The sequence below is a fragment of the Scyliorhinus canicula genome, chromosome 10 (assembly GCF_902713615.1).
Source record: "Scyliorhinus canicula chromosome 10, sScyCan1.1, whole genome shotgun sequence".
Taxonomy (NCBI): Eukaryota; Metazoa; Chordata; class Chondrichthyes; order Carcharhiniformes; family Scyliorhinidae; genus Scyliorhinus; species Scyliorhinus canicula.
This window is the reverse complement of record NC_052155.1, coordinates 80,584,348-80,728,526: the sequence shown is the minus strand read 5'-3', so window position 1 is coordinate 80,728,526 and position 144,179 is coordinate 80,584,348. Positions and strand designations below refer to the sequence as shown.

At 45.8% G+C, this 144,179-nt stretch overlaps 2 protein-coding genes across 5 annotated transcripts; one reads left to right on the top strand and one right to left on the bottom strand.

The window, feature by feature from the left end:
- Positions 1-8,202: 8,202 nt before the first annotated feature.
- rnf139 (ring finger protein 139) lies at positions 8,203-59,057 on the top strand. 3 transcript variants are annotated; one of them, XM_038809225.1, is made up of 3 exons: positions 8,203-8,692; positions 34,652-34,747; positions 56,749-59,057. In XM_038809225.1, exons 1-3 carry the CDS (start codon positions 8,530-8,532, stop codon positions 58,581-58,583), a joined length of 2,094 nt encoding a protein of 697 aa, XP_038665153.1. In that variant the 5' UTR covers positions 8,203-8,529; the 3' UTR covers positions 58,584-59,057. The 3 variants fall into 3 exon arrangements, with proteins under 3 accessions (XP_038665153.1, XP_038665154.1, XP_038665156.1); XM_038809228.1 differs by lacking the exon at positions 8,203-8,692 and adding an exon at positions 26,315-26,336; XM_038809226.1 differs by lacking the exon at positions 34,652-34,747 and having other exon boundaries at positions 8,206-8,692.
- An 18,207-nt stretch (positions 59,058-77,264) lies between these two features.
- On the bottom strand, positions 77,265-136,528 carry tatdn1 (TatD DNase domain containing 1). Of its 2 annotated transcripts, none has more exons than XM_038809223.1 (12): positions 136,381-136,528; positions 130,040-130,105; positions 126,842-126,891; positions 125,632-125,695; positions 116,537-116,680; positions 116,355-116,397; positions 114,214-114,299; positions 101,737-101,777; positions 99,606-99,682; positions 91,312-91,382; positions 80,732-80,858; positions 77,265-78,488 (listed from the first exon to the last, which is right to left on the bottom strand). In XM_038809223.1, exons 1-12 carry the CDS (start codon positions 136,430-136,432, stop codon positions 78,386-78,388), a joined length of 924 nt encoding a protein of 307 aa, XP_038665151.1. In that variant the 5' UTR covers positions 136,433-136,528; the 3' UTR covers positions 77,265-78,385. The 2 variants fall into 2 exon arrangements, with proteins under 2 accessions (XP_038665151.1, XP_038665152.1); XM_038809224.1 differs by having other exon boundaries at positions 126,842-126,973; positions 136,381-136,454.
- Between the last annotated feature and the right edge of the window lie 7,651 nt (positions 136,529-144,179).

Below are 144,179 nucleotides of genomic sequence, written 5' to 3'. Positions count from 1 at the left end.
GGTTGACAGCAGTTTTAGACATATCCTTAAAGGTACCTATACATCATATGAAAACAACTAGGAGCCACAGATTTAGGGTTTTGGGAAAGAGATACAGGAAGAGCTTTTTTAATGCAGCAAATGGTAATGACCTGGAACCCACTGCCTATGAGGATGATAAACATGAAGAAAATCAATGATTTCAAAAGGAAACTAGATGAGCACTTAAGGGAAATAAACTTGCAGCTGGGGAACAGGACTGATTGGGTTGTTCTACAGAGAGCCAACATGGATTCAGTGGGTTGAGTGCCTCTATGCTGTGATGGCTTTGACTCTATTTCGCAACAATTAAGTTGCACCTCAGGTGCCAATAAGAAGTCATTGAATCGTTACAGAACAGGAGAAGGCCATTCAGCCCACCGCATCTGTGATGGCTCGCCCAAGGAGCAATTCATATATTGCCGCTCCCCACCCTCCCTCCACACATTCGCACATTCCTTATTTTTGGATATTTTTTAAATTTTGAAAATGTAGACAGATCTCCAGTGCAGAAGGGTGGCCAACTCTGCCCATTGTGTCAGAACCAGGTGAAAAAAAGAGCTCTCAGTCTAATCCCATTTTCCAGCACTTGGTCTGTAGCTCCAGAGGACTTCAGGTGTATATCCAGACAGCTTTTAAATGAGTTGAAGGTTTCTGCTCCTACTATTCTTTCAAGCAGTGAGTTCCAGAGCCCAACACACTCTGAGTGCAAAAGATTTTTCTCATCTCCCCTCCTATCCTTCTATCAATCATTTTAAATCCATGCCTGTCGTCACAGACTTCTCTAGCAACGGAAACAGGTCCTTCCCATCTCATAACCTTGTACACCTCAATAAATTCTTCTCTCAGCTTACCTTCCAAGGGAAACAACTTCAGCATTTCAATCTTTCCTCACAACTGCCATTTCCCAATCCTGGCAACATCCTTGTAAACTCTCCTGTACCCTCTCTAGTGTAATTGAATCCTTCCTGGAATTAGGTGACTGGAATTGCACGCAATACTCAAGTTGTAGACTAACTGGTATTTTATATAGCTCCAGCATAACATCCCTGCTCTTATATTTGATGTCTAATAAAATTTGCCTAATAAAAGAAAATATTCCATTTGCCTTCTTAACCACCTTATTGGCCTGTCCTACTACCTTTAGGGATCTATAGACTTACACTCCAAGTTCCCCCACTTCCTCTCCAGCTCTCAGTATCATCCCATTTATTGTGTAATACTTTGCTTTGTTTGACAGCCTCAAATGCATCACCTCACACTTCTCTGGGTTGAATTCCATTTCCCACTTTTCTACCCACCTGACCAGCCCATTGAAAACTTCCTGGAGTCTACAGCTTCCCTCCTCACCGTCAACCATATGGCCAATTTTTGTGTCATCTGAAAACTTCTTGATCATGCCCCCTACGTTTAAGTCAAGTCATACATCTATGTCACAAAAGGCCAGAGAGCTCGTACTGAGTCCTGCCGACCCCCACTGGAAACAGTGTTTCAGTTGCAAAGACACCCACTAACCATAACCTTTTGTTTCCTACCACTGAGCTAATTTTGTATCCAGCTCGCTACTTTCCCCTGGATTCCATGGGTTTTTATTTTTTTAACTAGTCTGCCATGCGGAACTTTGTGAAAGGCTTTGTTAAAATCACATCAACTGCACTACCCTCATTAATCCTTGTTACCTCCTTTAAAAATTCAATTTAGTCAGTCAGACAAAATCTTCCCTCAATATTTCCATGCTGATTGCCCTCAATTACTCCAAGCCTTTCTAAGTAGCTACAGCATCACTAGGGAGTGAATCCTCTATGTTACAGTGATTCTTACTCTATTTCTTAACTGAAGTTGCACTAACCATTTTCTTCAACTGCCTGCAATAAGTCAGAAACATCACTGACATTGGACAGGAAAACTTAGACTTTTCAGCACTCGAGAGATGGGGTGGGACTCAGTTTGATTGGTTGGCTGGTGGCCAATTAATTGGCCAAAAGACCATGGGCGCGATTCTCCGCAAAGGCGGTGAGTCGTGAAGGCTGCCACAAAACCGGCCGTGTTTCACGGCAGCCTCCGCGCCCCCTCCCGGGACCCGATTCTGCTCCCCGGTCGGGGCTAGCATCGCGGCCCCGTGAACTCCGGCATCGCGGGCTTAACGAACTTCGCTAAGCCCGCGCACCAAAGTTAGCGACGGCTGACGCATATGATGACGTCAGCTGCGCATGCGCGGATTGGACGACTCCAACCCGCGCATGCGCGGATGGCGTCATCCGCACATATGCGTCAGACCTGCGCATGCGCGGTCCGTAATGCCCCTCAGCCGCCCCGCGGACTTATCCTGCGGGGCGGCGGAGGGAGAAAGAGTGCACGGGAATCGGACTCGCTGCCCGCGATCGTGGTGCGGCCGTGCCAATTGGTGGCATGGTTGTGCAGAACGGCACTTTGCGGCCGTTTTCACGAACTGGTATAGCAGGTTATTAAAAATCGTGAAAACGGCCATAAAGGCCTTGGAAATCGGCCCATCGGCCAGGGGAGAATCGCTGCTCGGCGTAAAAAAACGGCAAGCAGCGATTCGTGTCGGGGGGCGGGCGTGGGCGGGGGGAGAATAGCGGGAGGGCGTCGGACTAGCGTCGCCGTAAAAATTTGCGCTGCCCGCTATTCTCCGCCCCGTCGTGAGTGTGTATTCCCCATATTCTGCCCGATAACAGATGGTGATTGGGTCCTACTTGAGTGGAATAATTTTGGCCGCGCCCTAGCCCAGGATACATAGGAAGAAAATGGAGTGACAACATGGTGGACAACGGGGAATTGGTGGATGTGGTGTGTCAGGATTTCCGGAAAGCATTCGACAAGATGCTGCATAAAATAAAGGTGCGCAGCGTTACGGGTAATGTATTAGCATGAATAGAGGATTGGTTAACTGACAGAAAGCAAAGAGTGGGGATAAATTGGTGTTTTTCTGTTTGGCGATCAGTGGTGGCTCAGTGTTGGATCCGCAATTGTTTACAATTTACATAGATGATCTGGTGTTGGGGACCAAGTGTAATATGTCAAAGTTCGCAGATGATACTAAGATGAATGGTAGAGCCAAGTGTGCAGAGGACACAAAGTCTGCAGAGGGATATAGAGAGTTTAAGTGAGTGGGCAAAGTTCTAGCAGATGGTGTTCAATGTTGATTAATGTAAGGTAATCCATTTTGGTAGGAATAACAGCAAACTGAACTATTACTTAAATGGTAAACATTGCAGCTGGTGTGCAGAGGGACCTGCGTGTCCATGTGCATGAATCGCAAAAAGTTGGTTTGCAGGTGCAGTAAGTAATTAAGAAGGCAAATGGAATTTTGTCCTTCATTGATAGAGGGGTGGAGTTTAAAAGCACGGAGGTTATGTTGCAGCTGTATAGAGTGCTAGTAATGCCACGCCTAGAGCACTGTGTACAGTTTTGGTCTCCTTACTTGCACTGGAGTATGTACAGAGGAGATTCAATGGGACTATTCCGGAGTTGAGAGGATTGGTTCATGAGGAGAGACTAAGTGGACTGGGACTATACTCACTGGAATTTAGAAGAATGAGAGGGGATCTTGTAGAAACATATAAAATTATGAAGGGAATTGATAGGATAGAAGCAGGTTGTTTCCAATGGTGGGTGAAACTAGAACGAGGGGGCATAGCCTCAAAATAAGGGTGAACAGATGTAGGACTGAGATGAGGAGGAACTTCTTCACCCAAACGCTTGTGAATCTGTGGAATTCCCTGCCCAGTGAAGCAGTTGAGGCTACCTTGTTAAATGTTTTTCAGGCAAAGATAGATAGATTTTTGAACAATAAAGGAATTAAGGGTTATGGTGAGTGGGCGGATAAGTGGAGCCGAGTCCACAAAAAGACCAGCTATGATCTTACTGAATGGCGGAGCAGGCTCGAGGGACCAGATGGCCTACTCCTGCTCCTAGTTCATATGTAAAATAAAGTGTACAACTATAAATGTGTAACACAGTAGCACAGTGGTTAGCACTGTTGCTTCACTGTGCCAGGGACCCAGGTTCGATTCCTAGCTTGGGTCACTGTCTGTGCGGAGTCTGCACATCCTCCCAGTGTCTGCATGGGTTTCCCCCATGTGGTAGTCACCACTGATGTATTATACTGTATATATATATATATATCTATATATATATATGGGTTTTATGGTGAGGCCCCTGTACTACAGGTAGGGGGGTAGATCCCTGCCTGCTGGCTCCGCCCAGTAGACAGAGTATAAATGTGTGTGCTCTCTGTACAGAAGCCATTTCGTCAGCTGCTGTAGGAGGCCACACATCTCTGTGTAATAAAGCCTCGATTACATTCTACTTGCGTCTCGTCGTAATTGATAGTGCATCAATTTATTACACGGAGATTTTTCAGAAATGGACCTCTGCATCAAGCCGGATCGCCTGCAGCAGCATCCTCAAGCAGACAACGCCAAAAAGACTTCGAACATTGGCTAGCTTGCTTTGAAGCTTACATCGGGTCTGCGCCAGACCAAATCCCAGAAGCACAGAAGCTCCAGATTCTGTACACGCGGCTGAGCTCCAACGTTTTTCCCCTCGTCCAGGATGCGCCAACCTACGCAGAGGCCATGGCGCTACTGAAGGAGAATTACACTCAGCGGACCAACAAAATCTACGCCAGGCAACTCCTATCCACGCGGCGCAAACTTCCTGGTGAGTCTGTGGAAGATTTCTGGCGTACCCTGCTCGCCCTAGTGACAGACTGTGACTGCCAGGCCGTTTTGGCCACTGAACATTCGAACCTGCTGATGAGAGACGTGTTCATTACAGGTATCGGGTCTGACTACATTCGCCACCACCTCTTAGAAGGGGCCACGCTTGACCTCGCGGCGACCAAAAAGCTTACGCTCTCGCTTACGGTCGCCTCACGCAACGTTCAGGCCTATGCCCCCGACCGCGCGGATCACCCCCCCCCATGCATCGTGGACCCCGCCAACGGCCACCCCATCATGGGCCCCATCAGCGACCGCCCTCAGCCGACCCCGCGCCGTGCCACGCGGCAGCCAACCAACCCCAGGTGACCCAAATGCTACTTCTGCGGACAGTCAAAACACCCCCGGCAGCGCTGCCCGGCGCGGAGCGCGCTCTGCAAGGCCTGTGGCAAGAAGGGACATTTTGCTGCAGTGTGCCAGGCCCACTCAATCGCTGCTATTATCACGGCGCCCCCCCACGTGCGGCCAGTGGGCGCCGCCATATTCCACTCCTCAGACCACGTGCGGCCCGTGGGTGCCGCCATCTTGCCTGCATCAGAACCAATGGGCGCCGCCATCTTGCCTGCCCCAGGACACGTGCAGCCCGTGGACGCCGCCATCTTACCCGCCCCAGGACCCCTTACCGCGGACACCTCATCAGGCCGCTCATCGCCTGCAACCACCGACGACCAGCTGCGTCTCGCTCGGTCACGATTGATCAGTCTCAATTGCACGACCTCGTGACCGCTTTGACAAAGGTGAAGGTCGACAGGCATGAGATCTCCTGCTGTCTGGCCTCCGGGAGCACTGAGAGCTTCATCCACCCCGATATGGTAAGGCGCTGCTCCCTCATGGTACATCCCGCTAACCAGAGAATCTCCCTGGCCTCCGGATCCCACTCTGTGGCGATCCGGGGGTACTGCATCGCCACCCTCACTGTCCAGGGCATAGAGTTCAGCGGCTTCCGCCTCTACGTCCTCCCCAACCTCTGCGTTGCCTTGCTACTCGGCCTGGACTTCTCGGCCTCTCGAGGCCTCGATGATACCTTCCCGCAACAGCCGTTGGACCTCAGACCTGATGAAGGTCCTGTCCTGTGTGCTATACCGTCTGCTCCTGGTGGTGACGGGTTTGCAATCTGGCCTCGAAGAGACCTCTCGGCCTACCTACCACCAGCTCTCCATCCGTAAGGCGGACTGCAATACACTGTATTCGAAGCAGACGGCTGCCTTGACCATTTCCTTAGGGTTCCCTTCGGCGTCACCAACGGAGTCACGGTCTTCCAAAGGGAGATGGACCGAATGGTTGACCAGTACGGACTGTGGGCCACTTTCCCATACCTGAACAACGTCATCATCTGCGGCCCCGACCAGCAGGACCACGATGCTAACCTTTCCAAATTTCTCCACACTGCCATTCTCCTCAACCTCACTTCCAACAAGAAGTGTATGTTCAGCACGGACCGATTAGCCATCCTTGGCTACGTGGTCCAGAACAGAGTTCTGGGGCCCGACCCCGATCGCATGCGCCCCCTCATGGAACTCCCCCTCCCCCACTGCCCCAAGGCCCTCAAACGATGCCTGGGGTTCTTTTCGTATTATGCCCAGTGGGTCCTAAACTATGCGGACAAGGCCCGCCCACTCATGTAATCCACCGTTTTCCCACTGACGGCCGAGGCTCACCAGGCCTTCAAGGCTGTCATCGCCAAGGCCGTGATGCACGCGGTCGATGAGACGCTCCCCTTCCAAGTCGAGAGTGTTGCAGCGTTCTCGACGACAGATCAAGGCACCAGACTGCCTGAATTTGTAATATTCTGTGATTTTTAAAAGCAACTTGCCTGTATATAGTTCTCCACCCCCCCCCCCCCCCCCCACTGGACTCATTTTAACAGGGGGTGAATGTGGTAGTCACCACTGATGTATTAAACTGTGTATATATATGGGTTTTACGGTAAGGCCCCTGTTCGACAGGTACAGGGGTAGATCCCTGCCTGCTGGCTCTGCCCAGTAGGCGGAGTATAAATATGCGTGCTCTCCATACAGCAGCCAATTCATCAGCTGCTGTAGGCCACACATCTCTGTGTAATAAAGCCTTGATTACAGTCTATTCTCGTCTTGTCGTAATTGATAGTGCATCACCCCAGGTGCTCCGGTTTCCTCCCACAAGTCCCAAAAGATGTGCTGTTAGGTAATTTTGACATTCTGAATTCTTCCTCAGTGTACCCGAACAGGTGTTGGAGTGTGCCGACAAAGGGATTTTCATATTTCATTGCAGTGTTACAGTAAGCCTACTTATGCCAATAATAAAGATTATTATAAATGGGGTGCAGGAACTGAAGGACAAGACTGCATATGTGTATAAGTCATTAAAGATGACAGGACAGGTTGAGAAAGCAGTTAATAATACTTACAATATCCTAAGCTTTATTAATAGGGGCATAGAGTACAAGAATAAGAAGGTTATGGTGAACGTTGAAAAAATACACCAGTTAGACCTCCCCTGAGTTTTATATCCAGTCCTGGGCACAATATTTTAGGAAGGTTGTGAAGGCATTGGAGAGAGTGCATAAGAGGATTATGAGAATGGTTCCAGGGATGAGGGCCGTGATTCTCCGCCCCTCCGCGCCACATTTCTAATCCTACCGGCCGGTGGGATTCTCCGTTACGCCGACCGGTCATTGGGGTTTTCCATTGTGGGGCAGCCCCACGCCGCCGGGAAACCCCCAAGCGCCCGCAAAATGGAAAATCCTGCCGGCGGAGAATCCCAGCCGTGGAGCTTCAGTTATGAAGTGGGATTGAAGAAGTTGAGAGTCTGGAGAAAAGAATACTGATAGGAGATTTGATAGAGGTATTCAGAACTATGAGTGGTCTGGCAGAGTAGATAGCGCGAAATTGTTTGCATTCATTGAAGGGTCGAGAACAAGAGCGCACATGTTTAATGGAATTGGCAATACAAACATAAGCAAGTTGTTAGGGTCTGGAATGCATTGAACCAGAGTGTGGTGGAAGCAGGTCCAAGCGAGACATTCAAGTAGGCATTGGATGATTATTTGAAAATAAACAATCTGCAGGGTTACTGGGAGCAGCAGGCAGGGAAGTTATAAAGCAAGCCAATGTGTAGAGTGGACGGGTCAAGCCCTTCATCCTTCTCCTTACTTGCTCCAATTGATATTGAATTCAAGTCATGGTCCCCATAAAAGGGACATACTAGATCCCAAGGTGACAAGAACAGGCATTGCACCTACTCTCAGGCTTGGGCGAAATGCTCATTCAAAGAGCCGGGGCAGACACGATGGGCCGAATGATCTCCTTCTGCCCTGGAAGAATACTGTGATTGTCACATGACAAAGCTTCAGCACGAACGACAGAACAAGCAGCCCGAAGTGGGCGTCTGCGCAAACTCGAAGTCTGATTGTGATGTTGTATCGCGGCCCCGCCCCTCGCGGTTGACCATTCCATCGTGCGTGATGATTGTGAGCTCACTGCGTTTTCTTCCTCAGCTGCCCTCCATGCTCTCCGCACGTCTGATTGTGACGTGTCAGTTTGCGTGACGTACCTTTCGCGGTGCGGGGAGAGAGCGGGAGCGGCCGGCCGCCGGGCGGGTGGACGGACTGGAGCATGGAGAGGAAGCGGAGAGAGGCGGCGGAGGGTGGACAGCGAGAGAGTGGCGACAGCTGACTCACCGGCAGCTACAGCTCCGCCACATAAAGGCGTGCACGGTACCCAGCTGGCCGCGCCACTCCTTCACCGAGCAGCCGACTTTGCCCCAGCGGCTGGCAGCGCTGTGGTTGCTCATGTCGTCGCAGTGGGTGTCGATGGGGAGTCAACTGCGGGGGGTCCTGGACGTGGCCCTGCGGGTTCCCTGTATCTTCGTCATCGACGCCATCTTAAACTCTTACTTTGACGGCGTCGAGAGCCTGTCCACGGTGGCTCGGCAGGTATCGCAGCGGTTACTGGGTGAGTGAATGCAGGCTCAGGCCGTTGCAGGGGAGGAGCAGGCTCCTGGATTGGATAATTGCTGCCGACTCTTTTATCAGCACAGATGGATCATTTTACATCAGCCTGAGGGAGGTCCTGTCCGACTAGTTAAACACCTAATCGGGTGAAGTGTTCACAAATCACTCTGGATTAGTGACTGGGAAGGGTTGGAGAGTTCCTGCTCCGTCAGTTGGCAGCTCTCATCTGGAGAGGAGGGAGGCTCGCCCTTATTCCATGAGATTTGAACTTCTCTCAGAGATAGACAACCCAAGTTCCAACATTTAATTGAAGCTATGCTGGGAAGGGGTATGGAGGCGAATTCAGGGCTTCACGGAGGAGAATTCAGGGCTTCATGGAGGAGAGTTTTGATTAGATATACTCTGGGAAGAGGTTCGTGCTGTACTGTTTGGAACTCTGGTCTTTCTAGATGGTAGAGATTGTAGGTTTGGAGAGTGTTTAAGAAATTGGTGAGTTTCTCCAATTTTGTATGATGCAGGCATGATACATTGGTGGTGGAGGGAGTGAATATAACGTTAGTAGATGGGGTCTCCATCAAGTGGATTGCTTTTTCCTGGATAATAGTGTCAGGCTTCCAGTATTTTGAGAGTAAGAGCTACAGTGACATAAGAATTAAGGAGCACAGTTTAAAAAAAAAATCCCAATTAAGGGACCATTTAGCGTGGCCAATCCGCTGCACATTTTTTGGGTTGTGGAGGTACGACCCATGCAGATACTGGGAGAATGTGCAAACCGCGCGAACAGTGACCTGGAGCTGGGATCAAACCCAGGTCCTCAATATTGTGAGGCAGCAGTGCTAACCACTGGGCCGCCTGAGCAACACAGTTTATAAATAAAGGGTCTCTCGTTTAAGATGGAGCTGAGAAGAATTTCGTTCTGAGGGTTGGAACTCTTCAACCCTGCCTCCAACACTCTGGGAAAATTAATATTTTGAAGGCAGAAGAAAATCAATTCTTGACAAACAAAGACGTCTCAAAGGCAATCAGACATAGGTGGAATGTGGAATTGAGGCTACAATCAGATCAGCCATGATTTCTCCTAATTAATTATGTTTGTACGTACTCCTGAGGTGTCTTGCAGTTGGTAGACATGGGAAGTCAGTAGGTGAGTCACACTGGTGGTTACCTAACTTCTTTCCTGCTCTTGTAGCCACAGTATTCATGTGACTGATCCATGGTATGGTAGCAGTGGTTAGCACTGGCTTCACAGCGCCAGGGTCTCAGGTTCGATTCCTGGCTTGGGTCACTGTCTGTGCGGAGTCTGCACGCTCTCCCTGTGTCTGCGTGGGTTAACCCTGGGTGCTCCGGTTTCCTCCCACAAGTCCCAAAAGACGTGTTAGGTGAATTGGGCATTGTGAATTCTCCCTCTATGTACCTGAACAGGTGCCGGAATGTGGCGACCAGGGGCTTTTCATAGTAACTTCCTTGCAGTGTTAATGTAAGCCTACTTCTGACAATGAAAAATGATTATTATATGGGACCCGGGACCCACTCCAATGCGTTTTGGGGATTTGACAGTAATGTTGTTGACTGTCAAGGGATGCGAGACTCTCTCTTGGAGATGGTCTTTATCTGGCAATTGTATAGCATGAATGCCCAAGTCTGAATGTTATCCCAGTCTCGCTGCATGCTGTGTGTACTATATCATTGTCTACGCAGTTACAAATGAACACCTGCGCAACTGTCAGTGAGCATCCCTACTTCTGACAAAGGGAAGGTCATTGAAGCAGCTGAAGATGGTTGAATCTAGAATACAACCTTTAACACTTCCTACAGTGATATCCTGGGGCTGAGAATATTGGTCTCTAACAACCACAATTATCTTCTACTTGTGTAGGAAATTGATGGGAAACATGAGATTACAAAATTGAAGGGATCATGTAGAGAAATGAAAAAAATTTGGAAAGATGTAAAAAATAAACTAGTAAATGTTAGCCTGATTAAAGTGACAACAGCAACCTTCTGTGGTTGAAGGAGTGGTAAGGCTTCTAAATGACTAGCTTGTTTCAGTTTCTCCAAAAGTGGGAGAAAGCTGCTATGATAGTGATCATAATCCAGACAGATATAGCATCGTTATGGGAAAGGGCAGAGGTGAAATAGGAGTGAAGGTTCAAAATGAGGAATGGCAAATTTTACTAAGTTTGAGGAGCAATTTGACAAAGGTGGACTGGAAACAACTACATGAAAGTAAATCGGTGTCAGAGTAATGGGAAATATTCAAGAAGGAGATTCAAGGGGATCTGGGTAAACATATTCTCACCAAAGACAGTGAGATGACTGAATCTAGAGCTTCTGGATGACGAGGTGCATAGATGGTAAGATAATGCTAAAAGGGAGGCTAATGTCAAGACACCGAGCTTAATATTGCAGAAAGTCTTGTGGAGTACAGAAACATAGAGATGAAATTAGGAAAACAAAGAGAGGACATGGAAAAATACTGGCAAGTAAAAGCAAGGAAAATCCAAAGACTTTAGAAAAGAATAACACATACTGGAGACCAAAAAGATATCTTGTGGAGCAGGAAAATGTGTGGGTAAGATTCTTAATGAATAAATTGTGGCTGTCTTTACAAAAGAGGGGGCCATTGATGATGAAGTTAACGATGTGAAATATTGATGGGATAAACATTGAGAGGAAGGTCTGACATCCTTGAAAGTAGATAAATGGCCTGTCAACATCTTGGGGGGTTACCATTGTTTATAAACTGAACTGGACTGCCATGTAAATACTGTGCCAGAAGATTAAGTCACAAGTTAGGAATCCTGCGGTGAGTGACTCGCCATCTGACTCCCAAAATCCTGCTACCGTCAACAAGGCCCAAGTCAGGAGTGTAATGGAATACTCTCCACTTGCCTGGATGTGTGTAGCTCCAATAACACTCCAGACGCTTGACATCTCCCAAGATAAAGCAGTCCACTTGATTGCTACTCCTTCCACAAACGTTCACACTCTCCACCTCTGACATACAGTAGTAGCATTGTATACCAACTATAAGATGCACTGCAGGAACTCACCAAGTTCCTTAGGTAGCACCTTCTAAACCCACAATCATTACCATCTAGAAAGCTAGGGCAGGAGATACCTGAGAACACCACCACCTGGAGGTTCCCCTCCAAGCCACACAACATCCTGACTTGGAAATATATTGCTGTTCCTTCACTGTCGCTGGGTCAAAATCCTGGAATTCCCTCCCTAACGATACTATGGTGTATCAAACCACAACGAACACAATGGTTCAAGGGGGCAGCTCACCACCATCTTCATGGTGGGCAACTTGGAATGAGCATTAAATGCTAGTCTGGCCATGACGCCCACATCTCGTGAATGAATTTTTAAAAAAAAAGACTGGTGAAATATATCCTAGATGTTCAATCAAAAAAGGAGGAATTTGCAGAGACTCTGACCATCCTTTTGAGGAGGAACTATTTCTTGCAGAGGGTGGTGAATTTGTGGAACTCGTCCCATTAGTGCGGTGGATTCTGAGCCATTAAATGGTTTCAAGAAGCAGGTAGATATATTTCTGATTTAAAAAAACGGGTTATAGGCATGATGGTGCAGTGGTTATCACTGCTGCGACGGCACTGAGGATCCGGGTTCGATCTCGGCTCCGGGTCACTGTCCATGTGGAGTGTGCATATTCTCCCCGTGTCACCCCCACAACCCAAAGATGTGCAGGTTAGGTAGATTGGCCACGCTAAATTGCCCCTTAATTGGAAAAAAATAATCGGGTACTTGAGGGATATGGGGAAGAGGCAGGGAAGTGGATTTCAGACCAGGAAGAGATCAGCCATGATCTGATTGAATGGTGGAGCAGACTCGAAAGGCTGAATTGCCTACTTCTGCTCCTAATTCCTATGTTTTTAATCATATTTCAATTCTTGATGGTCACAATAGTGGTGCCAGAGGATTTAAGGACTGCCAACACTGTAAAGTTGTATGAAAAGGAAGGAAGGTATAATCTAGATAATTAGACCTGGGTGGCATGGTGGCCCAGTGGTTAGCACTGCTCCCTCGGCACTGAGGACCTGGGTTCGATCCCGGCCCTGGGTCACTCTGTGTGGAGTTTGCACATTCTCCTGTGTCTGCACTGGTTTCACTCCCACAACCCAAAGCTGTACAGGTTGGGTGGATTGGCCACACTAAATTGCCCCTTAATTGGAAAAAAAAAAGAATTGGATACTCTAAATTTTAAAAGAAAATTAGACTTGTTATCTTAACTTCAGCTGTGGGCAAATTATTGGAATTCATTCGGAGGGATTTATTTGCAAAGTTTAGATTAATTAAAATGTCCGCATGATTTGTTAAAGAAAGATTATGTCTAACTAAACTGAGTTTTTTTGAGGAAGTGACAAAATTGAAGGCAGTGTGATGGATGTAATTTACCTGGATTTTGGCAAAGCATTTGTGAAGGTCCCACATGGCAGACTGGTCAAAAAGTAAATCCTTCGGGATCCATCTAGCAAATTAGATGCAAACTTAGCTTAATGGCAGAAAGTAAACTGACACCCATGTGATGAACCTTCTGTGAATTAATTTTATTGATTTGTATGAAGTGATAGTGGAAGCGTACAAGAAGAAATGTTGGAGCAAAATGATATAACTATAAATACAGTAGTAGTACTGGAAAAGGTGGTGGGATACAAAGTGGCAAAGACTCTTTTGTGTATCTGGGAAGGCTGAGGGAAGTCAGAAAGGAAATATAAATGATTTTTCTCACATGTTTGGGTTTGGAAGCTGTACCAGAGGACCAAATCATGTATGCTCAAGAGAAGGAGGCCAATCAAATTGATATCCGTAGTGGGTAAACTTGATAATGTTTAGTGTATATAGTTGAGACCAACTGTTCTCTCCTGGTGAAATGGGGATAAGTAAATTCGAATGTATGGCTGCAATTGGGTCTTCGCTTTAATACATTCTATCCCCCCTTTTTTGTCTTAATTTTCCAATGAAAACTGCCAATATAAATATGCTATGATGTAATTACGCCCTGCCTTACATGATAGCATTGCAATAGCTAAGTAGGAACAGGGATGAACCATTTAGCCCCTTGGCTGATCTGCAACCAATTGCATTTGTGGAAGAGGGTCCCAGGTTCTACTGACCTTTGCGTGCAGATGTATTTCCTAATTTCACTCCTGAAAGGTCTGGCTCATTTTTTTAGTCCCAGACTTGCCAACCCAGTGGAGGTAGTGTCTAATATATACCCTAGCTGTTTGCTTAATATCTTGAAAACCTTGAGTACATTTTCCCGTAACCTTCTAATTTCCAGTGAGTACAAACCTAGTTTGTGCAATTTTGTTTTGTAATTTAACTCTGAGTTTCCAGTGTCATTCTGGTAAATCTATACTGCGCTCCCTCCAAGACCGGTGTTGAGTATTCAATATTCCAAGTGGGATCTAACCAAGGCTTAATATCGCTGAAGCATGCCTTCTACCCCCTTGCATTCTGAACCTTTAGCTATAATAGCCGGCATTCCATTAGCCTTTTTGATTAGTTTCTGTGTCTATTCATCACATTTTAATAGTCTTTTTGTTCCTGGAGCCAAGTCTTTTCGGATCGCTACTCAGTGACCAACTCTGAGGAATAAATTCAGGACATTCTGGCATCCGGGGGAGGGGGAATTGCTGGTGCACTTGTGAAAGCGGGTGCAGCTTGCAAAGCTGTAAGCAGGCTGCTGGGAGGAGAGCACAGTGTGCCCGCACAGGTGGGCACTACAAGTGTGTAAATTGCAAATGTGGGACAAACGTCCTGAATGCGTGCAACCTGGAACTTGTGCAGGGAAGTCCCAAATAATCCGGAACAAATGGCTACCCTGCCTTCACTGTTTCCGACTTTTGCCCTTTGGGTCCAAGGTGGATGACCTCGTATTTGATGACATGAAATCAATATCTCTGAATTGTGACACACTCATTTTACATTGCTCGCAATGTTGTTTTGTCTTTGTATTATTGTCAGAGTTCAATCTGTGACTTTTTATCCCATCATCTTAAGTCACCATTAATAGGGTGAGTGGTTGAGGTTCCAATTGAGATCTTTGTGTAATACCATAAGTCCCCCTCTGCCATTTAGAATACCTGCCCTACTCTCTCTGTCTCCTGCCACTCAGGTCAATTTCCTAATCGGATCAGTAATTTTTAAAAAAACATTTTTTTAAATGTTTTCTTAGCGTGGCCAATCCACTTACCCTTGCACATCTTTGGGGGTGTGGGGGGGTGAGACCCATGGAGACATGGGGAGAATGTGCAAACTCCATACGGACAGTGACCCGGCGGGCCAGGATAGAACTCGGCTCAGTGAGGCAGCAGTGCTAACCGCTGAGCCACCGTGCTCCCCCCCCCCCCCCCCCCCCCCCCAAAATCGGGTCAATAATTTGCCTTCAATTTTAAAAATTATTTCATGGGAGGTGGGTGTCACTGGCTGAGCCAGCATTTATCTTCATCCCTAATTGCCTTTGAGTGGGGTAAGAGTCAACCGCATTTCTGTGGGTCTGGAATCACATGTTGCTGGACTGGATAAGGATGGCAGATGTCCTTCCCAAGAGGATGTTCGTGAACCAGATGGGTTTTTACAACAAATAATGATAGTTATCATGAGACTGTTAATTCCAGATTTTTTTTATTCGCTTCAATTTTCACCATTTTCTGTGGTGGATTTGAGCCTGTGTACCCAGACCAATAGCCTGGGTCTCTGGAGTACCAGTCCAGTGACAATGCCACTGCCTTCCAGTTCCATGAGCTTCAACTTGGGGGGGAGGTTTTCTAGTACTCTTCGGGAGGGTTTAAACTAATTTGGCAGGGGAATGGGAACCGGATCTGTAGTCCAGCAACTAAGGTAGACGATAGTCAGGACGCCAAAGCACGTAGTGATGCAGTGGGGAAGGTAACAATGACAAAGGAGAGGACTTGCAGGCAAGGAGATGGGTTGAAGTGTGTATACTTTAATGCAAGAAGCATCAGGAATAAGGTGGGTGAACTTAAGGCATGGATCTGTACTTGGGACTACGATGTGGTGGCCATCACGGAAACTTGGATAGAAGAGGGGCAGAAATGGTTGTTGGAGGTCCCTGGTTATAGATGTTTCAACAAGATTAGGGAGGATGGTAAAGAGGTGGGGGGGGGTGGCATTGTTAATTAGAGATAGTATAACAGCTGCAGAAAGGCAGTTTGAAGGGGATCTGCCTACTGAGGTAATATGGGTTGAAGTCAGAAATAGGAAAGGAGCAGTCACCTTGTTGGGAGTTTTCTATAGGCCCCCAAATAGCAGCAGAGATGTGGAGGAACAGATTGGGAAACAGATTTGGAAAGGTGCAGAAGTCACAGGGTAGTAGTCATGGGCGACTTCAACTTCCCAAACATTGAGTGGAAACTCTTTAGATCAAATAGTTTGGATGGGGTAGTGTTTGTGCAGTGTGTCCAGGAAGCTTTTCTAACATAGTATGTAGATTGTCCGACCAGAGGGGAGGCCATATTGGATTTAGTACTTGGTAATGAACCAGGGCAGGTGATAGATTTGTTAGTGGGGGAGCATTTTGGAGGTAGTGACCACAATTCTGTGACTTTCACTGTAGTAATGGAGAGGGATAGGTGCGAGCAACAGGGCAAGGTTTATAATTGGGGAAAGGGTAAATACAATGCTGTCAGACAAGAATTGAAGTGCAGAAGTTGGGAACATAGGCTGTCAGGGAAGGGCACAAGTGAAATGTGGAACTTGTTCAAGGAACAGGTACTGCGTGTCTTTGATATGTATGTCCCTGTCAGGCAGGGAAGAGATGGTCGAGTGAGGGAACCATGGTTGACAAGAGAGGTTGAATGTCTGTTAAGAGGAAGAAGGAGACTTATGTAAGGCTGAAGAAACAAGGTTCAGACAGGGCGCTGGAGGGATACAAGATAGCCAGGAGGGAACTGAAGAAAGGGATTAGGAGAGCTAAGAGAGGGCATGAAAAATCTTTGGCGGGTAGGATCAAGGAAAACACCAAGGCCTTTTACACATATGTGAGAAATATGAGAATGACTAGAGTGAGGGTAGGTCCGATTAAGGACAGTAGCGGGAGATTGTGTATTGAGTCTGAAGAGATAGGAGAGGTCTTGTACAAGTATTTTTCTTCAGTATTTAAAAACGAGAGGGGCCATATTGTTGGAGAGGACAGCGTGAAGCAGACTGATAAGCTTGAGGAGATACTTGTCAGGAAGGAAGATGTGTTGCGCGTTTTGAAAAACTTGAGGATAGACAAGTCCCCCGGGCCTGACGGGATATATCCAAGGATTCTATGAGAAGCAAGAAATGAAATTGCAGAGCCGTTGGCAATGATCTTTTCGTCCTCGCTGTCAACAGGGGTGGTACCAGAGGATTGGAGAGTGGCGAATGTCGTGCCCCTGTTCAAAAGGGAATAGGGATAACCCTGGGAATTACAGGCCAGTTAGTCTTACTTCGGTGGTAGGCAAAGTAATGGAAAGGGTACTGAGATAGGATTTCTGAGCATCTGGAAAGGCATTGCTTGATTAGGGATAGTCAGCACGGATTTGTGAGGGGTAGGTCTTGCCTTACAAGTCTTATTGAATTCTTTGAGGAGGTGACCAAGCATGTGGATGAAGGTAAAGCAGTGGATGTAGTGTACATGGATTTTAGTAAGGCATTTGATAAGGTTCCCCATGGTAGGCTTATGCAGAAAGTAAGGAGGCATGGGATAGTGGGAAATTTGGCCAGTTGGATAACAAACTGGCTAACCGATAGAAAACAGAGAGTGGTGGTGGATGGCAAATATTCAGCCTGGAGCCCAATTATCAGTGGCGTACCGCAGGGATCAGTTCTGGGTCCTCTGCTGTTTGTGATTTTCATTAACGACTTGGATGAGGGAGTTGAAGGGTGGGTCAGTAAATTTGCAGATGATACGAAGATTGGTGGAGTTGTGGATAGTGAGGAGGGCTGTTGTCGGCTTCAAAGAGACATAGATAGAATGCAGAGCTGGGCTGAGAAGTGGCAGATGGAGTTTAACCCTGACAAGTGTGAGGTTGTCCATTTTGGAAGGACAAATCTGAATGCGGAATACAGGGTTAATGGTAGGGTTCTTGGCAATGTGGAGGAGCAGAGAGATCTTGGGGTCTATGTTCATAGTTCTTTGAAAGTTGCCACTCAAGTGGATAGAGCTGTGAAGAAGGCCTATGGTGTGCTAGCGTTCATTAGCAGAGGGATTGAATTTAAGAGCCGTGAGGTGATGATGCAGCTGTACAAAACCTTGGTCAGGCCACATTTGGAGTACTGTGTGCAGTTCTGGTCACCTCATTTTAGGAAGGATGTGGAAGCTTTGGAAAAGGTGCATAGGAGATTTACCAGGATATTGCCTGGAATGGAGAGTAGGTCATACGAGGAAAGGTTGAGGGTGCTAGGCCTTTTCTCATTAGAACGGAGAAGGATGAGTGGCGACTTGATAGAGGTTTATAAGATGATCAGGGGAATAGATAGACAGTCAGAGACTTTTTCCCCGGGTGGAACACACCATTACAAGGGGACATAAATTTAAGATAAATGGTGGAAGATATAGAGGGGATGTCAGAGGTAGGTTCTTTACCCAGAGAGTAGTGGGGGCATGGAATGTACTGCCTGTGGTAGTAGTTGAGTCGGAAAAGTTAGGGACCTTCAAGCGGCTATTGGATAGGTACTTGGATTAGGGTAGAATAATGGAGTGTAGGTTGACTTCTTAAGGGCAGCACGGTAGCATTGTGGATAGCACAATTGCTTCACAGCTCCAGGGTCCCAAGTTCGATTTCGACTTGGGTCACTGTCTGTGTGGAGTCTGCACATCCTCCCCGTGACTGCGTGGGTTTCCTCCGGGTACTCCGGTTTCCTCCCACAGTCCAAAGATGTGCAGGTTGGGTGGATTGGCCATGAAAAATTGTCCAAAATTCTATGATTAACCTAGGACAAAAGTTCGGCGCAACATCGTGGGCCGAAGGGCCTGTTCTGTGCTGTATTTCTCTAAAAAACTTCAGATAATCTTCCCTTTTGAAGGACTTCAACACTTGCCTTCAGGAAGTTTGTATAAATAACATCCATAGACATTCCATTATCCACTTCAAAAGTTTCAATCAAATTTGTCAGGCATGACTTGCCCTTTACAAACTCCTGAAAATGTTCAAGGTGTTCAGTTACCTTATCTAATGATGCGCTTAATAATTGTCCAGCTACAGATGTTGGGCTAATTGGTCTATAATTCCATAGTTTTCCTCTATCACCATTCTTAAATAGCACAGTGACATGCAACTTTCCAATCCAAAGGAATGGTTCCTGAATTGAAAGTATTTTAGATTATAGTTGGGGCATCACTTTCTTTAAAAACTTGGATGGAACCTGCCTGGTCCAATGTTTTGTCAATTATTAGTTTCATAACGTTCTTCGTTCTTGATATTTTGCTTATATTGCTGAAAGGAGATGCATGTCACTGAAGCTTTCATCAGGACAAACATAAAAATGCCTAATTTCAAACAATCACAGCACTTCATACTACCAGAGAAAAAGGATGTTAATTGGTTGGCAAGACTCTGGCAAGGCATTGCCATTGCGAAAGTGATTGGGAACTACAAGCTCCCCATGCTTCCGGGTAATTTTTAAAAAGGTGCAAAGTGTTTAAACATGCTAATTTGCAGAAACCGAGTCTTTGCATATGAACATAGAACATAGAACAGTACAGCACAGAACAGGCCCTTCGGCCCTCAATGGTGTACCGAGCCATGATCACCCTACTCAAACCCACGTATCCACCCTATACCCGTAACCCAACAACCCCCCCCCTTAACCTTACTTTTATTAGGACACTACGGGCAATTTAGCATGGCCAATCCACCTAACCCGCACATCTTTGGACTGTGGGAGGAAACCGGAGCACCCGGAGGAAACCCGCGCACACAGGGGGAGGACGTGCAGACTCCACACAGACAGTGACCCAGCCGGGAATCGAACCTGGGACCCTGGAGCTGTGAAGCATTTATGCTAACCACCATACTACCCTGCTGCCCCTAAAATATGAATGATGTAGCTTCGAGAAGGCTTAAATGAGCGTGATTGATTGCTATATGAAAATGAAAATTGCTTATTGTCACGAGTAGGCTTCAATGAAGTTACTGTGAAAAGCCCCTAGTTGCCACATTACGGCGCCTGTCCGGGGAGGCTGATACGGGAATCGAACCGTACTGCTGGCCTGCTTGGTCTGCTTTAAAAGCCAGCGATTTAGCCCAGTGAGCTAAATCAGCCCCTGCTATATCAGCAGATATTGATCCCTTGTCAGCATTTTGCAGGGATCGTTCCCTCCCGGACACCTCACCGCGGCACATTCCCATACAATCGTAGAAGGTGAAACACCTGCCTCTTTATCTCCTCTCTGCTCACCATCCCAGGACCTAAACACTCTTCAAGTGAGGCAGCGCTTCACATGCACCTGCTTCAGTCAGGTCTATTGCATTTGCTGCTCCCAATGTGGTCCACTCTACATTGGAGAGACTAAACGTAGACTGGGTGACCGCTTTACAGAACACCTTTGGTCTGTTCGCTTGCCATTTCAACTCGCTGTCCTGCCCTCACATCTACATCTCTGGCCTTGGCCTGCTGCAATGTTCCAGTGAAGCCCAGCATAAATTTGAGGAACAGCACCTCTTCAGATTAGGCATGTTACAGCTTCCGGGACCTAACATAGTTCCACAACTTCAGACTGTGAACTCTCTCTTCCATCTCCCCCCCCCCCCCCCCCCCATTTTTATTTCTATCAATTTATTTTTATTTCTTCCATCGATTTGTTTTGCCCATATCATTATCCTCTCCCCACCCCACTCCACCATCTGTTCCCTGTTCCTCATTGCCCTTTGATGCATTGCTCACCATTGTTCTGCAATAATCTCTTTATGTGCCACAGCACCTTTCTTAGCCTTAATCACCCCCATTTACAGTCCTTTTATCTTTACCAATCGCTGGCCCTCGATCCAGCCCCATCGTTCCACACAACAATATAAATCTGACCCTATTTCCAGTTCTCTCCAGCTGACAGTCATCCAGACTTGAAATATTAGCTCCCTTCTATCCACAGATACTGTCAGATGTGCTGCAAATGCCACTATTTTTAAATTAGCTTTTAGCACACTCGGCATTATTCAGCAAGTGCTGTCCAATTGGGAAATTACATTTTAGTAGTAAATGTTTGTTTTGGATTTTGCAAGGGTTATCATGCTGCCTGATTTGGATCAGCCAATAATTGGGACCTACAGTCGACACCCTGCCATCACACCAGTACTGAATTTCATACAATATTGTTTAATTGTATGGTAGAGAGAGTATTTATTTGGACTGTTAGTGGAAAATATCACTCTTGTTGCCATTGAATATATCATCCACTTATCAGAAATATGCACAGGGTTGAAAGTTGGGATGCATTCCATCAAAATCATGTTTTTTGTGTAAATCAAAATTGAATTTGTGTTGGTGCAAAACCAGGCATGTGGGCCATACATTCCAGTGCTTGGCTTGATAGAATCAAGCAACATGTTCTTCTGGCTGTTCATAATAGGCAGAGTATAAATTATACTCAACCAGCCCGTGCTTGCATAACTCAAAACAAAACGCCTATTGTTACAAGTGATTCCTCGCTTGCGCAGCACTTGCTGAACCATTCTGATTTACTAATAGATATAAGATGATCAGTTGAGATCGTAACGTGGCTCATAAAAGGCACATAAATTACCTGGAAGCTTGGTGAAAGGTAGAAATCTGTTTTCTCTGATTTTTGCAAACACCAAATTAGACTTAGATTTCCTTTTTTAACTGGTTTATTCAGGCAAATGCAAGGAAGCTGCTACCCATTCAAGAAAGAGTATAAGCTCAATATATCTTTCTTATACTGTTCTACAGATAAGGCCATAAGACATAGGAGCAGAATTAGTCCATTTGGCCTGTTGAGTCTGCTCTGCCAATCAATACTGGCTGATATGTTTCTCATCCCCATTCTCTGCCCTTCTCCCCATAACCGCTGATCTCCTTATTAATCAAGATAATAGTTCATTTGTATCTTTCGATCACAAATTAACATGATTGCTACTTTAATATAGTTATTCCATCAATATTCATTCATGTATACAGTGATTATACTATTGTGTTTACACGATAGCTAAAACTATCAACACAGTTACAATGGGCAAAGCAGCATTTCGTGTCTTTGTCAGGAAACTCTCACCCTGCTAGGTTCCCACATGGTCTTGCAGCTAGCTGTATCTTGAGTCCTTAAAATACATTTTTACTTAACGTTTTGTTATTAACCCTTTCTACTTTCATCATTCTTATTTTCTTTCTATCCATTGTGTCTGCTTACATACACACAACTAAGTTACTTCATTACGTTCTAAGCATGCATGTGAGTATAATATCCAATCGCTACCAGGACATGTATTCATAATATTCTGACTCTTTTCTACTCTAATAACACATGACTACTTGAGGTTTGTCCAACCTCTTCCTTTGTCCATTTTTTTTTCTCTTTTAACCCCTTCTCACGGGCGCTTATAATTTCCTCATGGCTACACCATGGCCAATCGGAGTCGCCTTGCCAACCAAACAGCACTCTTTTTTTCTCTTGTACTATAAATTGCAATTGTTTGACATTTGTCAATTTACATTTATCCCGATGAGTGCAAGATAAAAAGCTTTGGCAATATGTCTCTTCCCAGCAATGTTTAAGTTCAAGCAACTACTTATTTGCTTCTGTTTATTTGGGTGAGTTTCTGGCCCTGGCTGGGCACACTGACCTCTTCCTCTACTGTGAACACGGGTAATTCAATATGTATGCCATTTGCTTATTTTCATTGACTGTATCACTGCCATCAGTTTTTAAGGTACTTCTTGCTCCTTTTTCCTAATCTAATTCTATTTTTTTGTGTTGATTTTGATATCTTTGTCAGCTTCTTTCCATGTTTGCTTTTTGAAATTCATAATATCTGTATTGTCACACTCTGCTGTTTTTGTAATCTAACTGCCAGGATCTGTGCTACTTTTTGTCTTTTTCCAAGTTTTATGTTTCTTTTATTTCTTTATATATTTCCAAGTTGAACTCTAGCCCCTTGGGGTTGTAAAATTGGTTCTGTGGGCCATGGTGATACAGTGGTTAGCATTACTGCCTCACAGCACCGAGGTCCCAGGTTCGATCCCAGCTCTGGGACACTGTCCGTGTGGAGTTTCCTCATTCTTCCCGTGTTTGTGTGGGTCTCGCCCCCACAACCCAAAGATGTGCAGGGTGATCACTCTAAATTGCCCCTTAATTGGGAAAAAATGAATTGGGTACACTAAATTTATAAAAAAGTAAATTGGTTCTGTGCCACAAATCTTTTTATGAACATTGATTTTCTGTAGTTTTATCCACTAATAGATTGATGTGTGGATAGTCTTTTCATTCCATTGAAATCAGCCTACTAGTTGGCGAAATTAAATAAAACCGAAAATGTTGAAAAAAGCAACAGGTTTGGTAGCATATGTGGAGAGAGCTGTTTTAGTTTCTCCGAGTTGAATTTGCACCTGCAATTCATTCATTTTGTTCCAAGTACTCTATTTTTGTAGAAAGAAATGCATGACTTCCTAACCTACATTTTGGTTTATTGTTTTACTCTCTCAGTTCTTACCTTTCTCTCCAAGCTTTCCCTTTACCTGTAATGCTTAAAATAGTTTCTCTCGTTATTCTACTTTGATTTTTGAACTAATGTTTTACCACTTTTCCTACCAGCGTGCCCCCCCCCCCCTACACACACACATACCACACTGCTTTAAAGACCTTGTGAGCTTGTCAATCCTTTCTGCATGGGCCTTGCAGGTGGATGGAGCTTATCCTCACGATATAGTTCCTTCCTGTGGCATAAAATGAGCTCCCACCCCTCCCCTACTTCCCTTGTGTGTTTATCCCTGTCTCAATTGTCACATGGCTCAAGTAATAATCTTGAGATTGACTCTTCACTTTAGCTCGTAATTCCTGATACTCTCCAAACAGGACTTTTCGTCTTCTCTATGTTGGTTCCAGTTGTTTGCCATGCCCAGGCACAGGAAGGCAACATACCATTAGGGCCCTTGATTCTGCTTAGAAAGGATGCTGTCCCTCTATTCATTGGATCCCATACACTCAAATAAAGTTCAAGAAATTACACGTGCTTGTGTGGCTACTTAATTACAAAATGATTTGTTGTGTTCTTATACGTAGAACCTTAAATTTGAATATATAACAATGCATGTGTAAAGGCACTGAAAAGGTCCATTGAAGCTCGTTTAAAGTTTTGTGAAACTTTACTCAATTCTTATCAATTACCAAGTACAGTTTTGGGTACCCTACTTCAAAAGATAATTGCACTGTGGAGACATAAAAGTGATTCAAGGAACTGAAGCTGTTGAAGTTATGAAGGAAAACTCTTGAAACAAGTTTTATTATCATTAAAATGCAGAGAGGAACGGATAGATAATGTAGGCGAGTAGCCAAACCTTTTTGCAACATTTCCTCAATACTGCATAAATTAAAGAAGTAGACTCTTGATTTTGAAACTAAGGATGTAGCGCATGTGGGGTCATGTTTTTGCAGTTTCAGAGGAACAGGAAGTTAAAAAGAATGCAGACAATAGTACTGAAACGGACAAGGAAAAATTGTAATAGAGAGGTTGAATACTGCAGATCAGTGTGATTACATAACCTGTGACCAACTTTGATTCTTACCAGAAGTGTGAGTTTCAACAACAACAATGGATTACATTTATACATCTTTAATGTAAATTGTTCAAAGGTGCTTTCGTTAGACATGGAACTGTATTCGGGTGCTGGATGGTCTTCATTTGTTATGGATGAATGCACGTTACAATCTGAATTTCTTGGCTGCAGCTTTAACAGTCTCAACTAAACTCACCGGAGGCTAGAGCACAGAACCCATTAAATAGATGCAAATAGAACATAGAACAGTACAGCACAGAACAGGCCCTTCGGCCCTCGATGTTGTGCCGAGCAATGATCACCCTACTCAAACCCACGTATCCACCCTATACCCGTAACCCAACAACCCCCCATAACCTTACATTTTAGGACACTACGGGCAATTTAGCATGGCCAATCCACCTAGCCCGCACATCTTTGGACTGTGGGAGGAAACCGGAGCACCCGAAGGAAACGCACGGAAACACGGGGAGGACGTGCAGACTCCGCACAGACAGTGACCCAGCCGGGAACCGAACCTGGGACCCTGGAGCTGTGAAGCATTTATGCTGACCACCATGCTACCGTGCTGCCCCGATGGGTCAGTTAAGACTCATTTGCATTTATTTGCATCCACCTGCCGGTACCGGCGCATCGTGGACATCGTTCATGCCGCCAGCGGAGGTTCAGAGCATGGCATTCAGATTTTCCTCCTACGCCCAATTCTCCGTCCCTTTGGGGAATGAATTCCAGGCATCTCGGGAGCAGAATTCCACCCAGTATTTCTTAGATAAGGAGACCAAAACTGCACGCAATTCTCCAGATATTCTTTAAGGCAACGTGACAAATACATGGATAGGATGAGTATAGAGGGAGACGGCACTAGGAAGTGATGAGGGTTTGGCCAAGGATGGTATCATGACCAGCAGAGGCTTGGAGGGCCGTAGGGCCTGTTACAGTGCTGTTTTGTTCTTTGTAGTGAGAGATGGGGGAAGCACAGCTGCAGGGAAATCACAGATGTGCAAGAACTATAGTATGGTGATACCGGGGGTTTTGAACCCTTAGTCTGCTCTTAATGTTCTTATTATTTTGATGATTTTGATTCAACTGAGTGGTTGGGGTGGGAAGTTAAGTCAACCACATTGGAGTCAGACTGGCTAAAAGAAAAACGGGTTTCCTGCCCTCAAGGATACTCGGGTTTTAAAACAAATAATTTATAACATTTTTAAAAGGTGAATTAATAGTCTTAAACTGCCATGTTGAAAATCTGTGGATTATTAGACCAGACCGTTGATTGCTAGTCCAGTAACAGAACCACCACACCACTGTGTCCTGAATGTGCAAGGCCAGAGAATTGTCCTATTGCATAAGAGATTCTATATGTTTATTGTTTTTTGTGGACGTTGATAGTTTCCAGAATTGTGCCCATTTTTAATGAATCACCACATGACTTGGAGCAGCTATTTTAAAGGGAATATGCACCTGGGCCAGGATTTCACATCTGACTTGTATCTCTTTAAATAGTTTTCCCTGTTCTTCTCCAATTACATTTGAGGAAAATAGCATGATGAGACAAGCTATGGAAATGGATGTTATCTTGTGCCGAACAAGTCAGGAAAAACTCTTAGCTCATGAAGTTAGAAATGATAACGATCTATTTGTTATTATTTATTTAGGGGGGGGGGGGGGAAAGAGTTCTTTTCTTGTTTTGTTTTGGTGTGGAAACACGCCTTGTTTGTTTTAAATTGCAGGGAGAAAATTTGTTATTGTTATTAAAACTTGAATAAGAATTATTTTTTAAAAAATGATAACGATCACTCAGCTATTACTTACACATAGACCAATGTTTTTTACAGTTGCCCCATCAGGACATCCTTAAGTCTGGCTTATGTCCTGAACAGGTATCAAGGGTATGGCTGGTATGTTGTCAGGCTGTCTATCTTTTTGAAACCTCGATGTTAATAACCAGCATCATGGTTACCTATTGTTTAAGGCAGCACGGTGGCGCAGTGGGTTAGCCCTGTTGCCTCACAGTGCCGAGGTCCCTGGTTCGATCCCGGCTCTGGGTCACTGTCCGTGTGGAGTTTGCACATTCTCCCTCTGTTTGCGTGGGTTTCGCTCCTACAATCCAAAGATGTGCAGGCTAGGTGAATTGGCCACGCTAAATTGCCCCTTAACCCCCCCCCCCCCCCCCCCCCCCCCCCCCAAAACAGCATTTAGCAAGAGTTCAGGTGTTTTGCGAGTGTTTCTTGCGAGTTTACACAGCTGCCTTCCTTGTTGCGATGTTTTGGGCGTCATGCACGTGGCACTTTTCCAGAGTACGTGCCCTTAATAACTTCCACCGATTCAAGAGGAGCCGGATTACTTGCTCCACCGTGCACGCACGCGTCCATATGGTTATCACAGTCACATTTAGGGTTTAAAAAAAAATAAATTTAGAGTACCCAATTTGTTTTCCAATAAAGGGGCAATTTAGTGTGGTCAATCCACCTAGCCTGCACATCTTTGGGTTGTGGGGGTGAAACCCACGCAGACATGGGTGAATGTGCAAACCCACACGGCCAGTGACCCAGAGCCGGGATCGAACCTGGGACCTCGGCGCTGTGAGGCAGCAGTGCTAACCACTGTGCCGCCGTGTTGCCCAGAGTCTCATTTGGTTGACTGAATTTGATTTTTCTCTCTCGCCTTCTGAGAAATGTTGCAATAACGTAGGGCCATTTGACCCTTGCGTGTTTATTTTTCCGTCCTTGGGGTGTGAGCGTCACTGGCCCCATCCCTCATTGCCCTTGAACTGAGTGGCTGGCTTGGCCATTTCGGGGGGGGGGGGGGAAGAGGGGAGGTGTGCAGTTAACCAGAGTCAACCGCATTGCTGTGCGAGTCTGGAGTCACATATAGGTCAGACCGGGTAAGGAGGGTAGATTTCCTTCCCTAAAGGACATTAATGAACCAGATGGGTTTTTCCGACAATTGACAATGGTTTCATGATCATCATTCCAGATTTTTATTGAATTAAAATTTCACCATCTGCCGGGGCCTCAGTGTATTCCCCTGGGCCTCTGGATTACTAGTCCAGTGACTATACCACTGCCTGTCCCATTCAGTAAGATCATGGATGATCTAATTGTGGCTTTAACTCCGATTTCCTGCCTGCCCCCCGGGTTGCTGCTGCTATTGACCCAGATACCTATCTTTGAGCCAGAAAGTCCAGAAAAGGCTGCCACTGTTTATAGAACCCTTGTATTGATCCTCTCAGGGCAAATTTGACCCTCTCCAATTTTATAAATCCTGCCATGTCACTGATCCAGGTCTCCACACTTGGGGGCCTCGCATCTTTCCACTGCATCAAGATCCTCCGCCGGGCTACTCGGGACGCAAAGGCCAGAACACCAGCCTCTTTCGCCTCCTGCACTCTCGGCTCCGCCGCAACTCCAAAAATCGCAAGTCTCCAACCTGGTTTGACCCTGGATCCAACCACCCTCGACACCGTCCCCGCCACCCCCTTCCAGAATTCCTCCAGTGCCGGGCATGCCCAGAACATATGGGCATGATTTGTTGGACTCCCCGAACACCTGGTGCACCTGTCCTCACCCCCCAAAAAACCTGCTCATCCGAGTCACAGACATATGGGCCCGATGCAGCACCTTAAATTGGATGAGACTAAGACTCGCACATGAAGAGGGAGAGTTGACTCTCTCCAAGACCATCCGCCCAAGTCCCATCCTCTATCTGCTCCCCTAGTTCCCCCTCCCATTTAGCCTTCAGCTCCTCCACTGACGATTCCTCCACCTCCTGCATTACCTTATAAATGTCAGACACCTTACCCTCTCCGACCCACACCCCCGAAAGCACTCTGTTCATCGCCCCCCCGGGAGGGCAGCAAAGGAAATTCCTCCATCTGTCGCCTAGCAAACGCCTTTACCTGCAAGTATCTGAACATGTTCCCTTGGGGGAGCCCAAATTTATCTTCCAGTTCTCCCAGGCCCGCAAACCTCCCGCCAATAAACAGGTCCCTCAATTTACTGATGCCCCCCCTAAACCACCCCCTAAATCCCCCATCAGTGTTCTCCGGGATGAACCGATGATTTCCACCTATTGGAGCCTCCATCGAGCCCCTTGTTTCCCCCCTATGCGGTCTCCACTGTCCCCAGATTCCTAGGGTCGCCGCCACCACCGGGCTCGTGGTATACCTCTTAGGAGAGAGCGGCAACGGCGCCATTACCAGGGCACCCAGGCTCGTACCTCTACAAGACGCCATCTCCATTCTTTTCCACGCCCCCCCCCCCCCCCCCCCCCCCAAATCACCCATTTACGCACCATTGACACATTGGCCGCCCAATAGTACCCCAAAAGGTTGGGCAGCACCAGCCCGCCTCCATCCCTCCCTCGCTCCAGGAACACCCTCTTCACTCTCGGAATCCCATGTTCCCACACAAAGCTCAAAATACTGCTAGTCACCCTCCTAAAGAAGGCCCTGGGGATGAAGATGGGCAGGCACTGAAAGAGGAACAAGAACCTCGGAAGCACCGTCATTTTGAGGGACTGCACTCACCCCACCGACGACAATGGCAGCATGTCCCACCTCTTGAACTCCTCCTCCATCTGATCCACAAGCCTGGTGAAATTACGCTTGTGAAGAGTCCCCCAGTCCCTGGCCACCTGCACCCCCAGGTAGCTAAAACTCTCCCCTGCCCTCCTAAGCGGGAGCCTACCAATTCCCTCCTCCTGGTCCCCAAGGTGCATCACACACACCTCACTCTTGCCTAGATTTAGTTTATAGCCTGAAAAGGTCCCAAACTCAGCTAGCAGCTCCATCACCCCCTGCATCCCTCCCACCGGGTCCGCCACATACAGTAGCAGGTCATCGGCATACAACGACACCCTATGTTCCTCCCCACCCCGCACCAAACCCCTCCACCGTCCTGAATCCCTCACCGCCATAGCCAACGGTTCGATTGCCAACGCAAACAACAAGGGGGACAGGGTGCAACCCTGCCTGGTCCCTCGATAAAGCCGGAAGTACTCCGACCTCTTCCCATCCGTGGCCACACACGCTGTTGGGGCCTCGTATAGCAGTCTCACCCATCTAATAAACCCTTCACCAAATCCAAACCTCCCATAAGTACCCCCACTCCACTCTATCGAAGGCCTTCTCCGCATCCACGCCACCACTATCTCAGCCTCCCCCCTCAATCGCCGGCATCATGATGACATTCAACAACCTCCGCACGTTCGTGTTCAGCTGCCTTCCCTTAACAAAACCTGTCTGGTCCTCGTGTACAACCCCTGGCACACAGTCCTCTATCCTGGTGGACAGGATCTTTGCCAGCACCTTGGCATCCATATTAAGGAGAGATATGGGCCTGTATGAACCACACTGCTGGGGGTCCTTGTCCCTCTTTAAGATTAAAGAAATCAGCGCCCGCGACATCGCGGGGGCAAAGTCCCCCCTTCCCATGCCTCATTAAGTGTCCGTACCAGTAGGGGGCCCACTAGGTCCACAAACTTTTTATAAAACTCCACCGGGAACCCATCCGGCCCCGGCGCCTTCCCTGACTGCATCTGCCCGATCCCCTTAACCAGCTCCTCCTGCTCAATCGGCGCCCCAACCCCTCCACCTGCTCCTCCTGCACCTTCGGGAAAGATAGCCCATTGAGAAAACTCTCCATTCCCCTCCTCTCCACCGTTGGCCCCGACCGATACAGTTCCCTGTAAAAGTCCTTGAAGACCTCATTCACCTCTACCCCCTTCCGCACCACATTCCCACTCATCTCTCACTCCAGCAATTTCCCTAGCCGCAACCCACTTGCGGAGCTGACGAGCCAGCATCCAACTCGCCTTTTCACCATGTTCATACACTGCCCCTTGTACCTTCCTCCACTAGGCCTCCGCCTTTCTAGTGGTCAGCAAATCAAATTTAGCCTGCAGGCTGCGCCTCTCCCCCAACAATCCCTCCTCTGGTGCCTCCGCGTACCTCCTATCCACCTCCAGGATCTTCCCCACCAGTCTATCCCTCTCACTCCTCTCCCTGTGTGCCCGGATGGATATCAGCTCCCTATGAATCACTGCCTTCAGGGCTTCCCAGACCATCCCCACCCGGACCTCCCCCCTATCATTCACCTCGAGGTACCCCTCAATACTTGCCCGGACCCTCCTGCACACCTCCTCCGCCAACAACCCCACATCCAACTGCCATAACGGGCGCTGGTCCCGCACCTCCCCCATCTCCAACTCCATCCAATGCGGAGCGTGGTCGGAGATTGCAATGGCCGAATATTCGGCCTCCTCCACTCTCGGAATCAGTCCCCTCCTCACCACGAAGAAGTCTATCTGAGAATAAACCCTATGTACATGGGAGAAGAAAGAGTACTCCCGTGCCCTCGGCCTCACAAACCTCCATGGGTCCACCCCTCCCATCTGGTCCATAAACCCCCTCAGCACCTTGGCCGCCGCCGGCCTGCTACCCGTCCTTGAACTGGACCGATCCAGTGAAGGATCCAACACCGTATTGAAGTCCCCCCCCCCCCCCCCCCCCCCAAATAATCAGACCTCCCGCCTCTAGATCCGGGACACGTCCCAGCATACGCCTCATAAAGCCCGCATCATCCCAATTTGGGGCATACACACTAACAAGTACCACCTGCTCTCCCTGTAGCCTGCCCCTTACCATAACAAACCTACCCCCCTTATCCACCACCACCTCGGATGCCTCAAACGACACATTTTTCCCCACCAGAATTGCCACTCCCCCGTTCTTCACATCCAACCCAGAGTGGAAAACCTGCCCCACCCACCCCTTCCTCAGACAGACCTGGTCCGCCACCTTCAGGTGGGTCTCCTGAAGCATTGCCACATCTGCCTTTAGCCCCCTCAGATGAGCAAGTACCCTAGACCGCTTCACCAGCCCATTAAGTCCCCTCACATTCCAGGTGACCAACCGGATCAGAGGGCGTCCCGCCCCCCCCCCCCCCCCCCCCCCATCCCCGTCGACTAGCCATAGCCCGTCGACTGCCCGCCCCAGGCCAGCACCCCCTGCCCGACCCAGTCCCCACGGCGACAACACCTCCCCTCTGCCCCCCCCCCCCGACCCACACCAACTCCTTCCTGACCCTGCAGCAACCCGGAATTCTCCCCCCCCCCCCCAGGCTTGGAACCCTCCTAGCCGCGACCCGTCCTCCATTGTACTTCCGTGGGCCAGCTAACTTCTGCTGACCCCGGCAGCTCCCGCCAAAAACCCGACCCCTCCCAAAGTGGGATTGTCCCCCATCCTGTCACTCCTCAAGGCACCGCTCCGGCGCGGGGAGGAACCAGTTAAGGCCCCCCCCCACCTGCCCCGTCATCATCTCCACCCCCCAACCCCGCAACACGGGAAACCAGAGGAAAGCCCGCGCTTTCGCACTGCCCCACCACACCCTTCTGACGCAGCTCCCAAATACCAGCCCCACTCCATACCCCCAACCCTATACAGAATACAACAAGCTCCCCAACCTCCCCCGCAAAATACAAAACCCAAACAATGCCCCTCAACAAAAAACAGAACAACACCCCAATAAATAACCATATCAAAATTACAAAAGTACAGAAAAAACACAGCAACAGCAGAAACCAGCAATAAAGCATTACAACCGACCCCCCATCCCCTAGTTCAAGTCCAGCTTCTCCGTCCGCACAAAGGCCCACGCCTCCTCCGGGGAATCAAAATAATAATGCTGCTCCAAATAAGTTACCCACCAAGCGCGCAGGCTGTAACATTCCAAACTTTATTTTCTTCTTATAGAGCACCTCCTTCGTCCGATTAAACCCGGACCGCCGCTTAGCCACCTCCGCACTCCAATCCTAGTAGATCCTTACTACCGCATTCTCCCAATTGCTGCTCTTTACCCTCTTGGCCCAGCGCAGCACACGCTCCTGATCACTGAACCGGTGGAACCTCACCAGCACCGCACGCGGGGGTTCATTCTCCTTGGGCCTCCTGGCCAGTACTCTGTGGGCTCCCTCCAGCTCCAGGGGCAGATGGAAAGATCCTGCCCCCACTAGCGAGTTCAGCATCATGGCCACGTAGGTTGTCAAATCCGACCCCTCCAGCCCCTCCGCAAGGCCCAAGATTCTCAGATTCTTCCGCCTCATGCGGAGATCAAGCTCCTCGAAGCGGTCCTGCCACTTCTTATGGAGTGCCTCGTGCCCCTCCACCTTACTCACGAGGACCACGGCCTCCTCCTCTCGTTCAGCGGCCTGCTCCTGCAACGCCTGGATGGCAGCACCCTGGGCCGAAAGCTTTTTATTCGTTTCCTGCAGAGAGCTCAGCACCTCAGCCTTAAAATCTGCAAAACAGCGCAGGAGAGCAGCTTGCTGCTCCTGCGCCCACAGCCTCCACTCCTGTGGTGCTCTGCCGGCCGCCATTTTGGAATCCTTCCCCCGTTTTTTCTGGGGAGCTGCTGCCGCCGTTTTTTCCCGTTTTCCACTCCGTTCGAGGCATTAAATGTGGAGAAAGTTGATCAACACACCTTCTCGCCCTGTGAGACGTCAAAAAAATTCCGTGTTGGGCTCTAAAAAGAGCTGAAAAGTCCGTTTGAATTGGGAGCTCCCAAATGTGCGGCTTCCTACGTCATCGCCGCCACCGGAAGTCCACCTTATTGATTTTGCTAAGTGAACTTAAAAGCACAAAGATGTGTGGCTTAAAAAAAGAGGCTTGCATGTATATGTCTGGGAGTAATTCTTTATTGTGTATTTCTATTCTATCAGGCAGCTGATGGGGCAGGGTTATTTGAGGGCTCTTGCATCACATTTTCATGGCACGGTACAAACTAATGGTTTTCATCCCAATACCTCTTTGAATTTTGACATTTATTATTTGCACTGGAGGGTGTAGGTTTTAATAGTGTTTTGGTTCAGTGAAATCTGATTTATAATGGCATCATTAACAATTTGTGCTGGGCATCAAGCATCCTGCCATCTATAAGGGATGAGGGCCACATAGCAAACAATCCATTTAAATGGGTGTCTTCATTTCGTGCAATTTTACCAATATCTGTGAAGACAATTCTTGAGAGGCAGATTCTGCCATAAGCACAGGACTTGAAGATGCCAAGTGACATTGTGTGCTGTTGTTTTCAACATTGTTGGCCACTGCCAAGCTGCTCTAACTGCATTATGGTAATATATGCCAGCCCATAGCAGGTATCATCATTTTCCTTTTTTACTTGCTAGTGACTCTTGAGTATGATAGTCCATGTTTAGGGCCTCCATATTGCCCTTGCAGGCATCCTTGGCCACCCCGTTGGCTGTTGGGCTATATCTACCTCAGTAAACTCAAAATCCTTGAGTACATGACTGTCTGCCGTCCTGTGGCCATGCCCAATCCACCAAAGCTATCTCTGATTAGTGCCAAAGCACTTGAGAGCTCAGTCTTTGAGAGGACTGCCACATTTGAGATTTTGGTCTGCCAGATATACTGACAATGCACCTCAGGCAACGAAGATGGAAATGATTGAACCTTTTTCCTGTACATCACCCACGCATATCCATCATCTCTCCTAGATGGAAGGACGTCAAGGGATAATATCTGGTTTCAATTTGGGCATACTGCAGTCATGAGTGGGCAGAGAAAAAGTTGTGACTAATAACATCAGTGCTTTAATATTATTTGTTTGTTATCATAATTTTTAGAAACAAATCTTGTCTATTGAAAGGTATTTGGAATTTGAGAAAATTATTACAAAATATTTATTCATTTTTCTCATTGTAAAAATCTACTCCAAAGATAAGTCCAAAGATAATGAATGTATGATACATTTCAGAGGAAGTCTCCGTCTAAGTGAGACATAATGATTAGATTACCTGTGCTTTTCTTTGTCTAAAAGTCCCAAACTATTGTATAGAATGATTATTTTTGCATCTTCACTAGATGTTATTTTATTGGGAAATAATTAGCTGGATGCTTCAGCCTCTTAGATTTTGCCTATTGATGGAAACCCCTTCACTCATTTTCTCCCTTTCAACCGCATTTTCTTTGCTATGAGGAGAAATGTCTTCATTCAAAGGGTTGTGAATTCTCAAGGTGGTTGTGGATGCTTTATCGTTGAATATGTTTAAGGCTGGGATAGACAGATATTTGGTGTTTCAGAATTGAGGGAGCTGATGGGAAAGTGGACTTGAACCCCAAGATCAGATATGATCATATTGAATGGCAAAACAACAGACCATGTGGCCTACTCCTATTTCTTGTGTTCTTCTCCAGTGAACCCAAACCTCAGGAGCCCTCTATATAGTGCTGCTATATACTACCTACTACATGTTGCCTACCATTGTACATGTATCCTGCACTTCAAGAAAGGTAAAACTTGAATACTTAGTTAAAGCAACATATAATAATCAAAACCATGATTTACAATTTTCAGGAAAAGTCAACAGAATTGCAAACTCAGATCCTCAAATTTCAGAATCCAAAAATTCCAAGAGCCAAAAGATACATACCTGAAATAAAAACAGAACATTCTGGAAACACAGCAAATCTAGCAGCTTCTGTGGAGAGAGAAGCAGAGATAGCATTTCAAGTTGATAGGTTTTTGTCATAACTGGAAAAAGTTACAGGTTTTAAGTAAGTATGTGAAGTCATGGGGGAGGGGGGGGGGGGGGGGGAGAAGAAAACAAAGGAAGCTCTTATTGAGCAGAAGGCAGGAGAGATTAAATGGCTGGATGATGTGTGTGCAAGGCAAAAGGAAATGGCAATGGGACAAGTAGAAAAAAAACTAAAGATGGATCCAGAGGAAGTGTAAATGGGAAAGATGAAATCATAATCTACTGTTTTTTTTTTCTCAAAGGTGTTTTGAAGATGCAAAATGCATGTAAAAATGGTAGGCAAAATGTAGTTGGTTGGAGGTGGTACAAAGCTGGCCCAAAAACAGTTATGGGCAGAGATTTTGATCTCAAACTGTTAAACCAAGGAATGCATCCTAATGCCGTTGAAGGTTTAATCATAAGATGAAGTGTTATCCCTTGAGCATTGGAATAGTGTAAAAGGATAAGGACAGAGAGCTCGAGTAGAGAATTGAAACTAATGGAGCGGTTGCACAAGTATGGGGGAAACCACATTGGGAGCTAATTCTGTTCGCTGTTTGCTCCCAGCTCCTCACCTCTGCTGGTTATACTTGTCCTTAAGCTACTCTTGCCCTGCTTAAATTCTCTTCCCTCTCATCAACAGCTGCTACAGGCTGTACTTCTTCTCTGATGGCTGGCTATTCCATTGTTTAATATCTCTATCACTGTGATCTGAATATCTTTCTCAACACTTCCTTTCTCCCTCTTCTCTCTTGTATCACCCCCACTTCCCTACTGGTTACAGAGTTGAAAGTTGTCCTGAATATCCATGTGCAACATCACAGGAGATTGACCATTTATAAAGTAAAAGTGATGATTGCCTGTATTGCTAACATTTGGAACAAAGCTGTTGGCAGGTACTGTTTTACTTTGAGTTGGCATACAATTCTACTGTAAAGACACTGGGTGTCAGTCCTCCAACATAACTTCTATCGGATTTGAATATGGGGCTCAGCAACATTGTGACCTCTTCTCTTCCCCCCCCTCCACCCCCCCCCCCCCCCCTCTCCATCTGCACTTCCTGTATTTTGCGATCATCCTGTGATGGTGAAGTATTTTTGGAATATCTTTGTGGTAGTCACCACTGTTTGTATATATCGCATACATGAGATGTAATACGGTAAGGCTCCTGTACTACAGGTACCGGGGTAGATCCCTGCCTGCTGGCTCCGCCCAGTAGGCGGAGTATAAATGTGTGCGCTCATCGAGCTGCAGCCATTTCGGTAGCAGCTGCAGGAGGCTACACATCTCTGCTTAATAAAGCCTCGATTACTCTCTCGTCTCGTCGTAATTGATAGCGCATCAATTTATTAAGCAGAGGTTTTACAACAATGGACCTCCGCATCAAGCCGGATCGCCTGCAGCTGCACCCTCAAGCGGGCAATGCCAAGTCGGCCTTGGCCCACTGGCTAGCTTGCTTTGAAGCCTACATCGGCTCTGCAACAGAACAACCCACAGAAGCACAGAAACTCCAGATCCTGTATACATGGCTGAACTCCGATATCTTTCCCTTCATCCAGGATGCACCCACCTACGCTGAGGCCATGGCGTTTCTGAAAGAGAACTACACCCAGAAAACCAACAAACTCTACGACAGGCACCTCCTGTCCACGCGGCATCAACTCCCCGGTGAATCCTTGGAAGATTTCTGGCGTGCCCTGCACGCCCTGGCGAGGGACTGCGATTGCCAGGCTGTTGAACATTCCGAACTTCAAATCAGGGACGCTTGCGTTAAGGGCATAGGGTCAGCGTACATCCGCCAGTGCCTCTTCGAAAGGGCTACACTCGACCTCGCGGCGACCAAGAAACGCGCAACCTCACTAACGGTTGCCTCCCGCAATGTACAGGCGTACGTCCCCGACTGCACAGTGCCCCCCCCCCCCTCCTGGACATCGTGGACCCCACCAGTGACCGCCCCATCGTTCACCCCACCAGCGACCGCCCCCAGCCAACCCCCAAGCCTGCGCCTCGCGGCAGCCAGCCAACCCCGGGGGGGGCCCCCAAGTGCTATTTCTGCGGATAGACAAAGCACCTCCGGCAGCGCTGTGCGGCGCAGAGCACACTCTGCAATGCCTGCGGCAAGAAAGGACATTTTGCTGTGGTATGCCAGGCCCAATCGATCGCTGCTGTAACCAGGCCCACTGTAACCAGGCCCATTGTTCCTGCACCCCCCCCATGAGCGATCCGTGGTCGCCACCATTTTCGTCCCTGCAGCCCACGTGCGGCCTTTCGGTGCCGCTATCTTCCTTGCCTCAGGACACGTGCGGCCCGTGGGCGCCGCCATCTCCTCTCTTCTTCTTCCCCTCCCCATCAGGCCTCGTGCGCCCCATGGGTGCTGCCATCTTCCTCACCTAATCGAGCACCTCATCGTCCGCAACCGCCGCCCACCAGCCCAGAGCCTTCCAACACCAGCTACAGCTCGCCTCCATCACGATCGACCAGTCCCGGCCGCGCAACCGCATCTACGACGGTAAAGGTCGATGGGCACAAGACATCCTGCCTTCTTGACTCCGGGAGCACCGAGAGCTTCCTCCACCCCGATACGATCAGGCGCTGCTCCCTCGCGGTTCACCCCATTACACAACGAATCTTCCTGGCCCCCGGATCCCACTCCGTGGAGATCCTTGGGTACTGCACCGCCACCCTCACCATCCAGGGCATAGAGTTCAGCGACTTCCGGCTCTACGTCCTCACCAACCTCTGCGCTGCCTTGCTACTCGGCCTGGACTTCCAGTGCAACCTCCAAAGTCTAACCCTGAAATTCGGCGGGCCCCTACCACACCGTACTGTATGTGGCCTCACGACCCTTAAGTTTGACTCGCCTTCTCTGTTTGCAAACCTCACCCCGGATTGTAAACACGTCGCCACCAGGAGCAGACGGTACAGTGCCCAGGACAGGACCTTAATCAGGTCTGAGGTCCAGAGGCTGCTGCGGGATGGCATCATCGAGGCCAGCAACAGCCCCTGGAGAGCCCAAGTGATACTTGTGAAAACTAGGGAGAAAAATAGGATGGTCGTTGACTACAGTCAGACCATCAATCGGTGCACGCAGCTCGACGCGTACCCCCTCCCACGCATATCTGATATGGTCAATTAGATTGCACAGTACCGGGTCTTCTCGACAGTGGACCTGAAATCTACCTACCACCAGCTCCCCATCTGCAAGGCGGACAGCTGTACACTGCGTTCAAAGCGAACGGCCGCCTTTACCACTACCTTGGGGTTCCCTTTGGCATCACTAATGGGGTCTCGGTCTTCCAACGGGAGATGGACCAAATGGTTGACCGGTACGGATTGCGGGCCACCTTCCCGTACCTGGAAAACGTCACCATCTGCGGCCACGACCAGCAGGACCACGATGCTAACCGTTCCAAATTCCTCCACACCGCCAAACTCCTTAACCTTACGTACAACAAGTGTATGTTCAGCACCAACCGCTTAGCTATCCTTGGCTATATGGTGCAAAATGGAATTCTGGGGCCCGACCCCGATTGCATGCGCCCCCTCATGGAACTCCCCCTCCCCCAAGGCCCTCAAACAATATCTGGTGTTCTTATATGCCCAGTGGGTCCCTAGCTATGCGGACAAGGCCCGCCCACTCATTCACTCCACCGTTTTCCCCCTGGTGGCCGAGGCTCACCAGGCCTTTAACCGTGTCAAGGCCGCGACGAGATGCTCCTCTTCCAATTCGAGAGCGATGCATCAGACGTCGTTCTGGCCGCCACTCTCAACCAGGCAGGCAGGCCTGTGGCATTCTTTTCACGCACCCTCCATGCCTCCGAAATTCGGCACTCCTCTATCGACAAGGAGGCCCAAGCCATCGTAGAAGCTGTGCGGCATTGGAGGCATTACCTGGCCGGCAGGAGATTCACTCTCCTCATTGACCAACAATCGGTTGCCTTCATGTTCAATAATATACAGCGGGGCAAGATCAAAAATGATAAAATCTTAAGCTGGAGAATTGAGCTCTCCACCTACAATTACGAGATTTTGTATCGCCCCGGTAAGCTCAACGAGCCTCCCGGTGCCAGCGCACAAGTGGACCGACTCCAGGCCCTACACGACGCTCTCTGTCATCCACGGATCACCCGGTTCTTTCACTTCATAATGGCCCGCAATCTGCCCTACTCCATTGAGGAGGTCAGGGCTATCACCAGAGACTGCCAGTTCTGTGCAGTGCAAACCGCACTTCTATCCGCCAGACCGAGCGTATCTAGCGAAGGCCTCCCGCCCCTTTGAATGCCTCAGCATGGCTTTCAAAGGGCCGCTCCCCTCCACCGACCAAAACACGTACTTCTTTAACGTGGTCGACGAATACTCCAGATTCCCCTTCGCCGTCCCATGCCCCGATATGACGTCTGCCACAGTGATCAAAGCACTCAACACCATCTTCGCCCTATTCTGTTTCCCCCGCTTACATCCATAGCGACCGGGGATCCTCCTTTTGAGTGATGAGCTGCGTCAGTACCTGCTCAGCAAGGGCATTGCCTCGAGCAGGATGACCAGCTACAACCCTCGGGGAAACGGGCAGGTGGAGAGGGTTAAACAGGACGGTCTGGAAGGCCGTCCAGCTGGCACTGATCCAAAAATCTCCCGGTCTCCCGCTGGCAGGAGGTCCTCCCCGACGCCCTTCACTCCATCCGATCGCTACTTTGCACTGGGACTAATGCAACCCTCCATTAACGATTCCTTGCCTTCCCCAGGAGTTCCACATCCGGGGTTTTGCTCCCAACGTGGCTGGCAGCTCCAGGGCCCGTTCTCCGCTGCAAACACGTGCGGCTCCACAATGCGGACCTGTTGGTCGAGAGGGTACACCTACTCCATGCAAACCCGTGGCGTACCCCGACGGCCGCCAAGACACCCCAATCTTCACCGGCGCCACCCTGCCTGCTGCCTCCGCCCAGTAGGCGGAGTATAAATGTGTGTGCTCACCGAGCTGCAGCCATTTCGGCAGCAGCTGCAGGAGGCTACACATCTCTGCGTAATAAAGCCTCGATTACTCTCTACTCTCGTCTCGTAATTGATAGTGCATCAATCTTTAATCTTGTAAGTGAAATAATTCAGAGTAATTCATTATACCAACGAGTAAAAATTGAACAGTAGGCAGCAATTCTCAAAATTGTATTTTCTGCCTGGAGTTGATTACTTGCCTATCTCCATTGTCACTTGCTAAAATGTGATCTCCTTTTACAAAATCCCTCCATTTTCCATTGAACTAGCAAAACCACTTGCCCTGCAGAGTAACACCAGATATTCATGTGTTAGTGTACCAATCACTTGTCAATGCAAGACACTTCCATGGATAAAGATTGATGTGCTTCCCTCTTCCCCACAAGTCCCCATATATTAGTGAAGTGGACTATGCAGGATCAATTGGGCTGTATCTGTCTTTGTTATGCCTGGTTCCCCAAATGCCTATGTTTTTCTTATCTTTGACCAAACTGTCAGTCCTCCCTTCCAACTGGCCTGTCTTTTCTTGTTTTCTGTTCTTTTCTTTCCTGACACCACAAGCACCTAGAGACACTTTTATATTCAAACTAATGTGGTGTGCATTGTATTCAAAATTGCAAGTATAAGACAGATAAAAGTAATGAATTGAATCTTCCAAGTACTGCAAAAGCTATATTGTGTAGTATTCTCTTCCTTGCATAAACTTCAGATGCAAAGTAAAGAACAAAGAAAAGTGCAGCACAGGAATATGCCCTTTGGGCCTCCAAGCCTGTGCTGATCATGATGCCCTTGGCCCGTATCCCTCTATTACCTCCCTATTCATGTACCCATCCAGATGCCTCTGAAATGTTGCTAATATGCCTGTTTCCACCGCATTCTCAGGCACCCAACACTCTGTGGAAAAACTTACCCTGCACATCTCCCTTAAACTTTCCCCTCTCACCTTGAACCTGTGCTCTCCTGCAACTGACACTTCCACCCTTGGAAAAAGCCTCTGACTATCGATCCTGTCTATGGCTCTCATAATTTTATAGACCTCTATCAGGTCTCCCTCCATCTTTCCAGTGAAAATAATCCTAGTTTATTCAACCTCCTCTCCTCATAGGCAACACCATCGAGTCCAGGCAACATACTGGTGAACCTTCTTTCCACTCTTTCCAAAGCTTCCACGTCCTTCTGATAATATAGTGACCAGAACTGCCCGCAATACTCCAAATGCAGCCTAACCAAGGTTTTATATAGCTGCAACATGATTTCCCAACTCCGGTACTCAATATACCGGCTGATGAAGGCAAAGGCAAGCATACCATATGCCTTCTTAATCATCTTAGCCATCTGTGTTGCCACTTTTAGGGAACTGTGGACCTGCACACCCAGATCCTTCTATTTGTTAAGGTTTCTGCCATTTAAAGTATAATTCATACCTAGATTTCATCCTCTAAAATGCATCACCTCGCATTTGCCCAGATTTAACTCCATCCGCCATTTCTGTGCCCAAGTCTCCAATCTATCTATATTCTGTTGTATTTTCTTTTTTTTTAAATAATTTTTATTGGAATTTTTTACAGAAAATATAAAAATATAACAACAAGTATAGCAACAAGCAGTAATATGCACCTCCCACAGGTACCCCCACTCAACTCTATCAAACGCTTTCTCTGCGTCCAGCACCACCACTATCTCCGCCTCCCCCTCCATTGCCGGCATCATGATAACATTGAGCAGTCTCCGCACATTCGTGTTGAGCTGCCGCCCCTTGACAAATCCTGTCTGATCTTCATGAATTACCTCTGGCACACAATCCTCTATCCTGGTAGCCAGGATCTTCGCCAGCAACTTAGCGTCTACGTTAAGGAGCGAGATAGGCCTATATTATCCGCACTGCAAGGGGTCCTTATCCCGTTTTAGGATCAAAGAGATCAGTGCCCGCGACATTGTCGGGGGCAAAGCCCCCCCCCTCCCACGCCTCATTGAAAGTTCGCACCAGCAGGGGACCCACCAGGTCCGCATATTTTTTGTAAAATTCTGCCGGGAACCCGTCCGGCCCCGGGGCCTTACCTGACTGCATTTGCCCGATCCCCCTGCCTAGATCCTCCAACTCTAATCGGCACCCCCAGCCCCTTTACCAGCCTCTCTTGAACCCTTGGGAAACATAGTCTGTTCATGAAGCTCTCCATCCCCTCTCTCCCCCTCGGAGGTTCCGACCGGTACAATCCCTCGTAAAAGTCCCTAAAGACCCAGTTTACTTCTGTCCCCTTCTGCACTACATTTCCACCCCCATCCTTCACTCGCCCAATTTCCCTAGCCGCATCTCGCCTACGGAGCTGATGCGCCAACATCCTGCTCGCCTTCTCTCCATACTCGTATACCGCGCCCTGCGCCCCCCTCTACTGTGTCTTTCTGGTGGTCAACAAGTCAAAATTGGCCTGCAACCTGCGCCGTTGTCCCAGCAACCCTTCCTCCGGTGCCTCTGCATATCTCCTGTCCACCTCCAGAAGCTCTCCCACCAGTCTCTTCCTCTCCCTCCTTTCCCTGTGGGCCCGGATGGAGATCAGCTCCCCCGGGATCACTGCTTTCAGAGCCTCCCAGACCATCCCCACCTGGACCTCCCCTGTATCATTGGTATCCAGATACCCCTCAATGCTTCTCCGAACCCTGTTACACACTTCCTCCTCCGCCAGCATCCCCACATCCAGGCGCCAGAGCGGGCGCTGGTCCCGCGCCTCCCCCATCTCCAGATCAACCCAGTGCGGGGCATGGTCCGAAATCGCTATGGCCGAATACTCGGCATCCTGCACCCTCGGGAACAATCCCCTGCTCAGGACAAAAAAGTCTATCCGGGAATAAACCCTATGGACGTGAGAGAAAAAGGAATACTCCCGCGCTCTCGGTCTCCCAAACCTCCAGGGATCCACCCCTCCCATCTGGTCCATGTATCCCCTCAGCACTTTGGCCGCCGCCGGTCTCCTACCCGTCCTTGAACTGGACCGGTCCAGTGGGGGATCCAGCACTGTGTTAAAATCTCCCCCCATGATCAGGCCCCCTGCCTCCAGGTCCGGGATGCAGCCCAACAATTGTCTCATGAAGCCAGCATCATCCCAATTCGGGGCATATATGTTCACCAGCACCACCTTCTCTCCCTGCAGCCTACCCCTCACCATGATATATCTGCCCTCCTTGTCCGACACCACCTCAGCCGCCTCAAACGCCACCCTCTTCCCCACTAGAATCGCCACCGCCCGGTTCTTCGCGTCCAATCCTGAATGATAAACCTGCCCCACCCACCCCTTCTTCAGACGGACCTGGTCCGCCACCTTCAGGTGGGTCTCCTGGAGCATAGCCACGTCCGCCTTCAACCCCCTTAGATGGGAGAACACCCTGGTTCTCTTAACCGGCCCGTTCAGCCCCCTCATGTTCCAGGTAATCAGCCGGATCAGAGGGCAACCCGCCCCCCCTCCCCCGCCGACTAGCCATAGCTTGGCAGATGTTCGCCCCAGGCCAGCACACCCCGCTCGACCCGTTCCCCATGGCGATAGCGCCTCTCCTCTTCCCCCCCGGCCCCCATCGGCTCCTTCCTAGTCGTTCCAGCAGCAACCCGGCATTTCCCCCCCCCCCCCCCCCCCCCCCCCGGCTAGGACCCCTCCTAGCCGCGACGCACCCTCCATGGTACTTCCGTGAGTCAGCTGACTTCTGCTGACCCCGGCAGCTCCCGCCAAAACCTATCCCCTCCCGGCTTGGGGTCATCCCACTCTTGCCACACCACCTTGGCATTGCTGCAGCGCGGGAAAAAAGATCCGTAGAGGCCCCGCCCCCACCGCAAGCTCCACCCCCCCTGCCCCGCAGCGCGGGAAACCAGAGGAAAGCCCGCGCTTTCACACTGCCACACCCCACCCTTCTGACGCAGTTCCCCAAAATCCAGTTTCCCCTCTATCCCCAGCCCCGTACAGAAGAGAACATAGAGAACACAAACCCCCAACACTCCCCACCTAACCCACAACCATGCCCAACAAACAAACCCACCCGTAACCAGAGCAAACAGAAAACCAGCATACATAACACACATGTCGAAGTTGAAACAGTTGGAACAAAACAGCCACAGCGGAAACAACGCCAGCCAAAGTATGTTCCCAGGCCCTAGTTCGAGTCCAGCTTCTCCGCCTGTACAAAGGCCCACGCCTCCTCCGGGGACTCGAAGTAATGGTGCTGGTCCTTGTATGTCACCCAAAGGCGCGCAGGCTGCAGCATTCCAAACCTGACCTGCTTAGCATGAAGCACCGCCTTCATCCGGTTGAACCCGGCCCGCCGCTTAGCCACCTCCGCACTCCAGTCCTGGTAGATCCTCACTACCAAATTCTCCCATTTACTGCTCCTCTCTTTCTTGGCCCAGCGCAGCACACACTCCTGGTCACTGAATCGGTGGAACCGCACCAGCACCGCCCTCGGGGGCTCACCTGCCTTGGGCCTCCTGGCCATCACTCTGTGCGCTCCCTCGAGCTCCAGGGGCAAATGGAAGGACCCCGCTCCCATCAACGAGCTCAACATCATGGTCACATACGCCGGGAGATCCGGCCCCTCCAGCCCCTCCGCCAGGCCCAGGATCCTCATTCTTTCGCCTCGTGCGAACGTCCAGCTCCTCCAAGCGGTCCTGCCACTTTTTATGAAGTGCCTCGTGCAACTCCACTTTCCCAACGAGGACCACGGCCTCCTCCTCTCTTTCAACGGCCTGCCGCTGCAACTCCCGAATAGACTCCTCCTGTGCCGCCTGGGTCCCAAGCAGCTTGGTCGTAGTTGCATTCATGGAGTCCAGCAGCTCAGCCTTCAGCTCAGCAAAACAACGTAGGAGCGAGGCCTGTTGTTCCTGCGCCCACTTCCACCAGTCCCCGGGTGTTGCGCCGGCCGCCATTTTGTTTTTCTTCCCCTGTTTTTTTTGGGGAGTTACTGCAGCCTTTTTCACCATATAGTGTGGGGCAAGTTCTTCCAGGCACCTTCCCCCACCAGGATGCGTGGAAACAGCGCCGTTTGGGGCCCTCAAAACGGCCCAAAAGTTCCCAAATAGCAGGAGTGCCGGCCGCCATTTTGTTTTTCTTCCCCCGTTTTTTTGGGGGAGTTACTGCAGCCTTTTTCTTCTTCCCACTCCAGGTGAGCACCATATAGTGTGGGGCAAGTTCTTCCAGGCACCTTCCCCCACCGGGATGCGTAGAAACAGCGCCGTTTGGGGCCCTCGAAACGGCCCAAAAGTCCCTAAATAGTGGGAGCTGCCGAACATGCGGCTTAGCTCCGCATAGCCGCAACCGGAAACTATATCTTCTGTTGTATTTTCTGACAATCCTCGGCACTATCAGCAACTCTGCCAATCTTTGTGTCATCTGCAAACTTACTAATCAGACCACCCACTTATTCCTCCAGATCATTTATATCTGCTACAAACAACCGAGGACGCACAGATCCCTGCGGAACATAGAACATTACAGCGCAGTACAGGCCCTTCGGCCCTCGATGTTGCGCCGACCTGTAAAACCCCTCTAAAGTCCATCTACACTATTCCCTTATCGTCCATATGCCTATCCAATGACCATTTGAATGCGTTTAGCGTTGGCGAGTCCACTACTGTTGCAGGCAGGGCATTCCATGCCCTTACTACTCTCTGAGTAAAGAACCTACCTCTGACATCTGTCCTATATCCATCTCTCCTCAATTTAGAGCTATGTCCCCTCGTGCTGGACATCACCATCCGAGGAAAAGGGCTCTCTATGTCCACCCTATCTAATCCTCTGATCATCTTGTATGCCTCAATTAAGTCACCTCTTAACCTTCTTCGCTCTAACGAAAGTAGCCTCAAGTCCCTCAGCCTTTCCTCGTAAGATCTTCCCTCCATACCAGGTAACATCCTTGTAAATCTCCTCTGTACCCTTTCCAATGCTTCCACATCCTTCCTATAATGCGGCGACCAGAACTGCATGTAATACTCTAAATGCAGCTGCAGCAGAGTTTTGCACATCTGCAACATGACCTCATGGCTCTGAAACTCAATTCCTTTACCAAGGAAAGCTAACACACCGTACGCCGCCTTAACAACCCCCTCAACCTGGGTGGCAACTTTCAGGGATCTATGGACATGGAAACCGAGATCTCTCTGCTCGTCCACACTACCAAGAATCGTACCATTAGCCCAGTACTCTGTCTTCCTGTTATTCCTTCCAAAATGAATCACCTCACACTTTTCTGCATTAAACTCCATTTGCCACCTGTCAGCCCAGCTTTGCAGCTTATCTATGTCCCTCTGTAACTTGTAACATCCTTCTGCACTGTCCACAACTCCACCGACTTTAGTGTCATCTGCAAATTTACTCACCCATCCTTCTACGCCCTCCTCCAGGTCATTTATAAAAATGACAAACAGCAGCGGCCCCAAAACAGATCCTTGTGGTACACCACTAGTAACTGGACACCAGTCAGAACATTTCCCATCAACCACCACCCTTTGTCTTCTATCAGCTAGCCAATTTCTGATCCAAACTGCTAAATCACCCTGAATCCCATGCCTCTGTATTTTCTGCAATAGCCTACCGTGGGGAACCTTATCAAATGCTTTACTGAAATCCCTATACACCATATCAACTGCTTTACCCTCATCCACCTGTTTGGTCACCTTCTCGAAGAACGCAATAAGGTTTGTGAAGCACAGCCTACCCTTCACAAAACCATGTTAACTATCTCTAATCAAATTATTCCTTTCCAGATGATTATACATCCTGTCTCTTATAAACCTTTCCAAGACTTTTCCCACAACAGAAGTAAGGCTCACTGGTCTATAGTTACCAGGGTTATCTCTACTCCCCTTCTTGAACAAGGGGACAACATTTGCTATCCTCCAGTCTTCTGGCACTATTCCTGTAGACAAAGATGACTTAAAGATCAAAGCCAAAGGCTCAGCAATCTCCTCCCTAGCTTCCCAGAGAATCCTAGGATAAATCCCATCCGGCCCAGGGGACGTATCTATTTTCACACTTTCCAGAATTGCTAACACCTCCTCCTTATGAACCTCAAGCCTTTTTAGTCTAGTAGCCTGTATCTCCGTATTCTCCTCGACAACATTGTCTTTTTCCTGTGTGAATACGGACAAAAAATACTCATTTAGCACCTCTCCTATCTCATCGGACTCCACACACAACTTCCCACTACTGTCCTTGACTGGCCCTACTCTTACCCTAGTCATTCTTTTATTCCTGACATATCTATAGAAAGCTTTAGGGTTATCCTTGATCCTACCTGCCAAAGACTTCTCGTCCTCTCCTGGCTCTTCTTTGCTCTCTCTTTAGAGCCTTCCTAGCTAACTTGTAACTCTCAAGCGCCCTAACTGAACCATCACGTCTCATCTTTACATAAGCCTCCTTCTTCCTCTTGACAAGTGTTTCAGCTGCTTTAGTAAACCATGGTTCCCTCGCTCGACCACTTCCTCCCTGCCTAACAGGTACATACTTATCAAGGACACGCAGTAGCTGTTCCTTGAACATGCTCCACATTTCCATTGTGCCCATCCCCTGCAGTTTTCCTCTCTAGCCGATGCATCCTAAGTCTTGCCTCATCGCATCATAATTGCCTTTCCCCCAGATATGACTCTTGCTGTTGCGGTATATATCTATCCCTTTCCATCACTAAAGTAAACGAAATCGAATTGTGGTCACTATCACCAAAGTGCTCACGTACCTCCAAATCTGACACCTGTCCTGGTTCATTACCCAGTACCAAATCCAATACGGCCTCGCCTCTCGCTGGCCTATCTACGTACTGCATCAGGAAACCCTCCTGCACACATTTGACAAAAACGGACCCATCTAAAGTACTCGAACTATAGTGTTTCCAGTCAATATTTGGAAAGTTAAAGTCCCCCATAACAACTACCCTGTTACTTTCGCTCCTATCCAGAATCATCTTTGCAATCCTTTCCTCTGCATCTCTGGAACTTTTCGGAGGCCTATAGAAAACCCCTAACAGGGTGACCTCTCCTTTCCTGTTTCTAAACTCAGCCACACTACCTCAGTATTCGAGTCCTCATCAAATGTCCTCTCAGCCACCGTAATACTGTCCTTGACTAACAATGCCACCCCTCCCCCTCTATTACCACCTTCCCTGAGCTTACTGAAATATCTAAAACCCGGCACTTGCAACAACCATTCCTCGCCCTGCTCTATCCATGTCTCCAAAATGGCCACAACATTGAAGTCCCAGGTACCAACCCATGCCACAAGCTCACCCAACATCACTAGCTACAGATCTCTATTCTGAGAAACACCCACCTCTACTCTCTGTCTTCTATAACCAAGCCAGTTCTGTATCCATCCAGCCAGCCCACCCTGAATTCCATGTGATTTTAGTTTTTGTACCAGTTTGCCATGTGGGACTTGTCAAACGTCTTACTAAAGTCCATATAAACTACACCCACAGCTCTTACCTCATCAATTTTCTTTGTCACTCTCTTCAAAAATCTCAATCAAGTTGGTGCAACATGATCTTCCCTGTACTAAAGCATGCCTGTCACTAACTAGTCCATTTTCCTCCAAATGTATCTTTTCCAAAAGCTTCGCCACCACTGATGTCAGGCTCACCACCCTATAATTTGCTGGATTATCCCTGCTTAAACAAGGGAACAACATTGGCTATTTTCCAGTCCTCTGGAACCTCGCCTGTGGTCAGAGGATGTGAAGATATCTGTTCAGGCCCCAACTATTTCTCTCTCTTGCCTCCCATAGTAACCTGGGATCGATCCTATCTGGCCCCATCTACTTGTCTACCTTTAATGCAATTTATGATGCTCAACACTTGCTCCTTTGATATATTGATATTTTCATGAGTATTCGCACACCTATCCCTGACCTCAACATCCATCATGTCCTTCTCCCTGGTGAACACTGATACAAAGTTCTCTTAAGGATTTCACACACTTCCTGTGGTTCCACGCATAACTTCCATTCATTGAGGCATACAAAATGATCAGAGGGTTAGATAGGGTGGACAGCGAGAGCCTTCTCCCGCTAATGGAGGTGGCTAGCACGAGGGGACATAGCCTTAAATTGAGGGGTAATAGATATAGGACAGAGGTCAGAGGTGGGTTTTTTACGCAAAGAGTGGTGAGGCCGTGGAATGCCCTACCTGCAACAGTAGTGAACACGCCAACATTGAGGGCATTTAAAAATTTATTGGATAAGCATATGGATGATAAGGGCATAGTGTAGGTTAGATGGCCTTTAGATTTTTTCCATGTCGGTGCAACATCGAGGGCCGAAGGGCCTGTACTGCGCTGTATCGTTCTATGTTCCCTCCATTGTCCTTGAGTGGGCCTATTCTTTCTCTTGCTACCCTCCTGCTCCTAATATATGCATAAATAGCCTTGGTATTCTCCTTGACTATGTTTTGCTAAAGACATTTCATGGCTCCTTCCTACTTTCAAACTAGTTCAAACACTTACAGAACATAGTTACAAAGGAATTCAGTATGAAATTATATTACATATTCTGTTGCTTTTCATTACAAATACACTCCCTAATTGATCTAAAGAATGCAGCAGCATAATCTCTTTTAGTGATTATATTTTAAGTTAGATTTTACATTACTCAGCATATTAGAGTGCTTGTTGACCCTGGGTGGCACGGAGACGCAGTAGTTAGCACTGCTGCCTCACGGCGCTGAGGACCCGGGTTCGATCCTGGCCCCGGGTCACTGTCTATGTGGAGTTTACACATTCTCCCTGTGTCTGCGTGGGTCTCAGCCCCACAACTCAAAGATGTGCAGGGTAGGTGGATTGGCCTTGCTAAATTGCCCCTAGATTGGAAAAAACAAATTGGGTACTTAACATTTTTAAAAAAAGAGATGGGGTGGGAGGAGAGGTGTATATGCTTTCACATACTAGTCGACTCCTTTCAAACAGTTGATTAAAACCATAGTCACAGATAGGTTTTAAGTAGCATCATAGCGGAGAAGAGAGAAGCAAAGGTATTTAAGGAGGGAGCTGCAGAGTTTTAGGCAGCCGAATCCATGGCTCACAATGGTGAAGTGATTAAGATCAGTGCTCAAAAGGCCAGGATTGTAGGAGCACAGGCACCTGGGAGGTTTGTAGAGCTGAAGGAGGATAAGACATGGTGAGGGATGTGAAAACAAATGAGAATCTTGATATTGGACTGCCCAGAATTTAGTTGGGAGGCAATTTGTGTTAATTCGGTACTGGATTTCAGACAGAGTGTAACATATCATAGTATGGAGGGGTTGAAAGAGGTGGTAGTGAGGTGGAAAATGCTACTTGGCATTTAAATTGTCGACATAATGAAACCGTATGGGAGACAGTGGTGTGGTGTTTGTCACTGGACAAGTAATCCAGAGGCCCAGGCTAAAGGCTTGGGACACGAATTTGAATTCCACCACAGCAATTAATAAATCCGGAATATAAAAGCGTAGCTCAGTAATAGTGACTGTGGCGATTGTCATCAGTAGTCGTGGGAACCCATCCGGTTCATTAATGCCCTTTTTAGGGAAATAGATTTACCATCCTTACCTGGTCTGACCTACATGCAACTCCAGATACACAGCAATGTAGTTTACTCTTAATTGACCTCAACAATGGCCTGGCAAGCCACTCGGTTCAAGGGCAATTAAGGATGGGTAACAACTACTGGCTTCACCAATGATGCCTACATCCCATGAAATAATTTTTCAAAAACATGATGGGATGCCATATAGCATCATGAAAACTATTGAAATGCTTGCAAATAGAGCTAGAGTGCAGTGCTCGTGATTTTGTAAACTGCTGTGTGACTGTGATGTCACTGGAGGTAGCCAATGTGGTACCATTATTCACAAAGGGAGGTAGGGATGAATCAGGAAACTACAGGCCAGTCAGTCTAACCTTAGTGGTGGAGAAACTATTGGAAGCAATTCTGAGAGACAGAATTAATTTGCATTTGTGGAGGCAGGGATTAATCAAGAAAATCAGCATGGTTTTGTTAAGTGGAGGTCATGTCTGACCAACTTGATTCAATTTTTCAGAGGTGACCAGGTGTGTACATGGGTTCGATCCTGGTCCCGGGTCACTGTCCGTGTGGAGTTTGCACACTCTCCCCGTGTATGTGTGTGTTTCGCCCCCACAACCCAAAGATGTGCAGGTTAGGTGGATGGCCATGCTAATTGGGCCCTTAATTGGGAAAAAAAATAATTGGGTACTCAATTATTGGGTACTCAATCCCCGGACAGGCGCTGGAATGTGGCGACTAGGGGCTTTTCACAGTAACTTCATTGAAGCCTACTTGTGACAATAAGCGATTTTCATTTTCATTTCATTTCATTGCAATTTTTAAAAAATTAACTATTGCAATCAGGTCTCCAAATTGAATGTTGAAGTTGGGAATCTGTTACTGAATGGCCTGATTATACACCTTCACTATTTGCTGAATTATCAGAAATAATGTTTTACAGAGGGGACAGTTGATAAATGATGGGGAGCAAACTAGATATAATAACTTTCAATTGGTTAAGGATTGCACATTGCTAAAAATGGGTAACTTGAACCTTATTGTTTGTATGTGTCAAGCCAACTTGTTCATTTTAATGGATGCAACCAACAGAGAAATGTAACAACCACAAAAACATCATGGGGTTTGCATTTTGTCAAATTTTTCTTCCTCCCCATGATGCAGTACACTGCATGGCCTATTTTTCGCCTGAGCATTAGTTCATTGAAACCCAGCATTTTTCTTGAGTACTTCTAAAAATGTTTCATCTGCATTAAAAAGTACCTTTAAGCTCACGATGTAATCACATTTCAGCTGTTCATTTTTGTGGAAATACTGCTTGCAGGACCTACATATGAATTTGGATTAGGCCATTTCACCCCTCAAGCCGGCTCTGCCATTTGATAAGATCAATGCTGTTCTGATTGTGGCCTCAACTCTACTATATCCTTTGGGTTCCTTGTCAATCAAAAATCCATCTAACTCAGCCTTCAAAATATTCATGACCCTGCCTCTACTGCCCTCTGGGGAAAGAGAATTCCACATGCCAACGGCCCTCTCCTCCCTCTTAAATAGGAGACCCCATCATTTTAAATTTTGCCCCATAGTTTTAGATTCTCCCATAAGTGGAATCATCCTCTCAGCATCCACTCAGTCAAACCTCCTCTGGATCTTGTATGTTGCAGTAACTTGACTTGTCATTCTTCTAAACTGCAATGGTTTCAGGCCCATCCTGTCCAACTTTGTCTCCTAAAATAGCCTCCTCATCCCAGGAATCAATCAAGTGAACTTTCTGTGAATTGCTTCCAATGCTATTGTATCATTTCTCAAGTGTGGAGACCAAACTGTATATAGTACTTCAGATGGGGTCTCATCAAAACCATGTGCAACTGTAGCAAAACATCCCTACTTTTATATTCTATTCCCCTTGCAATAAGCAACCACGTTCCATTTGCCTTCCAATCACTTTCTACACTGCACACACGTTTTTGTGATTCATGTACCAGGACACCTAGATCCCTCTACTGCAGCCTTTTTCAAAATAGACAGAGTTCACATTTTCCCACATTATCCTCCAACTGCCATTTATCTTTGTCCACTCAGTTAGCCTATCAAAATCCCATTGTAAACTATGTCCACCACAGTTTAGTTTTCTAATTATCTTTGTGTCATTTGCAAATTTGGCAACCATCCATTGGTCCCTCCATCCAAGTCATTTATATAGATTGTAAATAGTTGAAGCCCCAGAACTGGCACTCGTGACCTGAAAATGACCCGTTTATCCCTATTATCTGCTTGTTAGTTGATCAATCCTCTATCCATGCTAATTTGTCACTTCCTATACCATGTGCTCTTGTGTAGTATCCTTTGATATGGCACCTTATCAAATCCCTTTTGGGCTTGGTTGCGAGACAGTTTTTACAGCTATTCATCTGTTTCGTGGCAACATAGTTGACTACAAATTCTTTGTTGACTTCATTCATCTTTTCTGGAAAACCTGATGTGACCCAGGAAGGTTAGCTGCTCTGATGTATTTGAATACAAATTAGTCAGAAGACCATAAGAAATAGGACCAGGAGTAGGCAGTTCGGCCCCTTGAGCCTGCTCTGCTATTCAATAGGATCATGGCTGATCCAACATTCTTCATGCCCCCACAGCTCTCTGTGGCAAGGAGTTCCAAAGACTCAACCCCCTGAGAAAATAAATTCCTCCTCATATCACTCTTAAATTGGCACCTCTTTATTCTGAGACTATGGCCTCTGGTCCTAGATTCTCCCATGAAGGGAAACATCCTCTCAGCATTTACCCTGTCAGCCCCCTTAAGAATCTGATATGTTTCAATGAGATCACCTCATTCTATGAGTAGAGTCCAACCTGTTTAACCTTTGCTCATAAGACAATCCCTTTATACCAGGGATCATCCCAGTGAACTTTCTCTGAACCACCGGCAATGAAATAATGCCTTTACTTAAATAAGGGGACCAAAAACTGCTCACAGTATTTCAGATGGGGTCTCACCAGTATCTTATACAGTTGCAGCAAGATTTCCCTACTCTAATACTCCAACCCCCTTGAAAGAAGGGCCAGCATTCCATTAGCCTTCCTGATTACCTGCTGAATCTGCGTGCAAGCTTTGTGTTTCGTGCACAAGTACCCCCAAGTCCCTTTGTGTTGCAGCTTTCTGCAGTTTTTCTCCATCTAAATAATACTCCCTTCTTTTGTTCTCCCTTCCAAAATGAACAACTTCACATTTCCCATATGTTCCATTTGCCAACTTTTTACACACTTACTTAACCTATCAATATCGCTCATCAGATTTTTATGGTAAGGATCAGTTTGGTTGAGAATTCAAATTGTCCAATAATTGAATAATAAAAAGGCCTGGAGTTCCCAGGTTCGATCCCGGCTCTGGGTCACTGTCTGTGTGGAGTTTGCACATTCTCCCCATGTTTGCGTGGGTTTCGCCTCCACAACCCAAAGATGCGCAGGGTAGGTGAATTGGCCATATCTTTTTTATTAAAACAGTAAAAAATATATACAAGGCCAAACGGTACAAACACTAATTTTGTGTTGGAGAAACAGGGTACCCTCTCCTCAGTACCAATGTACGGGGAGGGGGCTCGATACTTTAATTATTAAAACAGTTCACAACATGTTTCTACAAAAAACAAATGGTACAAGCACTAAACTTTGCGCTGGAGAGACCAGGTACCCTCGCCTCTGTACCAACAGAAGGGAAAGGGAGGGGGCTGGTGGGGGGAGAGAGGGGAAAGGAGGGTGGTGGGGAGGGAGGGAGTCGAAGTGTTGGTGAGGGGGGGGGGGGGGGGGGGGGGAGAGGAAAGGCACTGCCTGAACTATCTACGGAGACAGAGAAATAAAAGTAACTTCAATTATGATGTGCCGGATTCTGGGAGTTCCCCAGATGAGGTGAGGTGCGACACTGTCAGGCACGAGTGAGACCCGCACCCTGCTACAGAGCATCTCGTGCAGCCTGCGCTCCCGACACTGGGCGGCTGACAGCCTTCGGACAGTCGCCCTCCAGGCCCGAATCCTCCTCCACACTGAGTGCGGTGGGTGACATGGGCCCAACAACCAACCCAGAGGATGCCATGATCCCGCCACCGGGGTCATCGACAGGCGGGATCTCCTCAGGCACCTCCTGGGGTCCTGGGCCAGCGGGAGGCGGTGGTGCAGATGTCTGCTCCGCCCCCACCGCCTAGTCACCGGAAGGCCCTGAAAATAACTCTGGAAACAGCTCCAGGCTGGTGGCAGATGTGCCCGAAGACACCAGTTGGGACAGAGGGCCTTCCAAACTATAAACCCGCTAAGAACCACGCTAAATTGCCCGTTAATTGGAAAAAATGAATTGGGTGTACACATTTTTTTTTTTTAAAAGGCCTGGAGTTACCACATGATTGCAGCTTAATCTGGATGGATTTAAGTGAGTAACACACAAGATTGCATAATTGTAAGGACAAGTCCATAACTCATGGAGTATTTGTGAACTTTAATGCTGGCTCAAAAATCTCTTCATTTAAAACAGCTTCCCACCTTCAAAATTGGCCATGCCCCCAGATGGGAATAGTGACTTACCAAATGGGGAGTTATTAGGTCACCAAATTATCCATACAATCTTCAAGCGCAGGCATCCTTGTTCACCATTAATGACTTTCCCACCAGTTAATTGAAGCCAATTTAAAAAGCAGGACCCAGAACATTAAATCACAAACTGATCTGCTCTCCTGCAAACTAACGCATTTTAAAAAGTAGAATTTTTGGTTTTCTGATAATTCCACTCCTTTTTGCTCTATTCTAGTCACGTGTATTATATTGCTTGATTGCACTCATTTTTGGGAAATTAAACCTATTCTGTGTTCCATTTTGGAGCCAGCTTTCTGTCCATTTTGATATTTGGCTCCAGACTCTGATCTTTTTTTTTTTTAAATTTAGAGTACCCAATTATTTTTTCTAATTAAGGGGGCAATTTAGCGTGGCCAATCCACCTACCCGGCACATCTTTGGGTTGTGGGGGTGAGACCCACGCAGACACGGGGAGAATGTGCAAACTCCACACGGACAGTGACCCAGGGCCGGGATTCGAACCCAGGTCCTCAGCGCCGTAGGCAGCAATGCTAACCACTGTGCCACCGTGCTGCCCCCCAGACTCTGAAATTAATCATGAGTCTACCATGTGGTATATTACCTTAGGAAATGTAAATATGTTACCAGGACCACGGGGAATAGTTAAAGCGACTAGTATTGATGCATTTAAGGGGAATTTTAAAAAGCAGTTGAGGGAGACTGGAATAAATGGTTATGTTGGCAGATTTGGATGGGCATCCTCCCTTCTCTCGAGTGGAACATAGGTCATGGGGCACAGAGCGCAGAAACAGACCTATCTAATTGTATGTAATCAACCCTTTCTGTGAATTGTTCGTAAAAGTAAATCAGTTTGGTAAAGCATAACCTTCACTTTTGGAAGTCGTAGTAACTACTGTCTTATTTTCGGTTTCGAGATGGTTTTATATTACATTTTAACCAACGTTAAGTTAATTGATATATACTTCCCCAGCATTAAGTTAATTGATAAATAGTTCCCTGAACTTGTTCTGTCTCCCATTTTGTATAGCTGTCCCCCGTCCCCAGTATGAAAATTGCCTTTTATAATTTAGAAATGTATCCACTTGCAGCAAGACCAAAGCTAGCGGCCATAAATATATATTTTTTTAAAGAAATTTAGAATACCCTATTCATTTTCTCCAATTAAGGGGCAATTTAATGTGGCCAATTGACCTGCCCTGCACATCTTTGGGTTGTGGGGGCGAAACCCACGCAGACACGGGGAGAATGTGAAAACTCCACACGGACAGTGAACCAGAGCCGGGATCGAACCTGGGACCTCGGCGCCGTGAGGCAGCAGGGCTAACCCACTGCGCCACTGTGCTGCCCTGCGGCCATAAATATAACAATCACCAATTAAGTCCAAGGACTTAATCAGAAGAAACAATTATATCCAGAATGTGGAACGTGTTATCCCAAGTAGTTGAAATAAATAGTATAGATGCATTAAAGGGAAAGCTAGATGAGCATGTGAGGGAGGAGGGAATAGAATGAATTGTTGATGGGTGTTCGGTAAATTGTAGAAGCATGGATACCAGCATAGACCTGTTGTGTTGAAAGACCAGTTTCTGTGCTGTTAATTCTTGTAAGAATAATTTCAAGTGTGATGGTTTATAGAATTGTAATATATTCTGAAATTAAATGTAATATTTTTTCCAATCTTTTTCAGGTCTTTTACTCTCATGTGTTATCCTTGTCTTATCCCAAAGAGCACTCTTCAGACTGTACGTGTTTGGCTGTGTTGTTCTACTTGCTGCAACTTCTGTCCTAATAAACTACTACACCACGCTCCACATAGATTTCTACAATGCATACTACTCTGCAGTGTTGGGGATACAGCTGTTACCACGCAATGGCCCTACATTATGGTTGGCCCTTATTGCAGTTCAGCTCACAATTGGCATTGGGTATGCGACGTTACTGAGCATTCCATCAGTGTTTTCTGCATTGACCATGGTAAACTTCTTACTGCCTATACTAGGCCTGGCCTTGGAGTTACCAGAAGATATTCAGAATCTGTTAGTTGCCTTTTCAGGCATGTATATAACAGCACAGACTGTATTTTATGTAACTCTGAATTTAAAATGGTTTTATTATACAATAAGATATGTTTATTTGCTGGTACGGCACATGTATCGTATATATGGATTACAAGTTATCGTGGAGGACACGTGGAAGAGGATTCGTTTTCCTGATGTATTGAGGGTTTTTTGGTTGACTCGGCTAATGGCACAAGCCATTATTTTAGTTTATGTTGTTAAAGTAACACAAAGTGATTCGGAGAACAAAAGCTACTTTATTTCCTGGAGTGACAGCTGGGAAGTGCTCTGCAGTCTCATTATAAGTGGGTGTGACTCAACATTGACTGTCCTGGGCATGAGTGCAGTCATCTCATCATTAGCACACTACTTGGGACTTGGAATCTTAGCCTTCATTGGATCGACAGAGGAGGAAGATAAACGCTTGGGGTTTGTAGCCCCAGTTTTATTTTTCATTTTGGCTCTCCAGACAGGTTTGAGTGGACTGGAACCTGAAGAAAGACTAGTTCGCCTCAGTCGCAATATGTGCCTTCTGTTGACTGCAATCCTTCATTTTATTCATGGAATGACGGACCCTGTGCTGATGTCACTTAGTGCCTCCCATGTTTCCTCCCTCAGAAGACACTTGCCTGTTCTCATGGTTTCCATTAGCCTTTTCATTCTTCCAATTGTACTCAGCTGCACCTTGTGGCAGGTCCACACGCTGAACACGTGGCTGTTTGCTGTCACAGCATTCTGTGTTGAATTGTGCTTAAAAGTAATTGTTTCCCTTACTGTGTACACTCTGTTTATAATTGATGGATATTACAATGTGTTATGGGAAAAACTAGATGATTACATTTACTATGTTCGTTCAACAGGCAATGTTGTTGAGTTCATTTTTGGAGTGATAATGTTTGGAAATGGAGCTTACACAATGATGTTTGAATCAGGTAGTAAAATTCGTGCCTGTATGATGTGCTTACATGCTTACTTTAACATTTATTTGCAAGCAAAAAATGGATGGAAAACGTTTATAAACCGGAGGACTGCAGTTAAGAAAATTAACTCCCTGCCAGAAGTAAGAGGAAACAGGTTGCATGATATTGGTGATGTGTGTGCAATTTGTTACCAAGAGTTCACCACTTCAGCACGTATCACACCTTGCAATCATTATTTCCATGCCCTTTGCTTGCGCAAGTGGCTGTACATTCAGGATACGTGTCCTATGTGCCATCAAGGAGTGTACATTGAGGATAACCAGAATGAAAACACAGTATTTGTCAATAACTATGGAAATGTTCCACAGCACCAGCCAGTAGTGGAAAACTTAGTGGTGGCAGCTGCTGCTGTTGATGCTGACAGTGATCTCAATGAAGACAATGACAGCATTGAGTATGATGAAGAAGAGTGGACAACTCAAAATGGCAATACGGGAGTGGAGGATGAGTATCTCGATGATGATACAGATGCAAGTGATGAGTGAGGCACGATGAGTGATTGTAGAGATAAGTTGCAACTTTTGAAACAAAAGACTGCCAATCAAACATCAGGGAAGAAAGTGATTTTTTTTTTTTCTTTGCTTAGGTGATTGTTCAATGTTATGTCAGACCAGTGATGAGAAGGGGTTAGGAAATAAACTATATTCCACTTATCACTGGAGTGCAGCATAGACTAAGCACAACAGCTGTGAAAAGACACTGGTTATGGACAAGTAATGGTTTTCAGCCAACTTATTTATTATGACCTGCTGTTGTACTGTTTACCTCTTAAAAATTGCTGGCCTCTTGTTCAACCCTAAAATTTGTGTATACTGTACATGAAATAAAAGTTTGACTTACATTAAATTCTTTAATAAAGTTGCTGGGTGTGTTTAACATAATTGAAGTTACATGTAATGTAATTAATACCAGCCTCTTTAGGAATCTACTTGATATTAAAGAAAGGATCTTGCCATGAGTACTGGTTTTATTTTTCACTACTTTTTCCAAATTGAGTAATCCAGCCTGAATTGCAGCTCCATAAGTACCTTGTGGAGGTGGCCTGCCTTCTGTGTGGACTTAAAGGGCAAATTAGTGAGCTAGTGCAGGAACTTAATACTAAAGGGCATTGGCTAAAGCTCAAGAGTAGGAGCCCTTGGAGTCTGCTTTTAGCCCAGTAATGCTGAGACCAATTATAGCACCCACCACTATTCCAACTGGAATCAACTAAACAGTACATACCAGAATTAAATTTGAGATCTTATTGCTCTATAGAGTTTAGTACGAGATTACTTTTATAGACCTGCTAAACCATCAGAAGACCCAGCACTCCCCTCTTCAAAAAGGGGGTGAAAAATGCTGTTCTTGTCTGTTGCTTTCTCCCTTTTCCTGCCCCTGTCTTAAGCTGCTGCTGATGGATCCTGTACACAAAAATGTTTCAATGGGGCCACCAAAAATAATTCCTATAGCCAGTTTAGGAACATTACTGAATGACATCTGAGTCTACTGTGCCAACTGCTGCTTAACCTCAAAGGTTTACGGGTATTAATCTGCCATGTTGCCAAGGAGATGGCGTTCAATCTTGGGTGTGCTCTGCTCATTTGTAATGGGCAAAAGGAGAAATGAGAGCTGATACAGCCATCAGCACCATTGATTTCATCACCACTTTATGACCAGTTTACCAACCTCAGTGACAAGTTACCGTTTTCTGCATAACTCTAGCGACCATTGCAAAACATTGAACGTGAACAGACCTCTTATCATTCTCAGATTGTCTAAACTATGTGCCAGCTCTCGCAACCTCCGAACCGACCTACAACTTAATTCACACTCTCGTCAACAGAATTCTACCAACCTTAGACACAGTTTACTAACTTCAGTGACAGTTCTCCAACTTCTTCAACTCTACCAAGTTCACAAAAACAAATAAATCAGCAGGAGCAAGATAAGCTACAGCACAGAAAATATTTTACACCCTATAAAAACAGCTATGGATTAATTTATTGCCTCCATATCTTGACAGAATTGTTGCTCAATGCCAACAATAGGTTTCATTAAGTAAAAACAAAAAAAAATTTAATTGTAGAACTTATACTTAAGAAAAATACTTACGCTACATGAGGCCCATGGAACTTTTATAAAATGGAGGGGTTTGGGGTGTCAGGAACAAAATGATTAAGAACGCCTTACTGCAAGTAACCTCAATCGGACTGTAGAATTGGCCTTGGGTGAATATTTGACACCCTCTGAAGTTGTCAAGTAATTGCAGTTTCAAGCATAATGTTTGCTAACATGTAACATTTATAAACTGCATATCATTATCTTGAAAAGTCTTGTAATTCCTACTCAGTCCTCACCTTGTAGCTAGTCATTTATGACATTTACATAGAATATATAACACAAGCAAGCAATTTACCCTTTCTGCTTGCCGCAAGCAGCCCCCCCCCCCCCCCCCCCCATTCTATCCATTTCATTGTGGCCTTTCAGCATACCTTTTATTTATTTTTCTGGTATCTACACATTGTTCTTTTTAAAGACTTGTAAGTTCTTTATTTCAACTATTTCCTCTGGTGATGAGTTCCACATTCTAATTTCCCTCACTGTCTCTCTCGCTCTCCCTTTTTTTCAGGTACTATGCCCTGAAAGGTCTTTGGTAACCATGGACACCATGTTACTCTTGGTATATTCATTCAATTTGCAAAGCTCTTTAGAACAAAATAATTCTTATTATGTATTCCAGGAAACTCTAAAAGTCTCCCTGATCTTGATAACGTCTCTGCATTTGTAGTGTGACTTCATTATTCACTTCAAAAGCCACACCTCCACAGTCTCAGTTCATGTCTGCATTGCTTCATGATCATCCAATACTTGCTTCTGCACATCAGAATTGGTGTGATGTACTATTCCGGGATTCTCAGCTTTGTTTTTTTAGGCTAATGTTTGAGTTGATCACTATCTTTTTCACTTTTCAAAAAAAATGCATCTGTGGCTATTCCAATCCTTTGTCTTATTTCTTGGTTTCAGCTTCTTTCCGATGTTAACAGACATCCTAGGTACAAAATTTGTCTACCTGTGAAACATTTTATTCTTCACTGGCTTCTTGCATTCTGGTATGACTTCTTTTTAGACACAACATATTTTGCAATTTGTGCTCGACCCTTCTCACTATTCTATCCAAAATATTTTGCAGTTTCTCTTCAGTCTATTTCCTTATAAGATTTATTAATGGTCCATAGTTTTGGATTGTCACACAAGCTTAACATTCTATATCTACCTGTCCAACCCATTCATTACTTTAAATACCTTTACCATGACTTAGTAAAAATCTTAGACAGTTCAATCTTTCTGAAGTTGTAATCACAGTTCTGGCACCATCCTTGTGAATCTGTTCCAGTACCTCATTCTGTTGATGGTTATGGGCTTTCCACTGTCTTCCATTATCAGCCACTGACTCCTATCCATCCACATTCCTGTAAACTTCATTTCTTTATTGCCATTGTATCTGCTCTTATGTTTCTACTTTCCACATCAGGGTTTTTGGAATGTCCTCCTCTAGCATCAGCTGAGTCCCTGTCACAGTGGTCACCAAAATCCTTGACCAGCTCCATGCTATTTCCCATGACATTGCTCTTTTTCTTCTCATCTGCGACACAATTCCTTCTTGTTCACACCTTCCACTTCAAAGACCATAAGAATAATTGTGGAAAATAGAAAAATTCACATTGATGTTGAGTCATATTAGCAGAACACAATTTTTATGCTGCACTTTTGTCCTTCATTTTGGTGTTGTTTACTTTGGCCTACATTGCTTATTTATGTCATTGATCAGTTTTTAATATATCGACTTCATCCTGACTTCAGCTTTTGGGCATATTGCCCCCATTATTCAACTAAAAGCTTTACTATTGAATGTGAGTAAGCTATTGAATTGCAGAGACATTTGAGCTCAACCCAATTGTGTCCATGCCCAACATCCACTTGTATGATTTCTAGCAATTTGTAGCATGGTTTTAAAAAAAACTAGAACCTCAGAATTTTCTTTCTTCCTAATCCAATAAAAAAATATTGGAACCTATTTATGCATCTGTTACACCATCCTGGTTTTGATCAGTGAACCAATAAGTGATTAAGTTCTCTCTCCACCGTTATTGCCAGACCTGCTAGGTTTTTACAGCACTTGTTTTTAATCAGAGACTAGGGCTTCTTTAGTCTATATGGCTCTGCTAGTCACTGGATCCACTTGATATATCATCATAGGAAGCTATATACCATCATAGGAAGCTATATCCCAATATTTGTATTCCAGCACCACACTTTTAAAGGTGTTTACTGAAAATTTGAAGTAGCGCCATAACTACTTAATTACGTAGGCTGCCATTTAAAGAAAATCAGGATATTAATTAAGATACCTGAAAATAGTACAAAATTTGCTTGTACAGAAAATGCTGCAAATTTTGGTTCAATTGGCATCACTCTTGCCTGAGTCGAAATGTTATGTTTTTAAGTCCCATTCCTGGGTATAGATTAGTATTGCGGCATTGAGGTTGTGCTGCATTGTCAGATGTAATTCTTCAAATAAGACATTGTAAACAAAATGTTCTGTTCCTGTGGTTCAAATTAATGTTGAGGAACCCATATAGAAGTTCCTCTACTTGAAAGCCTAATTTGTTTAAGAAAATAAGAAGAGGAGGGAATATCTTGGCAATTTCAGATTTAGAATAATCTTGTTCTAGCATCAATTGACATATGCTGAAGGGTTCCAAATTTCTGCCACATTAATGTGTACTGTTGAAAGATATAGCTGCATAGTTTCTGCTGTCTCCTGGTCCTGGACTCTCCAACCAGCTTAATTTCTCTCCAACTACCCATCAGTCTCCCTTAATATCTTGTAAACTTGGTTCAAATCACCCTTAATTTATGAATTCCAGAGAGTCCAACCCTAGGTTGTGTAATCTTTCCTTGTAATAATAATAACCTTTAGTATCACAAGTAGGCTTACATTAACACTGCTATGAAGTTGCTGTGAAAAGCCCCATGTCACCATACTCCGGCACCTGTTCGGGTACACAGAGGGAGAATTCAGAATGTCCAAATTACCTAACAGCATGTCCTTTGGGACTTGTGGGAGGAAACCGGAGCACCTGGAGGAAACCCACGCAGACATGGGGAGAACGTGCAGACTCTGCACAGACAGTGACCCAAGCCGGGAATTGAACCTGGAACTCTGGCACTGTGAAGCCATAGTCCTAACCACAATGCTACAATTTAACTCTGAGCTGAGGTATAATTTTGCTAATTCTATTGAGATATAATTATGCTAAACTGCCGAAGGCCAATATATGTTTCTTAAGGTCAAGTTGCCAGAACTACACTCAATAATGCAGGTGTGATCTGGATTAGTGTTTTCTGTAGCTGCAGTATAACACCTACCCCTTGTGTTCTAAATATAAAGTCCGGCAATCCATTAGCCATCTTGATTATGTTTTTTTTAACATATCCATGACATTTTAACAATCTATGTGCCCTGACTTCACAGTCTGCTTAGGCCTCCACTATTTCTAGCATTTCACCATGGAGTAAGTAGCACAGAGGGCAGCTGCAGGGAGTACAGCTTCAACAATTAAACGTATGTGAGTACAGAAACTTTAAATGTTTTATGGTTGCTCGCTTTCTAAAATATAGTTAGATAGATAGAACAGTACAGGCCCTTCGGCCCTCGATGTTGTGCCGAGCAATGATCACCCTACTCAAACCCACGTATCCACCCTATACCCGTAACCCAACAACACCCCCCCCCCCCCCCAACCTTACTTTTTGGGACACTACGGGCAATTTATCATGGCCAATCCACCTAACCCGCACATCTTTGGACTGTGGGAGGAAACCGGAGCACCCGGAGGAAACCCACTCACGCGGGGAGGACGTGCAGACTCCGCAGAGACAGTGACTCAGCCGGGAATTGAACCTGGGACCCTGGAGCTGTGAAGCATTTATGCTAACCACCATGAGTGTTGTGTTGCATTTAGCATTTAACATGACTTTGCGTTTAGCATTTAACTTGATTTTAATATCAGTGATAAGCAAGCTGCTTTATAGTGGCAGCTGTGCAATGAATTAAGTGGCTAGTCAGGACTGATTCCCTTGTCAGCACGGCCTAAATCATGTCTTTAGAATTCCAGCTAGTATAAAGGAAGTGTTTGCTAACGCATGGAATACAGCTTGATGGAGTACAACTTTGACAGAGTACAGTGTTGACAGCTGTGACTGAATTGGAATTTGGTGAGTGAGGGAAGAGGTGCAGTTCTGGTCTTTTACAGAAGACATGGTCGAAAAGAGGGAGCAGAACATAGCATGACTGGAGAGCTACAGTCCATAAGCATTAATTAGGGTGGATGGTAAGTAATTGGTGAGTCTTGAGGCTTATTTTTCTCTTGACTAGAAGAGATATAAGCACTGCATTAGATTTATAGATTAGCTAAACTACTTAACATATCTACATACAATGGTTGAGGGATATTTCTAAACTTGAAAGCCTAATTTGTTTAAGAAAATACAATATAGTAGAAGGTTGATGTTTCGCACCATACCAGTATGATCCACGGCAACCACATCTGCAGACATTCGAGGAACTTTAGCTCGTGTCGATGAGCTGGAGTCTGGACTTTGGACACTGATGTATCAAGGAGGGAGAAGTTACCTGGACACTTTTTTCCAGGAGGCAATCACGCCCCTTAGGTTAAGTTCCCGGCTGGGTAACTGTCTGTGTGGAGTCTGCACGTCCTCCCCCTGTGTGCGTGGGTTTCCTCCGGGTGCTCCGGTTTCCTCCCACAGTCCAAAGATGTGAGGGTTAGGTGGATTGGCCATGCTAAATTGCCCGTAGTGTCCTAATAATAGTAAGGTTAAGGGGGGGTTGTTGGGTTACGGGTATAGGGTGGATACGTGGGTTTTTGAGTAGGGTGATCATGGCTCGGCACAACATCGAGGGCCGAAGGGCCTGTTCTGTGCTGTACTGTTCTATGTATGTCTATACTTCATATTTAGGGCAGCATGGTGGCGCAGTGGTTAGTAGTGTTGCCTCACGGCGCCGAGGTTCCAGGTTTGATTACAACTCTGGGTAACTGTCCGTGTGGAGTTTGCACATTCTTGCTGTGTTTGTGTGGGTTTCGCCCCCACAACCCAAAGATGTGCATGATAGGTGGATTGGCCATGCTAAATTGCCCCTTAATTGGAAAAAAAAATGAATTGGGTACCCTAAATTTATTTTTTAAAAGTACTTTGGTTTGTGGTCAGGGACAAGAGGATGTGATGACGAGTGAAGACCGTATGGAGATCCAGAAGGCAGCACTGGAGGAACTTTAGCGCTTGCACTTGTCCATAGGTACAAGAATCTTGCAGTATGCAGGGTCTGCAGGGACAGGAGCATAATAACCACTGCAGCATGGTACAGAGGGCCATTGAAGTTGAAATGAAAAGGAATGTAGTAGTAGGGAACAGTATAGCTGGGGATAGATATTGTTCTGTGCAGCTGAGAGTGACCACTTGAAGGCTGCATTGCCTGCCTAGTTGGTACCAGGGTTACAGATATTTCCTCAGGACTGGAGAAGAACATCGAGTGGGAAAGGATCCAGTTGTGTTCTATGTGTGTACTGATGACATAGGTAGGACTAAGAAAGATTCTGTTAAATTAGTATGAGCAGGTACGGGCTTAATTTAAACTGGAACTATAAAGATAATCTCTGGACATTATCTGAGCATATTAGCATAGGGTAAATAAGATCAGAGAGTAGTGGAGAAGAAATGGCTGTCAATTCATGGAGCACTGGCAGCAGTACTGGGAGAAGGAGGGAGCTGCACTTCTGGGACAGACTTCCTTTGAAACACGCTCAGATCAGTGTCCTGGAATATTTAATAACAAGGTAAATAAGGAAAGCTTTCAATCAAATGGGGGGGGGGGGGGGGGGGGGGGGTAGGGGTAGTTCTTGTGAGGGTAGATTTAGAAAGCTAATGAGAAAAGACAAAATAATAGTGTCGGGTAATGATAACCAGAGTGGCAGGATGCACAAACATTAGAATTCACCAGAAAATAGGGTCGAAGTAAGAGGAAAATTGTTAAAAGAATTAAGGGTTCTTTACCTGAATGCATGCAGCATTCATTACAAGGTAGATGAATTGATGGGTATGATATGTTAGCCTTTACACACATGATTGCAAAAGCTGGGCACTGAATATTCAAATTTATTTGACATTTCAGAAGGAAAGGTAGAAAGGAAAAGGAGGTGGGGTAGCTGTTTAAGGATTAGACCAGTATAGTGTGTGAAATGATCTTGTCTCAAATGAACATCGCCGACATCTCCATATCAAATGATCAAGATACAGAAACAGTTTGGATGGAGAAATAGCAAGGCTAAGACATCACTGATAGTTTATAAGCCTCCTAACAGTAGTTACACTAAGGCAGAATATAGATCAAGAGATATGGGGACCTCTGAGACATGTACTACAGCATACCCTTCTGTCTCACGCGGGTGATTTTCACGTTAACAGATTGGACAGATCAAATAGCAAAAGTAGACTTTCGGATGAGTTCATAGAGGATATGTGGGGCAATTTCTTTGAAAAATATGCTCTAGAACCAACCAGGAAATTAGTTTAGATCAGTATTAATTAATAATTTTATAGTAAATAATCCTCTTGAGAAGAATGATTTTAACAAGATAGAATTTTGTATTCAGTTTGAGGATAAGGGACTTGGGGTTGAAACTAGTGTCTTGAACATAAATAAGGCATTTACAAGGGATGAAATAGACTGGGAAAATAATTCATAACTCAAATAGATATATTCCATTGAGAAAGAAAGACTCAATGAGAAGGATCCATGGCTAACTAAGAAATTTAAGGATGAAATTGAAGGAAAATGCATACAATTCTGCGAATGATGACTAAAAAAAGGGAGAAGGAGTAAACTAGTATAAACTACAAGTCTGTACAAGGAAGAGAATAGCTCATAAAAGCCGGGTGCACAGTGACACATTGGCTGGCACTGCTGCCTCACAGCACCAGGGACTTGGGATAAATTCCAGCCTTGGGTCACTGTCTGTGGAGTTTGCACTTTCTCCCCATGTCTACGTGGGTTTCCTCCCACAGACGAAAGATGTGCAGGTTAGGTGGATTGGCCATGCTAAATTGCCCCTCAGTGTCAAAAAAGATTAGGTGGGGTTACTGAGATAGGGTGAGAGCATGGGCCCAAGTATGGTGCTCTTTCAGAGTGTCAGTGCAGACTTGATGGGCTGAAAGGCTTCCTTATGCTCTGTAGTGATTTTATGAGAGGATGAGATTGGGGAATTTACTGCCCCAATCTGGCATTCGGATGGTTCCCCTCCATAATTTCTATTGTCTGCCAGGAAGGTGGGGGTTTGGGTGTGTTTTACGGCACTGTCCCGGCCCTGAAGCATAAGGATCCACCTCGCTATCCTGCTCTGACTAACCGTCCCGTCTTTGATCCGCCCATTCAGCAATAATTGAATGGGGGCATGTTTAGTGAGGATGGTCAGGGGATTGAGTCCAACTATATAGTTGAAGCGATGTACTGCCCAGAATGCTGATAGGAGGTGTGTCATGCATACCGAGAAGCTTTGTTCCACCAGGATGAGTAGGCGTGAGGTGTAACTATTGGGCCTAGGCGCCCAATCCACTCTTGATGGAGCATGGCTGCTAGTGTGGTGTCTGTGGCCCCGCGACTTGGAGGGCAAAGGGGAGATTGGGGTCTGGCACCTGTAGGACAGGGGCTTGTACTAAAGACCATTTTAATTCGGAGACTGCATGGGTATGCCTCTCAGTCCAGGGGGTGTTTTTGCACAGACATTCAGAAAGGGGGACGGCTTTGGTGGTGAAGCGATCAATGTGGTTTTGGCAGTATCCCACCAAGCCCAGAAAGGAGCGTAGTGAGCTCACATCCTTCGGTAAGGAAAGGTGTGTTACCGACTTGACTCGCTTCCTTTCAATCTCATGCTTTCCCTCTGTCACTACCGTACCCAGGTAGAAGACTTGCAGTCTGATGATTTGGGCCTTTTTGGGGTTTATTGTAGGGCGGCACGGTAGCACAGTGGTTAGCACTATTGCTTCACAGCTCCAGTGTCCAGGTTCAATTCTGGCTTGGGTCACTGTCTGTGTGGAGTCTGCACGTTCTCCCCTTGTCTGTGTGGGTTTCCTCCGGGTGCTCAGATTTTCTCCCACAGTCCAAAGATGTGCAGGTTAGGTGGATTGGCCATGCTAAATTGCCTTATCTCCAAAATGGTTAGGTGGAGTTACTGGGTTACGGGAATAGGGTGGAGGTGTGGGCTTAAGTAGGGTGCTCTAGGGCAACAGGGTGGCCCAGTGGTTAGCACTGCTGCATCACAGCGCCGAGGTCCCACGTTCGATCCCACCTCCGGGTCACTGTCCATGTGGGGTTTGCACATTCTCCCCGTGTTTGCGTGGGTTTCACCCCCACAACCCAAAGATGTGCAAGGTAGGTGGATTGGCCAAGCAAAATTGCCCCTTAATTGGAAATAATGAATTGGGTACTCAAAGTATGGTGCTCTTTCTAAGGGCCGGTGCATACTCGATGGGCCGAATGGCATCCTTCTGCACTGTAAATTCTATGACTTCTAATCCTGGCATAGTGAGGAGGCTTAGCAGTTCCTTTAATAATTTTAAATGTTCCCCTCTGGTTTCGGTTTGTAGGAGGTCGTCCACATATTGGACGAAACATTCTGGTTTGGAAAATTGTTCCAAGCCTTTGGCCAACCTCTGGTGGAAGATGGAAGGGGAGTTGTGGAAACCCTCGGGTAAACAGATCCATGTGTATTGCTGGCCCTGGAACGTGAAAGCAATTTTATACTGACAGTGGCGCTCCAGCGGAATCGACCAGAAGCAGTTCCAATACCGTGAAGTATTGGCATGTGGGACTCATCGCAACATGGCTTTGGGGCTGGTCCCCACTGTGGGGGCCATGACTGGGTGGTCTGATTCAGTGCACCGCAGTCAATGGTGAGCCTCGAAGAATCATCCGGCTTTCTCACCGGCCATACGGGGGAGTTATTGGTGGAGGCGACGGGATGCAGGACATCCTACATTAATAAACTATCAATTACCCTGGTCACTTCATCTTCGGCTTGCTTAGGGAAACTGTACTGTCTTTGGGGTTTAGGGTCAGGCCCTCCTATAATTACTCCCCCCTACGTATATTAGGAACAAGAGAATTGGAGAAAGAATTGGTCCACTCGAGGATAAAGGAGGGAAATTATGCGTAGAACCAAAGGAAGTAGGTGAGATCCTTAATGAGTATTTTGCATCAGTATTCACAAAGGAGAGGGACAAGTTGATTGATGGTATCTCAGAGGTATGTGTAAACACTAGAACAAGTCATTATTACGAGGGAGGAAGTGTTAGGTGTGTTAAAAAGCATTAAGGTAGACAAACCCCCAGGGCCAGATGGCATCGATCCCAGAGATTTGGAGGATAGCCAATGTTGTCCTGTTGCTTAAGAAGGGTAGAAAGGATAACCCGGGTAATTATAGGCCAGTGAGCTTGATGGCAGCGATAGTGAAATTGTTGGAAAAGGTTCTCAGAGATAGGATCTATGCACATTTGAATGGTCTTAATAGTGACAGACAGCATGGTTTTGTACGAGGGAGGTCATATGAGTTTTTTGAGGTGACAAAAATGATTGATGAGGGAAGGGCTGTGGATGTTGTCTACATGGACTTTAGTGAAGCATTTGATAAGTTCCTTCATGGCAGGCTGGTGCAAAAGATTAAATCACATGGGGTCAGGGGTGAACTAGCTGGATGGATCCAGAACTGGCTTGGCCATAGAAGACAGAGGGTAGCAGTGGAAGGGTGTTTTTCTGAATGGAGCGCTGTAACTAGTAGTGTTCCGCAGGGATCAGTACTCGGACCTCTGCTCTTTGTAATATATATAAATGACTTGGAAGAAAACTTGATTAGCAAGTTTGCGGATGATACTAAGATTGCAGGAGGTGCGGATAGGGATGAAGATTGTCAGAAAATACAGCAGGATATAGATAGGCTGCAAAATTGGGCAGAGAAATGGCAGATGGAATTTAACCCGGACAAATGCGAGGTGATGCATTTTGGTAGATCCAATTCAGATGGGAGCTATAAAATAAATTGCAGAACCATCAGGAGCATAGAGACACAGAGATACAGAGATCTGGGCGTGCAGGTCCACAAATCCTTGAAAGTGCAGCATAGGTGGAAATGGTAGTAAAGCATATGTCATGCTTGCCTTCATAGGACAGGGTATAGAATATAAAAGCTCGAAAATTTTGTTACAGTTACATAGAACATTGGTTAGGCACATTTGGAATACCAGAACTACCGCACTACCAGAAGGTGGTGGAGGCTTTGGAAAGTACAGAAAAGATTTACCAGGATATTGCCTGGTATGGAAGGTATTAGCTATGAGGACAGGTTGAATAAACTGGGATTGTTCAACCTAGAGAGACGGAGGCTGAGGGGTGACCTGATAGAAGTTTATAAAATTATTAGGGATATAGATAGGGTGAACAGTTGGAGGCTTTTTCCCAGGGCGGAATTGAAAATTGCAAGGGGACACGAGTTCAAGGTGAGGGAGCAAAGGTTCAGTGGAGTTGTGCAGGGCTTTTTTTACACCGAGGGTGGTGGTGGCCTGGAATTCACTGCCAAGTGAGGAGGTTGAGGCAGGTACGTTAGTGACCGTTAAGACTTAACTGGATAGGCACATGAACAGATTGGGTATAGATGGATATAGGCGGTTGGTCTAGCTAGGATACGTGATCGGTGCAGGCTTGGAGGGCCGAAGGGCCTATTCCTGTGCTGTATTGTTCCTCGTCATTCGACCACAATTGTATTTGTGGTGTGTGAACGCCCCGGTGTATTTGGCCAATATCCCCTGTGCTGCCGGGTCATCAGTTATTTCGGCAGGGTTTACCCACAGCTCTCCGTGGCTAGCTCAACCGGGGATTCCGTTGGTCGACATTAACCAGATGCAGGAATTGGCCGGGTCAAAAGACAAGTTACATTTTCGCATTAGGTCAGATCCCAATATACGTGCTGTCCCGAGGTGGAGTTTGACCAAGATAACTGGATGGTGACAGACCAGGTTTCTTAACCTAAACTGTAATGGGTCAGTTTCTGCCCCTTCCTGTAGATGTCCTGTGAAACCGCTCAGCATGATTGTCCTGCGGGTGCACCATGTACAATCAATGTTGCGGGACATGTTTAGAATAGTGCGGGATCCCCTGTGTCCTAGAGGAACTCGATGGGGCGTTCCCCTACCTCACCTTTTACTATGAGTCTCCCTGCGCTATCTAATGTGGCGTTACACACCTATGTCGGTGCGGCCTGGCTCCGTCATGCATCCGCTCCATATTCTATTTGGGGGTACAATCCAAAGGGAGTGTCGGGCTACTGCACTGGGGTTATGTTAGCCTGTCATGCTGGTCCGTCCAGGGCCATGGGTTAGGGTCCAGTGTCCGGGAAACGTGAAGCCGGTCATGGGGGGGGGGGGGGGGGTTTGTTGGGTGGGGCGATACAGTTCCAGATGAAATGATTGGGCTGGCCGCAGTTGTAGCACTGCGCTAGTGGGGGTGGGTGTCTTGGCTTGGGTCTGTGTTCCCAGTTTCAGGGAGTGGGAGTATAGCCCGCATTGGCCTGTGGCTGGGTGGGCTGCGTGTGGGGGTCGTGTTTCTACCTCCCCTCTCGTTTCGCCGACTGGGCCAGGTGGTGTGTTTGGGTGGATGGGATTCATCTTCCCTAGTTTGGTGGTTTTAGGGGCATCACAGAGACTTATAAAATTCTAACAGGACTAGACAGAATAGATGCAGGGAAGATGTCCCTGATGGTGGGTGTGACCAGAACCAGGGGTCACAGTCTGAGGATTCAGGGTAAACCATTTCACACAGAGATGAGGAGACATTTCTTCACTCAAAGAGTGGTGACCCTGTGGAATTCATTACCACAGGAAGGAGCTGATGCCAAAACATTGAATATATTTAAGAGGCGGCTAGATATAGCACATGGGGCGAGGGGAATCAAAGGTTATGGGGAGAAAGCAGAATTAGGCTATTGAGTTGGATGATCAGCCATGATTGTGATAAATGGTGGACCAGGTTCGAAGGGCCAAAAGACCTCCTGCTCCTAACTTCTATCTATTTCCCATGCATGAGTATTTTTCCGGATAGCCCAGGCGTCTTGTATGTCTTGTGGCCGCTGTCTGTGGCATGGGCTAGAAGGGTGCGGAGTCATGTGGCGCGAGCGATGGTGGGGTCTAGTTGGACTCGATTTAATGGCCTGAATACCAGAATGAATTGATTCTAAAGCCGACGGGCAAACACTGTCTGATGTTCCCCTAGTTTCTGCTGGTATTTGCTGAAGCCATTTACAGGATAATCCCCATTGTACCCTTCAGCGGTTAGAACAGCTGCTTTCATATCTGGCAACCGTCCCCTGCTACATGTTGAGGAGCGGGTAGGGCAGAACTATAACTAGTGGAGTGCCATAAGGATCTATTTAAGACCATGAGACATCAGAACAGAAGTAGGCCATTTGACCAATTGAGTCTGCTCCGCCATTCAATGAGACCATGACTGACCTGATATGATGATCCTCAACTCCACCTTCCTGCCTTATCCCCATAACCATTGATGCCTGTACATTTTAAAAATCTGTGTATCTCAGTCTTAAACAGACTTAATAATTCAGCATCTACAGCCTTTGCAGAAAAGAATTCCAGAGGTTCACTCTGTTCGAGAAGAAATTCTTCCTCATCTCGGTCTTAAATGGGCGACCCCTTACTCTAGACTCTCCCACAAGGGGAACCCTCTTAGCATCTACCCTGTCAAGCCACCTAGGAATTCTATACCTCTCAAATATAATAATCTTTATTGTGACAAGTAGGCTTACATTAACACTGCAATGACGTTACTGTGAAAAGCCCCGAATCGCTATATTCCTGCACCTGTTTGGGTTCACTGAGGGAGAATTCAGAATGGCTAAATTGCTGACCAACACATCTTTTGGGACTTGTGGGAGGAAACATGGACAAAAAGAGTTGAATGCCAGTGAGGTGAAGCAAGAATGAATGCCCTTGAATATGGCGTTGAGAAGCCCTAGCTAAACTGGAGTCAATGGGCATAAGTGGAAAACCCTCTGCTTGTTGGAGTCATACCTGGCACAAAGGAAGTTGGTTGTGGTGGTTGGAGGTCAATCACCTCAGCTTCAGGACATCACTGCATTCAGATGCTTCATCAATGGATTTCCGTCATAAGGTCAGAAGTTCACTGATGACTGCACAATGTGCCAGATAATTCGTGACTCTTCTGTAGCAATCCATGTCCTAATGCAGCAAGCCCTGGCTTTGGCTGATAAGTGGCAACTTCGGGGTTGCACAGGGGCTCACACTGCTGCCTCACAGCACCAGGGACAGGTTCAATGCCAACCTTGGGTGACTGTGGAGTTTGCACATTCACCCAGTGTCTGCATGGGTTTCCAGCAGGTGCTCCGGTTTCCTCCCATATTCCAGGACAAAAATTGCCCTTTAGTGTCTAGGGATGTGCTGGTTAGGTGGGGTTACAGGGTGGGATAGTGGGCTACGGTTGGGTGCTCCTTAAAAGGATTGTTGCAGACTGGATGGGCTGAATGGCCACCATCTACACCATTGAGATTCTATTAACTAACATTGGCACCACACAAGTGCCAGGCCATGACCATCTCCAACAAGAGAACATAGATCATAGAACATGACAGCACAGTACAGGCCCTTCAGCCCTCGATGTTGCGCCGACAAAGAGAGGATGTAACCATCCCCCCATGACATTCAATGGCATTAGAACATAGAACATACAGTGCAGAAGGAGGCCATTTGGCCCCTCGCGTCTGCATCGACCCATTTAAGCCCTCACTTCCACCCTAGCCCCATAACCCCTTCTAGTTTTTGGTCACTAAGGGTAATTTATCATGGCCAATCCACCTAACCTGCACGTCTTTGGACTGTGGGAGGAAACCCAAGCAGACACGAGAACGTGCAGACTCTGCACAGACAGTGACTCAGCGGGGTATCGAACCCGGGACCCTGGTGCTGTGAAGCCACAGTGCTACTGTGCTGCCCAACATAGCCATCACCGAAACACCACTATTTGGAAAGAGGGGGGGGGGGGGGGGGGGGAGAAAGGTTACAGTTGACCAGAAACTGAACTGGAGTAGCCACAAAAGTACTGTGGCTATCAGAGCAGGTCAAAGGCCAAGAATCCTGTGGCAAATAACTCACCTGACTCTCCAAAGCCTTTTCACCATCTACAAGGCACAAGTTGGAAGAGTAATGGAATACTCTCCACTTGCCTGAATTAGTGCAGCTCCAACACTCAAGGTGCTCAACACTGGCAGCATGGTGGCGCAGTGGATAGCACTGTTGGCTCACAGCACCGAGGTCCCAGGTTCGATCCCGGCCCTGGGTCACTGTCAGTGTGGAATTTCCACATTCTCCCCGTGTTTGCGTGGGTTTCGATCCCACAACCCAAAGATGTTTAGGCTAGGTTGATTGGCCACACTAAATTGCTCCTTAATTTGAAAAAAAATGAATTGGGTCCACTAAATTTAAAAAAAAAAAGCTCAACACTATCCAGGACAAAGCAGCCTGGATTGCTCCACCCTCCACAACAGCACCTTGGGTGTACCTGTACCTCAGGGACTCAGTGGTTCACCACCACCTTTTCAAGGGTAACTGGGGATGGGCAATTAATGCTGGTCCAGCCAGCGATACCTGCATTCCATAAATTAATAAAAGCATCCACAACCCTCTGGGGTAGTGAATTCCTAAGATGCACAACCCTTCGAGTGAGCCCCTTCATTTCAATCTTCAACGATCGGCCCTTTATACTCAGACAGGTGTTTTAGACTCCTTGACCAACAAAAACACAATCTGTGTCCACCCTCTCATTTTTTAAACTCCAGAGAATATGTGCCCAATTTACTCAGCCTCTCATCACAGGTCAACCCACTCATCCCAGGGACCAATTTAATTACCTTTGCTACCACTTTATCCTTCGCTAAATATGGAGACTGCATATACACATATGCAATACAGTATTACAGATGTGGTCTCATCAAAATCGTGTGCAATTAAATGTAGATCACAAGATGGTGCCGGAGCGTGATGACTCTCCCAAACAGATCCTCTTTTTACTTATCTTATCCCGATTAAGTATTTTCTTTTCATGTACTTAATGATCTGTTGAGCTGCTTGCAGAAAAATACTTTTCATTGTACCTCAGTACACATGACAATAAACCAATCCAATTACATCAAGACTTCTTTATTCCTGTACTCTAATCTCCTTGTTATTAAAGCTAACATGGTATTTGCCTTCCTAATTGCTTGCTGACCTTGCATGCTAGCTTCCTTGTATGATTACCCCCATGTCTCGAGTGTTCTTCAACAAGTAAACCTTTCACACCTTTTTTAAAAAAAGTTTGCTTTTCTATGCTTACAATCAAAAGTAAATAACTACACTTACCCACATCTTGTCTGCTAATTTAACTTGCCTATATCTCTTTGCGGCCTCCATGTCCTCCCCACAGTTTATCTTTGTATTATCAGCATAAATATATTAAATACATTACCCTCAAGGCGCTGGAATGTGGCGATTAGGGGCTTTTCACAGTAACTTCATTAACACTGCAATGTAAGCCTATGTGACAAAAGATTTACATTTAACAATGGGTGGCATGATTGTGCAGTGGTTAGCACTGCTGCCTCAGCATTTGAGGACCTAGGTTCGACCTCGGCCCTGGGTCACTGTCCACATGGAGTTTGCACATTCTCCCCTTGTCTCATGGGTCTCACTCCCCACAACCCAAAGATGGGTTGGCCACACTAAATTGCCCCTTATTTAAAAAAAAATCTATAGGTTATAAATAGCTGACACCTTAGCACTGATCTTTGCAGCACTCCATTAGTCACAGCCTACAGACTTGAAAATGCCCTGTTTATAGCCATTCTCTGCTTCCAGTCTTATTACCCCAATTCCATGAGCCTTTCTTAGCTATTAACCTTTTATTTTGGAACTTACCAAATGCCTTTTAGAAATCCAGGTATAATAAATCTACTAGTTCTCTTCTATCTACCCTACTAGTTACATCCTCAAAGCATACTAATACATTTTGGCAAACAGGATTTTCCTTCTGTGAAATCATGTTGCCTTCTATTGTTAAGACGTCCTTAATAATGGATATCATAATTTTCCCAATGGCTGATGTTAGGCTAACTGGCCTATAGTTTGCCATTTTCTGTTCTTTTTTTAAAAAAAAGAATGTGCTATACTTGCTAACTTCCAGTTTGAGGTTTTGTTCTCCAATCCAAGGAATTTTAGAAAACCATACTGCAATTTCTGAATGTTTAAAAAAAAAAATAATCAGAAAATCTTCAAGCAAAAAATGACTGTCCAAATTGCCCTGTACCTACAAAAGCAGGAATCCCACCAACGAAATACATGGAGTGAAGTGAAGTTGCTTATTTGTGATATATACCTTATCAGTTAAAGCTCGGCCTTCTCCATTTGATTGTATCCTTTTAATAGCAAAATAAATCTTAATTACTGTCAAATTTTCTATTCCTTCAGATTTTAATATTTTAAAAATGTTACTTTAACTCTTACTTTTGTCTATTTTACTTTCACTCCCAAAACAATCTTTCCTTCCCTCTTGATTTTACTTTCCGTACCTAATTGACATTGAATTAGATCTTCAAATGGTCACTTCCTGGTTTAGACTGCATTCTCATTAACTATTCTTGAATCTAACTGGTTAAGGAATTTTCCTGTTCACTCAGATCTCAGCTCACTTGTAGAGAGTGGTGTGTCTTTTCACACACTGATTTGAGAGGAAGTTCCAGTGCAAAATCTCAGCAAGTGCAATAAACAGCTAACAATGTTTGTTACGGAGAACAAACTATGGCCCACTGCATATGTAGCCCTTTGAGAAATGTAATAGAACATTAAATCATAGTGCTTTCAATTGTTTCAAAAATATGATTGCAGTTTTCATTGAACATGTTGTACATACAATGAGATTGAGCAGAAAAGAATGCTTTGTTCAGCACGTAACCGCATATTTTATTTTCAAACAAATGTTTTGAAAACAATAGAATGCGTCAGTATTAAGCACAAGAGCTTTATTTTCAAACAAATGATGATCATATCAATCTAATTTCCCATACATCAAGATTCCAGAAGTAATTGTCCAAATATTGGGTCATTAACATAGATTTTGTACAACATGATAACTACATTGCTCCACATCTTGTTCAACTATTTTGTCTCAATGGATACTGTAATAAAGCATCTTCATCCATATATTCACAAACTTAAATCAATGGTCTGATTATCATGAGGTTTTGCAATACATCTTAAGATATAGTACATATATGTATTTTTAAAAAAATAAATCAAGAGTACCCAATTTTTTTTTCCAATTAAGGGGCAATTTAGCATGGCCAATCCACCTACTCTACCGATCTTTGGGTTGTGGGGGTGAGACCCACGCAAACACGGGGGAATGTCCAAGCTCCACATGGACAGTGACCCAGAGCCAGGATCGAACCCGGGTCCTCAGCACTGTGAGGCATAGTACATATATGTATGTGCTAAAAGTGATTAGAATTGCATAATGTTGGGCAGCTCCTGGTTTGTTCTGGACCATGCCATCCACCTTGCTCCAAATCAAACAAGCTGACCATAATTTGTCCTTGACCATTTTATTATTTGCATAATGAGCTAAATATTTAATCAATACTGATCTCTGTGGCAGAGATGTATTATAACAGATTTAAGCAAACATAACAATAAGTACAATATACTGATTTTGTATACCGAGGTACTATATAGTTTTAAAAATCTTACTTTAAGGTACTTTAGTGAATATTGTGCCAGTTTAATTATACTTTTGGATATGTTCATTCGGTACAGGAGAGAAGCTGCCATCCATGCATCACAGACGGTTATATTTTCCCTCCTATCTAAATTTCAATTTTGGAAGAGGATCTCCCAATGTTACTAAAGTGAGCAAATTTCACTCACTTTTAACAGAAGATGTATAGCAATGGTGGAGGTAAATTCATATTGACTCTATAGTAGCTCATGCATTGAGTTCAACATCCAGTATGAACAACAGAATAAAGTAGGTAGCACCACCTCTGGAAATGGGGGGTCACTGCCAGCTGCCTGTCAAGTTGTTTAGATTTAAAACAAATGATCAGAATGATGAGTTGATCGATCAACTATTAGGAAAGAACATCTTCACAGTATTATTGTACATGGTGTTGCTCAGTTCACGTGTGTCCTCTTCTCGCACTGCTGCCATTATCTCCAATACTTGACTATTAAAGAAAAATTAATTAGGGACTAATAGGATTGGCATTCAGATTCTTAACATCGGAAAACTAGATATTTCTAAAACTACTCAAATGTGTTCTTATATTTTGGAAATATAATAAAGACATTCTATACAAAACATTGTCACGTTCTTGTAACAGTACATTTCAGAAAAGCAAACTGTGATGACAACTGATATCCATCATAAATCTGAATATTCATGTACATGATTGTGAAGTTCAGTTGCTGAGTTTAACTAACACAAGCTTCGTTGGCATTCATTTTGTCTCTGAATCCTTGGGGTTGGAATCAGTGAAAAGCTGGTTGTGGGCTGTGGTCAAGAAGCACATTGATAGGGATTTGGGGGTGGATCAGTGGGAAAGGCTTAGGTAGAAGTGGCAAAATACATGTGACCACTTGCAGCCAGTCTCTCCACTTCGCTCCACTCCCAACCAGAATTTGTAATTAGTGATAAGAAGAGGATCACTTTATCCTGTCTCCAGAATGGAGTCCAATAATTTGCTCACCACTAAAGTTAGACTGACTAATAATTAATTATCTGGTTTATCCTTTGCATCCTTTAAAAATAATTGCACAATGCAACATATCGCCAACTTCCAATCCTCTGGTACCTCATCTGTATTCCGTGAGAATTGGAAAATAACCTCAGAGCATCTATTATTTCCTTCCTGGCTTCCTTTAACAACCAGGGATACAATCCACCTGGCCCTGGTTATTTATCCACCTTCAAGGGCGTCAGTCCTCCAGTACTTCCTCTGTCATTATACATACTGTGTCTAAAATTTCACACTTCTCCCCTTTTAACCAGAATTATGGAAAATATTCCTGGCTATAGATTCCTGACGATGTGAGGTGAAAACTTGTAGCTTTAGTCATCTATAGTGAGCTGAAGGACGCAGTGGTCTGGTCAGTTTCATCACTTCAGCATGTACTATAAATGCAGCTTGAGCTTCAGCAGACCATCACTTGTTTAACACTGGTGGCTGCCTGAAATGACAGATAATCTCGCTCAAACAGCTGCTTAAACTGTCTGAAATAGCAGAACCAGTAAACACTGAAGCAACACTTGGTCGAAGGGCAAATGGTTAATCCTATTTGCCTGATATAGATGCCAATCCAGGATAAATGGGGACTGTCAAGTGGTGGGTACATGGTAAGAAGAAGCATGATGAATTGATGAATGGGGGGGGGGGGGGGGGGGGAGATAGAGGGAAATAAGGCTCTTGGGACAGGAGAGTGAGAGCTGCAGGAGGGGAAAAAATTGATGATACAATGAGTGAAATATAAAAAAAAAGAGGATGCCCAGGGGTGGGGGGGGAAGAGGAGGAAGAAAAGAGAGACAGGGAACTACCCGAGACCATTTGGTGGGAGCTGGTGCTGAGCCAGCCAGGTGAGCCAAGAACATATCAAGCAATACCACCTTCACTACAAGTGAGAAGGAGCTGAGAAGACTCAAAAAAGGTAGGTTGGATAGGTACTATTTAGCTGAAAGGAGAAACCACAGTAAAAAAAGAAGGGTTTCTAAAGAACTGCAAGCGTTCTTTACAGATAGACAGATTTCCTACCTTTCTAAAAAAAAAAATGAGTGTACCCAATTCATTTTAATTTTTTCCAATTACAGGGCAATTTAGCATGGCCAATCCATCTACTCTGCACATCTTTTGGGTTGTGGGGGTGAAACCCATGCAAACACAGGGCGTATGTGCAAACTCCACATGGACAGTGACCCAGAGCCGGGATCGAACCTGGGACCTCGGCAGCTGTGCTAACCACTGTGCTGCCGCAACAGATTCCCTACTTAAATCATGAAAATCAGCATACACAAGTGCATAACCAAGAAGTGTTTTCCTTTTTGATAATTTGTCCAATTTAAAGCTGGATCAGAGAATTAGAAATCATTTAAAACTACATATTGTTCTCTATAGATTTAGTAACTTTTGCACTGTATCCAGTGCACTGCATTCTACCTTGGATGAAACACAGGGAAGAAAACCAAATACATTACCTATCTAAGAAACAGTGATGCTACCGAGTGCCAAAATACGATCTGGCTAATGAAGCATGATGAATAACTATTATTTGTCTAGTGTATGTGGTGTCTTGGAAATATGACCCTGATAGTACCTCCATTGCAATAAACATCTTGAAAGATAGTCGCAACAAAATATATAGGCACAAAACATTGAGCATTTGAATAAGCGGTGTGAGAACTTTCCTCAGTACTCACATGATATGGCACGGTTCATTCCTGTCCTTGAGGCAGTATCCTTCTTCCCACTTCTTCTTTGTTGGAAAAGTTGTCGTCACAAATTTAGCACCTGCATGTGTGTTCTTTACTCCACACCATGGTGCATCTTTTCAAATATAAATAAATAATTACATGATAGTTTTGCAAGAGCTCCAACCAAACAGACATCAGCTCAGAAGTCTCAATCAGTTTATAAAACACAATTCATTTAGTGGAAAGATCCTGTAACTTCTGGGGTCTGGATTAAAACACACCACCAGCTTTCTCTGCAAACAATAAAGATGCTGTATGAAGTGAGTTTGCCTTTAATTTAGCCATAAGGATGCAGTGGCAGATGCCTTTGTGTGGTTGGAGTTGAGGCAGTGTTTTGGCTGCTCTGAAAAAAGTTCTGCACTGCATCCAAATTTTAATACACCCGACATAAAAATGCTCACAAGATAATAATAATCTTTATTGTCACAAGGAGGCTTACATTAACACGGCAATGAAGTTACTGTGAAAAGCCCCTAGTCGCCACATTCTGGCACCTGTTTGGGTACACAGAGGGAGAATTCAGAATGTCCAAATTACCTAACAGCATGTCTTTCGGGACTAGTGGGAGGAAACCGGAGCACCCAGAGGAAACCCACGCAGACACGGGGAGGACGTTCAGACTCCACAGAGACAGTGACCCAAGACGGGATTTGAACCTGGGACCCTGGAGCTGTGAAGCAACAGTGCTAACCACTGTGCTACCGTGCCGCCCTACCACTACGTCTTGGTGTCTCCAGGATGCACATCCGAGGCAGAGGCAGGCAGCCAGCCGCACACCTCGTCCCACAGCCCCCCCCCCCACCCCGAGGTCAGTAGACTCCAACCCACCCAATCGGCAGCACATGCACAGCAAGGCCGGCAACATTATTCAAAGTTAATTGGTCCACTTAAGGCCTCACAGGCTTCCCGCCCCGAATGTCGGCTCTCCAACCGATTCACCGTGACCGCGCTCGCCAGCCCTCCGCAAACAAGATCGAGCCGCACTTGCTCTGCCAACACCAGCAAGCTCACAACAATGGCGCTGAGGAGACCGGCCCCAAGACTCAGGGATGCTGACCTGGGGAGGCTCCTGGACACGATGGAGACCAGGAGGGATGTCCTGTTTCCCCAAAGATCCCGGAGGGTGAGCCACAAGGCAGCCAGTGCTGCCTGGGATGAGGTGGCGGCAGCAGTCAGCTTGGGCAGTGTGACCAGGAGGACTGGCCTCCAGTGTCAGAAGGTAAGCGACCTACACTGGACAGCATGAGTAGACACCAGCGTCCCACCCCCACCAAGGGAACATCCCCCCAGCCAAACCCCAACTCTCCCATCACCCCCCCCCCCCCCCCCCCCCCCCAACACTCCCTCCACCACCCCCCCAAACAACTCTGAACCACACGTGTGGATAAAGATGCCCTCTGTGTCCCGTCAGGAAAGCTCTCCCATTCGGCGGGGAGGGCCCAGACTGACGGTGGGGCACCAGATCCGAGAATCCTCACCTCCGAGGAGCGGGCACTGGAGGTGACCAGTGTAGCTGAGGACAGGGCGGTCACGACAGAGGTGAGGAACCACCGGCCCCACTGGAGGACCAGTTAAACGCGAGTAGTGATTGCCTTACTGACTGACCCATCCCTCCCACTGACCACATGTCCATTCTTCCGCAGGTCCTCCATCAGATGGCGTCGGCTCATCCCGGGTGACACCCACTTCTGACTGAGGAGAACACCTCGAAAGAGAGCTCCGAGGATGCAACCGTTATAGTCGCAGCACAGCGGTCATCCCCACCCTCCACCAGCGCAGGTACACACACCTCAGTGGGAAATGTTAGTGGTCAGACTTCTGGGGCACAATCTGGTGAGCACCACATTGGCAGGAAGCCCCAGCCGTGACAGCAGTCGGAGATCTGTTGGATCCCTGGACCCAGCTTCATGCTGCACCCTTGGCACAGAGTTTCCCGGAGCTGATGAAGATGTTTGAGAGCGGCCGGAATGTTCAGAGGGAGAGGTCAGCGTCACTCCAGCAGATCCATAGCCAATTGGAGGAGTCCCATATGCTACAGACGCAGGAGATATTTCTGGCAATGCATGGCACAGAGGCCAACACTGCAAGGGTGGCAACAGCAGTGGACAGCCTGGTGCATGACATCGGCACCATGAGTGAAGGTGTCCAAGGCGTTGCGCAGTCGGTGAGTGACGGCCATGTCTTAGGGTCTCGGCAGAATGTCTGCCTCACTGGAGGATGTCACCCAGTACCAGGCCGACCTTGATGGGGTTCTGCAAGACATGTCCTGCTCTCAGATGGGAATGGCCAAGGCGCTGCGGAGCTTGTCCCAGTCACCGACGAGCATTGCCAGGGGTGTCGCCACAATGGTGCAGACCATGGGGAGCAGCCAGAGCTGGCAGAGATAGATGGTGCAGGGGCAACGGGGTTGCGAACCAGCTGCCCCTCCGTTCCAGGGTGAACCCCAGGGCCTTATGGGCACTGAGCGGGAGGAGGGTGCGATGAGTGCCAACCCAGACCTTGCCATAGGGTGGCAAGAGTGGCTACCAGCGCTCCAGAGTTCCACCCCTCTGATGAGGCCCCTCTCAGGGTCAGCCAGCAGACGGTTCAGGGCGGCACGGCTGTGCATGTGCCGCCGACAACTGAGCAGTGACCCTCCGGCCCGAGAGGACGCCCGCCAGGGGCACCGAAGGCCACGGGACAAGGCAAGCAGCCGGCCGCCCTTGCCCCAGACACGCATCCTGGGGAAACACCAAGACGTAGTGGTAGATCTAGGAGGGCCAAACACGTTGTGCACCACTGAGGGCACCGGGGTAGGGACCACTGCACAGCACACCAAACAAACCCCAGCACAAGCATCATGATGCCCCTGCCACCCCCCCAGCACAGCAACGCAAGTCGACCCCTGGACTCTCCGCCTGCCACCTCCCTACAGCACCAACCCATCCCCCAGCTGTGACCATCCTCCAGGAGCTGTGCCGACCCCCAAACAGCATCCAGGCACCAAGGCCCGACCGGAACACTAGGCAACGACTCACACACACACAACATACAGCCGGCCCATCCACATGAACCCATCCAGCAGGTACCAAACGCCCACCCTACCACAATCGCCAGCCCCCCACCATCGACAGCCCTCAGCCGTGCAGCCAGTGGACCCAGCAGTTGGCGGGAGTCACGGGCGATCCGTGGGGCAGATTGGCAGGGACAGGGCCGTCCCTGACATGGGGCCACGTCCCAAGGGCCGGCCGCCATGAGTGACCCCGCCCCTCCCAGGTTGTCTCCCCCGCAACGCACCCTCCCACCCCCTCGATGGTGGCCCACTCCCGAGGGCCACCCACGCCCCCTCTGAGCACCAGGGCGACAACGCCGCCACCACCCTGGTCTCGCTGCCCATGCACAAAGACAGCCACTCCCCTTCCTTCCCCCCACCTTGGCACCCCACGGAAGCTACCCCCCGGCCGGACACTCGCCTCCAAAAAAGGAGCACCAATTGGCACCATCGTGAGCACCCGCTGAGGCCGGCGAATGTCAGGAGGCTGCCAGACGACAGGCTGCCCCTGCCACCCGCATGGAAATGGGCCTCAAGCGGTGACAACCAGGCTTCCATCACGCCACGGCAAGACCCCAAACCCACCCATGGGACAGGCCGGCCACACCGCAAACCGCCTGTGTGGCCCCTGGCCTCTTCCAAATTCATCGGCCACGCCATTTACGAGTGCAACACGGCCAGAAGATCGCGCCAGAAGTTAATTGGTGGCAGGCTCCCTAGGGAGCCCCCTTCTGGTTCTGCCAGCGAGCTCCCCACCACCATTCAACGACACCTCGTCACTTTTTTGGGCCACAAGGAGTTTCTCTCCGGTTTAGCACAAACTTGGGGCTGGATTGTCCTGCCCCACCTGCTGCAAGAACGGCACAGGCGAGCTGGGTACAATGGAAAGGTCTATTGACCTCGAGGGATTCTCCAGTTGCCGGGTGGATGTACACCGGCAGCGCTCCCACACCCGGGCATTTGCGGATGGCGTGAGGTTGCCCACAATTGGAAACCCCATTGGCTGGCTAGCTGGAAGGAGAATCCTGCCCAGAATTCTTTTTAGCACTGGGGTGCTGAAGATTGGGCCGCCATTTCCCTCACACCCTCCACTCATGGGCAATGTCAACCCCACCCACATGGACAGTACCCCATCCCCCCCCCCCCCCCCCCCCCCCCCCACATGGACAGTACCCCACCCCCCCCCCCCCCCCCCCCCCCCACATGGACAACATCCTGCTCAGGAGTCCCTGGGTCTCCCCTCTTCAGGCCCTCCCCCAGCGTCCCCTAACTTCCGGGACCCCCAGCCATCAGCCCCCCAACCTTCCTGAGGCCCGTACACAATTGCCCTGCACTCCCCCACCCTTCAAATCTCCCTCCACCCTCATTTAATGGGCATGGCCCCCTCACCCTCTGACCCATGGCAGTGCCACTCGCACTCAGGCACCCTTGCACTGCCTCCCTGGCAGTGCTTCTGCTGGCTTGCCAGAGCCATCTGGGCACTTGGCAGTGTCAGGGTGGCAGTGCCAAGGTGCCCACATTCCAGGGAGGCTCCCTGCACTTATCTGACGCCACATTCACCTGGGAGTCACCAGCCAGACCACCGAGGCGTCCACCTGGCGCTGATTAGTACTGGTCTCCACAAGCGGGGAGCAGTCGTGATGGCTATCGGCATTCTCAGAAGTCACTGGAGCACCCAGGGGGACATGGCAATACCCTGGCACTCCCCTTAGCACCCAGGTAATGCCAAGGTGGCACTGCCAGTCTGCCAAGGACACTGCACCAGGTGTCAGGCTGGTAGTGACAGGGTGCCATTTTAACACTGCCAAAGTTCAGAGCCTGAGGAGGGCAATACCCTTGAAAAGGGAGCGGGGGGGGCGGGGGGAGGATATGATCTGTGGGGGTCTAAAGAGGGGGTATAAAAGGCAGAGGTGGTGAAATGGAGGGTAATGAAATGTGGGGGGCCCGAAAGGGGCTGTGGGAGGGAGGCCTGATAAAGTGGGAACCTTCAGCGACCCACTAACGTGAGTCCTCACTTCAGGGCGTTGGGGGGGGGGGGGGGGGGAGAACGCCCATTTTTGTAGGAGCTGGCATTGTCTATCGGGGGGGGGGGGGTGTACTGGCAGACCCGCAAACTCATCAGGGCACCCTTTCAAAATGGCAGCCCAATCTCGGAGGAACCAGTCTCGCCGCTGTAGTCGGTTTTCCACTGCTGAACAAATTTCAAGTGTGGGATAGATTGGGGGGGGAAGCTCGCCAAAGCTAAAGAAACACAGGGCTGGATTATTCCCTAGTGGGATTCTCAGTTTTGCCAACAGCCCAGGGTTCCCAGACAGCGTGGGGCTGCCCCACAATGGGAAACCCTATTGACCAGACGGCAAAACGGAGCATCCTGTCGGCAGGGTGAACCAGAAATGTGGCGCAGCAGGGCAGAAATTCCAGCCCACGATTTCATGACCTGTTGCCATTCTCTGTCAATGTTAAGTGTTCAGTATTCTACAGTAAAGCATTTACAATACTTATACAAATGCACTAATTTGGTTAATAAAGAAGAGATATTAAAAGTGAAAAGTCACAATAACTGCCCTCTGTTGGGCTTTTCGCCTTTCTAGTCTTGGCCAGTGATGTGTTTAATTTGTTGGTCCTCTTCCCAGCCGCCTTGTGTCAGAGTTCCGTGTTGTCACAGTACCCACCATGTTTGTTTATGTTATCCAGCATCATCCGTTTCCATAGTTATTCAGTTTAACTCGCTGTTGACAGAATGTTTACCACTGATTTGGTGTTCTAACTGCCAACTGCTCAAATGGAAAACGATACCCATGCGTCAACATTGTATCCTGCCACTGTGAACATTGACTGTCACAACTTGGATTATTTATTGTTGGGCAAATGGGATAATAAATGGAGCCGTTCATTCCTCTGCCTTCCAGGTTCTGATGCGAATTGCGGAGCGTTGAAGGATGCTCATCGCGGCTGAAGGGCCCTGTCTCGTTTCCAGTCCTTTCCTCTCAGGAGTTGATCTGTCAGCCAACCAAGACTGTATTCTCCGAATAGAATGTTTCAGAAACGGTGTCTGACTTGAAGGAGTGGCTACTGATCTACGCTTATTCTCACTGCTGCTCGGGAATGACATGCATAAAAGTCCGGTGGAATTGATGCTCTCCGAGTCAGACGAGGATTCCAGGTCCAAGATGTCTATTCCTTCTTCGTCTGGGAAATTTCCAAAGGCTCTAGCTGGGGTATTGTCCCTTGTGAGTCCCTCAATGTTGCTGAGCAGTGAGTCTTGGTTCTCCATTCTCTCTGCATGTTGGTCTCTGGCAACAGAAGACCTCACCATCAGATCGGTCACTCATCACTGCCACTGAGGCTAATTTGTTGTCGTTCAATTGGGCCTTCAACATCATGAAGATTCACAGGAGATTCTACAAATGGTTCAGGTGCGCTCTTTGACCACTTGATCATCTTGCAGTCTCTCACACCTTTGCTGCTCTCCAGTTCCAGTGATGTTCCAGGACCCTGCTGGCCACTCTGTACAATCGGTACCAGGATTGCCCTCCTCCACAGCAGCTGATTTTTTATATCTGACAGGAGATTGTGAATACTCAGCTCCTCTTCAGTGACAGACTGTTCGGTTCCAACTTTGATCTCCCCACGTTCTGGGGATGATTGCGCAGACACAACGGCAACTGAGGAATTTTCACCGTTGTCAGATTGTGCCTGATCTCCACAGTGGATAATTTCTTTAAATTCTAACTTTTGCACTTCGGCAATCTCATGGAGTGAGGCATTGCATAGGGTAAACAGGACGTCCTCATTTGCAAGGATGAGCCTGATACAGTTTAAGGTGATGCACATGACTCGGGTGAGAATGAGTGGGTTCTTTCAGGGGTTAGCAGACAGTGCAAGAAGTGTGGGCAGGAACCAGTGAATCACACGCATGTGTTTTGGGGTTGTGAAAAATTGGGAAGATTCTGGGTGGGAGTGTTCGCGGTCTTGGCCAGGATGGTGGAGGAGGTGAAGGACCCAGACTCTTTGGTGGCAATATTTGGGGTCTCAGAGAAGCAGGAGCTCATGGAGAGGAGGAAGGTGGATGTCTTGGCCTTCACCTCTCTGATTTCATGGCGGCGAATTTTGCTGGAGTGGTGGTCGACATTGCCACCGGGGGTAGCAGCTTGGTTTGACCTGTACGGCTTCCTGCGATTAGAGAAGATAAAGTATGAGTTAAGGGGCGCATCAGGAAAGGTAGGGGATGTTTGTGACCGTGTTTGAGGGGCTTTTCATCGCGGGGGAAGGGAGAGGTGAAAAAAGGAGAAAGATGTGTACAGACTGTATAGTTGATTGTAGGGAAGCATGTTTCCCGGTAGGTTTGCTCGCTCTAACCTGTTTTGATACATGATGTAATAAAATAATTTTTTTTTTAAAAAAAGGTATTGTTTTCCGTATGAGCAGTTGATAGGTAGAACACCAAATCAAACGTTAACATTCTATCAACAGCGAATGGGTAACTATGGAAACGGGTGATGCCAGATAACGTAAACAAACATGGAGAGTACCGTGACAACACGGAACTCTGTTACAAGAGCATCATATCAGACAGTGTGATGTCACAGGGACCCACAATTCCCCAATTTAGAGAATCAAATCAGGAAGCAAAGCATAAAGGGGCAGAATTTTCTGTTTGAGAGGCTAAGTGTGAGACTGAATGGGGAGGGTGCGTGATCCACGGTCCTGATTGGGGGGCGGGGGGCTGTGTGACTACCGGAGCCATTTAGGATATGCTAATGTGCCATCACTCACACCACGTGACACAAGTGCAATTCCAAAGCTGGCCCCGAGGTTCACAGATACAGAGCTCCGGCTTTTGCTGGATGCCATGGAGGAGAGGTGGCCCATCCTGTTCTGGAGCGGGAAGGAGGTTGTCACCCACCGATGTCAACTGGGCCTGGGCGGAGGTAGCAGAGGCCATGATTACAGAGGGCCCCACTGCAAGGAACGGACAGCACTATCATGTGAAGCTGCATGACCTCCGCAGGGCGGCCTGGATGAATAACTAGCTTTTGCTTCTTAGGGCCACCATCGTGTGTTCCCCCCCCCCCCCCTCACATCCCCGCTGCATGCAGACCCTACCAGGCAGACTGGAGGTCACCACGGGACAACAAAGTGAACCCCCAATGCATTGCCCCTTATGTGTTGATTGGGCACTTTAGTGAAGAGGCTCCTGGGGTACTATCTGGTGCGCACAACACACACGCTGTGGTACATCAGATGGAGGTAGGAACCCCTGAGGGAACGGATGTCGGAGGGCGGCCCCAGGGATTTGCTGCAATCCAGACGGGAAAAGGGCGGTCCCATCAATGTTGGAGATGCAGATGCAAAACCAGGGACTACATGGAGGGGGTGTCAGCAACTATCTAGGACCTGCAAGTGCAGTTGGAGATGTCCAACCGCCAACAGCAGCACGAGGCGGTTCTGACAACACGTGGAAACAGGAGGAGTTAGCTTGCGGCCCATTGATCATGTTCTAATTCAAAAAGATCATGGCCAATCTGTCTTCACTTTCCCACCCTATCTCCAAAACTTCCAATTCCCGTCCAAAATGCATCGATCTCAGTCTTGGATATATTCAAGAGATGAACATCTAACTCTTTGGGGTAGAGAATTCCAATCCTCTGAATGAAGAAATTACCCTAAATCTGAGTCCTAAATGGCTTCTCCCGTATCCTGACAGTGTAGCTGCACCACATGGATTGCAGCAGTTTAATAAGGCCACTCACCACGACCACCTCAAAGACAGTGAAGGATGAGCAGGAACCACATCCCGTAAACGAAAGACCCCCTAATTCTGGACTGACAGCCAGGGAAAGTAGTCTCTCAGAATCTACCCCATGAAAGACTTTCATGGAATTCTTTTGAGATCACCTCTCATTCCTCTAGACTCCAGCGAGTATAGGCTCATTCTACTCGTGCTCTCCTCATAGACAATCCTCTCATCCCAGGATGTATCCTACTGAGCCTTTGTTACACCTCCTCTTAGGCAAGTATATCGTTCCTTATGTAAAGAGACCAAAACTGTAATAATGCACCAGGTATATCTTCACCAAAGCCCTACACAATAATAGTAGCAAGACTTGATTTTAGATTCCAACTACCATTTCATGACTAATATCTTGTATTAATAAGCCCAAAAATTCAAAACCCAAATTTTGCCAATACTTCTGGCAGTGAGGGCAACGTGAGCTGTACAATTTAGAAAGCACACAAAATTGTTCCCCAATTTGCTTTGTTAGCCGATTTCACTCAGGAAACAACAACTGGGCACAACTGGACTCAGAAGAAAAATGTAGCCATGGTCTCCATCACTGATAATTTCTAATGATCCCGGTTATAAAGTGCAAGCAAGGTTGACAAGAACAGAGTATGTTCCAGGTTTGATCCCCAGTCTTTGCTGAGTAATTGCAGTAGTGGCAAATGCCACGACAGTATCAACAAGACAGAAAACAGATGTGTCCTGGAGGAATGGAGGTTGTGGGTTTGAGGAGACTATAGAGGTTACTGGGCTCTGTTCACAAATGTTATCCAACAATCCACATTGTAAGTACAAGTGTGTATTTTGTGAGAGAACAGGATGTGATTCTCTTGTGGTTAAACAGTACGCTAATGTGGCGACTAGAGGCTTTTCACAGTAACTTCATTCGAAGCCTACTTGTGACAAGCGATTTTAATTTCATAATGCTCACTTTTGCAGCACACATTTGAATAATGACCACTTAGGTGAAATACAAAAGACTTTATGACATAGAACCTCACTACATTCAAGAGTCAAAATATGAAGAGACAGGGAGAAAGCAGGCAAGAAAAGAAATGCAAGAGTGCTACAATATCAAGGTGACCAAATTGAATGAATACAGAAAATGTACTTTCCAACTATTACCAAAGTAAGGACACAGTAATTGTACTTTAAAACAAAGTGAGCAGCACATGTCAGTATTCTGCATATCCAGCAGTTAAATGCCAAAAGCAAATGAATTATGAGCAACTGTGTTGTGAGACAATTCTATTGTAACTATTGCTGTAAATAAAAAATTCAGCTGATCATGAAATTTTATCTATTTCAGTAACAAATACTTTTCACTCAGCTCTATAGATTGACTGTATGTCCAATCACTGAAGTCCAAGTCTGAAGCAAATTACATAATTATAATAAATAAAGACTAATTTTAAAATAATGCATAGTCCAGAAGGACCTGGCCTGTTCTCCATTGCAGTTATATACAACAGTAGACTAGACACTGTCTCACAGAACAGTGGGTTATCCCAGTGTACACATAATGATGCTCCGGGCATCTGGAGCCACTCTTATTTATTCAGCCTATTGGAAACTGTCAACTTGGACCACTGCAGTTAAATAGATATGTCAGTTATTTATTGCAGTTAGCTCCCCAAATAGAAATTCAGCACTCTATTGCTTGTGGCCTTTTCTTTGCATCTTGCGTAATGCTAGAAATATAAAACTTACCAGTCTCTATCATTAGCCTTTCACTTGGGATGGATTTCATGGCTTCAAGATTGGATTCTGTCTTTAAGGAGCTGAAAGGATCAAATGATCAATTAATACATAGTTTTAAGAATTATAAGCCCATTATTTATAGAAATCTGAACTGAGAAGTTACAAATTATTTAATGAATGCTGTTATAGCAATATATATTTAACATTACAGGTTCTTCAACTCCTCCCCTAGATTTCCTCTATTTCTAGACATGATGCATGCTTGCATCACACACCACTATTAATTCAAATCTACACAATCAATTTTCTGTTTGAATTTTCCCACATTCACAGTCAATTATTCACAATAAATATACTGATCAACTTGAGCTGCAAAAATAATTATTACTGAAGAAAAGAGGTGGTCATGACAATGTACATCTTAGTATTTCAATTGCTTCTTCCATTAAAGTTTTTAGTTTAATAAAAAGTACAACTTGTAAAGTTTAGTCTTTACAGGTTTAATTTACTGATTATCTCTGTGAAAAGATTTTAATTATGAAAAGGAAAAGTTTTATTATGACAGTCTATTTAACTATAAATTACTGTTCTCATCTGCATTTATATTATTGGCTGCTGTTGGCAAAATTTAGAATCACCAATTCGGACTTTATTTATTAAATTACATTATTTTTAAAAATTGCTACATACTTACTATAATGAAAACTGATTCGAAGCATTAAAGCTGCAATTATTTAACATCTTAAATCTGTGCAAATGAAGATGTTTACATAGTGTAAGGATCCTTCCTATTAATTTCCTTATTCCCCATTTCTTTATTTTTCCGGTTATTATTTTGATCAATGATGCGTAATGGACAAAGAGTCAAGCAGATAAAGTGAGGAACTAAAAGTTACAAAAGTGAACACTGTGCTAGCCTTCGGACAGTAGAACGCAGACGTTTCGGCACCGAAGAGATCAGTGATTCTTGCTTTGATTGATTGGCTGATGGCCAATGAATTGGCCAAAAGGCTATATTCTGCTCAGTAACAGGTGGTGATTGGATTCTACCCAAGTGGGATGATTTTCAGAGGACCAAGGAAATGAGCTCTCTCATTCTCTTGTTTTCTCCAGAAAAGCTGCATAGCTTTTGTATTTCTGAAACTGGAGAGACCCGAATGAATCTACAGTGAAAATCATTACAGACTGAAGGCAGAAACGTCAAACTGAAAGCCTAGGTTGAAGGACGGTGTTGAAGGCAACCATCTGAAACAAAGACTTATTATTTTTACACCCCTCTCTTCCCTCAATTGTGTTTAAATTTACAAACTTGATGACTGTAGTTATTGGGCAACGGAGGGCCAAAGAATTTGAGTGTTTCCCCAAGAATGATTTATTATATTTAATTGTGTTGTGACTCTGGGTCAAGTGGGGCTGGAAATGACTGCACAATAGGATTTTCAAAAATACTGACACAATTCTGTCTTAAATCTATCCAGTCTGAAGGGCAAGTTGAAAAACTCACTAATTTTGAAACGTCAGCTAAGATGGATTACTTAGGGGGTGAGTGAGTTTTTCCCCTTAATCTTAAGAGGAAAATGGATACAAGTTTGGAAAGCTGCGGTGAGAAAAATTGCTGAAAATTGATTCCATTAGACCCTTCAGAACTTGTGGTTAATCATTTAAATCTAAGTCATAAGGCTATTGGCATAATAGCAGATTTTGCAAGACAGAGATAATTTCTCCCAAGCACAATTCTCATCCTTTTACAAGTAAACGTGTGAAAAAATAGTTAATCAAATGCCAGTAACCACTAAAAAAACTGTTTAATTTGCTGTATAAATGCTGATGCTCCAAACCTCAAGATTTAATAATGCAACAATAATTCCTATTAAGGATCTACTTACTTGGAATATTAGTGGGGTTTCTCCTGCAGTTTCTCACTACTGGTCCCATGATAATGGAAGTTAATCTGGTTTCTAATTACTGACCTATTCCAATATGAATGACCCTAATTCCGAACATTCGATTTAAAAAACCCAAGTGACAAAAGATACAGCAAACAAGAAATCACTAATTTGCCAATAAAGGAAACTTCTATTAGTATCATTTTTAAAAATGAGTAGACCTCCATTGATATTATTCATGTAACTTGGTGGATATATTGCATCAGTAAAATCAACCACCGAAAACAAGAAAGCCATTGTTTTTGATCCTCGCCATGAACTCTGTTCCCTAGCGATCAACCCCATCCCTCTTCCTGGCTACAGTCGGAGGTTGAACCAGATAGTTTGCAACATCGGTGTTCTACTTGATCCCAGTGTGACCATCCAACCACACATCTATTCAAACACTATGATCACCTATTTCTACCTCGTTAAGAATCGCCCGTCTCCAGCCATTCTCATCCATTGCCAAAACGCTCATCCATGCCTTTGTTAATTCTAGACTTGACTATTCCAATGCACTCCTCACCAGCCCCCCACCTGCAGCCTTCATGTTCATCCAAAACTCAGTTTCCTGTATCCTAACTCACAAACAACTCCCATTCACTCATTACCCATGCTCGCTAACCTACATTGGCTTCCGATCTAGTATTAACTCTATTTTAAAATTCTCATCTTCAATTCCTCCATTGTCTTGCCCCGCCCATCTCTGCAACTTCCTCCAGCCCTTCGACCTTTCAAACTCTTGTGCATCACTCAACCATTGGCAGTCATATCTTCAGCTAACTAGGTCCAAAGCTTTGGAATTCCCTCCCTAAACCTCACTGCCTCTATTTCCTAATTTAAAATGCTCCTTAAAACTAACCAAGCTTTTGGTCGTTTGTCCCAATAGCTCATGTGGCATGGTGTCAAATTTTGTTAGGCAACAGCCCCTTGAACTGCTTGGTACGGGTAACCAAGTTAAAGGTCCTATACAAATGCAAGATGTTGTTGATAGGCTGTTTTCTAACGAGTGTTATCACAAAAATGTGATAAATGCTTTATAGATGTAAATGCAACATAGGAATTGTGCAAAATAGTATAAATCTTGTATATAATGCAATTAGATCTCATGTGACGTGCCAAAAGATGCAACGTTACAGGAAAGCTGGAGCAATGATTTTATCTAGTGGACATAGACTGGTTTCACCAGAATCTAAGGGAATTTAATTTACACTATGTCAATCTGCTTGTGTCTCCGGGTAATAATTCAGAGATGATTACCTTTGAGGTTCTGCTTTATAGTTTAGCCCCTAGCTGCTCATGATCCCTATGCAGAACCCCTTTCTTGTCCTATCTATGGTGTTGGTAGCCACCTGGACCACGGCAACTGGATCCTCCCTGCTCCCACTGCAAGTTCCTCTCCAGACCCGAGAGTATATTCCGAGCCCTGACACAGGTGAGGAAAGACAGCCTTCTGTGTGCTTGCACTTGGCTGTAGAGAACTGTGTCTATCCCCCTGACTACACTGTCCCCTACTATCACTACATTCAGTAGTAGGGAAAATGCTAGGGTATTATAAAGGATTTGATAACTGGACACTCAGAAAATAATAGTAGGATCGGGCAGAGTCAACATGGATTTATGAAAGGGAAATAATGTTTGACAAATTTCTTCAGATATTGAGCAACAAGCAGAATATAAGAGAATCAGTAGATATGGTATATTTGGATTTGCAGAAGGCTCTACACAAGAGATTAGTAAGTAAAATGGAACTGGGGGAAATATAGTGACACGGGTTGATGATTGGTTAACAGAAAAAAACAGAGTAGGAATAAATGGGTTATTCTCAGGATGGTAGGCCATTTGTAGTTGGGTACCACAAGGGTCAGTGCTTGGGAAAAAAAAAACTCAGAGGGTGGTGAGAATCTGGAATGCAATGCCTGGGAAGGTAGTGGAGGATGAAAACCTCACAACCTTTAAAAAGCACTTGAAACACCGTCACATTCAAGGATATGAGACAAGTGTTTTTAAGTGGGATTAGTATGAAATTAGGGGTTATTGTCAGTGCAGACTCTCCGCTGTACAACTCGGACTTGTCAGCCTTCAGTTCCATCTGTTTTCTCAGTGGAACTTCCCCAGTGAATGCAATTTCACCAAGTTCCCCTCTTGAATTACAGCTGTTGCTGGAATGTTTTTGGATCCTCTATAGTGAAGACAGATGCAAAATATTTGTTAATTTCATCCATTTCCTGGTCATTTAGTATTAATTCTTCATTGTCACTTAGAGGGCCAACACTCACTTTACTTACTTCTTTCCTTTTTAAATACCTGCAGAAACTCTTGCCACCTATTTTTATAATCCTACCTAGATTCCTCTCATACTCTAACTTATTTCGCCTGATTAACCTTTTCACTGCCATTCTTTAGATTCTGACCAATCATCAGACCAGCCACTCATCTTTCAGCAGTTATATGCTTTTTCCTAAAGTTTGATGCTTTCCTTAACTTCTTCAGGTCCTCTTTTCTTCTTTTATGGTATCCTCTGCCACTGCTTCTCTATTGATCTATCCCCTAGCCCAGTATCCTAGTTTACTTTTCACTTCAGCTAGCTCAACTTTCATGCCCACATAGTTGCCCATATTCAAGTTTAAAATACTAGCCTTAGACCCAGTCACCTCACTTTCGAACTGGATGTAAAATTTTATCATATTGTGGTCGCTACTACTTAGGGTGCTTTCACTCCAAGGCCATTAATCAATCCGGTCACATTACACAATACCAAATCAAATATAACCTGCTCGCAGGATGTGCTGCTCTAAAAAAAAACTTTCAAAAGCATTTTATTACAAGCACCCAATATTTCTTTTTGTATACTTGGTCCTACATTGTGGTTACTGTTAGGGAGCCTGCAAACCGCTCCCACGAGTGACTTCTTTCTCCTACTATTTCTCATCTCCATATAAACCTGATCTCCTGAACCAAGGTCATCCTTTAGCTATTGCACCAATGCCAACCTTGATCAACATTCCTACCCCTCCACCTTGTTTCCTATTCTTTTTGAAGGTCATATACAGAGGGGACCCTCACAATAGGGAGCCTGGCACAGCAGCAGATTGTGGAATATGTTGAGCAAGAACTTGGGAAAGCGAATGAGGTGGCAGTAGTTATTTGGAGACTCAAGGAGCAAATAAGGGCTGACCAAGAAGTGGGGATCAAAGAAGAGAGATGGCGGTTGGCAGAGAATTTATCTAGAAGGTTGAAGGAGCCCTTCTGTTGAGTGTTCAGAAATTCTAAAGCATAACAAGTGGCTTGGACATGTGCCATCTGTTACGGGTTTAATCTGCATTACAATTTTGATAATGCTGAAATAATAAAGTGCTTTTCAGCACAGTCCCATGAAACTGTGCCTCACGTGAAATTAGCATCTAACCAATATGAATCAATAATTGGGACTCTGGTCTATGAAATCAAGCCCCTTTTATACCTATACAAGGTCATAAATACTAAACTTGGAAGCATCCACTCAGAAGTGGTAAAAAACAGGATGTACAATTCACTAATTCTTTACCTATGTCACAAACATAGCAAATGAAAAGTTGGTGCCCCGAGGGAAACACCACTCGCCACACCCCATGAATCAAAGAATGAATACTTTAATAAAAGTAAAATTTATTATTAATTAATACTTTTTCCCTACTCCTCTTTCACCACCTAACTAATTATCTCAAAAAAAGAATCCCATTCAGTTGCCTCAAAAGGGACAATTCATAGGACAGAATCTCTACAGTGCAGAGAACGCGGTCATCCGACCCATCGAGTCTGCACCGACCCTTCAAAAGAGCACTCTACCCATGTCCATTCACCTGTCCACCCCACCCTATCCCCGTTAACACCTAACCTGCACATCCCTGGACACGAAGGGGCAATAGTTCATGGCCAATCTACCTAACCCTTTGGACTGTGGAAGGAAACCACAGCACCCAGACGCAACGCATGCAGACATGGGAAAACGTACAAACTCTACAGACAGTGACTCAAGGCCAGAATTGACCCTGGGTCCTTGGCAGTGAGATGCAGTGCTTTTTTAAAAATAAATTTAGAGTACCCAATTCATTTTTCCAATAAAGGGGCAATTTAGCGTCACCAATCCACCTAGCCTACACATCTTTGGGTTGTGGGGGCGAAACCCACGCAAACACGGGGAGAATGTGCAAACTCCACACGGACAGTGACCCAGAGCCAGGATCGAACCTGGGACCTCGGCGTCATGAGACAGAGGGCTAACCCACTGCGCCACTGTGCTGCCCAATGCAGTGCTAACTACTGTGCCACTGTACTGTCAGAGTTCCAGGGCACGAGTCATTCCTGGCTGTCTTCTAGAGACCATTGGTAATGCACCCCCTTCACTCCTACCACTCGTTTAGAACAGCTTTTAAAAAATGGAAGGAATAACATCCATTTCCAATATCCTACTGTTAACTAGACAGTGTAATAAAGATCTACTTACTCCGCCTGCTCAACTGGTTCATTAAATTCTTGTAGTGTATTCCACTGACTATTGCAACCTTCATGCAGATGGTTGTTACTATAATCGGTTAGGTAAATGACACTTCAACATAATGTTAACTCAAAACACGGACAATATATCACCAGGTCTGTTGGAGAGCTAGTCATGTGCACTATCTGACCATGATTGGTGGATCACTCACATGTAATTGCCCATGCATACAACAACCGATCCTGCCTCATTTTTCTAACAGTTCGTGATGTGGTGAATCATCTGGAACATTGCTGTTTTTTTCAGTTACTGGATCAAAATCCTGCAACACTCTTCCCATCAACATTGTGCATGTACCTCAACCAGATGGACTTCAAAGCACAAAAAAAAGAACAGCACATGAACAGGCCCTTCGGCCCTCCAAGCCTGTGCCGATCATGATGCCCTTACGAAAAACAAAGCCTGCCTTTACTCAGTCCAAATCCCTCTATTTTCTCCCTATTCATGTACCATCTAGATCAATCAAGGGATTAAGGGCTTAAGTTTTTAAGATGCCTAGACCTAGCGTATGCTTCCTTTTGACTAAGCTTACAATTTCCCTCGTCAGCCATGGTTACCGAATCCTGCAATTTCCATCCTTCATTTTTGCGGGGACATGCCTGTCCTGCACTTCAATCAACTGACCTTTAAAAGCCTCCCACATGTCAAACGTGGATTTGCCTTCAAATAGTTGCTCCCAATCCACATTCCCCAGTTCCTGTCTAATTTGGATGTAATTGGCCTTCGCCAATTAAGCACCCTTACCCGCAGGCCACTCTTGTCCTTAGCCATGACTATTGGAAATCTTATGGAGTTATGGCCCAAAATGCTCCCCCACTGAAACATCAATTACCTGGCCTGGCTCATTTCCCAATACGGAGTCTAGTATGGTCTCCTCCCTGGTTGGATTGACAATATTCTGTTCAAAAAGCCCTCCTGGACACATCTGACAAATTGCTCTCTATCAGAGCCCCTGGCTGGAAGGGATTCCCAGTCAATACGGGGGAAAGTTAAAGTCACCCATCACAACTACTCTTTTTTCACACCTTTACAGTATCTGATGACACAAGTGTTCCTCAGTTTCTTGTGGGCTGTTGGGAGGTCCATAGCACATTTCCAACATTGCAATTTCACCCTTCTTATTCCTGAGCTCCACCTCTAATGCCTCACTACAAGGTCCCTCCAATGTGTCCTCTCTCAACACAGCTGTGATCTGCTCCCTAATCAGCAATGCAATTCCCCAACCGCTTTTCTATCCCCTTCTGTACCATCTAAAACATCGATATCCCGGAATGTTAAGCTGCCAGTCCTGTCCCTCCTTTAACTATGTCTCTGTAATTGCAATTACATCATAGTTCCATGCATAATCCAGGCTCTCAGTTCATCTGTTTTACCCGTTATACTTCTTGCATTGAAGCAAACGCACTCCAGACCCACAGTCCCGCTGAGCCCTGCAGCTCTTACTCTGCGCTATGGTTATCTCGGTCTCACTTTTTTCCTCCCCAGTCTCTGCACTGACTGGCATGCTGTTCCAGTTCCCACCCCCATTTGCTAAAGGGCAATTAGGGATGGGCAACAAACGCTGACCAACAATGCTGGCCTTGCTAATGGCGTACACATCCTATAACAGCTCTTACTGCTCCAAAGAAATGTCAACTAACCCTATGAAGGTCTTCTGTTATTGCCAAATAGTTCCCCTCCCTCTTATAACGAACAAGAGCCTTGCTTAGTGGATAAGTGACTCGCAACCCTAGCTTCAGTTTGTTTCTGACTTCCGCTTTAAGGTAATCACTGCTTCTCATACTTTAAAGGCCGTAAATTAACAGTAACCACAACGGAAACTGTATAATGAAACTTACCAGCCATTAATACCAATATAGAGACCCAATTCCACAAGTGCAGCAGCTTCCTCTTTTGTACCATCGAAAGAGTGCACCTAAAGAAAATGATAGTCAGAGATTTACAGCACTGAAAAAGAGTTTTTAAAAATTGTTGTATGAAACTCGTAAATCACTCTTTTAATAATTCTTGTTTTTAAAGTCCACTAACTATGAAGTGCTGGCTTTTATGAGACAATAAAATTACAAGTAGGATAGGAATATGATTAAATAATTCTGAGTGTATTTGTTATTCTAAAAGTACCATCCCAATATCAGCTAACACAGATGACTGACCACATTAGCAGAGGCTCAAATCGAACAGGTGTCGGAATGTGGCGACGAAGGGCTTTTCACAGTGGCTTCATTGCAGTGTTAATGTATGCCTACTTATGACAGTAAAGATTATTAATTATTAATCAAGTTTCAGCTTTGAAGCATTCTGCAAGGTCACATCTAAAAAGGTTTACAAATGAGAAAACAAAATTCAATCTGTAGAGACAAACTGAGGATCAAATGAGAAAGGAAGTTGGCAAAGCAAAAAGTTGAGAAAAAATGGAATGAAAATGAAAAATGAAAATTGCTTATTGTCACGAGTAGGCTTCAATGAAGATACTGTGAAAAGCCCCTAGTCGCCACATTCCGGCACCTGTCCGGGGAGGCTGGTACGGGATGATGATACATAAAAGGAACGGGCTTGATCAATTGGCTAGATGTCAATAGCAAGATGCAGAACAAAACAAATAGCATGGGTTCAATCCTATTCACAGGGCCTGCCGCCTCCCCAAAGCGCTATCATGTCGTAAACTACATGACGAGTGAGGGGGAAGATACATAAAAGAAATAGATCAGATAAATAAGTCACAAGGAAAGGATTTTGAATATAACAGAGATTAAGTAACAAGATTAAATAACAGACCAAATAAAGCTTTACTGCTGCGTGCTCCCTAATCCACAATTTTGTACCCATTCAAAATTAATGGGAATCTGAAACTGTGGGCTGACAAAAGTATCAAATTTAGGGGAGAAAAGATCCTCACGACCATTACTGTAAGGACATATTCGTGTTACAAGATACTATGTTTTAATAATAATCTCCATTAGTGTCACAAGTAAGCTTACATTAACAATGCAATGAAGTTACTGTGAAAATCCCCTAGTTGCCACGGGGAGAACGTATCCCACTACAGATTGGAGTACAATATTTAGGCAAACACAACAGTGCAGTAATGAGGGAGCGTTGCATGAATCGAGGTGTCAAATTTCTAACAAGATGTCATACAGAGACCGTCTGCCTACATGCCTCTCTCAAGCAACACTAACAAAACAGATATCTCGGCATTTATTTAATTACCTTTTGTAGGACTTTGCTGTCCTACGAACTATTTTCTTACACAGTAATATAGAAATTTTATTACAAAATAATTCATTGGTCAGTGGCACGCTGGTGCAGTGGTTAGCACTGCTGCCTCACTGCGCAGAGGACCCAGTTTCAATCCTGGCCCCGGGTCACAGATCCGTGTGGAGTTTGCACATTCTCCCCATATCTGCTTGGGTCTCACCCACAACCCAAAGATGTGCAGGTTAGGTGGATTGGCCATGCTAAATTGCCCCTTAATTGGAAAAAAAATGATTGGGTCCTTCAAATTTTTTTTTTAATCCATTGGTCATAAAGCACTCTGAAACATCCTGAGGAGGCAATTAGATACTATATAAATGCAAGTTATTTATTTTGCACATGATCCAATACTGGACATAGCCACCATTACTTTCAGATAAGGCGAGTTTGAAAGTCCAATTACTAAGTTTTTACTTTTACCAAATAAATGGTAATTTGCCAGAGTGGATCACTTGTCGAAAAGTTAAATTACGCCCATACGGTGAAGATTAAAATTTACCAAAGTGTAATATTTGTGCATCCATAAATTTATCATTCACATGGACATTATTAATTAAAAACAATAAACTTCCTGACCGGTTTGGTGACTTTCTACACAAATCCGGAAAGTAGTGCAAGATTATATCATAAAAAAGGTGCAAAAGATAATAATCAATTTCCTGATTCTCTAGAATGAGCCAGAGGGATTGATGTAAACATTACATATGGACTTACCACTCCTCCAACACATCTGTCCATATGTCTCTTCATTATATCTACAAATCAAGCAGGTGAAAAACACTGATTAAAATGTTAAAGTACAGAGAGATGTTTATTAGTGAGCTTGTTTTGAATCAAAGATGAGGTGCTGTTCCTCCAGTTTGCGCTGGGCTTCACTAGAACATTCCAGTAGGCCCAGGACGGACATGTGGACGCAAGAGCAGAACAGTGAATTGAAATGGTAAGCGACAGAAAGGTCTGTGTCCTGCTTGCGGACAGACCGGAGGGGTTCTGCAAAACGGTCACCTCTACCTATTGCTGGCCCCCTATCCAGTCCCACCAGTCCATGCTCCCCCACGACAGTACAAATCCAACCCCATTTCCACTTTTCTCTAGCTTTGACAAAGAGTCTTCCAGACTCGAAAAGTTAGCTCCCTTCTCTCTCCACAGCTGCGCCAAGTTTGTCCAGTATTTTCTGTTTTTGTTTCAGATTCCAGCATCCGCAGAAATTTGCTTTCATTTCAGTTTACTCTCCCGACTTGAATGGGTCCCTGCAAAACAGTCCCATGGTCAGTTCACTAATCCATCTCACAACTGCTGCTTTTGTCCATACAAGTTTAAAAATGTTGGACAATTGAAAAAGCTGAGGCCCCTCCACTTCTGTTTTCTCGATGCCAATACCTGCCCCACTCATACATAGAACATACAGTGCAGAAGGAGGCCACCCGGTCCATCGAGTCTGCACCAACCCACTTAAACCCTCACTGTCACTCTATCCCCATAACCCAATAACCCCTCCTAACCTTTTTGGACACCAAAGGCAATTTAGCATGACCAATCCACCTAACCCGCACATCTTTGAACTGTGGGAGGAAATCGGAGCACCCGGAGGAAACCCACACAGATACGGGGAGAACGTGCAGACTCCGCAGACAGTGACCCAGCGCGGAATCGAACCTGGGACCCTGGCATTGTGATGTCACACCCTCCTGTCCCTGATCAGACCATATCAGAAGACCCAAACCTACAATACGTAACTGTCCAGCTTTTTACCTCCTCCCCGATGCATCACAGTGACTGAAAGCTCAGCCTCCAGCTGATCAACTCTGATCCAGAGTTCCTCAAGCCATAAACACTTACTATGGATGTAGTTGTGGATCACACTGGCATCAATCAGCTCCTAACAATCTACAGCTACAACACATCACCCCTCTTTGTGTTTTCATTCATAAAGTATTTTTTTCTTAATTACATTTTTTAATGTAATTAAGGGGGCAGGGGGCAGCACGGTAGCATTGTGGATAGCACAATTGCTTCACAGCTCCAGGGTCCCAGGTTCGATTCCGGCTTGGGTCACTGTCTGTGCGGAATCTGCACATCCTCCCCGTGTGCACACCGGTTTCCTCCCACAGTCCAAAGATGTGCAGGTTAGGTGGATTGGCCATGATAAATTGCCCATTGTCCAAAATTGCCCTTAGTGTTGGGTGGGGTTACTGGGTTATGGGAATAGGGTGGAGGTGTTGACCTTGGGTAGGGTGCTCTTTCCAGGAGCCGGTGCAGACTCGATGGGCCGAATGGCCTCCTTCTGCACTGTAAATTCTATGATAAAAATTAATACCTACAGTCCCGAATTTCAATTAATGTCATGTGATTAAAATTCCTTGGGAGTCGATGAGAAAAATAGAAAATGCTTTTCCCTGTTATGTCACACTTCAATCTTTTCAATGCTCTGATCCCACAGACTCACCCCCATCTCCTAAAATACTTGCTGCTGTTTCTAGGTTATCCTCCATTTCTGGTATGCAATGTGTCTTCTGCAGCTACGATAGGATGAAAAAAGGTAGAAAAAAAAGGTGCGTGTCTTTTCCCCCCCTGCCCTGAATTCCCAAATGAATCAAATTCCCAACTTCACACTCCGTCTACATCTGTACTCTACCAGTCTCCTTTCTGTAAACCTCCTTACTAAATGCAGTTTGAAAACCTATCTGCTTTTAGAGCTACTGATGACTCACCAGCTAGATCAGTTTCATGCTACCATAGCTAACAACTATGCAAGACAACCACTTTCAGCTGTTTGACAGTTAACTGCTACTGCCAGGCAGCCTCTATTTAACTAGGCTATTTACTAACTTGAAATTAGGAAGTTCTCAGTCAGAGCCCGACTCCAAATCTGAAGTTAAACTTGAGAAATTCATACCGAATTGACAGGTGAACCAATGCCCAACTTCACACTCTGGTGTAGTCTCCGCTCCCTGCAAACCCGTACTCTGTTAAAAGGCAAGTTTCTTGCAGCAGACTTCCTGGCCTCTGACCTGTTCTTGCAGCCACAATATTTATTTGCCTGGTCCAGTTAAATGTCTGGTCAATGGGAACCTCCAGGATGTTGATGGTGGGTGATTCAGCAATGGAAATGCCTATGTCCACTTTGAAGTCTAACTATTCTCCTTTCAGTCCAAGTTTTGTATTATCCGCCAATTTTGATTATCATTAATATAGATAACAAAATGCAGTGGTCCTCCCGGGGAACACCATTATATACCTTCTACAAAAAAAACAACCATTCACTATTACTGTTTCCTGTCACTCAGCCAACTTTGTATCCATGCTGCAACTTTCCCATTTCACCAATTTTGCTGACAAGCCTGTTGTGCAGCACCTTAACCTTGCCTTTCCGATATCCATTTACACCACGGCAAAAACACTACTTACTCTCTTCAACAATCTGCCAATTAATTGAAAAACTCAATCAGTTAAACATTATTTGCCTTGAACAAATTTTTACGAATGCTGAACTTTACGTTGTCCTTGGCGGACAGGATTAAGGAGAATCCCAAGGCATTTTATACTGTATTAGGAACAAGAGAGTAGCTAGAGAAAGCATTGGCCCGCTCAAGAACAAAGTGTGGGAAATTATGTGTAGAACTCAAGTAGGCGAAATCCTTAAGGAGTACTTTTAATTGGTATTCACAAAGGAGAGGGACACGTTGATTTTTGGTATCTCAGAGGGATATGTAAACACTTTAGAACAAGTCATTATTACAAGGAAGTGTTAGATGTGCTACAAAGCATTAAGGTAGACAAATCCCAAGGCCCAGATTGCTGAGGGAGACAAGAGATGAAATCGCTGGGTCTCAAGCAGAAATCTTTGTGTCCTCATTGGCCACAGGCAAGATTCCAGAGGATTGGAGGAGAGCCAAATGTTGTACCATTATTTAGGAAGGGTTGCAAGGATAACCTGGGTAATTATAGGCCAGTGAGCTTTAAGTCAGTGATCGTGAAACTGTTGGAAAATATTCTCAGAGGTAGGATCTATGCACATTTAAATGGTCTTATTAGTAGCATGGTTTTGTACGAGGGAGGTCATACAAGTTTTTTTTGAGGTACTGACAAAAATGATTGACGAGGGAAAGACGGAGGAGGTTGTCTACATGGACTATAGTAAAGCATTTGACCAGATCCCTCATGACAGGCTGGTGCAAGATTAAATCACACGGGATCGGGGTGAACTAGCTAAATGGATTCAGAACTGGCTTGGCCATAGAAGACAGAGGATAGCAGTGGAAGGATGTTTTTCCGATTGGAGGTCTGATGTGGGATCAGTACTGGGATCTCTGCTGTTTGTAATGTATATAAATGACTTAAGAAAACTCAGCTGGTCGGATTGCTGTTTGTAATGTATATAAATGACTTAAGAAAACTCAGCTGGTCTGATTAGAGTTTGTGAATGATACCAAGATTGCTGGATTTGCAGTTAGTGATAAAGATTGTCAGGATATTGATAGGCTGCAAAATTGGGCAGGGAAATAGCAGATGGAATTTAACCCAGACAAATGTGATGTGATGCATTTTGGTAGATCCAATTCAGGTGGGAGCTATAAAATAAATGGCAGAACCATCAGGAGCATTGATTCACAGAGAACTGGGTGTACAGATCCTTAAAGTGGAAATGGTGGTTTAAAAAAAAAAGCGTGTGGCATGCTTGCCATCATCGGACGTGGCAGCGAGTATAAAAGTTTGCAAATTATGTTACAGTTATATGGAACATTGGTTCAGCCACATTTGGAATACAGTGTCCAATTCTGATCACCGCACTACCAGAAGTAGGTGGAGGCTTTGGAGTGAGCACAGAAAAGATTTACCAGGATGTTGTCTGGTCTGTAGGACATTATCTAGGAGGACAGATTGAATAAACTGGAATGATTCTCCAGAGAAAAGACGGAGGATTGAGGGGCAACCTGATAAGAAGTTTATAACATTATGAGGGATATAGATAGGGTAAACAGTTGGAGGCTTTTTCCCAGGGCGGAAATGACAAATCACAAGGGGGCACAAGTTCAAGGTGATGGGGGAATGGTTCAGTGGAGATGTGCGGGGGAGGTTTTTCAACACAGAGAGTGGTGGTGGCCTGGAAAGCACTGCCAAGTGATGTGGTTGAGACAGATACGTTAGTGACCTTTAAGACTTATCTAGATAGACTTCCGGTTGCAGCCATGCTTAGCTAGGTCGCATGTTCGGCAGCTCCTGCCAAGAACAGACTTTTGGGCCCTTTTGAGGAGCCCCAGCGGCACTTGGTTCCCAGTGTGGGAAGGTGATAGCAAGGCTCCCCCAGCACTGTATGGAGTGTAGCAATTAAAAAAGTGGTTTTGGAGCAGCGAAGAGAGCGGGGGAGGAAAAGCAAGATGGCGGCAGGTGGAGATCAAGCAGCATGGGCATAGTGGTCGCGGGAGCAGGAGTCCCTCAAAAACTGCTTTGCGGAGCTGAGAGCAGAAATGCTGGCGCCAATGAAGGCGTCGATAGAAAAGCTGGTGGAGACCCAGAAGGCCCAAGGGGCAGCGATTCGAGAGGTGCGGCAGAAGGCCTCGGAGAATGAGGACGAGATTTTGGGCCTGGCGGTGAAAGTGGAGGCGCTACACAAGTGGAAGGAGAAGTTTGAGGACCTGGAAAACAGGTAGAGGAGGAAGAATCTTCGGATTCTGGGTCTCCCTGAAGGAATGGAGGGGTCTGACGCTGGGACAGATGTAGTTACAATGCTCAACACACTGATGGGCGCAGGAGCTTTCCCAGAGGCCCCTGGAGCTGGATGGGTCTCAGAGTCCTGGCAAGGAGGCCCAAAGCCAACGAGCCGCCAAGGGCTGTAGTGGTGAGGTTCCACCGCTTTATGGACAGGGAGTGCGACCCGAGATGGGCGAAGAAAGAACGGAGCAGCAGGTGGGAAAATATGGAGATCCGTATCTACCGGGACTGGAGTGCGGAGGTGGCCAAGAAGAGGGCTGGTTTTAATTGGGCCAAGGCGGTTCTCCATCGGAAAAGGGGTGAAGTTTGGAATGCTGCAGCCAGCGCGATTGTGGGTTACGTTTCAGGTCCGTCACCACGATTTTGAGATGCCAGATGAGGCGTGGACCTTTATTCAGACTGAAAAGTTGGACTCAAACTGAGGGTTTGTTGTGCGGGGGGGGGGGGGTTTACTGTATCGTGGGGGTGTTCTTCTTCTGGTTTCGGGTTAGGAAGAGGAGACATGGGAAGGGGTGAGTGGATATGATGTGGGGGCTGTGTGAGAGTGTGGGCGCCGGTCCGGCAGGGGCAGGTCCCCGCTGATGAAGGGGAGGTTGGAGGCCCGGGGTCAGGGAGCTGGGGCGAGGTCGCAGAAAAAAAAGGAGCTGCGCCATTGGGGGCAGGGCCGGCTCGGATGGAAAGCGTGGGCTTTTTTCCACGCTAAGGGAGGGGCGGGACTGGAGGAGCGCGCATATTGATCGGCAGGGGGAGGTGGGGGCATTCCCACACTGGGGGGTTGTTGGAATGGCGGGAGTGGCCGGGGTCAGCAGACTTATGGGAGTGTAATGGGGGGAGCAGAATGGCTTGACGGTGGTCTGGCTGGGGGGAGGGGCACAAAGAGAACTGGGTTGCCGCTGTATTGGCCAAAGGGGAGCTGGAGGTAGAAGAGGGAGTTGGGGCGGGGGTCCGCCGCCTGGGGGACTGGAGGGTGCGGGAGGCGCAGACACGTGGCTGGCCTAAAAAAGGGCATGGCTAGTCGGCCGGGGGAGGGGGCTTGCCTCCTGATCCGGCTGATTACATGGAATGTGAGAGGCCGGAATGGGCCTGTCAAGAGGGCCCGGGTGTTCACGCACTAAAGGGACTGAAGGCAGACGTGGTCATGCTTCAGGAGACACACTTGAAGGTGGCAGACCAGGTTAGGCGGAGAAAGGGATGGGTAGGGCAGGTCTTTCACTCAGGGCTGGATGCGAAGAATAGAGGGGTGGCGATACTGGTGGGGAAGCGGGTGTCGTTTGAGGCGATGCATATTGTGGCAGATAATGGAGGTCGATAGTGATGGTGCGTGGTAGGCAGGGGACGCAGGTGGTACTGGTGAACGTTTATGCCCCGTATTGGGATGGGGGTGGGTGGGACTTCAATACGGTGCTGGACCCAGCACTGGACCATTCCAGGTCCAGGACGGGTAAGAGGCCGGCCGGCTGCGGCCAAGGTGCTCAGGGGGTTTATGGACTAGATGGGGGGAGTGGATCCGTGGAGGTTTGCCAGGTTGGTGGCCAGAGAATTTTCTTTTTTCTCCCACGTCCATAAAGCCTATTCCCGGATAGATTTCTTTATAATGAGTAGGGCACTAATCCCGAAAGTGGAGGGAACAGAATATTCGGCTATGGCCATCTCAGACCACACCCCGCATTGGGTGGAGCTGGAGTTGGGGGAGGAGAGGGACCAGCACCCGTTATGGCGCCTCGATGTGGGACTGTTGGCAGATGAGGAGGTGTGCGGGCAGATCCGGGGTGTATTCAAAGATACATGGAGGCCAACGATAATGGGGAGGTGCAAGTGGGGGTGGGAGGCTTTGAAGGCGGTGGTTAGGGGAGAGCTAATTTCCATTAGGGCCCATAGGGAGAAGAGAGAGAGAGGAGGGAGAGGGAAGAGATTGGTGGGGGAGATACTAAGGGTGGACAGGAGCTATGCGGAGGCCCCCAGGGAGAGGCTGCTGAGGGAGCGACGAAACCTCCAAATAGAATTTGATTTACTGACCATGGGAAAAGCAGAGGCGCAGTGGACGAAAATGCAGGGAGCTGTATACGAGTATGGGGAGAAGGCGAGCCGGATGCAGGCACATCAGCTTCGTAAGAGGGAGGCAGCGAGGGAGATTGGTGGAATTAGAGATAGAGGGGGGAATACAGTGCGGAATGCGGTGAGAATAAGCGAGGTATTTAGGGACTTCTATGGGGATCTGCATAGGTCAGAGCCCTCGGAGGGGGGCGGGGGGGGGGAGAGATGCGGCGCTTCTTGGATCAACTGATGTTCCGGAGGGTGGAGGAGGAGCAGGTGGCTGGTTTGGGGGCGCCGATTGGGCTGAAGGAGCTGGTTAAGGGATTGGGGAACATGCAGGCGGGGAAGGCTCCGGGACCGTTGAATTTTACAGAAAGTATGTGGACCTGCTGGGCCCATTGCTGGCGAGAACTTTTAATAAGGTGAGGGAGGAGGGGACCCTGCCCCCGACAATGTCCCGGGCCCTAATCTCACTGATTTTGAAGCGGGACAAGGATCCATTGCCGATTTCGCTCCTCAATGTAGACACCAAGTTACTGGCGAAGGTGCTGGCTACGAGGATTGAGGACTGTGTCCCGGGGGTGATCCATGAGGACCAGACAGGGTTTGTGAAGGGCAGGCAGTTAAACACGAATGTGCGGAGGCTCTTAAATGTGGTCATGATGCCCTCGGTGGAGGGGGAAGCGGAGGTAGTAGCGGCCATGGATGCGGAGGAGGCCTTCGATCGGGTGGACTGAGAGTATCTCTGGGAAGTGCTTAGGAGGTTTGGGTTCGGGGAAGGGTTTATAAGGTGGGTCAGGCTGTTATATAGGGCCCCAGTGGCGAGTGTGGCTATGAACCAGCGGAGGTCGGAGTACTTTAGGTTGTACCGCAGGACGAGGCAGGGGTGTCCATTATCCCCCTTGTTGTTTGCACTAGCAATTGAGCCGCTGGCCATGGCACTGAGGGAGTCTAGGAACTGGAGGCGATTGGTCCGGGGAGGAGGAGGAACATCGGGTGTTGTTATATGCTGATGACCTGCTGTTATGTTGCAGACCCAGTGGATGAGATGGTGGAGGTCATGCGGATCCATGGGGACTTTTCGGGTTATAAGCTCAACGTGGGGAAGAGTGAGCTCTTTGTGGTGCATGCGGGGGACCAGGGAAGGGGGATAGACGAGCTACCGCTGAAGAGGGTGGAGAGGAGCCTTCAATACCTGGGGGCCCCTGCATAAGCTCAATTTGGCACGGTTGGTGGAACAGACGGAGGAGGATTTCAAGAGAAGGGATATGCTGCCACTCTCCCTGGCAGGTAGGGTGCAGTCGGTCAAGATGATGGTCCTCCCGAGGTTCCTGTTTGTGTTCCGGTGCCTGCCCATCCTAATCCTCAAGATTCGTATGGGCGAATAAGACCCCCGAGGGTGAAGAGGGTGTTTTTGGAGTGTAGCAGGGACAGAGGGGGGCGGGCGCTGCCGAATCTATGTGGCTATTATTGGGCAGCTAATATGGCGATGATCCGTAAGTGGGTAATGGAGGGAGAGGGGGCGACGTGGATGAGGCTAGAGGTGGCGTCTTGTGTGGGTACGAGTCTGGGGGCTTTGGTGACGGCACCGTTGCCGCTCCCGCCGACAAGGTACACCACGAGTCCGGTGGTGACGGCGACTCTGAAGATCTGGGGGCAGTGGAGGCGACATAGGGGCGAGGTGGGGGCCTCTGTCTGGTCCCCAATACGAGAGAACCACAGGTTTGTTCCAGGTAGGATGGATGGGGGGGGGGGGGGGGGGGGGGGGGGGGGGGGGGGGGGGTTTCGGAGCTGGCATCGGGCAGGGATTAAAAGAATGGGGGACCTATTAATCGCTGGGACTTTTGCGAGCCTAGGGGCGCTAGAGGAGTAATTTGGGTTACCTCCCGGGAATGCTTTTAGGTATATGCAAGTGAAGACGTTTGTGAGACGGCAGATGAGGGAATTTCCGCTGCTACCAGCAAGGAGGATTCAGGGCAGGGTGATTTCAGGCATAAGGGTTGGAGAAGGCAAGGTCTCGGCGATCTCTCAGGAACTGCAGGAAGTGGAGGCAGCCTCGGTGGAGCAGTTAAAGGGCAAGTGGGAGGAGGAATTCGGGGAGAAGCTGGATGAGGATCTGTGGGCTGATGCCCCGAGTAGGGTTAATTCATCCTCCTCTTGCGCCAGGCTCAGCCTAATACAGTTCAAAGTTGTTCATAGGGCACATATGACAGGGGCGAGGATGAGTAGGTTTCTTGGGGTGGAGGACAGGTGTGCGAGGTGCTCGGGGAGCCCGGCAAATCACGCCCATTTGTTTTGGATGTGCCTGGCGCTGGAGGGGTTCTGGAGGGGCTTTGCAAGGACCATGACCAAAGTGGTGAACACCCGGGTCAAACCGAGCTGGGGGATAGCATTATTTGGGGTATTGGACGAGCCGGGAATGCAGGAGTCGAAAGAGGCCGGTTTTCTGGCCTTTGTGTCCCTGGTAGCCCAGCGGAGGATCCTACTAATGTGGAGGGATGCAAAGCCCCCAAGCGCGGAAGCTTGGATCAACGATATGGCAGGGTTCATCAAGCTGGAAAGGATAAAGTTTGCCTTGCGAGGGTCTGTTCAGGGGTTCTCCAGGCGGTGGCAACCATTCCTAGACATTCTAGCGGAAAAAAATGGGGGTTATTGTATTTTGTTGGAAATCCCATGTATAATTTTTACCTGTTTTGCGCTTTATTCTTTTTTCTGTTTGGAGTGTTTTGTTGAAAATTTGAATAAATATATTTTTAAAAAAAAAAGACTTATCTAAATAGACAAGAACAGACAGGGTATAGAAGGATACAGGCGGTTGGTCTAGATAAGACACGTGATCGCCGCAGGCTTGGAGGGTCAAAGGGCCTATTCCTGTACTGTACTTTAATAGATTATTCTGTTTTGAAACAGATCTTCAATTTTGATTAGTAAGTTTGCAGACACAAAGGTTGGTGGAATTGCGGATAGCGATGAGGACTGTCAGAGGATACAGCAGGATTTAGATCGTTTGGAGACTTGGCAGGAGAGATGGCAGATGGAGTTTGATCCGAACAAATGTGATGTTATGCATTTTGGAAGGTCTAATGCAGGTTGGGAATATACAGCGAATGGTAGAACACTCAAGAGTATTGAACGTTAGAGAGATCTAGGTGTACAGGTCCACAGGTCACTGAAAGGGGCAACACAGGTGGAGAAGGTAGTCAACAAGGCAAAAGGCATGCTTGCCTTCAATGGCCAGGGCATTGAGTATAAGAATTGGCAAGTCATGCTGCAGCTGTATAGGACCTTAGTTAGGCCACACTTGGAGTATAGTGTTCAATTCTGGTTGCCACACCACCAGAAGGATGTGGAGGCTTTAGAGAGGGTGCAGAAGAGATTTACCAGGATGTTGCCTGGTATGGAGGGCATTAGCTATGAAGAGTGGTTGAATAAACTCGGTTTGTTCTCACTGGAACGACGAAGGTTGAGGGGTGACCTGATAGAGGTCTACAAAATTATGAGGGGCATAGACAGAGTGGCTTTTTCCCCAGGGTAGAGGGGTCAATTACTAGGGGGCATAGGTTTAAGGTGCGAGGGGCAAGATTTAGAGATGTACGAGGCAGGTTTTTTTTTAAAACACAGAGGGGAGTGGGTGCCTGGAACTCACTGCTGGAGGTGGTGGTGGAAGCAGGGCCGATAGTGACATTTAAGGGGTACATGAATAGGATGGGAATAGAGGGATACAGACCCAGGAAGTGTAGAAGATTTTAAGTTTAGACAGGCAGCATGGTCGGTGCAGGCTTGGAGGGCCGAAGGGCCTGTTCCTGTGCTGTACTTTTCTTTGTTCTTTGTTCAACTAAGGTAAAACAGAGAATTCTGGATAAAAACCTCAGAGTGGGGACATGTCGAGGTGATCAATTTGCCAGGAGGACGGAAACTCAAAATTGAAATCCACTGAAGTGGGGTAACTGTTTTAAATACTTTTCACAGAATCTCACGGAAAAAGGACAGCTACTGTTTGAGACAAAGAAGAAAAGAACAAAGAAATTTACAGCACAGCAACGGGCCCTTCGGCCCTCCAAGCCTGCACCGACCATGCTGCCCGTCTGAACTAAACCCCCTAACCTTCCGGGGACCATATCCCTCTATTCCCATCCTATTCATGTATTTGTCAAGACACCCCTCGAGAGTCATTATCCTATCTGCTTCCACTACCTCCCCTGGCAGCGAGTTCCAAATTCCCACCACTCTGTGTTAAACATTAGCCTTGTACATGTACTTTAAACCTTGCCCTTTGTACTTTAAACCTATGCCTCCTAGCAATGGATTCTTCCACCCCGGGAAAAAGCTTCTGACTATCCACTCTGTCCATGACTGTCATAATCTTGTAGACTTCTGTTGAGAGGGATCAGTTGGCTGGACAGTTGGTCCATGGTACAGAGTGACAGCCACAATGCTGGTTCAATTCCTGTGCCAGTTGAGGTTATTCATGAAGGCCTTCTCAGGCAGCACATGGCACAGTGGTTAGCACTGCTGCCTATGGCGCTGAGGACCCAGGTTCGAATCCCGGCCTTGGGTCACTGCGTGGAGTTTGCACATTCTCCCCGTGCCACCCCCACAACCCAAAGATGGGCAGGTTAGGTGGATTGGACAGGCTAAATTGGCAAAAAATAATTGGGTACTCTAAAATTTATTGAAAAAAAATGAAGGCCTTCTCAAACTCTCCCTTCGCCAGAGGTGTGGTAACCCTCAGGTTAAAGCACCATCAGTCAGCTCTCAAAGGGGACAGCATCCTCTGGTCCGTGGAGACAAAGTATCTATTGCTTTGGGAAAATAGGGTAAACTGTTATTGCGATAACGACCAAACAGGATGCTGCTAAGAGTTTGATTTCACCAAGTGAATAGAATACATGGGTTCTTGAAGATTTTAACGAATGGAAAGTCACAAAGAAAATGTGGACTGAATGGAACGATTGTCAAAGGACACTGGAAGTTTCAACCAGGCGTGGCGGGGAGAAACAAACCTCCACTGGTGAACTGGGAGTGACTGTGGGACTGTTTCTGTAGTGTTACATATTGGCCAGAAGCACAGCACTGCAATAAAGTGTTTTGTGAGAGACATATTTTGGTTGTGTTAGTCAGTGCAAAATTACCCTTTTCTTTAGTTTGAGGTCAGTTGCCTGTTAATTAATGTTTGATTTAAGTCAATGTTATTTTGTTTCTTATAGTTAATAAAAAGTTACATTTTGTCATTTTGTCCACTGGTTTATTTCCATTCGTTGTTTGGGAAATAAATATGTCTGCAAGGATCCTAACATTGGCTGTTACCCTTGATTCAGATCATCACTAATCAAACTAGAACCATTCTAGCACTCAAGGACTAGTTTTACACTATATGAATCATTCAACCATTGAGGATCCCAATTTTTATTTGATAGAAATTCTGCCATCTTATTTCAATCATACCTAAAAATTCTGGATGAGAATTTCTGCAGTGTAGAAACATAGGCAACTTAGTTTCTTCAGCCAAGTCAAACTGCTTTTCAAAGTATCTGGAAGCAAAAAGTATGGTTCTCATTATTTCTAAGTTTTACCAATTAAGAACAAAAACGAAGAAAAATAACTACCAGTTAAGGTCGTAACATCAACTTGCTACTTAATAATGTGAATGTAGCTGCCTCACGGCGCCGAGGTCCTAGGTTCGATCCCGGCTCTGGGTCACTGTCCGTGTGGAGTTTGCACATTCTCCCAGTGTTTGTGTGGGTTTTGCCCCCACAACCCAAAAATGTGCAGGGTAGGTGAATTGAACACGCTAAATTGCCCCTTAATTGGAAAAAATGAATTGGGTGCACTAAATTTAAAAAAAAAATAATAATAATATGAATGTACACGTTCAATGTATCCTAACTTTTAGGAAGCTGTTTTGAGACAAAAGAGATGCTGCCCAATGAATGGGATGGAAGGGGAACGGAAACCGAAAGCTAGGCCAATAACTCTGATTACATAGGTTTAATGCAAATATTTTGCATCATATCGAGATTTGAAAATAATATTGTCTTGACATCAAAATGGACAGTAAACAGCAATCTGATTGTTTGCTACTACTCAGCAGCAAACACCAAAATATATTCTGTCTAAAATAAAGGGAATATATTTTCACATTAGAGACGATAATCTATCTTTCACACACCACAATTCTGCCTTAAATTATCCTTTAATGAATCTGCTTAGCATATCATAGAAATATAATTTATCTAAAATTTGGCAGGGTAACCTAATTTCTTAGTAATTTATTTAACTCAGTAAAGATTTCCTTCAAACTTTATTCATAATCTTTTATTTAATCTGCAGCTTTTATTCCTGGTTTTACAGATACAGTAAAATAAATATCTTGATTTTATCCCTTGAAATTAATCCCACAAACCCAGTAGAGACCTACTTTTCTGTTTCATCAAAAATCATCATGTGCTGTTTCACCTGGTCAAGCACAAGATTAAACTGACCTTAATTATTTTAGACCAAAGGCCCTTATTGTAACAAAGCTTCAATGCACTTTCTTGACAAATCCTGGAATTGCTTCAACAGAGCATTGGTGGGTAGAATGGACAGACATGCAGCAAATAAAATTAAATGCGGAGAAGTGTGAAAAGTTCATTTTGCTGGGAGGAATGAGGGGAGGTAATATAAAATAAAGGATACAGTTTTATTTTACAGGAGATGTGGGACCAGAAGCTTTATGTGCACAAATCATTGAAGTTGTTGCATCGTTCAGCAGAAGACATCAAAAAAGAATAAAAGGACTAATTAAAATTAAAAGCAAGGGAAATTTTGATGAAATTTTATAAACAATGGTTTGGCTTCAACTGGAATACTGTGTCCAATTCTAGGTACCATATTTTAGAAAGGATGTAAAGGCATAGGAGGGGAAGCAGAAAAGATTTACAAGAATGGTTCTGTGGCTGAGGCTTCAGTTGCATGGCTAGGTGAAGCTGGGAATGTTTTCCTTAGTGAACGACAGAAGGTTGAGAGGGGATTTGATGGAAGTGTTCAAAATAATTATGGGACTTGATAGGGAGAAACTGTTCCCACTGGCTGACGGTTGGAAAACCAGAGACACCGGTGAATGGTGAAAGAACCGGAGGTATTCAGCAAGTGGTTAAGATCTAGAGTGCACAGCCAGGGATTCATTGTGGCTTTCAAAAGGAAATTGGATAATTATCTGAAGAGAAGAAATCTTCAGGACTATGGAGTAAAGGCATGGGAGTGGGGCTAGGGGAGTTGCTCTCGCAGATTTCTAACATGGGCATGACAAATCGTCTCCTCTTGAGCTGTAGCCATTCTATGATTCATTGCACTACATTACAAGAGGTCAATAGGCCAATTGCACATCAACAAGAATAATCTGCATACAAGAATAATTTAAAAGTTGACAAAACAAAAATGAAGTTCCCACTACTGTCCACTTACGTTTGGGCATTACTATCTCTCTTGGAATATTATGCAGGAGTAGTTAACAGTAATCTATGGTGCAGAAAGGAACTTGGGGATGGGTGAAAACTAGATGCCTGTGGCTTACATGAACTGCGTGAAAAATATTAACTACTTACTTTAGTTGAATCTCTTTGGGACAGAATTCCAATCTATCAAAATCTGTAATAACAACAAGAACCAGTAACTAACATGATCAATCTTTAGCCCTGGTTACAGAAACTAACCAGGCTGTTTCCATTAGGAAACAATGTAAAAACAACCCTGCAACAGAACAAGTAACATTTAAAAAAAAACTTACCCAAGCCACATTCTCCAATGGCCACAACTTTCCCTTTGTTCTCCATGGCCAGTGTTTTAAGATCAGACAGGTATTGCTCTGGATTATTCTGCTGAAATTCACTACAGTGTGTGGGGTGACAACCAATTGTACTGTAGAAGGTATCTGTGAAGTAAATGGTATTAAACAGAAATTTTTTCGTAGAACCATTCAGCATGACCATGAGAGAAACCTTGTAAACTTGGGCTATATTCCCTGGCAATGAGGCGATTAAGGAGGTGATATCATGCAGGTGTTTGAAATAGAGAGAATTAACAAGGTATCTACATCTACAACAGTGTGCATTTATATAGCACATGTCCCAGGGTGCTTCACAGGAGTGTTATTACAAAATTTGCCAACAACATAAGGAGATATTCGGACAGATAACCAAAAACTGTGTCAAGGAAGTAGGTTTGGGCAATGTTTAAAGGAGGAGAAAGCGGTAGGAAGACAAAGAATCTTAGGGTGGGAACTCCAGAATCTAGGATCCAGACAACTGAAGGCACAGCCACCAAAGGCAATTACAACTGGAGATGCAGAGAAAAAGAGCTAGAATTGGATAATCAGAGTTCCAAGAGGGTTGCAGGAGCTTACCGAGATAGCCAGGATTGAAGATATGGAGAAATTTGAGAACGCGGAAAATTTAATATTGAGGCATTGCCAGACTAGGAGTGAATGAAGGGATGATGGATGAACTAGAATTGGTGCAAGTAAAGATAGAGATGGCAGAGTTTTGCATGAGCTTAGGTTTATTGGGGGGGGGGGGGGGGGGGGAAAGAGTGGTGAAAGGTGGGTGGCTACCAGAGATCATTGGAATAGTTGAGTCTAGAGGTAACAAAAGGTATGACGAGGTTTTCAACAGCAGATATGTTGAGGCTGGGGGAAGGGAGGGCAATACTATAGAGGTGAAAGTGGGTGGTCTTGAAAATGGAAAAAAGTGCATGGTTGGTACCTCATCCCAGGGTCAAATAGAACGTCAAGTTTACGCGCAACCTGGTTCAGCTTTATTCAGTGGCCAGGGAGAGGGATGCAGCTGGTGATTATGGAATGGGTTTGTGGCAGGGACTGCAGACAACTATCTTTAGTCTTCACAGTACTCAATTTGACAAAATTTTTTCTCCAGAACTGGACATCAGACAACAGTGCAACAAATCGGAGGCACTGGAGTGGTTGAGAGGGATGCCATCACATTGAACCAGACGACTTTTCAGATAATGTCGTCAAGGTGCAGCTTGAAGCTGAGAAATAGGAGGTGGTCAAGGATGGAGATTCCAGATGTAGATGTAACAGTGCAGGTGAAGGGAGAGAAGCCATTCACAGCGATTATCTGCATATGACCAAAAAGAAAGAAACATCTGGATATGATCAAAAAGACAAAGAAACTAGGCAGGTGCAGCCTCATCCAGCTGGACGACAGAGAAGGATTCAGAGAGATGGTTTATCTTTGTCATAGTCACATAGGATGCCAATTGGGATTCTGATAATACATTTGATTGTACCAATTGGTACTGTGGCAGATGCAGAAGATCAGTTGGAGTAGTTCAAACATGAAGTTGTGGGGAAGATCAGCACGGATTTGGGAGGCAACAACACATTAAAGGGCTTGAGAGCAATGGGATATTGGAGATGGGGCTGTAGTTTGCAAGGTCAGAAGGATCAAGAATGGGTGTTTTTGAGGCTGGGGATGTTGGAACCAAATTTGATCAGGATACTCGAGGAGAATGAACAGTTTTCAAGACAATTTAACATTGGACCAATATAGAAGTTGGCCGTCAGCAATTTTGTGGGAACAGGTCCGAGGGATCAGGAGATGGGTCTCATCTACAACATGAGCTTGGAGAGGGCACGAAGGGAGAAAGAGTTCAAGCTCAGGGTGGGGCATGAAGGAATCTTAGAGAAGGTTCAGCTAGGGGAACTGTGGAAAGCAGCAGAGGCAGTTGAATGGATGTATCTGAAGTGACAAGTGTTTCTCACTTGTTTTTGGAGTAGGGTAGAGGAAAGACGGTTTTAAAAAGACGGCTTTGCTCTGGGAGAAACTGCTGGTTATCTTTGCATTATAAGCTGTTTAAACTTCGGAGAGCACGGCACAATGGTACTTTGTATGGTTCTGGCAATGAATGGCTAAACCAGTTGTCTGCCATAAACATTTAAGTCTACATCTCTTGGAACTAAAGGAGCAACAATGAGGGCTGTACTAGAAGGAATGTGCAGTGAGTGCAGTGGCTTTAATGGGGGCATGGGCAAACGCAGTGGTGAGGGTTTGATTGAGCAGATTGATAGCTGCAAAAATGGTATGGTGAATAGAAGGACAAAGGCTGGAAGTTGGGAGTCACCTTTTCACTCCACCACCAGTGGCACACAGTGGCAGCAGTGTGTAACACATAAAAGGTGCACTACAGCAACTCACCAAGGCTCCTTCAACAGACAGCACCTCGACAACTCATGATCTTTACCACCCAGAAGAGGACAGCAGGCGCAAAGAAACATGACCACCTGAGGGTTTTTCAGAGTCACATATGTTTCTGACTTGGGAAGTGCAGTTACTTCACTGTTGCTGGGTCAAAATCCTGGAATTCCATTCCCAACGGGAGCTCTCCACCACTTTCCCAAAGGGCAATTAAGAATGGGCAATAAATGCTGGAATGTCCACTGATGCTCAAAATCCATGTACAAATTTAAAAAAATGATCCATTAGCTTCTTGTATCTTCAGTGAAAGTTAATAAAGTTTTTAAAATTCAAAGTAATTTAGATTTTTCATCCCATTTGTATCTTTCCCCTTTAAACAAAGTAATGTGTTTTTAGCCAGTCCTCAGGCTGGATTTATATTTCAGTTAACAACCTGAAACCAGTATCTACTGGCAATGCTGGAAGTAGCTTTTTAGAACACGTCAAAAACAACATTGGAAGGGCGGCATGTGGTGTAGTGGTTAGCACTGGGACTGCGGCGCTGAGGACCCGGGTTCGAATCCCGGCCCTGGGTCACTGTCCGTGTGGAGTTTGCACATTCTCCCCATGTCTGTGGGGGTTTTACCCCCACAACCCAAAGATGTGCAGGCTAGGTGGATTGGCCGCGCTAAACTGCCCCTTAAATTGGAGAAAAATATAATAATTGGGTACTCTAAATTTCTAAAAACAAACACAACAACATTGGTGGCGGTAAATCATAGAAGTTACAGTGCAGAAGGAGGCCATTCGGCCCATCGAGTCTGCACCGGCTCTTGGAAAGAGCACCCCATTTAAGCCCACACTTCTAACCTATCCCCGCAACCCAGTAACCCCACCTAACCTTTTTGGACTCCCAAGGGCAATTTAGCATAGCCAATTCATCCAACTTGCACATCTTAGAACTGTGGGAGGAAACCCACGCAGACACGGGGAGGACGTGCAGACTCCACACAGACAGTGATCCAAGCTGGGAATCAAACCTGGGACCCTGGAGCTGTGAAGCAACTGTGCTAACCACTGTGCTACCATGCTGTCCAAAGTGCCTTGGAAGGTGCTGGTACCTTGAAAGGTATGCATAAATGCAAGACTTTCTTATGGATGGTAAACACTTACTTATTATATGTTCAGAATTCCACTTTGCAACTGTGCTAATGTTTAATTTCACTGTTATGTGTGCTCACTTTCTTAAAATTAAAAGCACTCCCATCAATTTCTTCAAGTACTTTTGAAATTTTACTTCTCAGCGGTCGGATTATTATACCACACCGATGAAATCTAGGAGGTGGTGCAAACCATTTTAGAGTGCATCTTGCAAAATTTTTAGTAGACTCAGACCCAGATCAAGACTTGGCATAAAAGCCATAATAAAAAAGCAAAAATATTACAGATGCTGGAAATCTGAAAGAAAAGTGAAAATAAATTGTGCATTTATGGAGAGAGAAACACATTTCAAATTGGTGACCTACATTAGAACTGAAAAATGTTAAAGATGTAACCAGTTTTTAAGCAAGCGCAGAGCATGAAAAGGGGCTTTCACCTTCTCACCTCCTACCATCCAGGGCCTCAAAGTTCATTTCAGATGAAACAGTGATTTAACTGTTTCACTTTACTCTACAGTATCTGCTGCTTATTCTGTATCTTTGTGTTAGACGGGGAAACAAAATGAAGATTAAGTGACAAAATGAAGATTAGATGATCGCTTTGCTGAACACTTTCATTCAGTCTGTAGCAGTGATCCTGAGATTTCCATTTTAACTCTCTGCCCCACTCCCTCCCTGTTCTTGCTGTCCCCAGCCTCCAACACTGTTCCAAATGAAGCTCAATAGAAGCATACGGAACAGCACCATGCCTTTCAATTGGAGACTTCACATGAGAGTTCAACAATTATAACCACTACCTCCATTTTTTCAGACAATAGGTACTAGTAATGATTCTTCTGTTGCCGTTGCAGCTTCTCTAGAATCAACTTTTGCTTCTTTACTTATCAGATTACTTTTTGTCAGTTTGTCGCTCCTGCCTCCCATCTATCATAGGCCTTCCTTTTTGTTCTATTCCAACCTCTCCCCTACTTTTGTGCTACCTTAACACATCACATCTGACATATTCCAGTTGAGGAAAGCTGCCTAGTCTGTTGAGTATTAGGAACATTTTATGTTTTAGGACACAGCTCACACTACTTTTCATATCTATGCATCATTGAAACCATTTCATATTTATGGTCAAACAACAGTAAAACTCTATCCTTAACTGAAGTGCATAGTTAAATATATATTATTCTTCAAATTCAATATTGAAATTTGCCACTTTAACTATTCCTAAATGGTCACCATAGCCACAACACTATGTAGTAATGATACTTTGCCATTAGAAACATTATTTTGCGAATAGCTTTGATATTTTTTCAAGCAAATACATAATATCACTAACATAATGAGTGACCTTATCAACGAACAGCAGTGGCAGCACTTCTGCATATGTCCTGTAATGTGCTGGCACTTTACACGCATCTTTACTGTTAGAAAGAAAAATATTTCCATTTAAATAGACTCTATCTTGTTGCAGTGCTTTTGAGGTAAAACATAATAATGAAATACTTTGAATTGTTGTGACTATTAGGCAAGTAAACAAGACAGACATTTCACAGAATAGTTAGGACACAGAAACAGTCCATTGGGCCCATTGTGTTTTTGCATGCTCTCCAAATGAACAAGATCCTTCAGAATAAGATTCCATTAAAATCAATGAGATGAGTCAGCAGTCCATCTGCTTTTTGCTGGTGTTGGTTGAATGAGTATTGGTTAGTTGAACAGAACTCCTTGCTTCTTCAAATAATCGGAATAACCAGAAAGGTACTCGGTTAAGTTTCATCCAAGAACAACATCTCTGATAATGCAACACTCCTTCAATAATGCACTGTAATGTTAGCCTGGATTATGGGTAAGGAGAAAACCTGGTGTTCACCACAGATCTCGAGGTGTTCGGAGAAAAAGGGAGGCTTACTGCAGATTTCGAGGGCTCAAAACAGCAGAAGCCTAGAGGCATATCGAAATGTGCAAGAGGGAATTTAAAAAGGAAATTAGGAGAGCAAAAAAGGGACAAGAAAGGATACTGGCAGGTAAAATGAAGGAAAATCCCAAGTTGTTTTACAAGTACATTAGTACAGCTCCCGGATCCGACTCCTGGCTTGGGTCTGCACGTCCTCCCGTGTCTGCGTGGGTTTCTTCTGGGTGCTCCGGTTTCCTCCCACAGTCCAAAGAAGTGCAGGTTAGGTGGATTGGCCATGCTAAATTGCCCCTTAGTGTCCAAAAAAGTTTAGGTGGGGTTATTGGGTTACGTTGGTAGGGTGGAGGTGTGGGCTCAATTAGGGTGCCCTTTCCAAGGATCGGTGCAGTCTCGATAGGCCTCCTTCTGCACTGTAAATTCTATGATACTATGATTAAGGGTAAAAGGTTAACTAGCGAAAGAGTAGGGCCCATTGAGGACCACATAGGTAATTTGTGTGGAGCTGGAGGATGTAGGTAGGGCTTAAATGAATACTTTGCGTCTGTGTCCACTCATGAGAGGGACAGTGCGGGTATAGAAATCAAGGAGAATGACTGTAATAAAATTAAAGAGATTAACATAGACAGAGAAGAGGTTCCGGAGGGCTTAAAAGTAGACAAGTCTCCAGGGCCAGATGAAATGTATCCCAGGCTGCTAAGTGAGGCAAGGGGGGAAAAGAGCAGGAGCACTGCCAATAATTTCCAATTCCTCTCTGGCCACAGGAGAGGTGCCGAAGGACTGCAGCATAGCTAATGCAGCACCATTATTCAAGAAGGGCCGAAGGGATAAACCCAGGTTGCTACAGGCCAGTCAGTCGTACGCAAGTGGTGGGGAAACTATTGGAAGCAATTCTGAGAGTCAGAATTAATCTGCATTAGAGGCGGGGATTATTAATAATAATAAATAAATAACCTTTATTATTATCACAAGTAGGTTTACATTAACACTGCAATGAAGTTACTGTGAAAATCTCCTCGTCGCCTCACCTCGGCACCTGTTCAGGTACACCGAGGGAGAATTCACAATGTCGAATTCACCCAACATCACGTCTTTTGGGGCTGTAGGAGGAAACCGGAGCACCTGGAGGAAACCCATGCAGACATAGGGAGAACGTGCAGAGACTCTGCACAGAGAGTGACCCAAGCCAAAAATCGAATCGGGGTCCCTGGTGCTGTGACTCAACAGTGCTAGCCACTCTGCTACTGTGCCACCCACTAATCAAGAATAGTTAGCACGATTTTGTTAAAGGGACGTCATGTCTGACCAATTGGATTGAATTTTGCGAATAGGTGACCAGGTATGTAGATGAGGGAAATGCATTTGACATAGTCAACTTGGATTTCAGCAAGGTTTTTGATAAGGTCTCCCTCACATGGGAGACAGATTAGTGCCCATGGGATCCAAGGAAATTTGGCAAATTGGATCCAAAATTGGCTGAGTGGCATGAAGTAGATGCTGATGGTGGAGGAGTGTTTTTCTGACTGGAGGCCTGTGTCCACTAAGGTCCTGAAGGGTTCAGTGTTAGGGCCTTTACTGTTTGTGGTTTATATAAATGATTTAGATATAAATGTAGGAGGGTTGATCAGTAACTTTGCAGATGATACGAAAATTGGTGGGGTGGTAAATAGTGAGGACGATAGTCTTCGATTATAGGAGGATATAGACAGGCTGGTCAGATGGGCTGATCAGGGGAAAGTGGAATTCAATTTGGATAAGTGTGAGGTAATACACTTCGGTAGTTCAAACAAGGCAAGGGAATACATGATAAACGGCAGGACCCTGGGAAGCACCAAGATCTTGGTGTGCATGCACACTAGCCCCTTAAGGGAGCACAGCAGTTGGATACAGTGGATAAGGAGGCCTTTGGTGGGGCAGCACAGCGGCGCACTGGATAGCACTGCTGCCTCACAGCACCCGAGTTCCCAGGTTCGATCCCGGTTCTGGGTCTGTGTGGAGTTTGCACATTTTGTGTTTGCGTGGGTTTTGTCCCCACAACCCAAACATGTGCAGGGTAGGTGGATTGGCCACACTAAATTGTTGCTTAATTGGAAAAAATGAATTGGGCACTCTAAATTTAAAAAAAAAAGGCGGCCTTTGGTATACTTGCCTTTATTAGCTGATGCTTAAGAGTTTAAGAGCAGCGAGAACTGTATAAAACGTTGGTTAGACCACAGCTCGAGTATTGTGCGCAGTTCTGGAATCCACGTTATTATTTTTTTAGATTTAAAGTACCCAATTCTAATTTTTTTCACAATTGAAAGGCAATTTAGCATGACCAATCCACGTACCCTGCACATCTTTGGGTTGTGGCGGTGAGACCCACGCAGAGAATGTGCAAACTGTACACAAACAGTGATCCAGGGCTGGGATCGAACCAGAGTCCTCGGTGCTGTGAGGCCAACTATTGCGGCACCTATTGGAATCCACACGAGAGGAGGGATGTGATAGTGCTGGAAGGGTGCAGAGGAGATTTAGCAGGATGTTGCCGAGATTGGAGTTTTATAGTTCTGAAGAGAGATCGGATAGACTTGGGAGTGTTTTCCTTGGGATCAGAGGAGTGTTTTCCTCGGGTGCAGAGGAGATCGGGGTGGGGGGGAAAAACATGATTGAGATATATAAAACTATGAGGGGCATAGATAGAGTAGACAGGAAGAAAATTTTCCCCTTAATGGTAGTATCAATGACCAGGGGGAATAGATTCAAGGTAAGGGGCAGGAGGTTTAGAGGGGATGTAAATGAAAAACCTTTTTACCCAGAGGGTGCTGGGAGTTTGGAACTCACTGCCTGAAAGGGTGGTGGAGGCAGAGACCCTCACAACATTAAAGTAGTATTTAGATGTGCACTTGCGATCCCAATGTATACAAGGCTATGGGCCAAGTGCTGGCAAATGGGATTAGAATAATTTTGGCGTTTCTTTTTGACTGGCGCAGATGCGATGGGCCGAAGGGCCTTTTCTTGTCCTCAAGTCATAGAGCAGGCTAAAACCCAGAGCGAGTGTCTTGATGCAATTAGAGGAAATGCTAGTAAATGGGCCAAGCTGGTACACACATCTGCACAAAGCAGTTCAGAAGATGACTTGTAGTTCAGGATTGTCCATCTCAAGTGGACTATTGGTGTCGATAAAAATGTGGTCACAATGTTTTCATAATGGTAACAATGTATTAACACTGGGAAAAGACCCACCACTTGGGAACAAACAAGTAGCCAAAAAATCTGACACGAACCACAAATGATTTGCATGTTTTGTTGAATTGCTAACATGCTCAGAGTTATTAGTAATACTTAAGTTTGAAACTTTTACATTGTGCAGAAAGCTGATCAATTATATTTTTCCATATTGTAAATGTGAAGTGGAATTAGAGAAGTGTATAGACACAAGAAACACATCTTCATTCACAATACAAAACCCATAAAACAAATTAACTTTGCATTTTTTTTTCAGTAATAGTTTTGTTCCTTGGAACAGCTTAAATGTAAAGAATAAAAAGTAAATCAGTAACAACATTTGCACAGAATTCTGCAACAAAATGCCTCCCTGAAGGATTCTCCAAGAAAATATTGGAGCAGAGCAGGTTTCTTAACTTACCACATGACTTTGCCAGTTCCAATGCATCTTTACTATCTTGCAAACTGCATCCTGTAAGCATGAACTGAAGAAAAGAGAGAAAAGAGAAAAATTATCAGGCAAGACACAAGATTAAAATGTAAAATGCACACTTTTGTTTTAAGGGTCATTTAAAAACATGCAAATAACTTACAGAATACAAACATAATATGGGGAATAATTGGGAGATATACAATTTTTATGAATTCGGTATTCATTGTATTCTGTGGCAGACAATTATTCAAAGCTGTTGCCATAGAATCTATATATAATAATGGAAGCAGCGGGCGACATGGTGGCGCAGTGTCTAGCACTGCTGCACATGGTGCCAAGGACCTGGGTTTGATCCCGCCTCCAGGTTACTGTCCATGTGGAGTTTGCACATTCTCCGTGTGTCTGGGCAGGTCTCACCCCCACAACCCAAAAGATGTGCAGGATGGGTGGATTCGCCATGCTAAATTGCCCCTTAATTTGGAAAATTTTAAAATAAATAATACATGCAGCAAGGTAAAAGTGGCAAATATTCTAAATTACAATTCAGGCTCAACACACCATGACCACCAAGCACAACCAGTTAATAGGGCATTTAGGTAAAAAAAGAGACATGTTTTTAGCAAATGCTGATACTTAGCCCACATTTTCATAGAATCCCAACAGAAGCAGGCCATTCGGCCCATTGAGTCTGCACGACCATATGAAAGAGCAAACTACCTCGGCTCACTTCCCCACACTATCCCAGCAACCCCATCGAACCTGCACATTTTTGGACTGGGAGGAGACCGGAGCACCCAGAGGAAACCAAAGCAGATACAGGGAGAATGTGCAAACTCCATACAGATAGTAACTCAATGCCGGAATCAAACCGGAGTCCCTGGCACGATGAGGCTAACCACTGTGCCACCTCTATAATATTCCGGGACAAGATTTTTGATACTCAAAATACAATTTGGGTCCAAACTGTTGCGATACACTACTCGACAGGTCACTCACTGTACAGGTCTAGGAATTGAGATCTTTGCCATATTTTGACCAGATACTCAGTGTATTGCTACAGGAATTGGTTTAATTTCACTGAGTGATTTGGTATCTCAATTTTAAATCTATTTCAGTGTTCAAACGATATGCAAATAGAATTTAAAAGCAATATTTTAAAACTTTTTTTCTCCTGGTCAAAAAACAGAATTTTGTTTACCTTCTGTACTCCAGTTTTGACAGCTCTCTGTACTACATCCAAAAAATCATCTGTAAGAGTGCACAAACAGATTCTGTGTCCTATAACTTCTCATTCAAGACAAGTGATCAGGTGCTTTGAATGTCCAAGGTCCTGGTAATTAAATAATGTTTTTAATATAGAAGGTAATTAAGCTAGCATTATGGTAATAAGCAAAGACCTTATAATTTATCGACATACGAAACAGCCATGTTGCTGGCTAGCTAGATTCTTGGCTGCACATGGAGCAGCATTTGCAAATTAAGTACGCTGCTTTATATTTTGAAAGGAGAAGTGTTGTGTTTCTAGAATTTGATCCAATTTGTTTTTTCTCTCTTTTACTCTACAGATACTTGGTGAAATTTGTTTGGTTTTGTTTGCTTCACTTTTCCTATTTTGTCTCCACTTGCCAGATTCTAGAAAGAATTTTAAAGTCTACCTCATTTATACTTTCTCATTTTTCAGGTATTGAGGCGACAACTATAGAAGAACTGACCACATTTATGCAGCATCATCTTTATCTCAAAAATGTTCCAAGGTGTTTCACATGCAATTAGTTAATATGAAACATAGTTACTGTTAGGTGGACAAATTGGCAAAGATTAAGCACAAAAATGAAATTAAACTTCATTTAAAATTATAAACTAGACAGATGAAGTGAAATGAAATGAAAATCGCTTATTGTCACAAGTAGGCTTCAAATAAAGTTACTGTGAAAAGCCCCTAGTCGCCACATTCCAGCGCCTGTTCGGGGAGGCTGGTACTGAAATTGAACCGTGCTGCTGGCCTGCCTTGGTCTGCTTTCAAAGCCAGCAATTTAGCCCTGATAAAACCAATATTTGCTGAAAATATATAGCATGTCCATCAGCATCTGAAAATGATAACATGTTTTAGGGCAGACCCACTTGATCTATTCTCGATGAAAAGTTCATATCCAAAACACTAACTCTTCAGAAATAAAAACAAAGTGCTGGAAACGCTCAGCAGGTCTGGCAGCATCTGTGTTGAGAGAAGCAGAGTTCATGGGCCAGATTTCCTTCCCCTCCGTGGTGTGTTCTACAATGACGGAGGGTGGCTCACTAGTGGTTGGCGGTGGGATCTTCTGGTCCTGCCATCGTCAATGGGGTTTCCTGTTGAATGCACCCCTCACCACTGCAAAACCTGTGGTGGGCGTGCACCGTCAGCAGGACCGTGTGATCCCGTCAATGTGATTGGCCAGAAAATCCCGTCCAAAGTTTTGAGTCCAATATGACTCTTCTTCACTTTCTCACTGCACAGATGTTGCCAGATCCTGTCAGAACTGCTGAGTTTTTCCAGCATTTGGTTTTTATTTCATGTGTCCAATATCCACAGTATTTTAGTTCCATCTCTTCAGATGCGGATTAACCAGCTGTATATTTCTAGCACTTTCTGGTTTTAGTTCAGATGTCCAGGAAGTCGTTTTTTTCCTTTTGTTTACCTATGCAACCTTTAACTAAAACAGAGGTGACCAATGTTTTATGCATTCACAGGATGAGATACAGATAAGATTCACATCCATTCTTGATTACCCTTGAGAAAGTGGTGGTGAACCACTTTCTTGATAATGGAGATCTTGCGAGGCCATTTAAAAATTAAAAACATTGCTGGAATCACAAATAGACTAGATGGGGTAAAGATGGATGATTTACTCCTCTACAGGACATTAGTGAATCAGATGGAGGTTTGTGACATTCTGGTGGCTATATATTTAACATTACTGATAACCAAGTGTGTACTCCGATTATTTAATTCATTGAAATTAAATTTTCTAGCTGCCGCAGTGGGATTTGGATTTGTATCTACAGATCATTCGTGCAGTCTCTGGATTGTTAGCCCAGCAACATAAAACCACTGTGTTACCTATTCCACAATCAGTCGGAGACAACTGAAATGAATCCATAGAATCTCTACAGTGCAGAAGGAGGCCATTTGGCTCATCAAGTCTGCACTGACATTCCGAAAGAGCACTCTAACTAGGCCCACTTCCCTGTCCTATCCCTGTAACCCTGCACATTGATCATGGGCAATCCACCCAAACTGCATATCTTTGGACTGTGGGAGGAAACAGAGCATCCAAAGGAAACCCACGCAGACACGGGGAGAACATACAAACTCCACACAGTCACCCAAGGCCGGAATTGAATCTGGGTCCCTGGTGCTGTGAGGAAGGAGTGCTAACCACTGTGTCCCCAAGCAAAGGAATCTCCCTCCGGAATACAAATTCCATACAGTAAGCAAAATTCAGTGACTCGTTTAAGGATGAATCCTTGACTCAGGTGAGCAAACACCTGAACAACATGTGGTAGATCTGTTCAGTAGATACACTTGGTATTTCCTAACCTTTTTAACATTAATTGTACCATCTCCAATCATGGGTTTACTTGAATATCCAGATTATCTGGAAGAATCTTGTAGAAAACATCTAACTGATTGTTCAAAATTGGTTACTTTATATTTGCCGTTATAATGGATGAAATTCATATTTTCAGTATTTTCCCTGATTTTTGTAAACGGTTTATTTTAATGAAGAATATTCAAATGAGGTTATTACTTCCTGGGGACAAAAAAAAACAAGCTTTTGCTAACCTTTATATTACTTTGTTGAGCTAGGATTTTGCAAATAAGCATGGTAATTAGGTCAGGATACTCTTATTACCACTAGGGGTCACTCCATGAGCATTAGTGCACACACTGCAAAACTGCATCAGCTTTCCCTTTATTCCCATTGAAACAAAAGCTCACAGGCAATCACAATCCAAAAGCAAGATGCGAGATATCACAATCCAAAAGCAAGATGCGAGAAATCTACCAAATGACTGAAAATTCTATCCCTGATCATTTGAAGTGGTAATTCCTGGAGCTATGCCAATGGCACTAAATTTACTGTATCCTACAAATCCTAAAAAGTTCCACCATAGAACATAGAAAAGCCAATAAACCAATATGAAATTGGAGCTCATTATCTCACCGCAGCCAATTAAGACCATTAACAGGACAGAAGGATTAGCCTACTGTTTATATATAAAGTTTCATGGTTCAATAGTATCGGATCAAAACATTTCAAATCTATTAGGCTTCTATGCACAAACATTAATTTCACAAAAGGTCCAGTTCTTTGAATGTAACAGGAATATGCTATAGTTGTATGGCAAGACTTACCTTGGTGTTTCTGAGTACCGCGATAAATCCCACGAAACATAGGATCTGTCAAATTTATACCAATATCTGTTTAAAAGTAGTATTAAATAGATTAATGTAAAATAAAGACAATTAAACAAAATATAGACAAGTGAACGAATATACATTGAAAAGCAAAGGGGAAATCTGAAAAATCAAAGTCAATTATTTCATGTTCAAAATAAAATAAGATCCATTATGACTTTAAAAGGTGCTCAGAGATATTTACATTTGTACTGTGAATGGCTCTATAAGATTCCCTCACGTATTTAGAGTTACAAGGTATAGCATATTAACAAACTTTCATGAAATGGCCACATAAAATTAAATTAAAGAACGGATTAATCATACCCATCCTTGCAAAATCAAAATTACACGCAAACTCCAAATCGAAGGGAGGTTACATACATGCTACAGAACGCAACTAAACGTCCCAAAACAAAAAGGAACAGGCAGAGGACAGAACCAATCATTCCATTTATGAAGAGAGGGACGAAGAGATCACCAGCAACAATCACAACATATTCAAACTATTGTCAAGCCTTCAAGGCCTCTCAAAGTAGCAAAGGAAAAGAACGTGAAAAAACCCTACCAGAGATATCCCACCAGTTGACAATATCCACCACTGAAGAGAAGAACAGCCACTCAATCAAGGGGTGGGGGAATAACAGGGTATCCACCAGAACCCGACACATCCCCAAGCCCCAGTGTACCAGAGAGACAAATAAACAAAACCCAGCCTCCCAGGAAGGTCGTCACAATATCACAACACCCTCAAGAGAGGGATATCCTGAGCCCCAAGGGGCAACAGGATAACAGCCACAACCCCAGGCCAGGCCTAGTCCAGCAACAGCTGACTCACAAGAAACTATACTCTCAAGGCCTCCAGCACACCTCAGAAACCTGCACCCCCCTCGTGTTGTACCTTTACAACTCCATTGAGGGCAATTCACCACAAGAGGATGATTACTCCCACCCGAGAAGAAGAACCATTAAGACACCTAACAATTAGGTGTTCTGGGAGGGAGGGGCAATTCCCCCCTACTTGGCACAACCATAGGCAATTCCCCGACCCCACCCCCCAAACCACCGGGCCTGATCAGGACAAGAACCAACACAATGCTCATCCAAATGAAGAGAAGAAGGAGAAAGAACCCCAAAGAGAGAACACCCAGCCTAGCTCAAAGCAATCACCTTCACAGAAAGGATATCCAGAGCAGCCTCCCTCCTCAACAATCCGGCCACCACAATAGCCCAGGAGAGGAACACGAAGTGAAACCCTAACAGTGGAAAGGAAGAATTCAAGGAGGAGACAGAAGGAAACCACTCCTCCCCAGGATACAAACTATGCCAAACATGGATTCTTAATTCAATATACACAAAAAAATACATTAATCGCAAACAAAAACCTGGCTCCATTTATTCTCTTCATAAATGTGGCAGGGGGTGACACAAAACACTCCCATTCCTCAATCACAAGAATTATAAGACACAATAATTGGAAGGAGTAAAACTGTGCACAAATCACACTTTCCATCATTAATTCAAAATGATCTTGCTAGAACAGGATAATCAATAGCACAGGCCAACATGCTCACATTTCGCACTCCCCTGCAGGAGAAAAACGACAGCAATAAAAAGGCAACAGAATGATCAATGGGGAGTAATGTTCAGGATCATCAAAGAACCGCAGGGTAAATTGCAGGATAAAGACACTTTCCATGTCGAATGAGAAGGCAAAGGAAAAGGCAGGATCAGCGAGCACCCTTCAGGATCTCTCAAGGATTCCTTCAATAATAATAAATAAATAATCTTTATTATTGTCACAACTATGCTTACATTAACACTGCAATGAAGGTATTGTGAAAAGCCCCTAATCGCCACATTCCATTACACCGAGGGAGAATTCAGAATGTTCAATTCACCTAACAAGCACATCTTTCGGGACTTGTGGGAAGAAACCGGAGCACCCAAAGGAAACCCACGCAGACACAGGGGAATGTGCAGACTTCACACAGCCAGTGACTCAAGCAGGAATCGAACCTGGGACCCTGGCGCTCTGAAGCAGCAGTGCTAATCCCTGTGCTACCGTGCCACCCAATTGAAGCACGAGATACCATCACTTCTACCAAGTCATCCAACCGATACCCAGCCTAGGTCTCGGCCGGGAGAGGGAAACTAGTCCACCCGCTTGAGCACATGCAAACCCTCATGATGAGCATCAAGAATAAGATTATATTAGCTCTGTTGCCTCATGGTGCCGAGGTCCCGGCTCTGGGTCACTGTCTGTGTGGAGTTTGCACATTCTCCCCGTGTCTTTGTGGGTTTCGCCCCCACCACCCAAAGATTTGCAGAGTTAGGTCGATTGGCCAAGCTAAATTGCCCCTTAATTGGAAAAAATTAATTGGGTACTCTAAATTTATAAAAGAAAAAGATGATGATTTAGGACCAGTGATCTGTGGGTCCTCCCGACCAGTCCTCACAGACAGGATACGTTGTCCTCCATCGAACCTGATACACCCAGCCCCCAAAATCACACCCAGCCCCCAAAATCAAGATTACCAAGTATGGCTGCTAATTCTCAGTCAGTCAGGAATTCACCCCCATCTCTTGCCAGAAGCCAGGCTTGGGGGACATCCTTTCCAGCCCTCATCTCCCAAACCCGTCGGGATAACCCAGACACTATGCAGCAGGGATTCGGTGGCACAAAGGCGGACCCCAACTAGAGACCGTGCTCTTCGAGTGCAAGAACCCTCTTGTGCGCCTCTATTACTCTTCTGAAGGTATCCAGCAGGCCCCTTGAAGTGAGTCCTAATGGCCTGCACTGCAGAGCCGAAATTCTCAGTCAAGACAACATCTTCGATGGTGGCCATCATCTGATGTACACAGCACCGCCAAGGCGAAAGCCCACTCAGCAGCAACTATGCCACTACAAGCTTGTGACAGCCGCAAAAAAATGAATATTAACATTTTATTTTGGTTCCTTCTTGCAAAAAGACCAATCAGGAACTTCCAGGGACATGGAACCCAAGAAAAATAAATGAAACGTGCACCAGGATGAAATGACATATTGAAAGACGAGCAGAGCTGGAGATAGTGAAAACTCAAACGTTCCCACGTTCACATCAAAAGACTCATATGTATTCAAAATACACATTTCTTACACTTGTCAAGACCAAAATTTCTAAAGTCCACAATGGATGCTCTTCATTTGTTAGATGCTCCTTGACAATTTAGAAGATGTTCTTCACATTTCATACTGTAACCTATCACTGCATTTTATCAAGTACCTCGACACATGCTCTCAAATCGAGAATATGTCAATCTGCTACAATATTTCTATCAATGTCCCTTTTTGGCCAACTACCGGGGAGCACAAGATCGCAATGTGAGGTGTTAGCTGTGGTGCAGCTCTGAGCATTCTCACCTCGGATGGAGTCAGATGGTTATAAATTTGTTCAGGTCCAGAAATTTGAGTTCAACAATCTAGGTTGACAGTCCGATGCAGTACTGTCAAAGGTGCCATCTTTTGCATTTGATATGAAACCAAGGGCCCTCTACCCTCTCAGGTATACGTTAAGATCCCATGGCACTATTCAAAGACATTTGCCCAAGTATTCTGGCCAATATTTATTCCTCAATCAACATCACTAAAACAGATTATCTGGTCATTATCACATTATTATCTGACACCTTGCTGCATGCAAATTAACTGCCATGTTCCCTCCATTTCATAAGTACTTCATTGGCTATAAAACATTTTAGAACATTCTGCAACATGAAAAGTGGTGACAAGTGCTTTTCTTTTTCCCCTTCTCCAGAGAGAAGTGCCTCCATTTCTAACAATAATCTTCATGAGTGTCACAAGTAGGCTTACATTAACACTGCAATGAAGTTACTGTGAAAAGCCCCTAGTCGCCACACTCTGGCACCTGTTCGGGTACACAGAGGGAGAATTCAGAATGTACAATTAATCTAACAAGCACGTCTTTCTGGATTTGTGGGAGGAAACCAGAGTAGCCGGAGGAAACTCACACAGACACACGGAGAAGGTGCAGATTCCACAGTCACCCAACCCAGGAATCGAACCTGGAACACTGGTGCTACCGTGCCACCCTATAGAGTAAATGTGAACAACATCTTGCAAGATCATACTGTACACTTCAATCACAGTGCACATGATTTTCCATTCATTAAAACCAACAGATGGAAAATTATGGCAGGTGCAAATCAGACAACTCTAAAATCTTCACTTTGTACTAATTTCCAATGCTCTTCCCTAAGATCACATCATTTGAGAGATTACAACAGTACATTTGTCTAAAATTATGCAAGACAGAATTTAAATCTTAATCGTCAGCCTGAGCTGCAAAGAATAAGTCAGAACTGCTGCAAAAGACAGATAATAATAATCACTTATTGTCACAAGTAGGCTTCAATGAAGTTACTGTGAAAAGCCCCGAGTTGCCACATTCCAGCACCTGTTCAGGGAGACTGGTACAGGAATTGAACCTGCACTGCTGGCATTGTTTCTGCATTAGAAGCCAAAATGTTGTATGCAAAATAATCAAAGCAGGAGCAATGATCTAAAATGCTAAATATTTCAGCACTTCAATACTATCTTATTTCCCTGTTCCTTCAAGACACTGGCTCATGGTGGGGAAAAACACCAGAGGTGTTGCGTTCACTCAGCCTTTGTTTACTTTTGAACCTCAACTATGGGGCTGAGGCCAGATTCCAACCAAGTTTAATACTGTTATCATCTTCTCATAGCAGTCACCAGCTAATAATCAGGAACAGAATTGGTGGGTTCATTTTTTTGCTTCTCAGTCCATGGCATCAGTTGTACAATCTGTGGCACTATCCCAAGTAAGTCAGCTAATTCAGCCAAGGCCAGGGGTAGAATTGTCCCTGCTGAAACAGGTCAAACAGTGGGACCAGCAGTGGGTCGGGAACTTGAATGGTGAAGGAGTGGATGCGGAGGTCCGTTAACAGAGTCATGGTTTCAGCATACCACTGCACTCAGCATTCAGAGAGATACACTAGAGTCAAGGGATAATGACAAGGGTCACAATACTCACCAGCACATGGGATTTTTGAGGCTGTTCCCCAGGTTTCTCACTCTTACCTGATGTGATGCAGTGGGATCTCAGGGCCTGCAGTGAGGTGAGCTCCCCCAATGGCAGGAGTAAGAGACAACCCCTCTACCAAACAGACATGGATAATAAGTAGGCTTACATTAACACTGCAATGAAGTTACTGTGAAAAGACCCAGTTGCCACATTCCAGCGCCTATTCGGGTACACTGAGGGAGAATTCAGAATGTCCAAATTACCTAACACCACACCTTCCAGAACTTGTGGAGGAAACCCATACAGGGAGAACGTGCAGGTTCCACACAGTGACCCAAGCCGGGAACCAAACTTGGGTAGAAGTGGGGCTCAGGAAATCAGCAGCAGGGTAGCATGGTGGTTAGCATAAATGCTTCACAGCTCCAGGGTCCCAGGTTCAATTCCCGGCTGGGTCACTGTCTGTGCGGAGTCTGCACGTCCTCCCCCTGTGTGCGTGGGTTTCCTCCGGGTGCTCCGGTTTCCTCCCACAGTCCAAAGATGTGCGGGTTAGGTGGATTGGCCATGCTAAATTGCCCATAGTGTCCGGATAAAAGTAAGGTTAAGAGGGGGGGGGGGGGGTTGTTGGGTTACAGGTATAGGGTGGATACGTGGGTTTGAGTAGGGTGATCATGGCTCGGCACAACATTGAGGGCCAAAGGGCCTGTTCTGTGCTGTACTGTTCTATGTTCTAGGAGCATGGTACCAGCAGGAGCTGGGAACAGTGCAACCAGAGGATCCAGGTGCCACAGAAGAGCATAACAGAATTTTACAGCCAAGCCCGAAACTCTGATGTCCTGCATTCTCCTGAGGGGGTGGGCGAGCAATGCCAAAAGGGGAGGGGGAGAGAGGGCAGCTGTGCCACCGAGGGGAGGGGTGCAGTGCCACTAAGGGGAGGGGGGGGGGGGATGAGGGAGTGCCGTGCCAGAGGGGCGGGGGATGAGGGGGGCAGAGCCACTGAGGAGAGAGATGCGGGGGGCAGAGCCACTGAAGGGAGGGGGGGGGTGAGGGGGTGCCGTGCCAGAGGGGAGGGGGATGAGGGGGGCAGAACCACTGAGGGGAGGGGGATGAGGGGGGCAGAGCCATTGAAGGGACCATGGGGGGAGGGGGCGCGGCCAGGGCCTGACGAGCCGGAAGCCGGTTGAGCCTCGGCAGCGGATTTCCCTCCTCCTGAGCCCGGCGGTCTCCGTTTCTCCGTCGCCGGTAAAGACTCACCGATAAAAGTGAAGGCCCCCATTCTCCGCGCGGAGGGGAAACGGGCCGCCATACGCCCCCGGAAATGCTTCACCCCGACGCTAACCTCTCACCTCTGACCCCCGAAGGCGGGCACTTTACACCTGCAGCCAGAGGTCAGCGAGGTCACCTGGGCGTAGTCCAGTCACTCGTTTGCGAAATAACTGGCATCCTCCTACCTGCTGAATATATCGATTTACTTGACAGTTATATACTAGTCTGATCACAGGTTCACTGATTATGTTTCAGGACATTCCTTCGACGTGCTTTGCAGTCAAATAAATTTAGAGTTTGTGGAAATGCCTTTGGCTTTACTCTGACCTCAAAGTAAACTGAGTCGGAAGTGGAACAGTAATATCTCCTCGAGAGAATCTAGTTTTTGTTCCTTCTGGCATTGGCTACATTTAGCGTCCCTCTCCAGACCCAAACCATTCCATTGCTTCAGGTGGGCTCGTTTTGACAACAAACTACTTCTCAACCCTGAGGAGCTGAAACTGGTAGAGCTCCACTCTTCCCAACTTAATATCCAAAACAAAATAAGAGAGACTGCTTGATTATTTCACATCAAATTCCTTCTATTCAACTGCCTCCTCTTTATCCTCTAACTGCTCTTGGCCCATGACATTGTGCCAACCTCATACCACTGTAACTTGTGTATTTATCTGGTCCTTACCCGATTTCACCTCTACCAATAACTCCACCCACCACCAGCCAAATGATATCTCGTGCACAAGCCCCTTAATAACTCACTGACGTACTGTGTCCTGACATTGTTAGTGACTTCCTCTCTATAATTCTCCCCATTCTTCAAAGATATTGTCATAGCACCATTTCAAATATATTCCTATAGATCCATCTTCTGCAAATACCAATTTATTTCTAATCTGCCTTCCCCTCTAATGATGTGGAGCCTGAAGAAGGAGCCGTGCTCCGAAAGCTCGTGTTTGAAACAAACCTGTTGGACTTTAACCTGGTGTTGTAAGACTTCTTACTGTGCTTCCCCTCTAATGCCCTTGAATGTGCATTACCACCTATCTCCTTCAAGTCGACCTCTTGCATTACTCCTTCAAATCCTTTTACTCTGGTTTCTGCAGAATGCCTGGATCAAATTCACCAACAATGTCCTTTTACCCATGGTGTGCTACTCCCCTATCATCCTTGATTACCCCTCCACATTGAACACAGTTAATCACCTAAACCTGCATTTTCTCTCTTTTATGATCATATTTTGTGCCATATTTCTGGTTTGGTTCCATTCTGACCTGTTTCAAAAAAGGTCTATTAAAAAAGTTGTAAATTGGAAATGGTTTGAGAGCACTTTATGCAGGTATAATGAGGCTGCATCAGGACAGAAGGAAAGGTCTACCACTGGGACCATGACTGCATGTAGTAGCAGATTCTACAAGTCTAGGTGGAAGCTTCTTATGATCTTTTAATTAATTTTTTGATGTTTTTGAACCTTCAATTAAAAAAAGAGATTCAGAGAGCAAAGATTCTAAACTTGTAACCATGACTGACTTGTTAACGGTATAACCCCTCTGGCACCTGACTACCCAGCCTAGACTCCCGATTGGGTGTGGAGTCCCCCTTTAAGATCTCTAACTGATCACTTTACCTGGAGTGTGGGTGGGGGCACTCACTTTCAAGTTCCACAACACTCACCCACTGGAAAACGTTAAATCCAACCCATCTTGTAACTCGACAAATCCCAGAAAAGCGGAACAATAAATAGCAATCTACATGGCTTATTGATATGTCAAAGGCCATTGACTCCAATCAACCTGAAGCCCTTTGAAAAGTCCTCCAGAGATTTGGGTGTCCAGCAAAATTTGTTACTATCCTGTGACTCTTGCACAATGATATGCACAATTATTATTATTATATTATTATTATTATGACAGTAACTGACCTTTGCAATGGATTGGAGAAGGAGTTTCTCGTATATGGAGGGCGTCAAGCAGGTTTGTGTGATTGCACCAACTCTTTCCACTATCTACCTCAGCCTGGTCATGGAACTGAGTTGTCATCAGGGTCATAATTAAGTTTCGACACAATAGGAACTTTTCAGTTGAACAGGCTGACAGCCAGCCAAGGCTATGTTCATCCTCCAGCATATCCACAATTTACTATATGATGACGACCATGCATTTCTGGCCGGTGTTGCAGGCAACATTCAGAGCACATCAACGTCTTCAACTCCACATGCAAAGGGGTTGGTCTCTCATTCAATATCGCCAAGACCAAAATCTTCTACCAGCCCTCCCTCTACATCTCCAGCAATTGTTATTGATGGGAACCTTTAGAAATCATTGAGCTCTTCCCATGTCTCAGCATTTACCTTTATCAAAAGATCATTATTGAAGTGGAGATCCAGCACAGTATTAGCTGTGCCAGTGCAGCCTTCTGAAAATTGTGCAGCCAGGTCTTTGACACCAGAGGCTTCCATAAGAGGACAAAGGCTTTGGTCTAGAATGCTGTTGTTGTCGCCACCCTTCGAAATGGCAATGGGACTTGGGTCACCTACCAAAGACACCTCCGAGCGCTGGAGAATTTCCACCAGCAGTGTCTCCACTGGATATGCAAATTCAAGTGGGAATACAGGTGAACAACCTCCGGCATCCTCACCAAAGTCAATTCCTCCAGCATCACAAACATGATCATATGAAATTCACTCCACCGGACTGGTCACTTTATCTGCGTGCCACATAATCGGCTTCTGAAGCAGATCCACTTTTTACAACTTAAGAATAGCTCCTATTCTCAAGTAGGATAGATAATATATTTTAAGGATCCTCTGAAGTCCTCATTGAAAAGGGTGCAAATTGGTGTTTGACAGGAACGTGCTGATAACTGCCATGTGGCAGCACCTCATTCAAAAGCGCCACACAGTCAGAAACCGACTACATAAACCCTGGTGCTGGGAAGTGGCAAAAGCAATGGAGAGCAGAACCCTGGACCGAGAACTCACTTCCTCAGTGAAACTCATGCCCTCTCTACTCAAAGATCTGTGGCTCCAGAATTGAACTGAGTCACCTAAGAACACAAATCATGAAGCCTGGCAGATGTCCTCCTCATTGCAAGGCACTAACGATGATGATTGAAGGGTGATGGGCACCAGAGGGCGTCACGATGGCACAGTGGTTAGCACTGCTGCCTACAGTGCTGAAGATCCATGTTCAATCTGGCCCCGGGTCACTGTATGGAGTTTGCACATTCTCCCCGTATCTGCGTGGGTTTCATCCCCACAACTCAAAAGATGTGCAGGTTAGGTGGATTGGCCATGCTAAATTGCCCTTTAATTGGAAAAAATAATTGGGTACTCTAAATTTAGAAAGAAAGAGGGTGATGGGCACCATGATGAAACATTAAAGAGAGAAACAAGTGACAGATTGGCCAGATCAGACACGAGGCAATTGGGGAAATAGTCTCTGTTGGGTTTGGCGTGCTTGTACAAAAATGCACCAAGCATGTTAAACAAGGTTTGTGACTTGCAGGCAGAAGTTGTGTCATTATTACAATCCCAGACCAGCCCTAACTGGCTAGAATATTGTACCAAAACTCCAATATTTTAGTTTATTTATAAGAAAGAATGATTTGCTCCATGAGTGATTGCATGAAGAAATTGGGATCGGTATTTCAAAAACAAAACTTTATCATGAATACATTATTTCTTTTATCTTCACATCCAAAAAGAACAGCTTACAATTACTCCTTAAACACTACTACTCAATTTCCCATTAAACAACAAGAAAGGGAACATACAGCTCTCAATTTATCTCACTGTGGGAGAATTGCGGACTCAGCATCAGGCAGATCAGAATTCAACTCCTCTCTCCAAATCTTTCTCCAAAAAAACACTGTGCCTCCAAAGCTTTGCAAAATGTCCCTCTGCATTTCTTGGCTTCACCCAGCAATGCCCTCATCTCCCCAAGCAAAAAGAACAAATTATATCTGCAGGCTGCAAAGCACATTTACTTCCCAGGAACCTTCCCAGTCAAACCACAGTCCATTGGTCCAAACTGAAAAACACATTCCTTTGTCAATTTCACTTCCAGCTGCTAAAAACACCCAGGCCCTGCAAAAAAAATCCTTTAAAAAACAATGACCACCGCAATTAAATACACTACAACCCCAGGTGTTTTACCCTCAAATTTCCCACTACCTAGAATCCAATATTTCTAAAGTCTAAAGTCATCACAGTCATAAATATCTTAATCACAGAAAATGTTCATCTGCAAGGACTAGAATATTCTGGAAGAATTTTTATTTTTTAAAAGACACTGACGCTTAAAGGGCTAATGCAAGGCCCCTGGTTGCTGCTGTTACTGGAAAATACAGCATTTTACACAAAAAGGTATTTAAGCAGTTTGAAATCTCTTGACCTGGTGAGAGGAACTGGAAACCTCCTGACCTGGTGGACTGTTTACAAAAGGGCCACATGACCGTTTATGGCTTTGAAAAAAATATGCCTGGAAAACTGGTCTAAGCGCTGTCAGGCTGGGATTTTGCTTTTGGAGAGGAAATTACTTTGGGAAAAGAAGACCAAAGCCCCTGAAGCTCCAGACCCAGTCAAAGCAAAATGTGAAGGAAGTTGCTCTGAAGTTCCCCTATGTTCTGAAATCGACTTACTGCAGGTTTTCCATGAAGTCTGCATGTAAAAAGGTGTAAGATTCAGACACTGTTTCGCAGGCCAGTGCTGAGAAACCAATCGTATAACCAATAGTATAATTTCCAGGATTCCACCATCTGTCTTTTCACCTTGAAATTACTTTTAACGTTTTAGGCAGAATTAATCTTTTTTAATTTTACCGCAGTCCCCCACCCCAGCACAAGACCACGCCTGTGCCCCAGCACCCCGGCACCTGTCTGCATACCACACCCATGCTTAGCAGCGGTGACCTCGCCTGTCCCCTGCCATAGACCCCGCTATGATGCATGAAGCGTGTGGCTCACAATGCCCACTCTTTGTGTCTCATGTATGCAGGAAGTATCTCCAGCTGCAGCTCTTGGAAGCCCGGGTTTCAGAGCAGCGGCTGGGGACTCTGAGGTGCATCCATGAGGTGGAGTGTGTTGTGGATAGCACCTATAAAGAGGTGGTCACACTGCAGGCTCAGACTCCACAGGAAGGAGGGGAATGGGTGACCACCAGGCAGAACAGGTGAGCTAGGTGGGCAGTGCAGGAATTTCCTGTGGCTATTTCCCTGCAAAACAGATATATCGCTTTGGATGCTGTTGGTCTCAGGGGAAAGCAGCAGCACCCAAATTCATTGCACTACAGATGGTTCTGTTGCAGAGGAGAGGAATAAAGTGGGAATGCAATTCAATAGGGGATTCAATTGTAAGGGGAATAGATAGGTGTTTCTGTGGCCACAAACGAGTCTCCAGGATGGTCTGTTGCCTCCCTAGTACTAGGGTCATGGATGTCTCAGACCGGTGACAGAACATTCTGAATGGGGAGAGTGAACAGCCAGTGGTCGTGGTGCACATTGGTACCAATCACATAGGTGAAAAAAGGGACAGGGCCCGAAAAGCAGAATACAGGGAGTCAGGATGAAAGTTGAAATATTGGATCTCTAAGGTAGTGATCTCAGAATTACTACCAGTGCCACGTGCTAGTCAGAGTATCACGTGGCGAAAGTAACTCCACTATTTGAAAAGGGAGGTCGAGAGAAAGCAGGGAATTATAGACCAGTAAGACTGACGTCAGTAGTGGGGAAAATTCTAGAATCCATTATCAAAGATTTTATAGCTGCATACTTAGAAAGCAACGGCAGGATCGGACAGAGTCAGCATGGATTTATGAAGGGGAAATCATGCTTGACAAATCTACTGGAATTCTTCGAGGATGTAGCTAATAGAATTGATGAAGGGGAGGGATTTGGTGCATTTGGACTTTCAGAAGGCTTTTGATAAAGTCCCGCATTAGAGATTAGCGTGGAAAATTAAAGCGCATGGGATTAGGGGTAGTGTATTGAGATGGATAGAAAACTGATTGGCAGACAGGAAACAAAGAGTAGGAATTAAAGGGTCTTTTTCAAATTAGCAGGCAGTGACTAGTGGGGTACTGCAAGGATCGTTGCTGGGACCCCAGCTATTCACAATATATATTAATGATTTAGATGAGGGACAAAATGTCATCTCTCCAAATTTGCAGATAACACCAAGTTGGGTGGGAGGGTGAGCTGTGAGGAGGATGCAGAGATCCTTCAGTGTGATTTGGACAAGTTGAGTGAGTGGGAAAATGAATGGCATATGCAGCATAATTTGGAGAAATGCGAGGTTATCCACTTTGGTAGCAAAAACAAGAAGGCAGACTATCATCTGAATGGCCAAAGATTGTGAGAGGGGATCGTGCAATAAGATCTGGGTGCCCTCATACACCAGTCACAAGATAAGCATACCAGTTGCAGCAGGCGGTAAAGAAGGCAATGGTATGCTGGCCTTCATTGCGAGAGGATTCGAGTACAGGAGTAGGGATGTCTTGCTGCAATTATACAGGACCTTGGTGAGGCCACACCTGGAATATTGTGTGCAGTTTTGGTCTCCTTAGCTGAGGAAAGATTTTCTAGCTATGGAGGGAGTGCAGTGAAAGTTTACAAGATTGATTCCTAGGATGGCAGGACTGACGTGCGAGGAGAGATCAAAGCGGTTAGGATTATATTCGCTGAAGTTCAGTAGAATGAGGGGGATCTCATAGAAACCTATAACATTCGAACAGGACTGGACAGGATAAAGGCCGCACGGTGGTGCAGTGGTTAGCACTGCTGCCTTACGGCGCCGAAGTTCCAGGTTCGATCCCGGCTCACTGTGTCATGGTCCATGTGGAGTCTCCCTGTGTTTGCGTGGATTTCACCCCCAGAACCCAGAAATGTGCAGGGTAGGTGGATTGGCCACCCTAAATTGGCCCTTAATTGGAAAAAATTAAAGGTTTTTGTTTAATTTTGTTTATTTTTGTTTAAAAAAGGACTGGACAGGATAGATGTTCCCGATGGTGGATGTGTCCAGAACCAGGGACACAGTCTGAGGATAGAGGGTAGACCATTTAGGATAGAAATGAGGAGAAATCTCTTCACCCAGAGAGAGGTGAGCCTGAGGAATTTGTTACCACAGGAAGACGTTGAGTCCAAAACATTGTACGGTTTCAAGAAACAGTTAGATATGGCACTTGGGGCGAAGGGGATCAAAGGATATGGGGAAAAGCGGGATTAGGCTAATGAATCGGATGATCAGCCATGATCATAATGAATAGTGGTGCCGAATAGCAAAGGGCCGAATGGCCTGCTCCTGCTCTTATTTTTTTGATGTTTCTATGTTTGTCCCTGCAGGAGATGCTAACCCATAACAGGTGGGAAAAGGCCCAGACAGGCAGCCGAGTGCCAGACATTAGGGTCCTCACTAGCAAGGCTGCCAGGCCGCCGGTCCCGGGGCCCCCAGAGGATGCCCGTCAGGGGCATTGAAGGCCACTAGGCACAGTAAGCAGCAGGCTGCCTCCACCGGATGTGCATCCTGGGGACACAGCTAGACATAGCAGCAGCACACGGAGGACAAGGTAGTTTTGAGGATCACTGAGAGGGCACTGAAGGGGGGGGGGGGGGGGGGGGACAGCACCATTGGTAACGAGGGACAATTAGAGTCACGATTGTACACCATTACAACACGTTATACCCAAGACATGTGAAGCCTCTGTCACTTTATTCCGCATTGCAGCCGGCCTACTGACGTGACCATCAATTCACTAGAGACACGATTGGAAGTAAACTGTGGTTTTAATAGTCTTACAA

Bases quoted from the DNA above. Each gene is read 5' to 3' on its own strand.
- rnf139 (XM_038809225.1), top strand. From the start codon at position 8,530: ATGTCGTCGCAGTGGGTGTCGATGGGGAGTCAACTGCGGGGGGTCCTG. The intron at 8,693-34,651 runs GTGAGTGAATGC...GTTCTTCTCCAG, and splicing joins GGTATCGCAGCGGTTACTGG to TGAACCCAAACCTCAGGAGC. The intron at 34,748-56,748 runs GTAAAACTTGAA...AATCTTTTTCAG, and splicing joins TATCCTGCACTTCAAGAAAG to GTCTTTTACTCTCATGTGTT.
- tatdn1 (XM_038809223.1), bottom strand. From the start codon at position 136,432: ATGGCGGCCCGTTTCCCCTCCGCGCGGAGAATGGGGGCCTTCACTTTT. The intron at 114,300-116,354 runs GTAAGTAGTTAA...TTTTGCTTCCAG, and splicing joins CCCAAAGAGATTCAACTAAA to ATACTTTGAAAAGCAGTTTG. The intron at 99,683-101,736 runs GTAAGTCCATAT...CATTTTCTTTAG, and splicing joins ACAGATGTGTTGGAGGAGTG to GTGCACTCTTTCGATGGTAC.